The sequence below is a fragment of the Metarhizium robertsii genome (genome assembly GCF_000187425.2).
Source record: "Metarhizium robertsii ARSEF 23 chromosome Unknown MAA_Scf_3, whole genome shotgun sequence".
Lineage (NCBI taxonomy): Eukaryota > Fungi > Ascomycota > Sordariomycetes > Hypocreales > Clavicipitaceae > Metarhizium > Metarhizium robertsii.
In genome coordinates, this window is record NW_011942171.1 from 2719024 (window position 1) to 2855397 (window position 136374).

The 136374-nt window shown below is 51.6% G+C and overlaps 37 protein-coding genes across 37 annotated transcripts in view; 15 read left to right on the forward strand and 22 right to left on the reverse strand.

Annotated features, from left to right (window-relative positions):
* Positions 1–219: 219 nt before the first annotated feature.
* On the reverse strand, positions 220–2019 carry MAA_10970 (Mss4-like protein; the record flags this gene model as incomplete). Its single annotated transcript, XM_011412915.1, has 2 exons — positions 220–1914; positions 1963–2019. 2 exons carry the CDS (start codon positions 2017–2019, stop codon positions 220–222), a joined length of 1752 nt encoding a protein of 583 aa, XP_011411217.1.
* A 1059-nt stretch (positions 2020–3078) lies between these two features.
* Positions 3079–7757, forward strand: MAA_03589 (DNA-directed DNA polymerase, family B, pol2; the record flags this gene model as incomplete). Its single annotated transcript, XM_007821587.1, has 5 exons — positions 3079–3373; positions 3444–3547; positions 3621–4590; positions 4664–5952; positions 6021–7757. 5 exons carry the CDS (start codon positions 3079–3081, stop codon positions 7755–7757), a joined length of 4395 nt encoding a protein of 1464 aa, XP_007819778.1.
* A 1474-nt stretch (positions 7758–9231) lies between these two features.
* MAA_03588 (MIF4-like, type 1/2/3) lies at positions 9232–13991 on the reverse strand (the record flags this gene model as incomplete). The annotated part of the gene is made up of 3 exons (XM_007821586.1): positions 9232–9343; positions 9405–13285; positions 13413–13991. 3 exons carry the CDS (start codon positions 13989–13991, stop codon positions 9232–9234), a joined length of 4572 nt encoding a protein of 1523 aa, XP_007819777.1.
* A 3978-nt stretch (positions 13992–17969) lies between these two features.
* MAA_03587 (uncharacterized protein) lies at positions 17970–22564 on the reverse strand (the record flags this gene model as incomplete). The annotated part of the gene is made up of 5 exons (XM_007821585.1): positions 17970–18448; positions 18525–21599; positions 21670–22056; positions 22115–22215; positions 22278–22564. The coding sequence occupies 5 exons, from the start codon at positions 22562–22564 to the stop codon at positions 17970–17972; spliced, it is 4329 nt and encodes a 1442-aa protein (XP_007819776.1).
* A 901-nt stretch (positions 22565–23465) lies between these two features.
* On the forward strand, positions 23466–26368 carry MAA_03586 (guanylate kinase; the record flags this gene model as incomplete). Its single annotated transcript, XM_007821584.1, has 5 exons — positions 23466–23759; positions 23817–24623; positions 24692–24853; positions 24918–25817; positions 25910–26368. The coding sequence occupies 5 exons, from the start codon at positions 23466–23468 to the stop codon at positions 26366–26368; spliced, it is 2622 nt and encodes an 873-aa protein (XP_007819775.1).
* A 398-nt stretch (positions 26369–26766) lies between these two features.
* Positions 26767–28112, reverse strand: MAA_03585 (eIF4-gamma/eIF5/eIF2-epsilon; the record flags this gene model as incomplete). The annotated part of the gene is made up of 2 exons (XM_007821583.1): positions 26767–27057; positions 27135–28112. The coding sequence occupies 2 exons, from the start codon at positions 28110–28112 to the stop codon at positions 26767–26769; spliced, it is 1269 nt and encodes a 422-aa protein (XP_007819774.1).
* A 2710-nt stretch (positions 28113–30822) lies between these two features.
* Positions 30823–32751, reverse strand: MAA_03584 (Cytochrome P450 CYP537A7; the record flags this gene model as incomplete). The annotated part of the gene is made up of 6 exons (XM_007821582.1): positions 30823–31018; positions 31109–31748; positions 31828–31984; positions 32107–32262; positions 32311–32341; positions 32423–32751. 6 exons carry the CDS (start codon positions 32749–32751, stop codon positions 30823–30825), a joined length of 1509 nt encoding a protein of 502 aa, XP_007819773.1.
* Positions 32752–35855: 3104 nt separating this feature from the next.
* On the forward strand, positions 35856–38999 carry MAA_03583 (S-adenosylmethionine-dependent methyltransferase-like protein; the record flags this gene model as incomplete). The annotated part of the gene is made up of 3 exons (XM_007821581.2): positions 35856–37863; positions 37941–38810; positions 38899–38999. The coding sequence occupies 3 exons, from the start codon at positions 35856–35858 to the stop codon at positions 38997–38999; spliced, it is 2979 nt and encodes a 992-aa protein (XP_007819772.2).
* Positions 39000–40399: 1400 nt separating this feature from the next.
* MAA_03582 (Translation initiation factor IF6) lies at positions 40400–41268 on the forward strand (the record flags this gene model as incomplete). The annotated part of the gene is made up of 2 exons (XM_007821580.1): positions 40400–40434; positions 40563–41268. The coding sequence occupies 2 exons, from the start codon at positions 40400–40402 to the stop codon at positions 41266–41268; spliced, it is 741 nt and encodes a 246-aa protein (XP_007819771.1).
* A 628-nt stretch (positions 41269–41896) lies between these two features.
* MAA_03581 (S-adenosylmethionine-dependent methyltransferase) lies at positions 41897–42681 on the forward strand (the record flags this gene model as incomplete). Its single annotated transcript, XM_007821579.2, has 2 exons — positions 41897–41949; positions 42009–42681. The coding sequence occupies 2 exons, from the start codon at positions 41897–41899 to the stop codon at positions 42679–42681; spliced, it is 726 nt and encodes a 241-aa protein (XP_007819770.2).
* Positions 42682–43103: 422 nt separating this feature from the next.
* Positions 43104–45601, reverse strand: MAA_03580 (protein phosphatase PP2A regulatory subunit A; the record flags this gene model as incomplete). Its single annotated transcript, XM_007821578.1, has 8 exons — positions 43104–43460; positions 43535–43888; positions 43942–44032; positions 44092–44351; positions 44416–44907; positions 45000–45151; positions 45288–45393; positions 45536–45601. 8 exons carry the CDS (start codon positions 45599–45601, stop codon positions 43104–43106), a joined length of 1878 nt encoding a protein of 625 aa, XP_007819769.1.
* Positions 45602–46839: 1238 nt separating this feature from the next.
* MAA_03579 (phenylalanyl-tRNA synthetase beta chain) lies at positions 46840–48942 on the forward strand (the record flags this gene model as incomplete). Its single annotated transcript, XM_007821577.1, has 3 exons — positions 46840–46892; positions 47104–48837; positions 48897–48942. The coding sequence occupies 3 exons, from the start codon at positions 46840–46842 to the stop codon at positions 48940–48942; spliced, it is 1833 nt and encodes a 610-aa protein (XP_007819768.1).
* A 758-nt stretch (positions 48943–49700) lies between these two features.
* MAA_03578 (protein phosphatase) lies at positions 49701–52087 on the reverse strand (the record flags this gene model as incomplete). Its single annotated transcript, XM_007821576.1, has 2 exons — positions 49701–51995; positions 52073–52087. The coding sequence occupies 2 exons, from the start codon at positions 52085–52087 to the stop codon at positions 49701–49703; spliced, it is 2310 nt and encodes a 769-aa protein (XP_007819767.1).
* Positions 52088–52975: 888 nt separating this feature from the next.
* MAA_03577 (hnRNP K like protein) lies at positions 52976–54083 on the forward strand (the record flags this gene model as incomplete). Its single annotated transcript, XM_007821575.1, has 2 exons — positions 52976–52998; positions 53333–54083. 2 exons carry the CDS (start codon positions 52976–52978, stop codon positions 54081–54083), a joined length of 774 nt encoding a protein of 257 aa, XP_007819766.1.
* A 1252-nt stretch (positions 54084–55335) lies between these two features.
* MAA_03576 (DUF803 domain membrane protein) lies at positions 55336–56994 on the reverse strand (the record flags this gene model as incomplete). The annotated part of the gene is made up of 7 exons (XM_007821574.2): positions 55336–55843; positions 55898–56189; positions 56266–56517; positions 56580–56670; positions 56745–56770; positions 56831–56874; positions 56981–56994. 7 exons carry the CDS (start codon positions 56992–56994, stop codon positions 55336–55338), a joined length of 1227 nt encoding a protein of 408 aa, XP_007819765.2.
* Positions 56995–60275: 3281 nt separating this feature from the next.
* On the reverse strand, positions 60276–62346 carry MAA_03575 (uncharacterized protein; the record flags this gene model as incomplete). The annotated part of the gene is made up of 3 exons (XM_007821573.1): positions 60276–60298; positions 60348–61344; positions 61399–62346. The coding sequence occupies 3 exons, from the start codon at positions 62344–62346 to the stop codon at positions 60276–60278; spliced, it is 1968 nt and encodes a 655-aa protein (XP_007819764.1).
* An 834-nt stretch (positions 62347–63180) lies between these two features.
* Positions 63181–64981, forward strand: MAA_03574 (coatomer subunit delta; the record flags this gene model as incomplete). Its single annotated transcript, XM_007821572.1, has 5 exons — positions 63181–63183; positions 63242–63685; positions 63770–63963; positions 64025–64829; positions 64892–64981. 5 exons carry the CDS (start codon positions 63181–63183, stop codon positions 64979–64981), a joined length of 1536 nt encoding a protein of 511 aa, XP_007819763.1.
* Positions 64982–65512: 531 nt separating this feature from the next.
* MAA_03573 (anaphase-promoting complex component Cut20/Apc4) lies at positions 65513–67581 on the forward strand (the record flags this gene model as incomplete). Its single annotated transcript, XM_007821571.2, has 4 exons — positions 65513–65744; positions 65809–66118; positions 66182–66761; positions 66829–67581. 4 exons carry the CDS (start codon positions 65513–65515, stop codon positions 67579–67581), a joined length of 1875 nt encoding a protein of 624 aa, XP_007819762.2.
* A 750-nt stretch (positions 67582–68331) lies between these two features.
* On the reverse strand, positions 68332–69654 carry MAA_03572 (Gtr1/RagA G protein; the record flags this gene model as incomplete). The annotated part of the gene is made up of 3 exons (XM_007821570.1): positions 68332–69190; positions 69247–69348; positions 69404–69654. 3 exons carry the CDS (start codon positions 69652–69654, stop codon positions 68332–68334), a joined length of 1212 nt encoding a protein of 403 aa, XP_007819761.1.
* A 2303-nt stretch (positions 69655–71957) lies between these two features.
* Positions 71958–73147, reverse strand: MAA_03571 (MIF domain-containing protein; the record flags this gene model as incomplete). The annotated part of the gene is made up of 3 exons (XM_007821569.1): positions 71958–72170; positions 72226–72603; positions 72659–73147. The coding sequence occupies 3 exons, from the start codon at positions 73145–73147 to the stop codon at positions 71958–71960; spliced, it is 1080 nt and encodes a 359-aa protein (XP_007819760.1).
* Positions 73148–73997: 850 nt separating this feature from the next.
* MAA_03570 (uncharacterized protein) lies at positions 73998–74736 on the reverse strand (the record flags this gene model as incomplete). Its single annotated transcript, XM_007821568.1, has 2 exons — positions 73998–74333; positions 74407–74736. The coding sequence occupies 2 exons, from the start codon at positions 74734–74736 to the stop codon at positions 73998–74000; spliced, it is 666 nt and encodes a 221-aa protein (XP_007819759.1).
* Positions 74737–80194: 5458 nt separating this feature from the next.
* MAA_03569 (uncharacterized protein) lies at positions 80195–80692 on the forward strand (the record flags this gene model as incomplete). Its single annotated transcript, XM_007821567.1, has 1 exon — positions 80195–80692. The coding sequence occupies one exon, from the start codon at positions 80195–80197 to the stop codon at positions 80690–80692; it is 498 nt and encodes a 165-aa protein (XP_007819758.1).
* A 2088-nt stretch (positions 80693–82780) lies between these two features.
* MAA_03568 (phosphatidylcholine-sterol O-acyltransferase-like protein) lies at positions 82781–85363 on the reverse strand (the record flags this gene model as incomplete). The annotated part of the gene is made up of 1 exon (XM_007821566.1): positions 82781–85363. One exon carries the CDS (start codon positions 85361–85363, stop codon positions 82781–82783), a length of 2583 nt encoding a protein of 860 aa, XP_007819757.1.
* A 1878-nt stretch (positions 85364–87241) lies between these two features.
* MAA_03567 (Histidine phosphatase superfamily, clade-2) lies at positions 87242–88784 on the forward strand (the record flags this gene model as incomplete). Its single annotated transcript, XM_007821565.1, has 2 exons — positions 87242–88612; positions 88671–88784. 2 exons carry the CDS (start codon positions 87242–87244, stop codon positions 88782–88784), a joined length of 1485 nt encoding a protein of 494 aa, XP_007819756.1.
* Positions 88785–89693: 909 nt separating this feature from the next.
* On the reverse strand, positions 89694–92090 carry MAA_03566 (ENTH/VHS-domaining containing protein; the record flags this gene model as incomplete). Its single annotated transcript, XM_007821564.1, has 1 exon — positions 89694–92090. One exon carries the CDS (start codon positions 92088–92090, stop codon positions 89694–89696), a length of 2397 nt encoding a protein of 798 aa, XP_007819755.1.
* A 7237-nt stretch (positions 92091–99327) lies between these two features.
* On the reverse strand, positions 99328–100650 carry MAA_03565 (Small GTPase superfamily, Rho type; the record flags this gene model as incomplete). Its single annotated transcript, XM_007821563.2, has 4 exons — positions 99328–99393; positions 99495–99873; positions 100120–100239; positions 100628–100650. 4 exons carry the CDS (start codon positions 100648–100650, stop codon positions 99328–99330), a joined length of 588 nt encoding a protein of 195 aa, XP_007819754.2.
* A 5890-nt stretch (positions 100651–106540) lies between these two features.
* Positions 106541–108198, forward strand: MAA_03564 (Major facilitator superfamily domain, general substrate transporter; the record flags this gene model as incomplete). The annotated part of the gene is made up of 4 exons (XM_007821562.2): positions 106541–106657; positions 106717–106795; positions 106860–106919; positions 106997–108198. 4 exons carry the CDS (start codon positions 106541–106543, stop codon positions 108196–108198), a joined length of 1458 nt encoding a protein of 485 aa, XP_007819753.2.
* A 351-nt stretch (positions 108199–108549) lies between these two features.
* On the forward strand, positions 108550–109212 carry MAA_03563 (uncharacterized protein; the record flags this gene model as incomplete). Its single annotated transcript, XM_007821561.1, has 1 exon — positions 108550–109212. One exon carries the CDS (start codon positions 108550–108552, stop codon positions 109210–109212), a length of 663 nt encoding a protein of 220 aa, XP_007819752.1.
* An 82-nt stretch (positions 109213–109294) lies between these two features.
* Positions 109295–111360, reverse strand: MAA_03562 (DUF1941-domain-containing protein; the record flags this gene model as incomplete). Its single annotated transcript, XM_007821560.1, has 3 exons — positions 109295–110509; positions 110571–110877; positions 110960–111360. 3 exons carry the CDS (start codon positions 111358–111360, stop codon positions 109295–109297), a joined length of 1923 nt encoding a protein of 640 aa, XP_007819751.1.
* Positions 111361–111811: 451 nt separating this feature from the next.
* MAA_03561 (voltage gated chloride channel) lies at positions 111812–114926 on the forward strand (the record flags this gene model as incomplete). The annotated part of the gene is made up of 6 exons (XM_007821559.2): positions 111812–112804; positions 112865–113017; positions 113069–113183; positions 113237–113328; positions 113392–113577; positions 113628–114926. The coding sequence occupies 6 exons, from the start codon at positions 111812–111814 to the stop codon at positions 114924–114926; spliced, it is 2838 nt and encodes a 945-aa protein (XP_007819750.2).
* Positions 114927–115167: 241 nt separating this feature from the next.
* On the reverse strand, positions 115168–118095 carry MAA_03560 (DNA ligase (Polydeoxyribonucleotide synthase); the record flags this gene model as incomplete). The annotated part of the gene is made up of 4 exons (XM_007821558.2): positions 115168–115704; positions 115774–116542; positions 116596–117930; positions 118040–118095. 4 exons carry the CDS (start codon positions 118093–118095, stop codon positions 115168–115170), a joined length of 2697 nt encoding a protein of 898 aa, XP_007819749.2.
* A 705-nt stretch (positions 118096–118800) lies between these two features.
* On the reverse strand, positions 118801–120335 carry MAA_03559 (pyruvate dehydrogenase E1 component subunit alpha; the record flags this gene model as incomplete). The annotated part of the gene is made up of 4 exons (XM_007821557.1): positions 118801–119306; positions 119403–119857; positions 119936–120069; positions 120201–120335. The coding sequence occupies 4 exons, from the start codon at positions 120333–120335 to the stop codon at positions 118801–118803; spliced, it is 1230 nt and encodes a 409-aa protein (XP_007819748.1).
* Positions 120336–121368: 1033 nt separating this feature from the next.
* Positions 121369–123669, reverse strand: MAA_10971 (uncharacterized protein; the record flags this gene model as incomplete). Its single annotated transcript, XM_011412916.1, has 5 exons — positions 121369–121611; positions 121671–122019; positions 122078–122440; positions 122498–123105; positions 123199–123669. The coding sequence occupies 5 exons, from the start codon at positions 123667–123669 to the stop codon at positions 121369–121371; spliced, it is 2034 nt and encodes a 677-aa protein (XP_011411218.1).
* Positions 123670–128172: 4503 nt separating this feature from the next.
* On the reverse strand, positions 128173–129622 carry MAA_03558 (ZIP metal ion transporter; the record flags this gene model as incomplete). Its single annotated transcript, XM_007821556.2, has 4 exons — positions 128173–128365; positions 128440–129444; positions 129503–129519; positions 129590–129622. 4 exons carry the CDS (start codon positions 129620–129622, stop codon positions 128173–128175), a joined length of 1248 nt encoding a protein of 415 aa, XP_007819747.2.
* Positions 129623–130140: 518 nt separating this feature from the next.
* MAA_03557 (uncharacterized protein) lies at positions 130141–131199 on the forward strand (the record flags this gene model as incomplete). The annotated part of the gene is made up of 1 exon (XM_007821555.1): positions 130141–131199. One exon carries the CDS (start codon positions 130141–130143, stop codon positions 131197–131199), a length of 1059 nt encoding a protein of 352 aa, XP_007819746.1.
* A 444-nt stretch (positions 131200–131643) lies between these two features.
* On the reverse strand, positions 131644–132282 carry MAA_03556 (uncharacterized protein; the record flags this gene model as incomplete). Its single annotated transcript, XM_007821554.1, has 2 exons — positions 131644–132162; positions 132235–132282. 2 exons carry the CDS (start codon positions 132280–132282, stop codon positions 131644–131646), a joined length of 567 nt encoding a protein of 188 aa, XP_007819745.1.
* Positions 132283–134411: 2129 nt separating this feature from the next.
* The window catches only part of MAA_03555 (stress activated MAP kinase interacting protein Sin1), a gene marked incomplete at both ends in the record, with an annotated part of 2754 nt that continues 791 nt past the window's right edge, over positions 134412–136374 (reverse strand). The window contains 2 exons of the mRNA XM_007821553.1: positions 134412–134531; positions 134730–136374. The exon at positions 134730–136374 is cut by the window's right edge and continues 699 nt beyond it. Of these exons, the coding sequence (XP_007819744.1) occupies positions 134412–134531; positions 134730–136374 (1765 nt within the window). The remainder of the gene's footprint in view (positions 134532–134729) is intronic.

Consider the following 136374-nt stretch of genomic DNA (forward strand, 5'->3'; position numbering starts at 1 on the left):
AAAGTCATCTCTGCACTGGATGACACGGGGTTGGAGATGACCGTGCTTCAGGTTGATTTGAAAGCTACATGTAATGAAATACTACTCTTCATCATTATTGGCCTTCCAAAATTTTTGCCTGCTGCAAGACAGGGTTGGCGAATGTCTAATAATCTGCTGTGCCTATGCTGCGCCACAGATACCATTGAGTATCCTTAACAATAATGTTATCGTTTATCATCATTCGTCCGTTTTTTCAGATCCCGCGTCCTCGGAGGTCAGAAGATTGTGATCCCGTACCCCGGTTTTAGGGATAACCAGCTGTAAGCAGTCAGTTGGTTCTTCGGCACTGGACATTAGCCCCGAGTCCCCTTCCGAGTCGTTTGAAAAACGACTCCGATATGTTTCAAATTGTTTTCCTCGTGATACTTTCCTCAATGCTGGATGTGGATTGGGGTTCTCCAAAGCCGAATTCGTGGGAAATTTGCCAGGCAGTGACCCCATGCGCCGAAACTTGCTGACTAGCTCAGAGACGGAAGGAATGTTCTCCTCGTGAGACACGGAAACTTGACTGCTCCCAGAAGCCTGGCGGGGGTTCAAAATAATTTCGGAATAACTCTCTGAGTTATCAGAGGTGCTCTTGGAACGAAGACGCCTGACTTCAGTACTGGAAATCTCCGATATTAGACTCTGATGATCAAAACTCCCGAAGTTGGACCCGGAGAAGCTGCGTAATGGTTGATCACTGTTGGAGCGGCAGCGACGGTGTTGGCATACTTGTTCGGCAGGGGGAGACGCCACATCATCTTTGTTGGTTGCAGTTGTCAATGCGACTGAGGGTACCAGGCTGTCTTTGGAGGCCGTTGAGGCCGTTGAGGCCGCTGTGCCTGGGTCGAGTTGCTTAGCATTTGAATCTGTCTCGAGCTCAATATTATTGTTTGCGTCGTGTTCGCAAACGACGGTCCCTATCGAGTTTTCAGATGAAGCCGAATCTTTTGCAAGGCAGTCTCCTATTTCACTGGAGACAGTTGGCTCGGCCGTTTGTTGCGGTGTCATAAATTCTCCAAAATCGAAGCTTGGGCCCAAGACTCCATCGAGCAAAAGAGTGGGCAAATGGCAACCTCCTTCATCGGCGCCTTTAACACCCTTTGTGCCTATTCGGACAGACTCTGTCGACACTCTTGGTGAGAGTAGCTGCAGTTCTCCTGCTGTAGATTGTGCAGTCTTGACAGGAGCATCCACAAACGTAGGCAGCTGATACCGAGGACGGAAAGAACCTCTGGCATAGAATGGTAGTGAAGTAGCGTTCGTCAGTCTTTTGACTCCTGTATCTGTCATACTCTCCATCAAGTGCGAGTTGGATGGCGTTTCGTACTTAATGTTGATGTCAGCAACTGCTTTTTCCAGACCTGCACGAAACGTAGAGGGCTCTGCCGACGAGTCATGAGAAGAATAATCAGATAAGACATCTAGACGAGGAGGAGGCGAGACTTGTCTCGGCTCCAATTTGGGTGTGATGAGCTCCTTGGTAATTGGTGAAGCTGATTCTAAGGCTTCCGTCACCTCTGTTTCACGGCTGTCAGGTTCGTTTTTGTCTAGCTTATCGCGAGAGTATTTAGCTTTGACTGTCTTGAAGACATTGCTGAGGCTTCTCCGGTGATTCACATTAACAGAGCGGCCTGCATGGCGACACGTTAGTATTGAGAACAACAGGACGTCGTGAGCGTGTAATGGAGGGGTAGGTAGTATGAGCGTACGTCGTTTCTCATTGAGCTCAGCATCGTTTTGATTATTCGAGCCACCGTGACTTGAACGCGACGCAAGACTTTCCTTGCGAAGTTGTGTCTTGGGACGAAAAGTTGAAAACCACCGACGGGGTGTAGCTTTTGATGGTTTGTGCTGGGACTCCTGACCCCCATGGCCCTCACTTGACTGCTGTTGGGATCGATTGTTCCACAGCTTCTAGCTGACAACTCGATTTACATTGGAAGCCTTCTCCCGAGGAGCCTCTGTTTTGGAACGCTGTTTGGAGAACAACATGTTGGAATAGTAGTCTGCGAAAGCTGAAGCCAATATTTATGAACCGGTACAGCAAGGAATCAGAGAGCAGGTCAATCCAATTCGAGTAGAATGTGGTTTTTGCAAGATGTGTGATAAAGCCTGGAGGTAGAGGGAAGACAGTTGTCTATGGAGATGGAGATACGGTAGAACCTGCAAATACATTAGAGATGCAAATGCACAGCAACGGGACATGGATGCTACAGAAACCAAACAAGAGCCCGAAAACAGTCGACCGGATGTCCCTACGAGGCCAGCGGCGACGAAGGAAGGAAGGAGATGTTGTCGACATGTTTCCGCAACACAAAAAAAAGGTGCGGGAATAATGTGAGGCAAGAGACAACGGACACAATCTGCAAGAACTCTACATCTGAACATGCTCGGCATACATGATCAAAGAATGTCGCATAAGGGTTTCTTGTACGAAGGCATCCGACGTGGGAAAGACGAGAGAGATAGGGGCGCGGACGCAGCGAAAAGGTCAGGCTCGCGAAGTCACCAATCTTTATCAAAGTGAAGCGAATGAATCAAAAAGTACTTAGGTACTTGACAAGTAATACCAGTGATGCCTGGTGTGAGGGTGGTGAAGTGATTCCCACCTCGCCTTCCTACCTCGCACAGGAGAATTGCACCTGCCTCAGCTGGGCCAATTGGGCAGCAGTTTGGCAGGTTGGCAAGCCGGCTAGTTGCATACCCCAGTCTTTGAAATGCCAAACAGTTAAATGCACACAGTCGAATGTCCGACCCACTATTACCACTTTAACAAACCTAGGGGCTGGAGTACGGAGTACTTTCAATTGAGACGCGTCTCGCGGTCGCGACACGGTACAAGACGCGACTCTGGACTGGTAGAACATCAGCAATCGAGTACCTTCGTATGACAGACGTCGTCCCTGCTAACAGTCCATGCTTAACTTTTCACCGCCACGAACATCCGCTATCTTTCATTATTCTACCGTTTCATCGTCACATAATCATCAGATGTGCAAGCTTGGCTCCTGTTTTGAATGATAATCGTCATTAATTCACAGCCAGCTCGCCATGCCCAAGGTTAATTACCGGGCAAAGCTCGCTGAGCTTTATGCCCTTCGCCAATCAGGCAAGAAGACCTTCGACAGCTACCGCGTCGAGGACGCAGCAGACCTCTATGACGAAGTTGACGAGGACGGCTACAAGAAAATCGTTCGAGACCGCCTCAACGAGGATGACTTCGTGGTTGACGACAACGGGGAAGGCTACGCCGATGACGGTCGTGAAGATTGGGATCGTGTCCACCGCTACGACTCAGCCAACGATGTCGACGAGCTGCCTGTTCGTGGCAGATCCAACAAAGCAGGTTTGTTATCTTGCTCCGTCCCATTGCGTTTTGGCTTGCCCATACATTCCGCTGACTCACTGCTCCCCAGCCAAGAATAACAAGGGCGACAGCCAGGCCAAGCGCGATGCAAATGACCGCAACATCAGCGAATACTTCACCAAGGGCGCCGGGAAAACTCAGCCCAAATCTAAAGTGAGCTAGCTCGTTGCACCCTCCAGGCATACTCCGGTGCAAATCTTTGGTGGACTAACTGTGAAAATTGCAGGTCGCCAAGACCAAGGACGACGACAACTTTTTAGCCGACCTTATCAAGGAGGTGGACACTAATATTCCCTCACCTTCCCCTCGGTCAGCGAAGATTGAGAGGTCTGGTGGCCGTCGTAAATCCAGAGCCTTATCACCGGTTGTCGAACCCATTCAAAAGAGACAAAAGCGAACTGATACTCGTCTACTGTCACCGCCTGTCGCTAGTATCGATTCAGACGATGGGCTCGCCCCTGATGCCGCAGATGACGGTGTTCTGGGGTTTCAAGACGGACCCATGAGCGACCCGGCTCCGTCGTCGCCTGCAGCCAAGAAAGCAGAGAGACGGGCTCAGATAAAGTCCGACTCCCAGGATGATGAAGACGATGATATGATGGAAGTGGCCCATGCAGGAGCCGTTCATTCTGCGAGTGTAAACATCGCTGGATCTCGCCAAGTCAAGAAGCTCTTGAAACAAGATCCGTACCCTTCTCCGACTAGTTCTTCACCCTTAAAGCAGGTTTCTGGTGACGCTGTCGATTCTAGTTCCTGGAATAACTTGACCAACAAGCTCAACGTAGTCAGCAGCTCAACGGAGACCCGGAGCATTGGTAAAATCGATTACAAAGATGCCATTGAAGCAGACGGTAGCCTCAACTTTTTCTGGACGGACTACACTGAAATTAATGGCAGCCTCTGTCTTTTCGGCAAGGTTCTGAACAAAAAGACCAAATCTTACGTTAGTTGCTTCGTCAAAATCGACAACATCCTGAGGAAATTGTATTTCTTACCTCGGCAACAACGTGTTCGAGATGGCGACAGCATTGAAGAGACTGTTGAAATGGCGAGCGTTTATGAAGAAATTGACGAGATCATGACAAAGTTGAAGGTGGACATGTACAAGATCAAAGCATGCACCCGTAAATACGCCTTCGAACTCCCAAATGTCCCAAAAGAGGCCCAGTACATGAAGCTATTCTATCCATATACTAGTAAGTAATGACTCGAACCACGAGCGGAACTCAGGTTCAATGGAGAGATTGCGAGTTAACACACTATTCCCAGGACCACAAATTGATGCTGCCGCAGGCGAGACATACTCGCATGTATTTGGTGCCAACACAGCCCTATTCGAGCAATTTGTACTTTGGAAGAACATCATGGGCCCTTGTTGGCTAAAGATTCAGGATGCTGACTTCGGTGCCATCCATAATGCCTCACATTGCAAACTGGAAGTATTAGCTGAACACCCAAACATGGTGTCAACCATGAGCGAGTCCGATAATCTCGACGCGCCACCACTGACCCTCATGAGTGTTGCTATCCGAACCGCATTTAATGCAAAAGAGAATAAGCAAGAGATTCTTGCCATTAGCGCAAGAGTATACGACAAGGTCTCACTGAGTGATACAACGCCAGCAGAAAAGCTCCCGTGCAGAACATTTACGGTTATTCGCCCCCACGGACCAAGCTTCCCTTTCGGCTTTGATCAGTTAGTCCAAAAGAGGAATAGGGGCCTCCTCGTGTTAAAGAAGCAGGAAGTAGACATCTTGAGCTTTTTTTTGGCTCAAGTTGACGTGGCTGATCCAGATGTCATTCTTGGGCATCAGTTTGAAGGGGTAGACTACAGTGTGCTTCTGAGCCGCCTCCGCGAGAAGAAAATTCACCAGTGGTCCAGACTTGGTCGCCTTCGACGACGTGAGTGGCCTGCGTCTATTGGCAAAGTCGGTGGTAATGTCTTTGCCGAACGCCAAGTCATTGCTGGTCGACTGTTGTGCGATCTTGCCAATGACGCCGGAAAGTCAGCCATGTACAAGTGCCAAAACTGGAGTTTAACTGAAATGTGCAGCCTGTACCTTTCCGGAGATAATCGCCGGAGGGACGTCGACAACGAGGCAGCACTAAGCAGCTGGGCCAAAGAAAAACAAGGCCTCATGGATTATATCACGCACATGGAAGCCGATACGCACTTTATTGCTGCGTTGGCGTTAAGTGTCCAGCTACTTCCTCTGACAAAAGTCTTGACCAACCTTGCTGGTAACTCTTGGGCCCGAACATTGACTGGTACGCGAGCTGAGCGTAATGAGTACATTCTGCTTCACGAGTTCCACCGCAACAAATACATTTGCCCGGACAAGCAGTCATTCCGCGGCCGCCAAAAGCGGGAAGATGAGAACCAGGAAGAGGCTACCGGAGAGGGGAAAAAGAAGGACAAATACAAGGGTGGTCTGGTCTTTGAGCCCGAAAAGGGTTTGTATGACAAGTTTGTTCTTGTAATGGACTTCAATTCTCTATATCCCTCAATTATCCAAGAGTTCAACATTTGCTTCACAACAGTTGATCGAACAGCTTTGGTAAGGGCATAACATGTATTACCAAGAATTTTTTTACATGAGCATCACGACTAACTGAGGCGAAATAGGCTGATGATGAAGATGCGGTTCCAGAAGTACCCGCAGATCAAGATCAAGGTATACTACCGAGACTTATTGCAACTCTTGTTGGGCGTCGTCGCCAAGTCAAGGCACTTATGAAGGACAAAAATGCAACCCCTGAACAACTGGCCACCTGGGATATCAAGCAGCTTGCTCTGAAGCTCACGGCCAACTCGATGTACGGATGCTTGGGCTATACCAAGTCCCGTTTCTACGCCCGGCCACTGGCTGTTCTGACGACGTACAAAGGCCGTGAGATTCTTCGAAGCACAAAAGAGCTTGCCGAAAGCAAGTCTCTGCAGGTCATTTATGGCGACACTGACTCCGTCATGATCAACGCGAATGTGGACAGTGTTGCTGATGCTTTCAGAGTTGGCAACGAGTTCAAGAGAGCCGTCAATGACCAATACAAGTTGCTTGAAATCGATATCGACAACGTTTTCCGACGTATCTTGCTTCAGGCAAAGAAGAAGTACGCTGCTATCAATCTCATTGAGAAAGATGGTAAATTTGTCGAGAAGATGGAAGTGAAGGGCCTAGATATGAGACGCCGAGAATACTGCGCTCTATCCAAGGAAATTTCAAAACATCTTCTTGACGAAATTCTTTCAGGCGATGAGGCGGAAGTTGCCATCACGCGCATTCATGAGTATCTGCGTGATATAGCCGGCAAGATGAGGGAGCAGAGCATCCCTGTAGCCAAGTATATTATTTACACACAACTTGGCAAGGGCCCTACAGAATATCCCAATGCGGATTCTATGCCGCAAGTCCAAGTTGCTCTTCGCGACATTGCAAGAGGCAAAACGATTCGCAAAGGTGATGTCGTATCGTACATCATTACAGGCGATGGGACAAGTTCTGAACCAGCCCCCAAGCGTGCTTATGCACCAGCAGATCTCAAGTCAGACTCCACTCTCGTCCCCGATGTTGAATGGTATCTCGGAAAACAAATATTCCCGCCTGTGGAACGACTATGCGCCAATATTGTTGGCACTTCTACATCACAACTTGCGGAGCAACTTGGTTTGGATATCCGTCGTTATAGCTCAAACCAAACCCAGCAGAACAGCTCCAACGATGATCTCGAGATCCATCCTCTCGAGTCCCAAATCCCCGATGAGGTACGATTCGGCGACTGCGCAAGGTTATCTCTTCGATGCCGCAAGTGCAAGGCCAGCACCAAGTTTGAAGGTCTTGTCGTCTCTCCTGATAGAGTATCAGCATCCGGCGTGCTCTGTGGCGGTTGTGGAGCAGTGATCCCAACTCTGTCCGTCGTTGCCCAAGTCGAACATGCCGTTCGCAGTCAAACATCTCGCTACTACGAGGGTTGGCTTGTCTGCGACGACTCTCAGTGTGGTAACCGCACAAGGCAAATGAGCGTCTATGGTACTCGTTGTCTGGGACCGAAAGGCCTCGCGCGCGATTGCCTAGGACGTATGCGCTACGAGTACACAGAAAAGGCTATTTACAACCAACTCGTATATTTTTCGAGCCTCTGGGACGTAGACAAGGCTCGCAGCAAGGCAACCGACACAAACAACTCTACTCTTTCACGCCAGGGCAGGGACACAATCTTGGCTCTTGCGGAACATAACCGCGTCAGATTTGGCACAGTCAAGGGCGTCGTTGACAAGTATCTCGATAAGTGCGGCCGACAGTGGGTAGCCATGGATACGCTCTTCGCCAAACTCGGATTCAACAAGCTGCTTGCTGCAGCGTAAGAGCCTGGCAACAACAGAAATGTATTCAATGGATAGCTATGAGTGTGAGTATAATTGCATTTGGATATATCATGAAGGCGTTGTTGGGTGAATGACTTAATTTATGGTTTTAACGACGCGCTGTTGATATAATATCCCAACAGAACTTGTATATAGCGGACGACGAGCAGGCTTTTTTTTAGATGGGCGTTACTCATTGGTTAAGATTAAGTTGGCTGTAGCAACAGGAGAGCATTCCAGGGTTTTTCATTATATTACTTACGTAGCTTGATTTTGAAACGAATACAACATCACCATAACTATAGTTTTCGAGTTTGAACGGCGTTGGTCGTTAAAAATGGCAGTGCCTTCCCCGTCTGTAGTAGTTGAACGAATTATTGCTTCATGGCGATACGTAGCGATACTAATCTACATAAAAATTGATGACACATGAGTGATTCAGACACATAAAGCATTTAGTAGAAACAAACAGATCATGAACAAATATGAATTTCCGTCAACTGATGAAAATCAGCCCCAAGTGCTCCATAAATTAGATATACAGTAAAAAAAAAGGTGCAACCACTGATTCCCAACAAAAAAGCATCCGTTCATTGTTTCTCCGACCCTCGGCAAGCGAGTTACAGAAGTTTAAGCAAAGCGACAGGAAGACACCTATGGCGACTGGTGAACTCTCCATGTAGCTGAGTCTTTGCTCGGTAACAGCTAGTGGAAAGTAAGGAATGCTCCAGCTTTCCTGAACAACACGGCATGACCCCCTTGCGAATTTCATGGTTTTTTGACCTTCCTTGCCCCCTCTTGGAAGCGAAATCTCCAAAGTCCGCCCATGGACTCAACTGCGCTGGTATGACAGCAAAGTTGAAAACCTGCCCGGGCATATATCATCTCATAAAAAGACAAACGAACAAATCTCAACCACCTTTTGTGCATTCACCTTCTCCGACCTCGTCATCGCCTTCATTGCCACATGCTTTCCTATCAGCAGTCTCGATTCTGCTTTCATCCAATCGAGCGCGAGGTAGCTAGACAGCATCAACAAAGGCCCTCATATACCATGCTTGGTGTTGGCGTCCCTCGACAAGGATCAGAAGATGTTGGAACAAAACCGAGGGGCAAGCAAAGGGAAAGGCTGAAGGGGAAACAATCCGGCACCGCGATGAAAAAAAATGCGAGAAATGCTTTTCTGGCGCAAAACTGCTCTGCCTGTTCTGTTACCGCCGCCCACAGTTCCCTTTCTGCGTCTGGCGAGAGACTTCCCCGTTCTGATCTCAAATAGTCTATGGGTGAGGTATCGTGGGTTCAAAAAAAATGCGGCGCGCAACTTTTGATTCTTCTCAAACATGTAAGAACGCAAAATGGAATTAAAATGTAGAAGCCCTGTAAATGCAAAAAGAAACAGAACCCGCCAAGTCTATCACCCGAAATGCAAGGACACCGAGAAAAAAATTACGACACTGATTAGGTTTTTCTTTTCTTACTCGCTCTCCTTCTTATCGCTGTCGGGAACAGCCTTGGCCAGAAGAGGAGAGGGTCCTGCGGATGGAGGTGAGGCGGGGTGTTCGGCATCTACCATATTCGCGAGTAGGCTATTGTCAGATTAGCATATTAGTCTCACAGTACAAGAGATGGGCAGGATCCTCTTCTCACCTGAATGCGTTCGTGTTGGAGGTGCTATCACGATTGGGAGGAGTCCCAGTTCGAGACGATGCTCCAGAGTCTTCACCAGGACGACCCAGGGAGCCTCCCGGTCCGAGACGTCGGCCACTGTTACTACGGGAAGCAAACATAGAGGATGGACCAAGGGTGACGTTCTGGCTGGCGGTTCTGCTAGCAGAGCCCTTGAGACGTCGGAGGTCGTCCATGCCAACCTGGTTGCTGGTTTGCTGCACATAGCCGCCAGAAAAGTTGCGAGCGTCACCACGGCCCATGGCAGGGCGACCAGGACCGCCACGAGAGTTGGTTCGAGCGGACTCTTGGGCCTTGGCAGCCTGGGCTTCGGCTTCGGCACGCACTTCATCGAGAGTCTTGGGGCCCTTGTTGGCTTCCTTGGAGACCCAGTTGGCCCTACGCAAATCAAGAACATCCATAAGCATAAACTTCATTCTGCTCTGCAGCTCAGGAAGCTCAGCCATGTTCTGAATGCGTTGGAAGTAAGCGTCCATCATGGGACGGCCCTTTTCGGTGGCATCCAAATTGGCACCAATGGTGCGCAACAGCTTGCTGAGGGACTCAATTTCGGCCTCATCAGGGACACCCTTATAGTCGACAAGTTTGTGAACACATTCGTGCATGATACGCTCAGTCAACATGCCGAGCTTGTACAGCTCACCGATGAACTGGACAAGACCAAGACCACGTCGCTTGGCGGCGGCAGCTTCGTAGTATTCATCAGACAGCATAGCTGCGTCACCAAGCGTCTTCTTGGAGCTGTCCTCTGCACCCTCTTCCTCCTTAAGTTGAGGCAAATTAGAGCTCCAGCCACTCTCAAACTCTTCCTGGCATCTGTTGAGAAGGTACTTCCTGAACAAATTGCCACCACTGACAACGTTGCCATTTTTATCCTTGATGCGTTCGTCGCGAACGTCTGCGCTCATGTTCTCAAGCATACGCTTGCAGAACTTGGCGTACATGGAGGCCCAGTGCGCTTCATCAGTGGCCTTTTCAAAGGTAAGCTGAATGACTTGACGGAGAGTGCGGCCATCAGACTCATCCTTGGATTGCCCGGCAATCGTGAGGATCTGGTCGGCGATTCTGTCAAAGTTCTCCGGGGTCATCTTGTTGAGGGCGGCCTTGACTTTTCTCTGCACCAATTCAGGGTCAAGGTAACCGCTGGCATTGGCAGCAGGAGCAGACGCAGAAGGCTTGTTGCCAACACTGGTCGGCTTCCAACCGTTGGAAGTGATGGCAATCGGTTTGATCTCCTGACCAGCGGTTAGGGGCATGGTCTTAGCAGCCTGGGCTTCCTTGGTGTTGAAATCACGTCGGCTACCGCGGGTAGAGCGGCTAGACTGGCGGCCACTGGGCGAGTTGGGGCCAGCGGCTCTAGACTGTGATGAGGTACGAGACATGGCGGTGCCTGGGAACCCACCACCAGGGCCTCGGAATGATCCAATTGAGCCAACGGGGGGTCGAGGCATGGTGCCACTGGACATGGCCATGCGCTGCTCGGAGGTAGTACCTGACGGCAACGTGCGGCCTGGAGGAGCGTTGAACGTCCCCATGGAGAAGGTGTTGCTGCCGCGGTTAGAAGGCTGTCTAGGCGTCTGGGCGCGGGCAGAACGGTCACCGTCTCCGATTAGGGACTTGACCTGCTGGTGGAACTCTACAGAGGGTTGCTCGGTGAAGACCTTTTGGAACTGCAGCAGGAAAGCAGCGTCATACTTGAAGCTCTTGCCCTTCTTAGCGACAGCGGCGTTCAATGCAGGGTTCGGGGAGTTGATGCCAGTCGGGTAAATCTCCTGATCCATGACCTGCAGGAACCGAGAGGACTTGAGGGACTGAAGAGCTGCACTGGGCTGAGGAGGATCGACGGGCTTGGTGTTGAGAGGTGTTAGGTTGAGGGCGGCAGGCTTGGCTGAGCGTTTCTGACCAGCGGCATCGCCAGTAGCCTTCTCTTCGGCAATCTTCATGCCAGACAGTTTGTCGGTAACAGAGTCGACATTGGCGGCGTCGCCGTCCCTGACACTTCGGGCAGCAGCAAGGGCCTCTGCAACTGACATTGTCTTGCCAGAGGCTTCAGCCTCCTTTTGACGTCGCTCCTTTTCTTCCTCCAGGCGTTCCATCTCGCGTTCCTGCTCCCGGAGTCTGCGGTCTTCATCGGCAGCGCTGGACTTGCGATTTTCTTCATCCTTCTTCTTTTGTTCAGCCTTTTCGGCTTCAACCCGCTTACGGTGCTCTTCTTCTTCTTTCTCGCGTTTGGCATCGGCCTCTTCCATTTCCCGAATCATGCGCTCAATTTCATCCTCTTCCGTGTCGCCATTGTCTGCGACAGGCTCAGCGGGCGGCTTCTCTTCTTCAGCCTTGTTTGGCTCCTCAACTTTGTCAGTTTTCTTAGGAGCCTCGACCTTGGGAGTACCAGTAGAGGCAGCGGCAGCGTCTTTCTCGGCAGAGCCGTCGGCTGGCGCCTTGGTTGTAGTAGCGACAGCCTGCTCCTTGTTCTTGGCTTCATTAGCGGCAGCTCCCTGTGTAGCTTGCTTAATCTTCTCCTTCAACTCATCCTGAATCTCCTTGGCCGTCTTGGGGGTAGCCGTGCTCTCAGAGCGACCATGGGCAGCAGGTGTGGATGATTTGGGGGGAGGAGTAGGAGTTGAGGCCACAACAGGAGGAGTTTTCGACTGCTGACCAGTGGGAGCAGGGGAAACGGGTTGCTTGAAAGTTGACGTATCCACAACTTCACCAGCGGCATTCTTGATCTGAATAGCCGCGCTCTTCCTAGGCTTGACAAAGTTGTTGGGTCCAGGTTTACCCTGAGAGTTGGGAGGCTGCGATGAGCCGACGACGAGGGGTTGGCCTTGCTGGTTGGCGCTGGAAGGTCGCTCGGGTTGCGACGGGGTGCGAGACATGCTGTGGCTTTGTTGGGGAGCATAGGGAGGCGCAAACTGCTGGTTATACGCTGGAGGGTTAGTTTGGGGAGGGCCCATGTACGGCGGAACGTTGTTGTAGGCATATGGCATGGACATGGGTCGGCCGTACTGATCCATCTGCTGCGGAGGATAACCATAGTTCTGATGCTTCATAGTCAGCCAAAGTTCAAATCCACCACTTTCGGGAGATAAATCAAGAGAAGATGCGTCTTGAGGGGCAAACTTGGGCAGAGGTGGAGGAGCATGATGATGGAGATGATGATTGTGGTATTGCACTGCCGACCTAACGTCGCCACCGGACACTTCACTTCGACTGCTACCAATATCACGGTCACGCCACTGTTGCTCTGGCCGCTGCTGGAAACGGCGTTGAGGCTGACTAGGGTCGCTTCCGCGTAGCTCGCGTATAGAGTCCAATAGGCGCCCTGACTGCAGGGACTTGGCGTGGTCGCGGCGAGCCTTGCTCTTCTTGAAAGACTTGAAATGCAACTTATCAGACACGTCGGGGAGAGGGGGCTGTACTTGTTGATGCTGAGGTGCCATTGGAGGCGGATAATGGTACTGAGGAGGTGTACCCATGGTCATATTCGGCTGCATCGTCGCAGGAGGCATATTGGGAGTATTCGGCATCGACGGGACGAGAGCAGGGCTTCGGGCCGGCTGGGGAGAGTTGGGATACGGCATGTTGCGCGGCTGAGGCTGGAATGACGGAGGCATTCCACGGCCCTGGCCGGGACCGTTTCTAAACTGGTTGTTGGGAGGGTATCCCATCTGATTGTTGTACTGGTTGTGAGGATTGAATCCTCGGCCACGGCCGCCTTGAGGAGGGAAGTTGGCTCGGTTATCACCCTGGACAGAGTGGCTCGACTCGCGTCTATAATGGGCTCCGGGCTGCGATCCCATTGCATTCGGGTTAGGAGGGACAGAGCCCTGTCTCATGTGGCGCTACGAGAGACAGAAGTTAGCGATGCCTTGTGTGCTTAGAGCTTGGGGTGCCAAGGGGGGAAGTTGAGATGTGGGAACAGTGAAGGACCAGAGCAGTCTACTCTTTTCCAACTCTTCTTTTTCTTACCTCGCCATCGCTACTGAGACTGCCAAATGTCATCTGGCCACTGCCCGGGAGACCGGAAGGAGGTCGACCACCGCTGGCAGATGGCTGGGGAATCGGAGACGGAGAGTGGGCGGGCGAAGGCACGCGATGGTTGCCAGCTCCAGGAATAGGGATAGGGGCAGCGTTGGCAGTATGAGGAGTGCTGTGTGCCATGGCAGGCGAATCGAAGCCAAACTGAATGCCAGATTTGGCACCACCATTGGCCGCGTAGGAGTTGGGGCCGTTGGCAGCCATGGTGACGGAAACTTTTCTCGAGTGGTCCACGCCGGAGCCGTTGGTAGAGCTACCGCGGGCAACAGCAGGGACAGCAGGGGCGACGGCGGGTTTGCCGTTCACAGAAGATGACGAGGAGGTGTTCGCATTCTGTGCCAGAGAGGCAGAAGAAGAACCAACCACGACAGGAGGTTGGGAACCAGTTGCGACTTGGGACGGTTGAGCAGCTTTCTTAGGCGCACCTGCAGCGGAGGCATAAGAAGTCGCCGTGGTCGCGAAGGTATTGGGCGCCGGGATCGGGTTCTGCTGATTCGCAGGCGACGTCATAAGGGGAGCAGTCTTGTCGGATCGCAAGAGGATTGACGAGAAGGCTGTTGTTGATGCGGAAGGCCGATGGGACAGATGCCGAAATTAAAGAGGGCGGCGGATTGTGGTCGAGAAACTTTTTTATGGAGTCTCGCAGCTCGCTCTCGAAGTGTGGTGGACTCGACTCCAAAGCAGCCCAAAAAAAAACCAGGTTTGCTGTTGAAGAAGAAGACGAACAGGTCGCCGAGAAAGGCACGCGAAAATGATTAAATAAAGAGCTGGCAACTGATGGCGGTTTGGAGAAAGACAAATTCCCAAAGCAGGCCAGAAGAAAAAGGGTCAAGGAGTGGAAAAAAAAAAGCCGACCAAGCGCGGACCGCAGGCGTCGCGAGGCACGAGGAGCACGGCGGAGGGCGAGGACGGGATGCTGGATCTGAGCAGAGGGACTATTAGTCTTCTGGCAAGCGAGACACAGAAGAAGAACCCAATACCAACAGAGGGGAGAGGGGAGAAAAGGGTCTGGTGAGGAAAATAATCCACCTAGACCAGACGGTGGTGTTTTGGTTGGAGTGGTGAGGGTTTGGGAGGAGGTTCCGCAAGAAAATTTTGGGCAGCAGGATATTAGTACTAGTACTAGTATGCGAGCCTGGCTGGGAAACGCGGGAGACCATGGGAGCGCATGGGACATGGAGCCTCAGATGGGCGGAAGGGGAAAGAGCCGGGACCGTCCATCAATCATGTCCCCTGCCGCGACAACTCAACTAACTGGTCTCAGTGCTGGCGGCCGCTGGCCCGTGGCCCGTGGCCCGTGGTCATGGCACTCAACGTCCACTGGAGGCGGCCGGCTTGGGGCAGGGAAGCGCCTGGTCGGGACTGTCCATAGCGCTCCAGGGCTGTGCCCCAGCGCACCATTGACACTGAAGCACCACCAGACACAATGTGTCGATAGTTGATACAGTGACCGGTGCGACACACCTTCAGGAGGCTAGCCTCGATGGGCCGAGCCCGTCGTGTGTGACAAGACTGCTTTTGCGCACACTGTATACATACTCACGCGTGTCGCCCGCTCATACAGTGCGGCATTCTGGTCATTTTTGACGCAGGATACACTGACGCCAAGTGGCCGTCACTCAACACTACTGGTTTGCTCTCTCGCGCCGCGCCACCAGAGAGTAACTTTTTTAGCAAGCAGTCCAAACAACTTTGTGAACTTGATAAACCAAGGCCAGCACCAGATATTGTCGATTTGGCCGAGTCTCTTCTTCCAGGACGCTAGCTATTGAACGCAAGCACATGCTCAAACCAACCAGCCCGTTGGTCGCTTCCACGGTGCGATGAGGGTTCAATGCCGCATCGTCATCTCTCGCGCACCTAGGCACGCAGGTACCAAGGTTTGCACAAAGCATGAAGCCTACTCCCGTAGTGTGGGTTTGGATGTTTCTGCAAAAGAATTGTGGCGTGTTTCCTTCTGCTGATGCCGTTGCTGGACCGGTGCGCATACTCCATGCTCTGTTGTATAATAATTGCGGAGTACGGCCAGGAGACTTGGCACGGCTTTACCGTTATGCAGCACATCATGGACAGTCTTCTCAGCTGTCAGAGCCAGGCTATTTGATTCAGTCATCAGGTCTTCACTCGCTCACAGTGCCTAGTGATGAGTCATACGTATCTCTGCAAGTACAGAGTCAGAGGCTTATTTCTTGTTTCCAGATAACTACTAGTACCGAGTACCACAGAACGTCACTCCGGCGCCGTCTCCAGAGTGCTCAAGTGCGCAAGTGTGCGATGTGTCTGCTGTGATGTGGGCCGCGACATGAAGCAAACAGTAAATAATAGGTCATTGCCCACGTCGCACAGGCGAACAGGACACAAATGGAAGCAACTACTACGGAGTACGTACTCCGTATACAAAGTATTTATATTAGACTATTCCGCAACACGGCGAGACATGATTCGTCAATGGTTCGACGCTTGGGTGGGAGCTGGACACGAAATACTCCGTACAACTCCAAGGGAAATCCTGTCACTGCCTCCTCCGTACCCCCTACCCAGTTATGCGCTTGGAGCCAACTTGCCGCTTGCCTCGTCCTCGCCCTTGTTCTCGTCGAGGCATGTCAACCTCCGCAAATGTTGCCGCGACAAAAAGTGGTTGAGTGGGTCCTGCAACCACTTCAATTTGCGTTCCACTGTCTGGGCCAGAGCTCCCACGATAAGCTGACCTATTGACCTAACAATGAGGATGGCAACGTACAGTAACAGTAGCAGTACGTAACTCGAGGCTGGACACGTTCCACGCCTGGTCTCAGACCTCGACCTCAGACCTCAGACCTCAGACCTCAGGCCCCCAGGTTTCCTTGGTTGGCCGAAGCCTAAACCAACCCAAGCCCATGCCTTCTTGCCTCTGATGCAACAGCCAAGTTGTTCGCGACACGCTCGCGTCTCTTAGTAAGACACGCCGGTATGGTTCTGTCACCTGTGGCCGTTGCCGGCTTTGTGCTTGGCGCGCCGTCCAACAGCAGAGTTTCGATGCCAGAGTTGCTCCAAATACCTACCTAGGTAGCCATGAAACTTTGATTTGACTCTTCCATCAAAATAGTATAATACCAAAAATTATAAGAAAAGCAGAGTGGCTTTCTTTATGCGTCTCCTAAATTAAGGTTGTGCTATCCATCCAACTGTCACTTATTAGTCTCGCCAGTCCCAACATTGAACCCGTAAACCCAATGATGATGTCCTAAACTTAGGTAGCCCCAAGACACACCTGCATCGTGCAAAGGCACCGTGACGTGAGAAAAAGAAAAGAAAGTGCTCGGCCCGAAGAAAGAGCAACATTCAACGGATCCTGCTCATCGTACTTGCCGTGGTGAAAAGAAGAAAATACAGCATACCTACCTGGGTAGTGTTTAAGTCCTCCTAAAGGGGGTAAACAAAAGACCAGGTAAAGTCAATAAGCAAAAACGACATGCTGCCCACCACGGGAACGATGTCATGTGATGTCGTGTTCGCTCTGTTTGGCGTCTGCTTCTCCGGAGCAGGCGCAAACCATTCAACCCTATCAAGTTAGCAACATAGGTCAGCCCTTCTAGCAAGACGCTAGCCAGCAAATGCCATCGCATCCCGCATTCCCATCACCCAATCAATCCAAGCAAGAGCGCACCGAGTCGTCCTTGCCAACTCCGTAGTTTCGGGACAGCCTTGTGTCATGGAAGACTCTCTCCCGACAGCAGCCATCTCACACGTGCACCGGCGTCAACGACATCATACATAACATACAGACGGAGTTGGCGCCCCGGTACACACATTTCCTGCTTCCAGTCAGTAAAGGGCTGTCCAATCAAATGCTCGGGCAGATTGCTTCAGGAGCGGGTGCTCGAACCCCCCAGAACACCGGCCCGTCCCCTTTGAACAGTTCCTTGACGGAGCGTGTGACAGACACACCCACCCGCCCTACCCTCTTCATGAGCTCGTTGGCTGCCTTGGCCTGCGTCTTGCAAGGCATAAGGGATGGGTGAATCACAGTCATCCGTCCACTCAACTGGCATCTGCAAAGGGGGGGCTCATTCTCAAGTTTGCATGTACTAGGCATGCCCGCTACGCAGTGACATTGCGGGTTCACAAGACCCTGGCGAGCTGACGAGCTGACGAGCTGGACATCTGAGGCTAGACCCCAAAATTGGCATTGGCTAATCGCGGATTGATCATCACCCTCCTTTACACCACGAGGCTCATGCAGATCATCCATGCCAGTGCCGGTGGAGTGGAAACCTTGACGTACCGTACCCTTCACGCAGGAGAGCGCGCCGTCTGGCGTATTGATGATAATGCGTAGTCAGCTCGAGCTCACTCACCTTGATCACTTATAGTGTCAGGTACAAGCACGCAGTCAAGGGTACAAGGAACATGACACGTCAATCCATCTTGTCAATTATCCCAGTTTGCACTCAGATTGCAAATGCTCTGCCAAATATCAGACCTCGGTTTACGCCCAAATCTCAACAACTAGTTCTTGTTTTCGCCTTCGCGAACCTCCAGAATATCTGGCTCCACTTCATTTTCATCTTCATCATAGTATGTGGCTGGTGCTTCATCTTCCTCTGCCTCTTCAGGAATAGTTTCTGGGGCAGTCGTAGCAGATTCTCCTCCCTGCGCCTGCAATTGTTCAAGCCTGGTGTTTGTCATCTCAAACACATATTGTCCTAAATGCTCGACATTTTCCATAGCCACTTCGCCTTCCACAGTCGAGTTATCCTCCAAGTTCGGTCTCTCCGTCGGCCACATCTCTCCTGTTACAAGCATCAACTTGTCCGGCCGCTCCAGGAGGAGATCAAATGCAGGTCGAAGCTCGGGGCACGCCTCAAACACTTCCCTGCGACCAAGAATATACAATCCAAGTCTGGCACGAGAAACCGCAACCGTCATACGCCGGACATCGCGCAAGTAACCCACCCGCGACGTTCTGGTCAGGGACAGTATGATGTCTGCCATGGGAGATTAGTACAGGTAGGAGCAGTACCTGGGGCCGGCACGGGATTCATGCATTCATTCTAAACTTACAATCATTTTGTTCGCCTTGGTACTTGTCCACCGTGGCAACAGCCTTGGGAAGACCGAAAATGGGGTTCTTGGCACATCTGTGAGCAAGAACATCCTTGACCAGAGCTCGTTGCCCGGCGTAGGTTGTGAGGATGCTTATCTTATCCGCAGGGTATCCTAGCAAGCGCATGTACTGATAGATGGCAACTGCATACTCTGCCTCGCCCAAGTTTTGAATGAAATGTGGTGTCGGTTCTGATTCCCCACGGCCCTTGTAGTCGGGCACGTTGATAAACTGGTAATCAAACTTGAAGCCAGCATTGCCTCTGAGAAATTCGGTTTGGTTCTGCACATGTGGCAAATTATCCAGCTTGGGGTACCGCCATTGATAGAGTTTCGCGATCGAGGGACGAGCACGTCCCTGTTGATCAAGGTTGACAGTTGGAACCCCGAGCCGGACTAGGCGAGAAAATAGCGACTGTTCCAGGTTGGCATAGTGGCGAAATGCTAAACTTTGAATGACCGGCGAGTTCTGGAGATGATCACCGCACAGAACGACCCTCTTCAGTGGCACTTGATTATTCTTCGGCTTTTGCATGGCAAGAGGCATGAATGTTTCAACTTCGGTAATTTGGGCCGCCTCCTCCATGATGACATTGTCATAATGGAAGCCAAGTGAGGCAATTTCACCTCGTCGAATAGCAGCATGAGTAGTTGTCATGGCAATGACTCTAGCCTCATTGGTGAGCAAATAGTTGGCCTTTTCTCGGTCACGGCGAAGAATTTCAAATGGAACAATATCGGCCAACTCTGAGAATATCTTGCTAATATGCCGGTAGCAGCCATTGGCAATGTCTAGCGTTGTCTCTCGGTCAGCATCCCCGGGAAACAGTGGTTGGGGCGCGTCGGCAAAGTATGCATGGAATGGGAAAGCCTTCACAAGGTCTGGGACAGAAGTCTCGCCTGATGTTGCGGCGTGCTGGAACCTTTTCCAAGCAGGTTCCACGTAGACCTTATTAAAATAGCCAGCAGTCTCTGCAGAGTTATCATGTGCACCTGGGGCCCCAAGGCTTGAAGCGAGTTTTCTGACTTCTTGTAGAAACGTCTGCCTATTGTCGAGGAATGATTCAACACGGCCATGTTTGCTGAAGCTTCCATCCGTGTCCAGCTCTTCTTCTCCATGTCCCAAACGGAGCAGGTGCCTCTCGTCAATATCCAGTGCGACAATCTTGGCAAATAATTGGTTGAGCGCCTGATTACTGTGTGCAATAAGTAATGTCTTCTCTTGGGGGAAGTTATGGTAGATGTTGTTGATAATTTGAGTAGCCACATCTGTCTTTCCTGTTCCAGGGGGGCCTACGATCACCGTTAGCCCAGGCTGCGATCCAGACATGATAGCCTCGATCTGAGCAGGCGTGAATCGGACCGAATTCATCTTCGGCACGTCCACGGGGTACGGGCCATTATTTGGAGGCTTATACGTCGATACTTTAAGGGTATCGACCTCGGACTTCATCGTGGGCTCTGCGTCGCGTCGGCGCTTCTTTGATGGTCTGACTCCATCAGCCGCCTCTACCTTGCCAGCTTCTTCTAGAACATATGGAGGGCCAAAGCTGCTCGTAACATCGCCCCCAGGCTCAACAGTTTTGCCCGGCAGGCTTTCAATCAGGTGATGCCAGTCAAGAAAGGTGTCCCGGTAGTCAAGCTTCTTATTCCGGTTGGACAGGTTCTTGTAGTTTGCACCCGCTGGATCACCATATCCTAAGAAGACTTCATGCAGCCATGGCGGGAGAGGCATTTCTGACAAAATGAGCTTGCGAATAGACTCCAAAACAGGTTTGAAATTGTTTTCTCTTCGTCCTCTCCTTAGTAGCAAGTTTATTTGGCCGTACACATCAGGTTTGCCTGCTGATGCGCGCTCTGAATCTCTGGAGTACATGTATGAGTCCAGTTTGAGATGCATCCTGCGCTTGTTATCGAGATTCAACGATCCATCCCTGACATGGCGCCCCTTTTCGTCCGTGATGCTAATAATTTCGGCAGATCGTACTGATATAACGCCGAGCTTCTCATGCTCAGACCGAATATCATCACCGTTAGCAGGGGCCTGTGAAGACGGAGCTTCAACGGCCAACAGAAATACAACATCGTCAGGGCGGAGACTGTCCCATTCTCGTCGAACATTCTGTCCTAAGCGTCGAACATCAAATGAGATCTCAGCTTTCACCATTGACGGAAGTTCTTCGCCCACTAGTGGGGGTACAACTTCCAGAATTGATGGTTTCGAAATAGGCAAGGCCATTTTGGAGAATCCTGCAAAGGTTGTCACGCCAGGCTGCTTAGACTCCGGTCGGAGGCGGCGCAGGGCCGATTCCACATCCTTTCGGATGCCGTAGAATGCCTCGCAACGATACAAAATCATTGCCCTCCACAGGAAGTCTCCAGCAGATAAGTACTGCAGGTTCAGCTTGGGCAGGGCCAGAGGGTGCGATCCATCGTACGCATCTGCTCGCTGGAAGCCACTGTCAAACAAAGTTCGTTCGGTTGGGACTAATGGCATATACCGAGAAGTCTCGCGGAAGGTTTTCTTGCGCTCAAATTTACTCAGCATGATTTCGGTAAGCAACTTGCGATCGACTGGGAGCGCAAGAGACTCTGGATATGTAGATCGCATGTCGAGAAGTGTGAAGAGCTGTGTGAGTTCTTCATCCGTCAAAGGCGCAAGGAGACTTGCAAGTTCATCTCTCTTCTCAATACCTCCGTAATTTGAGAGGGCCAAAACCATGAGTTTCTCTTTGAAGTGCTTGAGTGCGACTTGTTGCAACTTTCCGAGGGTCGCACAGTGTTTGTCGTATGCCTCCGTCATGTTCAGTTGAATTCCAGTTTGGTCGTCAATGGTAAAATGGGTATAATGCAACAAAAGAGAGTGTAAATCTCGCAGCAGCGAGTTGTTCTCGTCGTTATATGTGGGCGAAAGTTTCATGACAGGTAAGACATGTAAGTCTTGGAGAAGCGTATTAACATAGCGTCTTGTAGGTAGCTGGCTTTGAAGATCGGTAATAAATTCGGTAAATTTCTCACAATACAAAGCATCATCTAGAACAACGCATCAGTCAAGGCGCACGAAGCAGGTAAAGAGGGAGGGGGAATTAAGCTAAACACATACCTGACTTCGTAGCATCGTCGTATAAGAGACCTAAGAAGTCCAGAAGTAGAGAATAGAGCCAAGATCTCTCGAAGCGAAGTCGAGCTTTGGTAGCACCATCTGCTGCGTCATAACGCTTCTGGGATGCCCTCCAAGCCTTTCGCAAGTGGGTATTTTGGTCCAGCAAGGTCTCTCGTTGGGTCTCGCTAGACAGGTTCTGCCAGATTCCTATTGACACCAGCGGTGCGCATTCTTTTCTGACAATGGAGCAATCTAGGCTCTGGAATGCGTAAATCAAGAAGCCAAGAAGGTGCGTCCGTATGGAAGTAGAGAGGGTACGATCGAGCAGCAACGACAGGACTCGGCGGAACATGGACGAGAAATGATCGGGTCTATCTTCAAGCAGACCTGCAAGAAACGTCAGATGGAACATCCCTGTTTAATTGGCAAGGCTCTCTATACTCACTCCATGTCTCCAGATGTTCGCGCCGTTTCACGTTGGCTATCAGTACAATCAAAAGAACATGGAAATTGGACGATTCGTCGGTATATCCTGGCCAAAGATAGCTGTTGCATGAGCAATATTAGCTGAGACTGTCTTATTACGAGTGCTACAGCCTTAAGCTTACCTCTCCAATGTTTGCAGGCTTTCCAAAAGGAGAAGTGACTTATACTGGAAGCCATCTTGTTCCAGCACATCCCAAATGCCCTGCTTCAGAACATCATTCTTGACCTTGGACTTGACAGTCCTTTTTCCTGGCTTTAACCAGTGACTCCTTGCGAGTTGAACAAACTGGTGCTCCTCTTCTTCGACCTCGGCGGGGGTAGGACGTTCGTCTTGGACTCTGATGGCGGGCTCACGGGCCTTGCCAGCTTTGGCTGCACCACTGCCCTTGAGGCGCTTGGCGTTAGGCATTGTGACTTTCTGTTCGCGTCATGAGCCTATTCAGAGCTCCAGCATGAGGGGAGGACAGTGATGACAGCTCGGCGTTGGCGCAGTAGCAAAGCTGCGAGTCGATGGTGGAAAAGTCAACATGCAGACGTCGTCGCAAGAATGAACTGCCAGAGGTCCATCGATTGGATGGCGTCGACTTGGGAGACTAAAATTTCAGCCTTGCATAAGACCCACCGGCAGCCAGGGCCAAGGCACCTCGGTTTATTGACCTCACAGTGGTGAGTGCCCCACAAAGGCCCGCTGTCTTGTGCTGTCTTGCGCTCAAGTCCCTTGAGGCTGTCTTACCAGACCGTTGATGGTCAACATTACTGGTCTGGTTGATGTCTGCTGCAACCAGACGCCCATTGATTTGTCGCCACACCAGAATCATTCATTGACCAGTGCCCTGCGCTACGGTGAGCTACAGAGTCCCTGGGGCCACACGTGCCCTATATTTAGTGCACATAGGTGCCTGGCGCCATGCAGTCGATTGTCATCCAGGCTGTCCGGTTCTTTCAATGTTGATTCCATTGCCTAGACCAGCTTCAATGTTCAGATCTCCACATGTCAAGGTTCAAATAGTACTCCAGCAACCAAACCCACGCGAACTTGGAGGACTTCTGATCAAGCCTCGCCTTCCGCCTTCCGCACCGTACAACTACCTCACGATCCCGACTGTAATTCTTCCACCACAAAAGTGCTGCTTCATGCGGCGGCCAGCAGTGACCGGCTCCTGTAACAAACGGCACAAAGGCAACATAAGCCGTTGTCAGGCCACGACCCTCGTCCGCCGCGCGCAGCAAGGCTGCATCACACAACTCACGAGGAGCTAGCCTTGGTAAACGTGCCTACCTCGATACCGAACCGCGGCGCATTTTCCAAGATGCCGGCTCTCCATGTTCAAAACCCAGGCGTCTCTGCAGTCGCCAGATTCGGCTTATTATTAGATCAGTTCCTGGCTGAGGCTGCTGTCGTGAAATCGACTGCTACAATCGAACCCACCCTCAAAAAGTCTGATTTCAAAGACATAGCCAGTCGCCTACGTGCGTGTTTCTCCAGCGATGCCGCCACCGGGGAAAACGGAGAAGGAGAAGTTCCTAGCCTTCACGAACAAGAAAAGGCGAAGCAATTTGCTATCATCGAGACCGCCTCGCGGGACCTGTTTGGCAACCTCATTGTAAGTAATCCAAGACCCGCGGGCCGACATTACTCGTATCAACGCTGATTTTTGAAGGCTGCGACTCCCATCCAATCACCCGACTTCGTCAAGATGTGGAATCTACTCGACATTTTATCAATATTGTCCGACGACGGCCAATGCGATCCGGCGCTACTGTTTTGGCTCGTCGAAGAACTGCTCGACAGCCAGACCATTTCCGCATGTCGCATAGTGTTCGACTATCTCGAGTCACGTCGTGAACGCATCATGTCTAAACATTTCAAACAAAAGCATCTGGTAATTCTGCGAAGCTGCAACGAACTCTTGCGGCGCCTATCAAGAGCCGAGGATACAGCCTTCTGCGGACGGGTATACATCTTCTTATTTCAGAGCTTCCCCCTAGGTGATAGAAGTTCTGTTAACCTTCGAGGCGAATACCACGTGGAAAATGTAACAACTTTTGAGGAGTCGGCAGAAGAGGATGAGCAGCAGCCAGAGTCAAAGATGGAGGTTGACACGCCTGCGGAGACTCCCAAGTCATCAACGGATACCAAAGCATCGAACAAGGGTGTCGGCTTTGATTCCAAAAACTCAGAAAAGCCGTATGATCCGGACCGTCTCTATCCTCTATTTTGGTCTCTCCAAGAGAGCTTCAGTCAGCCACTCAAACTGTTTGACGCTACACACTTCAACAAGTTCAAGACTCGTTTAGATCTTACCATAAAAGCTTTCCAGGCCATCCATCAAAACGAAGGGCCATCCAAGTCATTGGAAAATCCAAGGAGAAACCTTAAGCGGAAAAGGGAGGACGAGGGGCCTGAAGACGCCCCTGAAGCATTCAATCCAAAGTACTTGACCAGCAAAGATCTCTTTGAGCTTGAGGTGTGCATGATACTTCCATTATTTCCCCTACAATTCGTATGGTGAACATTGGCTAACTAGAGACACAGATTAGCGATCTCTCGTTTAGACGGCACATCTTGGTACAGGCACTCATCATCACGGACTTTCTTCTGTCGCTTTCCACAGAGACAAGGGAGAAGTTGGCCGGCCTCAATACCCGTTCGCTAAACAAATCAGTCCTTTACAACGATCAGCTGAGCGAAGAGAATGTAGGTTACATCAAACAATAGAGACGTCACAGTTGTACTCCTAGGTTTGCTAACCAGGTCATAGACGAAATGGGCAACTGAGATGAAGTTTACCATATCAGACTACCTTAAGAGGGGCATCGACGGACCATACTTCTATCGAATGGTCGAGACCGTCCTAGCTCGAGACAAGAACTGGGTATTCTGGAAGATGACATCCTGTCCATCTATTCAGCGAGACCCTGTCTCTCCAGAGCTTTTTGTTGAGGCGAGGACCACGGCCCAAAAATTAGCAACCAGCAAACGACTGCGACCAACGCCAATGGGATCTGTATCTCTCGAGTTCCTCCGAGACATGAACGACGAATCTTCCTTGGACCAGCTTAAGACGCCTGAGAGATATCAACTTCCAGAACTTGAAAGTTTTCAAAGAAAGATTGCCGATGACGACTTTGAAATCGAGATGCCAACTAACGACCAAACAAAGGCCGCCGCCATAGCTGGCAAAGCAAGCAAGAGTTGGCGAGCTCTTAGAATAGCGGCCCGCTCAAAATTAGCATCATTTGATAAAATCGACGACTCCAAGAAAATAGACATCATATTCCACGAGCTCCAAGACGAAGACCAAGACGAAGCCGACGATGAACAGGCAGCAGCTGAGGACGACATGCCCGACAATCGGAGCCCCATTATCATATCTGGACCCAAGGGTGTTGGCAAGTCCGCCCTTATCAACGGCCTCCTCGAGCAGCACAAAGGCGTCTTTGCAACAGTCGTACGACACACGATTCGAGAGCCTGCAGAGGGCGAAGTCAAGGGCAAGAGTTTCCACTTTGTCTCCGCTCAGGAATTCAACCAGCTACGCGACGGCGATCGCTTGATCGAGTACGGGACTAGAGATGGCAGCGAGTACGGCACGAGCAGTAAAGTTATTGAGTCGATAGCCGAGTCTGGCAAAGTCCCCATCATTGAGCTAGACCTCGAGGTATGATTCCCACCCCCGCAACTGATCCCAACTACAACATTCACAATCAATAACATATACCAACTTCAAACTAACCGTTCACTACGCGGCAGGCCGCCCAATTTGCCAGAGACATGGACTTCTCAGCTCGCTATATCCTCATTAAACCCCCGCCTACTGAAGCATACCAAGCCCGTCTCTCGTCCTGCGGTTACGACGACACCGTCATCAAGGGCATTCTATCCACACTACCCGAGGAAGTAGATGATTCTAAAATCTCAGAACTTTTCGACGTCACCGTCACCAATGAGGACGGATTAGAAAACGTCACCAAGTCACTAAGTGAATACATCTTTTCAAAGGAAGACCAGGTTAATGGAGAGGAGAGCAAAGGCGGAGACGGGGACGATACTTTGGGGGGAGAAAACCAAGATCCGCAGGGAGATGAAGCAGCATCAACTATGGCGGCAGCTACGTCTACTGGGACTGACGCTGAGATAGCTGAGGACGAGAGCATGAAGGATGCACCCGAGAAGGAGACGGAAGGAAATGACGATAATGCGGCGCAGTAGACAATTGAACATGGGCACTCAAGGAGGATGTAGAATTATTAAATACCGAGCCATTTGGTCATGATCTATCAAAATCAGTTCCGTTCAAGACCTCGGCCATCTGATTTCATGGCGGTTGATCATCAACAAGTGGGAATAAGAAGTCATCACTGAGTATAGCAGGATGCAAGCGCTTGTTCTCGACTATACTATTCTGTGAAGTACACTACCACAACAAGCGGTGACCTACACCTAGAAATAGACTAATCTCACAACGTTACAGGCAGTCTGAAGACAAAGAAATCCTCCATATCTCCTTCCAGTCTCTCATATTGGTGTGATTTTTCTTCCATCAATCCAACCATACAACAACTTAAGAACATCCTAGCCCAATGAGAGGAGACAAATGATGACCAAGATTACTCATCCTCTTCCTCATCAGACTCTTCCTCGTCGGCTTCAGCGAGCCATTCGAGAAAAGGCTTGGCAGCCTGACGAATTTTTCGAGAGGTGTTCTTGTCAGTATATTTCTTGCTGGCGTGAGTACCCCATTTGGTAACCACCTCCTCGCTAATGAGGTCATGGTGGTAGTACAGCTGCAGAATTTTGACAATCTGCTGCAAAAAGTCCGGGTTCGACTGGGCCAGTGACCCAATCAGACGCTCAGTACCTCCCAGCAGCGCCTTTTCGTGACGCTCAGAGTTGATGATCTGCCAAACATGTTAGTAAATCAATGGTATGCGGTTCTGTCGCTCAATACGCCCAGCACATCTCATGATATACATACCTGCTTGAGCATGCCAGCGCGCTTTGGAATCTGGACGCAAACATCCTTATCAAAGACAGTCTGAGCAAGAACTAGGACAGTGCGGTGCTTGTTTTCAATGCCCATCTCCTTGGCCTTGAGATAGATGTTGATAGAGTCAACCTCGTCAATGCCACCCTTCTCTTCAGCCTCGGTTTGGATCCAGGTTCCAAACTCATCGTAGACAGTGTTGCCGCCCTCACCGTCCTCGTCCTCGTCGTTGAGGCTCAGCTTCTGCTTGAACTCACCGGGAAGTTGAGCCTGGCGGGCCTTGACAGCTTCCTCGCTCATATCCACAGCCCATTCGTCATCCTTGACCTTGACAGCAGCATCCTCGATGGCCTCAGCCTGTAGCTTGTTGAACTCATGGTCGCTAACAGCATCGCCATTTTCTTCATTCTCGTTGGAGCCATTCTCGGAGCCTTCGTCGCCACCACTGACATGGCCGTTCTCGGTGGCAGTGCCGTTCTGCTTGGCTTTCTTGGCTGCTCTACGCTCAGCCTTGTCCTTCTTGTTCTTCTTGCTGGGCTGGTTCTTGAGAATGTAGCCACTCAGCTTGAGGCGCAGGTCAACAGCGGTACGCTGACCACAAGCCTTGCAGTCCAAGAGAATGCGGTCGTTGTCAATTTTGATGTCGGTCTCGGGGTTCTTGCAGCTCTTGCAAAGAACAAACTTGTTGATGAAACCATCGAGGTGGTCCTGGAGCTTTCCAGCCTCATGAGCACCGTTGATGATCCAACGGTCGTCCTTGATGTCATCTCTGGTCATGGCACCAAGTTCGAAGCCAAAGTATTTCATGATGTATGACGCAGGACGAGCAAGAGACGCAGCGACGCTGGAAACGTTGACAACAACGGTCTTGATACCGTTACCTTTTCCCTCGACTTTGGTCTGCAAACGCTCCATCTTATAACGATAGAAGGCGTCGCTGACATCGCGGCGAACGTTGATGAGAGACATGATGGCGAGTTTAACGGTAAGACAAAGACGTGGCTCTTTTTTTTTGGTGTTTTTGTCGAGGTGGTATAAGAGTTGACGAGAAGTCGAAGTTGTTTGTGAGAATCTGCTGTGAAGCGAGTTGCAAGGGGCTCTAGAGCGACGGGTTCGGCATGAAGATGGTTTCTGGGCTTGGAAATAGTTGACGAAGACGGTTGAGCAAGAGGAGATATCAGGGCTCAACAAGACGATCTATGTTTGACATGGGGCAAACGGGACGGTATCTCGGTAAACAGTAGGGTAGGCATGAACTCGAGTTTGGGAGTCTTCAGCCGTCGGAACTGATGTTTGGGCTACAAGGTTTTCGCGGTATGCGAAATAACTGCAGCTTGAAGAGGGGACTGGGTAGAGTGAGCTGATCGTGCTGATACATAAACAGCAATATGCGCCCGATAGTCGCTAAGTGTTCTTGGTTCTGCTATACAGTGAGGAAGTTTCAAAGTCTGCACGAGGGGAGAAATTAATCGTTGACGTTTTCAACCAAGTCTCGGCGTAGTCGAGTGCGAGAGCAAGATGAACAGGTAGAGGTTGTGTGTGTTTCTGGCTTGCGGAAAGCGGGCAAGAAAGTTGAGGCTGTTGCTCTGCGACCGATGGAAGAGTCAACAGGCTAAACGACGGCTTTACTTGGGTGGTAAACGAGGATTGCGATTGCAGCGATAAATCCGGCGACGGACAATAGACTTATCTCCGAACAAAGGTGAATTTTGTTGGGTGTCAGCGTGTGGGAGAAAAAGGCAGGATGAAAAAGTGAATGGGACGTGGAGGGACGGAGAGACAAAATGTGGACTGGAAATTCTGGCAGAGATTTCGCCGTTCGGCCAGAGAAGCAAGGTGGGGTTCCGGAACTTTCGAAGGCAACCAGGCAAATGCAGTGCCAGGAAGGCACGAGGTGAGGTGAGGCGGCGTTGGCAGTTGCCAGGCTGGTCCTGACATAAGCCTTTGTGCTTGTGCAGACAAGTGACACAAAAAGCTACAAGGGGTCTCAATGACAAATACAAAACAAGGCCGTTTGTATATATGTTCACCGTAATAGAAAGACCTACTGCTTGGTTTGATCATGACCTTTTTTGTTGAGCATGGATATTATTGCCAGGAAAAGAAAAAGATGACACAAAGCGATTAGAACAAGATCAGAGGCAACGCCTGCGACCAAGCGGGCTCGCACGAAGCCTTGCAGAAACTGTGAACACAGCAGCTACCTACTTACTCAGAGCCAGAAAATGAAGTTCTATTAATAAATCGAGACCTTGTGGTGCAAGCAATCATTGCCGGTGACTCGATCACGTGACTGGGCCAGGGGATGCCTACCAACCTACCTAGGTAGGTAGGTAGGTCTAGGTACTTAGTAGGTAAAGTATGTAGTACCTCGGTGAGTCGGTACTCGAGTTCAAAACTAAAAAGAAACTAACCGCAGGCCTGTAGAGAAAGGTGCGTAAAGAGAAGTCCACATGTTCTTGGAGATGAGTAAACACCAGCTTCAGGAACAGCTCCTAACCAGAAGCCAGCCGAACCAACGGTTGTTAGACTAGAGAAGTCGCCCGGATGTCCAAGACGTGCCTAGGCCGCGTGTGCCCCGAATCAGGGGAAGAAAGAGGCACAAGGCCGCCTCCGCAAGGGCATAATAACTTTATAATATCATGTCTTTTGCCCTTTTGCCTGCCCTTTCTCCCTTCACAATTGCTTTCTTTGTGGCAGTTCCCAGTGCCGTCGTCACCACCATGACGATAACACGGAACACAGACAAAGCCCGCAAGCTCATAAAACTGACTTGTGTACACCACACATGGGTCCCTTGGCTCAGGCGCTTGCCTACGGGTTGGTTCATCGTCTTCTGTCCGTGTCCGTTTGTGTGTCCATGTCCGCTTCTGCATGCATTTGCATCTGCATCATGTACTACTACTACTAGTAGTCGGTCCTCGGAACTGTCGCCGATTCGTCCTGCAGGCCAACCGCCGACATGATGATGCAACAGATCAAGGCCTACCAGGTAGGCATGCCTGCACAATGCCCGATATTGCCTTTTTGGACATGATCATTGACAGCGGCACGAGTCGCTCTTCTATCAATACAGATAGCGCCACTCCATTACTCCATCCAAAGCACGCGAGTACAATGTCAACATCCCACACACGCGCAGTCGTGCCCAGACTCGGTCGGCCAATTTTCAGTGTCACAAACATCTCGAGATATCTCGCTGCCACGTCCCACGCTCCACGCCACGCAGCCCATTTATCCTCGTGCTCAAGAAACGGCTGCCCAAGAATCTCCAGGCCCAATCAGACCAGACCATCCTGAACGCAAATTGGGCACACCGGAGGTTCAATGGCCCCTTGGCGTCCGCAGGCATTGCGCCACGTATGGCAACCAGAGTCGTACAACCGCTGCAACGGGCTCGCTGTTCTCTATTAGTGTCTCCGTCTCCAGAAGCCGTCATGTATCTGGGCCGGTGTCTCCAATCGATGCCGACAGAAAGGTGAGGCTGGACGGGACATCCTTCGTGGAGTCGTTTCGACCGCGGCAGACGCTCAAGGCCTTCAAGGCCTTTAAGATCCCGGCCACAACTTACAACATGTAATCGCGCGGGGCTCGGATTATTCTAGAAGATTGTACAACTCCATCGACTCAACGACCTCAGACTGACCTTGTACGACCCAGGGGTTGGCAATCGCTAAATTTACTCAGAGCCGCCCGTGGCCTTGACATCATCAGGCAGCCGATGAAACTTGAGCAGGCATCTCTTGCCCAATGGCCGAGTCGAAATGAGCTGGTCCGACATGGCCATGGATTCTGCCGTCATGGAAGCATCCGGCGTCGTGCTATATCGCGAGTAGACGTCCCTGAGCAGGGTCTTCATCTCGGCAATGGCAAGGCTAGAAACGGGAAACCAATGCCGTTAGCATCCTGCGGGTGTGGCATATCAGGGACAAGGAGCAAGACGAAAATGAAGGCACGCAACTCACTGTTTGCCGACGCAGCCCCGGCCGCCGTTGGAAAACGCAAACAGCAACCGACGCCTATCTGCGTCCCCCGCGGCCGCCATCCATCTGTCGGGGTGAAACGCATCAGGGTCCGGGAACACGTCCGTATTCGCGCGGTGCACAGAGTACGCCTGACAGCTGACGATGGTCTTCTCGGGGACGTGGAAGCCGTCAATGGTTCGGCCGCCCAGTGGCACGAGGCGAGGCAGCGACATGGGGATCGCAGGGTAATGCCTAAGACCCTCGCACAGGACGGCGTCCAAGAACGGAAGCTGGTCGATGCCGGCGTCGGGGTTCCTTCGGACCTCCTCGGACAGTCTGCGCTGCAGGTGAAGCGACCGAGGCTGGGAAAGCTCCCACATGAGGAAGCACAGCGTGTCGCCGGTGGTGTCGATGCCGGCGACCATGTGGTCCAGGCATTCGGCGGCCATGTCGATGTGGTCGAGGTCGCCTGACTTTTCCTCCAGCCGGCTCATGAGCGTGAAGCTTGCCGCATCGGTGCGCTTGCTCGTCTCCAAGACGTAATTGTCGGCAAGGGGCACAGATCGCGGCTTGACGAACAAGGATAGGATGCCAGCAAACAGGCGGTACAGCGTCGGGCTGTAGTGTGAGATGAGACGATCTGGGGGGAGTTCATTTTAGCGCATCTGTGGTATTCTGGATTCTGGCTTTCAGGGCGAGGCAGGGACACGTTGGCTTACTCTGCAGACTGTCATCTGCCGCTACTTGGTGCATCATGTCCTCGTCTGCCCTTGTCCCAATGCAGTCGGAGCCGTTGGGGTGGAACAGATGGTGAGTGATGCAATCACACGCATACGCATGTAGAGCTTGATGATGGTTAGCCGTGTGGGAAGGAAGCTGTTTTAGCGAACAGGCTTGTTAGAAGAACATACAGATCTGTGAGCCGTCAGCATCCCGTCTCATTTATTATTATTTATTTTTTTCTTCTGAAAAACCGGACTTGGCCATGGTCAACTCACAAAGATGTCGTTGGCAGAATCACCCGCCTGAGTGCAGCGGTGCAAAAAGGCTCTGGATCGCGCCTGGATGCCGTCCAAGGAAACACTACGCATGACGTTTGTATTGGCATATCGGTCTGCGAGGATCCTCTTCCGCTTTGCATGCTGCCACCAGGCCTTGTCGTCAGTAGAGCATGTTGGCTGCTACACCGTCTCATCACTTACATCTGCCTTGTTCAGGATCGTAAACATGGTCCTATTATTTGAACAAGACGTGTCAGAACATATCTCCTGAAAACTTTGGTAACCGAAAGGAACAAGGAACAGGGGAGCAAACCTTCTCCCGTAAATCCTAAAGAGGTTGTAAAAGTCAGACTTGTCGTAGCCGCTCCCGCCAGAGCAGTATATCTCCTTGAGGGCCGGCCATGAAGTGTAGGACACTTCGTTGGGGGAAACCCGCACGACAGGACCGTATCTCTGATGCAGCGCGTGAATATAGAGCGTCCTTTCGGCATTGATCTCCTTCCACTTCAACACCAGGGACGTGAAGAGAGATATGACCGGGCCGGGCAGCTTTCGGAGCGGTGAGGCGAGGCACCGGGCCAGCTGGAGAGCTGCCAGGACAAAGGCCGAGAGCACCAGATACACGGGCGAGAAGGGCAACATGATGGATTACATTGACGGCTTGGGTTCAAACTCGAGAGTATGGGATGGAGGGTTGGGTGTCAAGGGTTGAAATTAGCCCGTTTCTTATCAACGGTCCAGAGATACGGCCATCGGACCCTCGGCGGCGGCGACTCGGTGTGCTCCGTCGATCAACTCGAGAATTGGACTGGACCAGACTTGTTTAACCACATGTGCGGTGTGCTTGGTGTCTGCTACCGTCAGCTGGTCTTGAAAGGAGGCCTCGGCCAATAAGTCAAGGCGCTCCCCGCGGCATCCGCTAATTCCCCCCAGCATTGATTTGAAACTTTGTTTCTCCCCCGCAAAATGGCATCCAGAGACTCGAAAGTTGAAACACCAGACTTCAATGTTGGGGTATCGCAATTCGGGGTGGTGAACCCACGCGCGCCACCCAATTGCATTCACCATTTTGTCAGTATTGTGGAGTCATCGTGCTGCTAGCAGCTTATTGGCGGCCTCATTGCCGTTCATCTTGAGTTTTCATCTTTAATCACCTCCGACATGCCATTAGGGGTTTAGGCGCCCCGATGGCTGCCCACGCTCCATGTCCTTTCTGGCTGCGATACAGGATGCCCTACCCGGCACCGCTGCAAAGCATTTAACCAGACGTCAGAACACGTTTCGTCCGGAGACTTCCAAAGACGCGAAACAATTCAACCAGAGAAAGTTCAGTGCACGTACAAGTGACCAGCCAGGTACGTCTGACGCGTCACGATGCGTAGACGGTCTACTTTTCTAGTCTCTAACTGTCCTTGGCCTGGTACAGCCCAATACTGTTTTAGATTTTACGCTTACACGATACTTGTATCATGCGTGTAATTTCATTTGACTACAGAGCGAAACAACCAAAAATTAAAATTAACAAGTGACCAGCCAGGGTCAATGAACGTCGACGTGTTAATCGAGCCTAGCTGTAGGGTAGCTAGAGTTGTGGAACTGGACGGCCGCAGAGCAGAGTAATCACGGGACATGCATGCTATTTGCTACATTGGGCAAGATGAATAAAATAAAAATAAAGTCGAATGGCGAACGAAACCATCTGGGTACTATGGAAGTTCCTTTATATACCCGACCGCGTGTGTTTGGATTAGATTGCCGCTTGCAGGTAACAACACGACATGAAAGCGTATGGACTGTCGCATCACTGTCCAAGGCCAGACACACTGAAAAACATGCCCAGGCGTTTTGATACTGGAAATATGTACCTTGTACATAGTAAATTGCGAATAATATTAGTACAATGTAAACACACGCCATGACTCACCATGACTCGGGGTACGGAGTAAGCAGGCGGGAAACGCTTCGTTGCTGGCCAGCCTTATTGGCCATTTCGCCTGCAGAATGCCGTGTCAAGTTGTGCCCAAGTCGCTATTATTAGATGTTATGTAGTCGTGGGTTTGACAGTGATATTTGTGCCACCAACATGTTGGGGTTCGAAACGGCGTGTTGTTGGCGAGAGCATGGACGCAACTCCTCCGTGCCACAAGCTGTTTGTCTTCAACAGAGGCAAAAGAAAGCCTAACTGGCATTCTGCTTGGGTTCCAGTTGTGTGCGTTATGTGCGGCTTGTTTGCTGACCCTGCCACCGGAAGAAGTCGGTATTTATATGATGCGCAGTCTGACAGGACAGGCAACTTGCCCATCCTCCAGACATGGTATACGATGCATCGAAATCCAATCAACTGATGAAGATTCCAATGACGACACTTGCCATGTGGAGGCAATATTTCGTCATGCTGCACATGGACGGCAATGGCGCTGTGTTACAGAAGATGTCTCTGCATTCAGCCGTCGCTATTTTCAGACATGAGCGCTGATTCTGGCTTCCCAGGGTCCGTCAGCCTGTGCAATGCCTTTCAATGCCCATCTGCAACTGCAAATCTTGACGGAGGAGTAGGATGAAATGCCCAGTGAGACCCATGTGGTTGTCGACGGAGCACACATTGAAGATCCAGTAATCCAATAATAGAAACACCCCCATCTAGGATCAGACCAGACCCTGCCTGAGTTATGGCCTTGGCTCCCTGATCCACAGGGCGCTCCAATCCGAACCGCCGCTACTCAGCCGTTGAATATCAGACGGTTCTTGGACTTGCAGAGAAGCTGCGAGGTGGGAGCTTAGTGGCGCAAGCTCAGCTCTATGAGTTCAAGCTCCAAGCCGAGTGTCTGCCTGATGGAAGGAGAGGTCGGAGCTCTCGAGGGTCAGTAACAGGAGGTCCTGAGTAGAGGGAGCGGGCAAAGTGAGGCATCAGAAAGCTCCCCCAAGCAGGCAAAATATGCTCAGCCTCATCGAAATTTGATCGTTGAGTGCTGACCGTGTGTGGTCGCCCTCCCCTCCTCCTTCGTCTCTCGAGTAGAGCGATTGTGTCCGAGGTATCCTCCATCATTCATGCTCATCAGCGTCGCCGTGCCTCTTGCCCGGTCGTTCTAATTCCGTGGACGTGGAGCTTTGCGCCTTGCAACTAGGATCGTCACGATCCGGATCAGGACCAGGGCATCAACCAACCCACGACACAAACTGCGCGACGCAGCATAACGCGACAGGCGAGACAACCGTCTTGTCCAGCAGCAGGGATCGGGTCCGTCCAACTTGACGAATTGACGGGTTGGCGAGCACACAGGAGGCCAAGAGGCCCCAGCACAGCCCTCTCGTCGTCGCTGGCTGCATGATCCATCCATCACTTCGAACTGAGCCTCCCCAAGTTTGTCAACGGGGACCCGTTGTCCGTCTCCGTCTCGCTTTGCCGTTCCTGGATGGTTGGCTTGGACTGTCACACTGACGCAGGCTTGTCCAGCCCGCTTATGCTCCCAGTACCCCAGTCTCGATTGAACCAGTCAAGCTGTCCCTACCTGGAGGTGAGGGGTTTGGCAGAGCTGTGAGCCAAAAAAAGGAGCAGACGGTTGAGCAAGGCGTCAGAGACAACTCACCTTTTGCAGACTTGCCCTCGAGGAACAGCATCAGAGTCGACCATCATCACCATCGCCGTCCTTGCGCGTCCCCTTGCTCGCTTCTCGCTCCTCGCGACCCGCCTCCGCCACTCTCCGAGTCCTCCGCGGTGAAGCGCATGCGCAGGCCCATTGACGAGGATGCCGAGCTTTGGACGCCTAAGCAAGCACAGCAACCGATCGCAGCACACCTTGCCCGAGCAGCTGTCGACGGGAGCTGCGGCTGGCACAGCACCGGCTTCACCAGCACCAGCATCGGCCCCGGGAGCGCTGTCTGGCGCAGCCCAAACCCAAGCCCAAGCCCAAGCCCAAGCCCAGGCCCAGGCCCCGGCCCATGTCCAAGCGCACCAAGCGCAGGGCCAGCAGGGAGGTGGTGCCCTGGCTGCTGGTGTAGCCCAGGCCGACTCGCCTTCTGAGACGTCCCTGCCGCCGGTCTTGTCCTCCGCTACAGCCCCGGGCTCCAGCGACCACCTCGACACTTTTGTGGACGCACGCGCGCCTCCTGCTTCGACGCCGCAGCAGCAGCAGTTGCAGCAGCAGCAACAACAACAACAACAGCATCACCCTCTGCCCCCCCCTCCCCCCGTCCATCTTTTCAATCTTCAGTCCTCGGGGGTCAATCCTCCCTCCTCGCTGCAGACATCGGGCCCGGGTGTCTCTCCGGCTTTTGATGGCCACCAGTCGCCCACGCCAGTAGACTTCGACCCCTCCGTCAGCCGCTCGCAGAGCCAGCGCTACGGAGCTTCCCTCACGCCGCAACACCACCAATTCTACGGAACCGCTTCGGGGTCCATCGACGACCTCCCAGGAAGCGGTGGTGGTTATCACCAGCAGCCGCAGCCGCAGCCGCCGCCGCCGCAGCAACTGTCGGCCCCGGCGCCTGCTCCCCAGAAACGCTCGACTCGCAAACTAATCAAGGGCATATTCACCTCTAGCCGTGACTCGCACGACACTCACCATCACCAGCAGACGCCGCCGCCGCCGCCTTCTGGCTACAACCCTTCGGGCCCCTACGATAACACAACTGGACTTGCCCGGAGGCCGTCCAAGAGGGTGAGCAACCCTCCTAGTTTGAAAACCAGCCCGTCCCAGACGACACAGCTCTCCCCTGACCGCGATTGGCAACCCAAAGGCACTGGCAGCCAACAGCCGTCACCGCTCCGTGAAGTTGGCGAGGTCGACGAACATCCATTTTACACGCACGGATCTAACCTTGACTCCCCAATACAGGACTCTCGCATTCTTTTGAGCAACAACGGCATCCGCCAGGTTTCCAGTGAACATCTCGAAACGTCACCCTACGACGAGGTCTATCAACCACCCGATCACCCTCCCCCACACCAGCAACAACAGCAACCTCAACAGCCTCGCAACCAACAAACCCCGCCCCCGTTGCAGCAACCGCAACCGCAGCCCCTGCAACGCCAAGGGACGCTTCGAATCCAGGAACAGCAGGCTCAGTACGAGTCGCAGCAACAACTCCAGCAGCAGCAGCAGCAACGACACGGTGCTGGTTACGACCAGCAATCCGAGCAGGGCCATCAACAGCCCAATTTCCACTACCCCACCGGCTCTGCTCCGGGGTCCTATCAGCCTGGCGGGGATCCTCGACTCATCACGAATCAGCTTGGCACTAGCCAGCAGCTTCAAAACCCCGAGACTATCTCTCAACTGTCTCACGAATCGCCCGTAACCGATTCAGACCCAAGGTCTGCCTTTCAGCAACACCCACTGCAGCCATCCCAGGCGGCCAGCCTTCACACATCTACTCCGTCTCAGGATATTGCTGCCAACCAACCACCCGTTCTAGGAGCGAACACGCAGGGTCAAGATCCATCCGCAATGGCCCCGCCAGCTCCTGGAGGCGGACCGCAAACCGGTCGTCGTGGCCAGGACGCTGAAAAGGTTCTTCGCGGACAAGTTGACCCTTCTGGTCCACCACCGGGATACCAGCGCCAAGGAAGCGTCTCTTTGAATGCCATGGGTCCCATACCGCCACTTCCCGGCCAAGGTGCGCCGCCGAATTCAAGCTATCGTGGTGAATGGGGTTCACAGTCTATTGATACATCTTCAGGTGTCGACCAGGGTCGAAATAGCCCCCAACCCTCGGACCGAGACTCCGACCTCGACAAGCAGTTCAAGGAACTTTGTTAGTCTCACTCATCCGTCTAATGTCATTCTAGTCTTTGAAGCAGAAATAGAGAGGTATAAGCTAACACGTGCCAGCAAATAAATACAAGCACGTAAAGCGGTTGTACTTTGAGGGCAAAACCCAAATTGAATTGCTGAACGGCCGAGTTGAGCAGTTGCAAAATGCTGTGGCCAACCAGCGTATGTCTCAGTCACGCACGGCTTGGGATGACAATGAATACTCAACGAGGTTCAATCGCCTCAATGGGGCCATCAACAACCTGTCCTTCAATATTCGAAAGGATTGGCGCAGCCTCCCTTTATGGATTAACGGTTTTGTCAGTGCAGATGCTCTGAAGACTGGGAAGCAGGAAATGACAGCCATTGGGCGCGCAGTTGTGTCTAGGTGGCTAGTGGAAGAAGTCTTCAACAAGTGCTTCCACCCGGCTCTGGATACGCAGCTCAGCTCGCAACTCAAGGAGATTGAACTCAGCATCCGGGAAAACTCGTATACTATGCACCACCAGGAGGAAGTTAATGCTCACACGACAAAGGTTGTCAACTGGAGAATGGCCACCTTGGACGGACTTCAAAAGCGACTCAATTCAAACGCAGCAGCCGACAACCGAGGGATGCTAATAGGCAAGGTTACGAAGAACCTGACAACCTACCTCCATCAACACCTCATTAGCCCGCCCCCGCCCGGTGTGGAGGGCAGTACGTCCATGATTGCCGAGCTGGCCGTGGCTATTGCAGCTAACCTACCTCTGGAGAGTCGAGATGTGTCCATCATGTACCCATTACCAGGAGACTTGGTACAAACGAATATGATGGAAGTTGAAAAGGTTGGGTTACCGCCGTTGGAGGGGCAGAAGGCGGATGCAGATGCCGATTCAGATTCAGACGAAGATGACGTAGATGAGAAGGACAAGGGTGGCAAGCCACGAGGAGACAAGGGGAAGCCCGGTATGTTGCAAAAGAGAGCTCTCGGCGCACAGAGAAGACAGCAATCCCCTCGTGACAGAGTCGACAAATGCTGACCATGATACCCCAGGACTGTCCAACGAGTTCAGCAGAGTACGGTTTGCAGGATTCGTCGCTCTAGAAGTCAGAGGACGCCAAGTGCTCATGAAAGCACCAGTCTGGACACTCTGAAAATAGTCACGTGTAGCATACAGCATATTGCGAAGGCATCTAGCGGCATACTGTATTGGGGGTGAACATGTCTAGTGTTGTTTTCATTTCATCAATTGGCTGAATGCCGACATAAGACAAGAGGCAATCAAAGTGAGGCAAAAGAAAGGAGGGGGGAGGAGGAAGAGGGAAAGGGAATAAGGACCACTTGCATACATATGTTGACGAAGACGGGCGCACAATCTGATTGATACCAGGGAAAGAAAGGATATCGTGGTTGAAAATGAAAGATGGGGGAGGTTATGAGCCGGTAGCCGTTCGGCGTTGGATTATGATTGTTTGGCTGGACAAGGACGGAGGCCGATACGGCGGACAACTATGAAGGCAATTTTGTTTTAAGGCAGTTTCGAGGATGCTCGGTGCAGCCTCAAAAAGATTTTGTTGCGATGCCTATGGTGTCTGTTGCCCAAAGGGCCGATGAGTAATAGTGAGTCCATGATGATGATGAAAACAATGGGGCAGTCGAAGTCAATTGGGAGCAAGAGTCACACTTGATGCAGTGGCGAGGGAGGGGCTTGTGCCGCGATTGAGTCACAGCCTGGGGCCAGCAGGGGCCAGCAGGGGCCAACCTGGGCCAACAGGAACTGATTACCGTAGAGATACCTTTGTATTCGTAGTTGAAGCTTTTTTTCTTTTTTTTTGGCGGATTCCAATCTTACTCTTCCGACCTTGACACGTAGTTGGACAGACAAGACGGGGGGCTAAGAATGATGCGTTATGTATGCATCATGGCGTTGTGGCACTATTTGTCGCGACTACATAGTGTTCCGCCTGGCGGGTAGATCTCGGGAGGCGCAGGGTTGCAAGCGTCGAAGTGGCAGAATCACCATGTGCTTTGGAGCCGCTGGCGTTGATATGCAAGACAGCAAAGAACATTGATTGAAGCGAAAAAAGAAATCTCCGCACTGCAAACAGCCAATCTTGACTGGCCAAGACGTGAACTGTAGAAGCCAGGCTCACCAAATGACTCCTTAACTTGGCAACAGGTTTGTTAGTCAAGGCGTCAAGTCGTTGCCGCCAACCAGATGCCTACTAGGTAGGCAGTTGCAGCGCAGGTCGCACCTTCCTGGTGCAGCTGCTTGGTCAGACGTACCCGCTTATGTTCGCTCGCTGGCGGCCAGGCGCCACTCCCACGGCCCATCCTCCTCTCATCTCGCAGCACTTGAGTGAGCACTCGCGCACTTTGTACTTAAACCCACATCGCTTCCACTCCCAGCTGTCGAAAAAAATTCCATATCCATCTTGCAGCATTCTCAAGCCTTTGTCCCTTCCTATCCAACACCTATCGAGCTCTGCTGAAGCAGTTCTTGTTGCACATCAACCAGAAATAAGACACCTATAAACGGCTTTCTTCCCAGAGAATGGCTGTACGAGCTCAGTTTGAGAACTCCAACGAGTATGTGACCCCGCGGCTGTCAAAAGACGCAATGCACAAAGCAGCACACACACACACACATCAACGACCCCCGCCCCCGCCGTGCAGACCGAATTCTTGACTAACATATACACTCTTCTTCTTGACAGGGTCGGAGTCTTCTCGACCCTCACCAACTCATATGCCCTGGTGGCCCTCGGTGCCAGCGAGAACTTCTACTCTATCTTCGAGGCAGAGCTTCAAGATGTCGTGCCCACAGTCCGCACAACCATTGCGGGAACTCGCATTATCGGCCGATTGACGGCTGGTAACCGAAAGGGTCTCCTCGTGCCCACATCCACCACAGACCAGGAATTGCAACACCTGCGCAACTCCCTCCCAGATTCGGTGCGCATCCAGCGCATTGAAGAGCGTCTTTCCGCCCTTGGCAACGTCATCGCCACCAATGACCACATTGCCCTGGTTCACCCTGACCTCGAGCGCGAGACCGAAGAAATCATTGCCGACGTCCTCGGCGTTGAAGTCTTTCGACAGACCGTGGCTGACAATGTCCTTGTCGGCAGCTACATGAGCCTGTCCAACCAGGGCGGCCTCGTGCACCCCAAGACAAGCATCCAGGACCAGGACGAGCTGTCCAGCTTGCTACAGGTGCCCCTTGTTGCGGGCAGTGTCAACCGTGGCAGCAATGTCGTTGGCGCCGGCATGGTCGTCAACGACTGGCTGGCCGTCACTGGCCTCGACACCACAGCGACTGAGCTCAGTGTTATCGAAAGTGTTTTCAGACTCGGCGAGGGCATGGGCCCCAGCAACATCAATACCAGCATGAAGGATACCATGGTCGAAAGTTTCTACTAAACGCCATTTTCAATGGCTTCTTTGTTGATTAAAACACCACCGATTTTTGTTCATGGAATGAATTATTTTTCTCAAGATCTGGGCTGGGCTGCGTCATTGATTAACACTTTTCTTTTTTCCTTCAAACATGTTTTTCTGGGGGCATGGTGTTTGGATTCAAAACTATCTTCATGATTGCTCTTTTCATGGTCTCATATAACAACCCCTCCTGCTTACTCCTCAGAGATGGTAGGATATCCCGCCGGCAGGATTAGACGGCGGAGAATAGAAAGGAATGTGGACAAATTTTGCGTCTTTGCGCCTCTGTGACTGCAATCTTCTGTCATTCATCATGTTGGCCATGCTTTACTTTTTTTTTTTCATTCGTATGTACATCAGCCACCCCGCAGGCAAAGTTGGCAAATCCTCAAAATCCTGCAAAAGCTGCCCCTCAACCCCACCACCTCCAGCTCCACCGCCTTCCATTCTCGTATACCCCTCCAACTTGAGCTCTGCCTAAGAACACCAACCACCAACGGGCGGTTGTATTAGTTACATACCTACTTAAGTAGGCTAGGTATGTATTGTAGTCTCGGTCCAAATATACCAACAAAAAACCAAAAACAAACACCAATTGCAGCGGCTCAACATGTCCCCCGAACCAGAGCACCTGGACCCGTCTGAGCTCGGCACCAAAGAATAGTAACCGCTACTCCCCTCCCCTCCAAAAAAAAAAAAAAGCAAGCTAACATCATGAAAAGCTGGAACACCCTCTACACGCGCGAACTGAGCAACCACGCCGCCGACCCCTCCGACACAGGAACATCATGGTTTGACGACTCGGACGCGGAGCGCAAAACGACACAGTTCCTAGACTCCCTATCGGCGGCGGCAGCGCTGGACAGGGACACAGCGTCGGTGCTCGACCTCGGCTGCGGCAACGGCTCGATGCTCTTCGCCCTCCGGGAGGAGGGATGGACCGGGCGCGCCCTCGGCGTGGACTACAGCCCGCAGAGCGTAGCGCTCGCGAGGCAGGTCGCTTCGTCGAGGGCGGCCGCGGCGGCGGTCGAGTTCGCAGAGTGGGACATCGTGGGCGGCCCGTACGCCGATGTCTTGGGCGGCGAGCAGAAGGACGGCTGGGACGTGGTCCTGGACAAGGGCACGTTTGACGCCGTTTCGCTGTCGGACCAGCGCGACCAGCGCGGCAGGCGGCTGTGCGAGCTGTACGCCGGGCGCATCGCGCCGCTGGTCAGCAAGGGTGGCGTTTTCCTCGTGACGAGCTGCAACTGGACCGAGGAGGAGCTGACCAACTGGTTCGTGGGCAAGGAGAGTGAGGGCGGCTTTGCCGTGGCTGGTAGGGTGGAATATAGGACCTTTAGTTTTGGCGGTGTCAAGGGGCAGACCATTAGTACCTTGTGCTTCAAGAGGGTATGAACACCTACAATAGTATGGATGGAATGGTCAAATTTTAGATTTAAAGACAGCATAGACATATACGATACCCTTCAACGACGTACCCACGACACCTCCTCCTTCAACTACGTGACCTTCAAATCTTTGTGAAATTAGGCTACAACACCCGACACCCATCTTGAATCGTTAGCAAGATTTGGTTTATTTTCATATATACCCGCCCTTTCCTTTTACCATTTCCGATTGCTGGGGCAGACATTACAACCCATTTTACAAAACTCGACATCTTTCTTTCAACCCAATCAACATGTGGATGGAGAGAAAAGGACTTGGTTTTGGGATTTTGATCATTTTTTTGTTTGTCTCCTTGGCGCAGAATCTAACTGTGGATGACAATGTAACGGAATTGCTTCATTACGTCTCTCTTACTGTCTCATCGCATTCTATGGTGATGTATTCATAGGCTCCCCGCCCTGCGCGGATCCCGTCGCTTCAGCTGCCGCCGTAGTCGCAAAGTATCGAACGTCCACATCGTCATCCTTTTGCAGTTTCGTCAAGTTGGGCAGGACGCGCTGCTGGATAAGCTCCTGGCCCTTGGGTGAAGGCACAATTTCGGCGCCCTCCTTCTCAAGTGAATACAGCGTCCCTTCATCCGGCAAGCGGCGCAGCGCGTTGATCAGTACCGAATAAGTCTTGGCCACGTTGAACCGGATGTTGGGGATATCGTCGTCGACCATCTTGTCAAGCATGGGCAGAATGGACTTGGCAATCACGTTTATGCTAACAACAGTAGCCAAAGTCTGTCATGATTTTATGTTAGTCTGTAATCGTAAAGGGAGGAATACCACATCCCAGCAGCGAATAGTAAACTTACCGAGATGGCAAAGCATGTGGTCATTCTGTACAGGTAGTTGGGATGGCTTCCCATTCCCATGACCTTGGGAATGATCTGCTCACTAGCCCACTCGACGCCAAACACCTCAGTCAACTTCTTCAAGTTGTGTGTGGCAGCCTCACGGATAGAGAAGACGGTATCTCCCAACCAGCCCATGCACAGGTTGCTGAGTTTCTCATCAAAGAACTTGACCCCAAGCTGGCTTGCAAGTAACGGGATGTACTCGATAATGGCGAGACGGACTCTCCATTGCTTGTCTTCAGCCAGCTGAACAATGGCAGGCAGCAACGACTGTGATAAAAGGTCGATGCCAATGACTGCTTCTATTAGCAACTATCGAATTTTGATGCAATGCTTCTCTTTTCGAGGTACTTGCCTTGATTGACTTGCTCGAGTTTTGAGATGATGTGAAGTCTAACTTCAGGGAACTCGTCCTTGAGCATTTGGAGGAACATGGGGAGGAGGTGGTCAATAGTCCTACAACAGAGTCAGTCTCGAAGACTATAATAGGTTGCGGTATAGGAACTACAACGTACTCTTGCTTGCCAAGAATAGGAGCCAATCCACTAATCTGCGTACCCAAGGCAGCACGAACGTGTTGTGAGCTGTCAGACACAAGGTCTTCAACACTGCCCATAATGTCGTTGAGCAGGGTAGATCGCTCGACCAAGGCGCAGAATCCAGGGATCTGACCGGCGATGGCAGTCCGAACTTCGGCCTCATTGTCCTTGAGCAACTTGACGAACGCGGGGACGAGGTCTCGTGAAACAACCTCTTCATCAACGGCCTTGGCGATCTATTTCGATGATTAGGAAAAAATGCCAAGGAACAGGATTGACAGCGCCTGTTGTACAACGTACCTTTTCGAACCTGTCGGCGATCATGTAACGAACCCTCCAGCTCTTGTCATCTATCAAATTCCGCAGAGAAGTCAACAGCACGCCATGGCTAGACTGTTGCTCTTTGGGCACGACCTCGGCGATGGAGATGAGAATCTCCACCGTGAGTAGGCGCACGCTGTCCTGGTCGTCTTGGACGAGGTGTTGGAAGAGGGGTATCATTTCGTCGATGACGATGGACGCGGGCATCTCTTTGACGAACTTGGCCAGGTTGGTGGCGGCTTGTCGGCGGACCATGGGGGTATCATCGTGGACGAGTAGGCCAAATTGCTGGCGAAGCTGTTCTTGGATAGGAGGAGAGACTTTGCGGTAAGGAGTTGTGAAGAGGCCACAGCCAGAGACTTTCGATGTGAACCAATCTGCCTTGGAGAGTCTGATGGTGAGTGGAATAAAGTACTCTTCGACTTGTTGTGCATCGAGGCTTTCGCAAATCTTGTTCAACGATTCGACGGCCTAGGGTGGCGCGATTGTCAGCGCGAAACGTGATGGCTGGCAAGCAGCGGCCGCAATTAGGCCCAAATGGAGGGGGGACAGTAGATGCGGACCTTGTCTCGAACCACGGGCTCTTCGATGGCAGCCAGATTCTCCAATGGCGACAGGAGGACATGACCATATGAAGGACCTCCAACGTACTCGATAAAGCCGCCTAGCTCATCGCTCAGGGCTACCAAGACTTCATCCTCGTCCTCGACAGATTCTATGCAGTTGAGAAGGAAAAGGTTAGGATTCGGATTGTTCAGAGACCGATACTAATGATGTTGATGATGGTGGTGATGATGATAGTGACACCATGCCGGGCCATCAGGTGGGCACGTGGGGAAAACAATACTAACCGTCGAGGAAAGGGATGAGCTCGTCTCTAGTGCGCTCGGCGCCAAGGGCAAGAGCAATGGTAGAGAGGCGGTGGATGGCGTTGAGGCGGAGCAGGACATCGTCGTGCTAGAATGAGCAAAGACACGATGGTTAACACGGGCTCTGAAGCCAAGGGGAGGCGATTCATGGGTGGTGATAAGAGAGGTGAAGGCTGGGTTGAAGTGGGCTGGCGCTGGGTAGCTGCTTGGTTTGTTTTTGGCTGCCTTACCTTTAGCTCGTCGATGAGAACTGCGATGGGATAAAGTTCGTCGTTTGTGTTGGTCGCGTCAGTCATGGCGAATGACGGAGAGTGACAGCGCGCGTCTGTCGGGGGGGAGGAGGGGAGGGAGCGTCGTCGAGATGGAGGAAAAGGCAGATGACGAGATGAGGGATGGATGAGGTGTGGTGGTTGGTGATTGATGGTTGGTGGTGCCAGCGCTCTTGAGCCGTCCTGAGCAGCCCTGAGCAGTGTCCAAGCACTAGCACAACGAGTCAATTGACTCGACCAGCCGCAGAAGCTGAAGCAGTGGCAGTCCCGGTGGTGGACATGTGGACCACCGTCTTCAGCCTCTAGTGCTGCGGTACTCGCTGTGTCACTGCTCTACGCCCAGCACCCAAGTACCGGTCCCGTATACTTTTAACCAGCGATGAATGGAAGGAAGACACGGCGGGCAGCTGTGATGCAATGCCCAGCCCGGCCCAGCCCAGCCCAGCACCCACGTTGGGCGATTCGACACATGCACTCCGTACTCCTCACACAAGCAGGAGACGACGTGCAATTCCACCAGACATGACTGGAATGGCCGACATATTCAGCATCTTTGCTGAGGTGGGATGCAATGCGGGACATTGGATGCGTGGCTGGAGGCATGGCATAGGGATGCGAGTGACATGGCGATGCTCGAGCAGCAGAAACAACAGGAACATTGCTGACTTCATCTCACATACGCCGGTGTGCTCTCCTTCCAATTGGATGCAAATACAACATGGAACTTGTCGCTTTGCACAGGCTGACTTATCAACGGCCAGTGTTTCAGGCCTTCTTTCTGTCATTTCAATCCCGCAGCTCTACGGAGTAATCACACCGTCTGCTTATCGTCGGGTAACAATCAGCCCCTCATGCTAGTTCGAGAGTTCAGTGTTGGACCCGGCCTGCTTCCATGGCTTCAATGTTCCAGTCATAAGCCCAGCTGCCCAGCTGCCCAGGTACCTTTACTTAGACCCAACGTTTGAAGCATCTTGGGCCAATAAGTGCAACAGACAGACCCCCCGAGTAATTATTTGGAACAGGCCTGGTCAGCCAGTCTTGAAGAGGAAATGTAAGCACCAAACTGTTCCGGGCAAAAACTGCTCGAGTGACTCAACGCCAAAAATCCACCCCGCAATATTTCATGTGCTCTCTGGACCCCTTTGCGGTCCGTACAATCCAAACCGCTCATCATCGCCTCTACGGCCATCGACCGCAATCAACGCAGTCGCTTCCATCTAGACTACTGGCACAAGAGTCTGAGGCATTGAGGCTCCAATCTAACCATGCCCACCATCTCTGTGGACAAGTATAAACTCTTTGAGGCCCTTGGCAAGAAGTATGTCTCTTCCCATCTGCGCTTCTGCCCCTCCTCCGTTCCTCCTTTGTCCCTCCCTCGCCACGACAATCTGTATAATTCTTTGCCAATGCTATTTTCTTCCATTGTGCGCCTTTGCGATTTCTCACCACTATGCGTCATATTTTCCAATTCCCTACCTGCCGTCGTACGCATGCCCACATGGACTGACCATTGCTCGATTCGCAAACAGGTTTACCAAGGAAGAGTTCGAAGACCTCTGCTTCGACTATGGCATCGAGCTCGACGAAGATACCGAGGACCAGGAGCGTCCCATTGTTGATGGCCAGCAGGAACCCCCTCAGCTGAAAATCGAAATCGGAGCCAACCGCTATGACATGCTCTGCTTCGAGGGCATCGCCCTCAACCTCAACATCTTCCTTGGTCGCATAAAGCCTCCCAACTTCCGCGTCGTCGAACCCAAGGACGCCAATACTCAAGTAATCAAGGTTCTGCCCGACACCACAAAGGTCCGCCCTTACGTCTCTGGTGCCGTCTTGCGCAATATCAAGTTCACTGCCGACCGCTATGAATCCTTCATTGCTCTGCAGGACAAGCTGCACCAAAACCTGGCTCGAAACCGAACCCTGGTGTCCATGGGAACACACGATCTGGACACCATCCAGGGCCCCTTCACCTACGAGGCTCTGCCTCCCAGGGACATTAAGTTTATTCCCTTGAATCAGACCAAGGAAATGAACGCTGAAGAGCTCATGACCTTCTACGAAACCGATAAACACCTTGGCCGCTACCTGCATATCATCCGCGACGCCCCCGTATATCCCGTAATTTACGACGCCAACCGTATTGTTTGTTCATTGCCTCCCATCATCAACGGCGAGCACTCCAAGATCACCTTAAACACCACCAATGTCTTCATCGAGATCACCGCCACCGACATGACCAAGCTGCAAATTGTCCTCGACATGCTGGTAACCATGTTTTCCGGCTACGTCCAAGAGCCTTTCACTGTCGAGCCCGTCAAGATCATTTCAGAGCACAACGGCTTAACCCGTGTCACACCGTCACTGAAGCCCAGAGTCACCCATGCCGAGGTTGACTACCTCAATAGCTGTACTGGCTTGAGCGAGACACCCGAGGGCCTTTGCAAGCTCCTCACCAAGATGGCCTACGACTCCAAGCCCTCAGACAAGGATCCCAACTTGCTCGAAGTCTCCATCCCTCCCACGCGTGCCGATGTCCTGCATCAATGTGATATTATGGAGGACCTGGCGGTCTGTTATGGTTTCAACAAGCTGCCTCGCACTGCACCGACACGAAGTGCCACCATCGGTGCCCCCCTCATGATCAACAAGCTGGCCGACATTGTCCGATTCGAAGCCGCCATGGCCGGCTGGAGCGAAGTCTTGCCCCTCATTCTCTGCAGCCACGATGAGAACTTTGCCTGGTTGAACCGCAAGGACGACGGCAAGACTGCCGTGCGTCTGGCAAACCCCAAGACCCTGGAATACCAAATTGTTCGCACCTCCCTGCTTCCCGGCCTCCTCAAGACCATCCGCGAGAACAAGGGTCACAGCGTTCCCTTCAAGATCTTCGAAGTTTCAGACGTTGCCTTCAAAGACGAATCTTCTGAGCGCAAGGCTCGCAACGAGCGCCACTTTGCCGCCGCGTGGTGCGGCAAATCAAGTGGTTTCGAGGTCGTACACGGCCTGCTCGACCGTATCCTCTCCATGCTCCGGACCGCCTTCCTCACTCACGACGAAGGCCTCACTGCCAAAGAGAGCGTCGACTACCAGGTCAAGCAGAATCCCACCAAGGCCGATGGCTACTGGATCGAGGAGCTCAAGGAGGAGACTTTCTTCCCGGGCCACGCTGCCGCGGTGCATCTTCGCTTGGGCGGCAAGGACCGACGTATTGGCGAGTTTGGCATCATCCACCCTACAGTGTTGGAGAAGTTCGACTTGAGGTTCGTTCCCTGCTGCCTTTTTTTTTTAACGCATGTCTATGTCTATTAACATTGCATAGATATCCCGTCAGCACGCTCGAGATTAACCTCGAGGTCTTCTTATAAACAGTAGAATACTAGAATTTGCCGGCGCAAAATGGTAGAATAGACCTCAGATGTGGAAGAGAGAAACCGCATTTGAAATGATACGGCCTAGATGATTGACGTGTTAGCATCGAGAGACGAGATTCACGAGATGAGACAGTTAAAAAAGAAAAAAAAAAAGAGCCACCAAACGTATCAACACTTCCTGTGAAATGTCAATTTCTCAAAAAGTTGAAATGGCTTGAATAATCGGTCATTATCAACGCTACGCTATAGTTTCCGCCATCTATGGAACACTGGTAATGTATACATGTATATTCGCTGCGCCTCTAGAATACGCCCGGTTTATCTGCCATGCCATTGCCCAAATTAGCCTTCGATATGCATGTTCGAGATTCAACCACGATTGTATCAGCTGATCGCCTTTCCCCAGAGGAGAAGCTCGTGCCCGGCCGCTCTTCTGCTCTGAATAATGATTTTGCCATTTCCATTGTAGTGTGACTAATATAGCCGGAGGGTCCAGAATTTGGGAGGCAGTCCAGGCAATACGACGGGCTTTCTGCATCGTCTACCTCTGTCTCTTCTAAAGGTTCGACGATTGCCCACCCACAACTGATGCCATCTGTCGGGGTGGAACATCTAGGGAACTTATCACTCTTAATTGTTATCATATGGCGGAATGGGCGAGGTCGTGGGCATTTACGAATAATCGTATTCGACGTTTCAATGACTTGGCAAGGCTTCTGCCAGCCCTTGTCCTCGTCAGGAAACATGACTCTCTATGTCATCTCGCGCATCTCTTGCTCCGCATGCGGAGCTGTGGCTGGTCCGGAAGCCTCTGCACGACCGAGGTTGCTTAGTATGCTTTTGCCAATGTTCAACCCTGACAGACCATCCCGAATGGCTGCAAAGGCGTTTGGACCTTCCGCAGATGCGCTACGGCGCAATGCAGAATGCTTGTCATCAGATGTGATTGTCTCGTGCCCAGTTTCCACTGCTGTCAATACGGAGTGAGTGTTGCCCAAGCCTGGAGGTTTTGGTGTTCCTGAAGCTGATCGCGAGATTTGATCTAGCCGGGGGGAACCGTGTAAACTTGACACTGCTGCAAGGCGGCCATTCTCGGCAGCGGCAGCAGCATTCAAAGAGCCATTCATTTCATCATCAGTGCGACCAAACACTTGATACCACCATCTTATTTCTTTGAGATTGGGCAGAATAATTCTCTCCTTACCTCTGATGCGATCATCGACAATGGGATCGTAGTCGGGGTTTGTAAATTCTTGCTTTCGACATAGGAAGTAGTCCCAGACCGAGGACGTCCTCTCACCAACCCTAGCATCTTTCCTTTGTTTCTCAGAGTTGTACAAGAATGTTCCATATTGACAGGAGTAGAGGTGATAAAGAAGACGGCGGAGGAAGCGCTCATTGTATTCAAAACGGGTAGGGTTCTGCTTGATCAACTGATAGGCACAGTCGAGGAACTGGTGGAACACAGGGCTCACCATCTTTGGCGTGGTGGCCTCCTCGTCGACTACTTTTCCAGAAGTGACCTCGCTGGCCGTGTCCAACTCAGACTCATCCTTGGTCGGGTTGAAGAAGCGTCTAGCGCCAGTGAGAACGTTCTGAAGCGCATCGTTTCGACCGTCATTTTCCCCAGGTTGAACCTTGGACCCAGCCAAGGCGTCCCTCTGGACTGCGAACCAGTCCTCGTGGTTCAAATGTCCAGACCGGAGCCTGAACATGTGGCCAAATGATAGCCAATCCTTCTCCACTAGAACAATGAAGCCTTCTATTGTCCTGAAGTAAGGATCCAACATTATTTGTGCTAAAGAGCTCAATTGACTAGTGCGATCCCATCCGTCGGAGCAATGGATTAGCACGTGTGAGTGGTTGATGCCAATTCTACGGGTAATGATGGCCGAACCGTCGAGAATTTCATGAATGTGTCGCAACCAGTTGCTTTGATGCAAGAGGTCTCGATTTGGGGGAAGGGGAGATATGTCAGCGTCCTTGAGGGCCTCCACCACTCTGTTCAGCGAGTTGCGCATGACGTGGATATTCCCAATACTGAGAAAGGTCTTCGTGGCAAACTTGTACTTGTCCATGTTCTCGGATCCCATGCCCTGGACTTGATTGACCATGGCGTTGATCGAGGGGCGAGCGTCGACAATCATATTGGCCTGCTGTCGCCCATATATCCTCGTTTCGCCCGTCTTTTCATCGTAGATGGCGGCTGACCGCGAGATTAATTCATCTTCGTAGCGCTCCATATCTGACAACGATGCTTCCAACATGTTACTGTCCGCTGGTTCCTGTTGGCTCGCAGGTGGTGTAGATTCCTCCGATCCACCGGGCATCCAGGCGGAGAAAGATGCCGCCACAAGTCTCTCATCTTGCACATTTGTCCTTCTTGTAATGCCCGCTAGTGGTTGGGAGCTTCTCGTAATTGTGCAGTTGTTGATGGGATGAATATAGGTTAAGACCGGAATACGATTCCGGGAGCGAAAGTCTCTGGCGTATTTGAGGACATTATCCGAGATTTTTGAAGGTACGACGAGAAAGGCCGGGTAAGTATCGCAAAATGTATAATCCTTATTGATTGTAGTAACTCTCCAGCCCTTATCAGGCAACTTTTCGCTGATACCCTGCCTCCGGAACTCAGCCTTGGGGTCGTAGAACTCCCACCCATTCATTTCCTTTTCATTCTTAAGAGGTCTGTGGCTGAACGCATAAAGTTTTTCCACCGTCCCAAGTTTGCAGGTTCTCGACTTGATAAAGTCAAAGGCTTCACGGGCGACATCATTGTCGACAAAGTTGAAGGTGACAAAGGTGAAATCGCGACATCGAATACGTATAGACGGGGACTGCCTAGATGTAGGAGGCGTTGGACGAAGGGAGCAGTACGAGAGGATTGGATATGTCAGCCACCGCTCTCTCATCTTGGGTGGTGTTGCAGGGTCGGCCGGCCCTGCATGTTGGTCTATAGGAGCGCAAAACACCATGTGATAGTCCGTGAGTCGCAGGATGCCAGTGGTGGTTTGGCCACCGTAGATGCCCTTGACATTGTGGACAACCTAGAACAAGCGAGCCATGTTAGACCTCATTGGTGGTGAAGGCTGCGCAGAGCGGTATGCCTGTCTAGTCCTCATACCTTCTTGGCTTCCATCTTTCTGCCTGGCACCTGTTGTACTTGGATGGTTCTCAAGGTAATGCGACGGTGTTATACTCCGAATTAGGAGAAGGACGAAGCATAAGAGCTTGATGTCATTAACTGTTGCTGCTTTCCCGCCGCTGTATCCGCGATTCGCCGGTTGGAGCAGTCGTCAGCGCAAATCGATGGCAGAAGCTCGGAAGATCGCTTTAACTCGGAGAGAGTGGTTGACCGACAAGTAGCTTTATAACATGATACGAGGCAGCGGGAAAAGAGAAATGTTCTACTTGCAGAAAATCTGTTGGGAAGCTGAGACTGGAATGACAAGGCGGAATGCTGCATTGGGGACCAGTTTACAAGCCAAGCTCCGAAGTAACTGGTCTCACGAGCACATTCACCACCTGTTGAAGGTGGGGTGCTCACATCCTCGAGTGGTCAGTGAGCAGCAACGACGTCAGGCGCAGTCCGTCTCAGTAGTGCTCTTGCCCACTGAATGACCTACTGGCAAGCTCACCTGCCAGGCTGGCGACAAGTGCAGCTCAATGCAGCCTAGCGTCAGAGTACTGTCCGACCTCGGCTGGGCGGCGGTCGGTAAAGCAGAATTTCCGGGCATGCCAGGAACCAGGTTGGCAAGTTGGATGCTCCGTGCGAGGGCATGTCCAGCAATAGCCCCACATCCCACCGCCCACTTTCCCAGTGCGTAGACGAAAAAAAAAAAGCGCGTGCAGGTTTAGGGCTCAACCCACAGCCGAAAATTGAGGGACGATACTTCTGAGGCAGTTAGTCCATCGCGAAACCTTTCGACCTCAGCCCGCCGAATACCCTCCATTCCGCCCGTTTCGTCGACCGCCGTCTCTTTTCGTCCCTACGAATCGACACCCTTACTAAATCACCCTTAACAAGATGGCTCACCCCGGTGCTCAGATGTGAGTTCTTCCCCGTCCTCGCTCTGCTATTTGTTTTGTTCTCGGCCGGGTTGTGTGCATCGATGGAGACGGCATTGTTTCAGCAAGATGTTGCGGGTGTGGCTGGAATAAATTGAGATGCCGTCATATTGCGACAAATGGGGGACTGTCAAGTTGGACTATATCTGGAAATATTCAAATTGAGACCAACAAAGGAAGCTGCAACACCAATTCCAAGCACACCAACGGGGACGGACCGTTATGGATATCGATTTACACATTTCTCTTTTGGCAGACCAAATGGACCGCGACAGAAGCATGGGGGCGGCATTGCTAACATCTCATTCTCATCTAGCTCCAAGAGGAGAAAGTTCGTCGCTGACGGTGTTTTCTACGCCGAGCTGAACGAGTTCTTCCAGCGCGAACTCGCCGAGGAGGGTTACTCCGGCGTCGAAGTCCGCGTCACGCCCACCGTCACGGACATCATCATCCGCGCCACCCAGACCCAGGAGGTCCTCGGCGAGCAGGGCCGCCGCATCCGCGAGCTCACCTCCCTGATCCAGAAGCGATTCAAGTTCCCCGAGAACTCTGTCTCTCTGTACGCCGCCAAGGTCCAGAACCGTGGTCTCTCCGCCGTCGCCCAGTGCGAGTCCCTCCGCTACAAGCTGCTCAACGGCCTGGCCGTCCGCCGCGCCTGCTACGGTGTCCTCCGCTTCATCATGGAGTCGGGCGCCAAGGGCTGCGAGGTCGTCGTCTCCGGCAAGCTCCGCGCCGCCCGTGCCAAGTCCATGAAGTTCACCGACGGCTTCATGATCCACTCCGGCCAGCCCGCCAAGGAGTTCATCGACACTGCTACCCGCCACGTCCTGCTCCGCCAGGGTGTCCTGGGCATCAAGGTCAAGATCATGCGCGGCTCCGACCCCGACGGCAAGGCCGGTCCTTCCAAGTCCCTCCCCGACGCCGTCACCATCTTCGAGCCCAAGGAGGAGCAGGTCGTTCTCCAGCCCGTCAGCCAAGACTACGGTGCCAAGGCTGCCGCCGCCCAGGCCAGCCAAGATGCCCGCGTTGCCGAGCAGGAGGGCGAGGCCGAGCCTGCTCAGCAGTAAGCAGCAACCAAGGGGCCTATTGCGGTGAACAAGAACAACAAGGGGAGACCACGCGGCGGAGGGAGGAGGGTGACTGTGGAAAACAAAGTTGTCAACAGAGTACTATATTCCCCTTCACAAAATTGCTGATGATGATCCACGATACACAAATGGGACGTTGAGAAGACGACTGACAAGGCGAGAAAGGGGGGAGGAAAGCCAAAGGGATATGGCGGTCTACTCTAAGGCGTCAACTGATCTTATTTGCATCTGCTCAGGGCATTGGACGGTTTCATCTTGTTTTTTTGTAATGGTAGATCAAGCTACAAAAAAGAATTGAGACCCGAGAATCCGATGAATACATCTTGCAATGGAGCCATTTTGAAACTTCTGCTCTGTGTAACGCCACCTATGTATGATGGAGCTGGCTACAGGCCTGAGTATGCGTCCCAACGGCCGATTCCCTAACGCCGGTCAACACTAGCCGCAAGTCACCATCGTAGCAGGTCAAGATGCACATGGCAAAAGGCGGTTTGATATTTTTTTCTAAGTCTACAAACGGATCCCAGAGCTTAAAACGGCCTGGACGTAACTCGCCCATATTTGACTTCATCAGCGTTTCCAGACGTGCCCCTGGCTGCTCTGCTTATCAAAGCATTGCTGCCATCAAAACCAATCAACATCTCTTCCTTCATATAATGCATTCCGTGCTAGTCGTACAGGGAAGAAGAGGTGTTATATCCGTAACATTCGCAGCCACTTCTTCCCACTTTCAATAATCCCAAAAAAGCTCGCTGCCGCCGCCATTTCTCCCGTAGGAAAAGGAGCTTGAACAAGAGCAAGCCGTATGATGAGCAGTCGATAACAGAAAAATCAACCAGAAGCGACACATGAACGCCGGGGGTAAAGACGAAAAATAAAACAAAAAAATAAAACTCGTTAGTCCCTGCTTCTCCTTCAACTTTTTTAAAAAACCCAAAAAATTCATGTAGATTTGTTCACTGCCCCCCAGGCGAATTGCTGGCGTCACATGAAAAAGGCAAAACAAATGGCAGGAATCTGTATCGTGCATGCATGATGATGATGTCGACCGGCGAAAATCTTACTCCAAATGGTTCGAGAATGTACAACGGCGATGTGTGTCCAGGGATAACATGCTAAAGTAGCAAAAATGAAGGCCAGACAAATGCAAAAATCGCTTTTGCACCAATCTGTCCTGGTTTTTTTGGGTGGGAATGGAAATCATCAGCGGTATAATGTGTGTCCCTCATTCCTATCTTTCAGTGGATTTCTGGTTTTGTAGTTCAATGCCGTTCTCGTGCGGTTCCTTCTTGCCATTGGCTTTGCCATTGGAGCGGCTACCTTCGTCTTCACTCTCCTCTGCAAGATCAGTGAGTCCAAATCCTGCGGCTTCCTCTTCGTCGTAAGCCCGGATCAGGCCTTCCCTGTCGCTGTGAAGACTTCCTATGCTATGCCGTGATGGGTCTCCGCTTCGCCGGGCTTGCATGCTGCGACGTGTTTGGAATCCAGATACCATGTCAGTGGGTGTTGCATCATATCCACCTCGGCCGGCAATGAGTTTTTGACCGTTGGGGTCGCCACGAGAAAGGTTCAGCAGGTACACTCCAGTAAAGGTGACCAAGAAACCACAAAGCAGCGAGAGTGTGTTGACTGGATCGGTTGTGTTGAAGCCGCTAAATAAGATGAATGAGGCACAGAGAGTGGCTGTGGTAAATGTCACATAATAGAGAGGATTGACACTGTTGATTATCCCATCAGTTCTACTAACCAAACAAAAAAGCTTGTGCAATGGTTTGATTACTTGTCCAACTCACATATTAGTCGGGAACGAGGCCAAGGCCTTGTTGAAGTAGTTCATCTGCGTCAGGATACAGACGGCCGTCAAGATCAAGAAGACATAAGTTGACGGGTGGCTGAACTGATTATTGCCAGCAAAAGTAAGTTTGAGAGCGATGCCAAAAGCTTTGACGGACATGACGGAGATGGAGCCGACGGTTGAGCAGATGGACAGGTAGATGAGAGCGTTCTTCTTGCCGTATTGGGGTGCGATTCTGTAGATCATGAAGACTGCAAATGCGACAACGGTAATGGCATACAAGAGGAAGCCTGCAACGATGTGTTAACATTTAAATCAACATCGCGGACGATTGTTTTGGCATTGTAGACGTAAAAAAGCACCTACCAGGTCGAAGTGCATAGTCCAGAATCTGGTCAATGGTCTCGATTTCCTCGTCGGGAGGGGCGTGAAGGACAATGACTACAGCTCCAATGAGGCAGATGGCACTGCCCAGCTTGCCCAGGGTTCCAAGCTCCTCTTTCAAGAAATATGATCCCAAGACGGCGCCAATAAGGACACTGAGGGCGCCAAGAGGTGTAACGAGAATCGCGGGAGCAAAGGCATAAGCTGCAAAATTGCAAACTTCCCCGATACCAACTGCGCATGTCAAGATTAGCGGAAACGGAGAGAAGGGTTACAGAATGATAAGGGAGGCATACGAGTTGCAATACCAGCCCACCAGAGCGGACTTTTCAGGTAGACAAACCCGTCGCCTTCAAATCCATGTCTTTCTTCAGCATGAATCAAACCCTAGCGTGGTGCGTGTTAGATATGCAACGGACCATTATTGTCGTGAGGAGCCATCTGAAAGAAGCCAAACAAACCTTTTTTGTAATGACGAAACTTGTACCTGGGAATGGACAGTCAGCAAACGAGCCTGTGTGCGCCCGAGATGGTGTGTAGAACATACCAATAGCTAATGCTGATGACATGGCAAGCGCCAAGCCGATATATCTACATCATGTGGATTAGTGACGAGACGTCCATACAGGCAAGCTGAAGCAATTTCGTAGCTCGTGGCACGAGGGGGAGCTCAGGCTACGCAATCTCTAAGACGTACTTGTCTTCAAGCATAATGGTAGTGTCGCGCGCAAATGGCGTCTCGGGATCTAAAACGAATGCTCAAGGCGAGGGAGAAGGAAAGAATGACAGTTGTAACACTATGAAAGAAGGAAGAGGCGGAGGAGCGTCGCCAACAGCCTTCACGGGGCCAAATATATCGGCGTGGGCGGAAAAGTAGCAGCCAAGGGCAATGGACGGACAGAGTCGCAAATGGAAATCAGGCGCCGCCCATTAAGAAAGTAAGTTCGGCACGAAGTCGTAGTACAAGGCGGCGGCGCAAACCGATCCAGCGGACGAGAGAGATCGGGCGATGGACGGTGGCAGAATAGACGATGCGAAGGGCGCGTACGCAGCGGTGGCTGGCTGGCTGGCTGGCTGGCTGGATGGATGGATGGATGTCGTTCTCGCCGCTGTCGGTGGTCGGCTCCGTGCCAGACGTCGCAGAGTCCGCGTAGACGGAGAGCAAGAAGAGGTTTGCCGGGGACGTGTAGAAGCGCAATCAAAAAGGAATCGTCGGTAGGCGTAGGAGGAGAGGATGAGGGCGGTGGTGATGAGACGGAAGGTCGTCGTGGCCGCAAGAGATGGTGTGGAGGGTCGCAACTCGCATGCAGGATTCCAAGCAATGTGGACTGACGGAGTGACGGACTGACTTGCTTGAGCACTGGCGCGGTGGAGGGCTTTTTGGCGTGGCTTCAGGTGGGCGAGGTGGGCTCGTTGGCGAGGTCGGGGCACATGTGCACCGAACCAGCACGACTTGAGCGGAGCGCACACACACACGTGCTTGAGCGTGCAGGTGTGTGCAGATACATGGCTCAAGAGTATCCGGTGACCGTCTGGTGTTCAGTGTTCAACGTTGGTGCCTGGCCAAAGGGTCCCGCGCGCCAGCATGCCCTGGAGCAATGCTCAGGCACCGCGGGCGTTCCGGCTACTGTGGAGGGGCACCGGGCCGACAGCAGATTCCAGGCGTCCCAGGCCCAGAGTTAAGCCGACAAGGTATGCAGTACTTGCATTCCAAGTCGTCGCGTCCTTGCGTCGTCGCCTGCCCCCTCACTACTACCTAGGTACTTACTACCTGGTAGTTACTTAAATCTACTTTAAGTACTTAGAAGTACTTAACTCTAAGGTATTCCGGTGTCGTATCATTAAACTGTATTGAACAAAAACAGTGCCTACTGATCTTTGTAGACTCCAACAGCCGCGACACATCAACTTGGAAACTTTAAAAGACCTGTTCTGAGCATGCGATTCTTGCTGGACAATTTAGCGCCGCGGCTTCGGTCAATGAGAGAGTCCCCACGCCATTCCTCAGAGAACAAACACAACAAGTCTGTCGAGATGCGAGTGCCGAAATGGGCATCAACCTAACAACAAACAGTTCAAGGCGATTCTACCGCCAACTCAACCATCAACTCTCAAACGCGACTCCTGTCCGCAGCCTGCGTCCGGCGGCTGTACCATGTCCTGTTGTCGACGTGCTGCTCGCTTCCTCTCCGTCCCTCCCTTCCCTCGTATCTCACAGATGCAAGGGTCCACACCCTCAGAGTTTTGCTGGCCACAAATGACTGGCTCACATTTTTAGAGCCCACGGGTACCTGGACAGGGGCGGGGATCCCAAAGTCTGGAGGAGAACGCCAGACGGCCGCTGTAAATATTCATTGACACTATGAAAAAAAGTGTTTCATCCCTTTAATTAATTCAACCCTCGGGATTTCCATTTATTGCTTCCGAGATGTCGTCGTCCAGGGGGTATCCCATGTAAACCATTGTTGGTGATGGCTCCATCGTTCTCCTTGTGAGCATCTTGACGCTTTGCCCTCGCCTTGCAAGTCGTGTACTCCGTACTACTACTAGCTTTGACTCTATCTTGTCCCCATGTACATTTGTACACCCTTGACTTGTCTTGGCTCCGTATTTATCTTTGTCTTCGAAAAGCTGCTCAAACTAGCCTAGCGCCCACTACTTCGCCCTCCCCTTCCCCACCACGTTTCAAAGTTCAACTACAATGCAGACGGAAGTACTTATTAGCACTTATTTAGTGTTTGGTGTGCCCCTGCATCCTAGAAATCTTTGTCGATCGAGCAAAGCCTAGCCAGTTGCCAGCCAGCATCTGTCTGCCTTTCATCCGGTGTCGTGCTCCTGACGAGTCTTTTCTATCCTCCCCCTTTTTTAGCCACTAGTCGCTGCTCAATACATAAAGTACGTATCTCTTGACGCCGTCACGAGGCCGAGGCTTCCCTGGCTCCCTGGTGCACAAGCACAATTTTTGAACATGGCATTCCTACCGCAACCTTGCCATCTTTACTCCATATTAACCGTTAGATATTCCGTATTAATGAAAGCAATTCAAACATTTCTGACGTGCCTAATCTGGTCTAGTCCAATCCATCTCGCCAACTCGCTCAAAACACCTTCAGTTCTCTACTTGGTACATATTTCGATAAATGCCAAGCTTTCCATCGTTGACATGACATGGCAGGGATTCGGCTAGCAGCATCATGTACCCGTCAACGTGGAATTTACATTACAGTGTCTGTGGGGAACAGCCTCTCGAATAAAATTACCTGCCTCGCCTATCTAATCCGAAATAATCGGTATCCTACCAACGCCGAGCTAATGCATACTGCTGGGGATCGCCGTCCTGGCTGAAAGAACAAACCGCTGGTACGCACTTCTGGGGCGGCCAGCTAAGAATCGGTCCAGGAGCTCACCGGAGCAAGATTGATAGTATACTTCACCTCGTAGTTGATAATACAAATCGTCCGCCCGTCTTCGTTTCGCCTGTTCTTTCGTTTTCAACCTATGTTCAAGATGCAAATAAAAAGTGCCTCTCCCCCCTCCTCCTCGCCGCCTGTAATCTACTACCAAACCCGAGATCGTTTCATCTTCAAATGAAATAATGTCTCAAGTAATATGATAGTCAAATAGGCCGAGAACATACTCCTCCCTAGCAAAGACAAGATCCCCGTAAAGCCCATCGCACATCCACATACGATTGGGGGAAGCTGCTTTGAACTGTTAGTAAAGTCTCTGTGTCTTACCTTTTTGAAATGAATTTTGGTTCCAACTAATCCGGCAGGCAAGTGAGTATAGGGGTATCATCTTTCTGGTTGCGCTGAAGATAATGTTGACATCTGTGTTCAATCCTTAAACAGATGACAATCGTATCTTAGTCAGACTGCATTATCAGTCCGCCATTTCAGGAGAAGGGGGGCCGTTTGATAATATATAGCTGTTGGGGGGGTTTGGGGGAAAGATGTTAGCATCACATGTGCGCTTTTTTTTCTCTCTGTTCACTAGGAACGTTGGCGCTTGACATCTACAGAATGGTTAACTCTGTCCGGCATTAGACGACCATATTAACTTACTTTGGTTATCGTCGACACCTAACCCATCGTCACCACGGGCTCGTTTTACAGCACCGGATGTCTCGTTTCCACCAACCTCGTCTTGCAGATGAGGCTCCGCTTCATCTCCCCAATGAATTTCCGCGAGATCATCTTGCTCAACGAGATCACCCACGGTGGTTTGGTCGATGATGGCATCGAGAGCCGCAAGTTCTACTGGCGTGGACGCCGCCTCCCCATCATCTTTCAAAGTCGTCGTAGTAGTACTGGCATCCGTGGCACCAAACTTTGCATTGGCGTCTCCGAGATCATCCTGTGTAGATTGCTCGACCGTCACGGCTAGGTTACTATCGGCCACTTCTAAGGGCTCGTCGAAATCCGGGTCAATCAGATCGCGAACCTCGTCTCCTGCATCTTGAGAATCGCCACCGAGTAGCTGGTCATCGTCCCCCTCACCATCTCCAACGTCGTCTTCTGGAGCGAGAGCGCCCGAGACCACAGCTTCATCAAAATGCGGGGATAGTTCTGCCAGTTCTTCCATCGCATTGCCATACTGAGGATCAGAATCTTCGAGCTCGTTGGCAGGTTCATCCTCTTCATAATCCTCTCCAATGCTTTCTTGTTGATCCGACAGTGAGTCTTCATCTACGAGCCGCTCCAAGTCTTTCTCGCCCGTTTCTCGGTCACTCAAAACGTCCCCAGCATCTTGTACCGCGCGGTCTTCACGAGAGCTGTCATCATGGTCCAACTGGCCACTCAAATTCTCGCCAGCTGAGATATCTCCGAGGCCAGCAGTGCGTGGTACGGCCGATTGGAACAGATGAATAACATCATCCAACCCCTTGCCTTCAGAAGCACTCTCAAGTAAAAAATCGAATCGTCTACCCACACTGGGTCTAGTGAAGAGATAGGTGTAAAGTGGCCGACTGCTTTCAGGGTCCCAGTTCTTAACCAAAGTTTCAAAAACCTCAAGGATTTGCCTCAAGCTGATGCTGCACAGAATTTCAGGAGGTGATGACTATGAGGTTGTCAGTTGTCAATGCTTCATATTTGGTTTAATGCCCATACTTACTTCTGCAAACTCTAGCCCAAGTTCGTCCACTTGAAATACAAGATCATCTTCAGGATGGAGTTCATTGGCCAGTTCTTGTCGCAAACCACTCAAGACTGAATCGAGAGTATGATCCAAAACTGAAAGCTGGGAAAAGAAGCCTTCTGAAGAGAGTGAGAAGAATGGAAATTCGTCACCCCTGTATTGCACTGTAATAGCCGGAACCCCATTCTCTTCGATATCAGAGTACTCTAGATCCAAGAGAAGATCTTGATCGACGTCATCCTGTAGGTCCCCATCGTCCCCCATTCCATCGCCAGCTGTTTCCAGTTGCTCAGAATAGGAATCGTCCGCTCTGGCGGCATCACCATCATATGGAGCAGAAGCAGCTTGATTCTCTGTTTCGGAAGTAGATAGCTCATTTGGAGACATGTATTCGCCATTGTCAGCTGTCGTTTCATGATCTCGCAAGCCCTCCTCCACCGGCTCGTCCCCCTGTTCCCAGCTTATTTCATGATCATCAGCTTTGTAGTCTGCCTCTCCAAGTCCCTGAGCCTTCTCGTCATGAACAACCTCTTCCAGCTGCCGCCGCTCCGGCGTAGCTCTTTTCTCATCACTATTTTCGATGGCTGCAGCTGTATCGCGGTGCGTAGGCTCGTCGAAATCATAGTCTATTTCATGGGACGCTTGTCGGTTCGCATCGTGTCCCTCATCTGTAGTCCCCAGCTCTAGTTTGGGACTTCCTGCCTCGTCTTGTTCGCCACCTTCAAAAAAGTCCACTTCATGTCGAGCGCCATCCTCATCTGGGGCTTCAAGGCTGACCTTCGCCGAAACGACGGTTTCGGCACCATACATCGCTTCTGTAGTTTCATTGTAGCCCAAGTGTTTCTCAGCATCACTGTCATAGTTGATTAAATCATCATCTAGGTGTCTGTCACGGCCAAACTGAGGTGCCGCGTTGACCTCCATTTCGGCCATGTGGACGGGACAGCCCGGCCTGTTCGCTATCCCCGGCTTGCGAGTGATTGCAAACGCTTCGCAGAGTTGAGAGAGGCCAGCGAATGGTCAAGAAACAATGTGAGCTACTGGCGATGTGCAGGCGTCTGGAGCTGGTCGACGATTCCTAATGGCGCCGTCGCTTGGCAGCCGAATGAAAGAACTTGACGTTGGATTAGGCTGCTTGCAGATTGTAATTAAATCGTTTGTCACAAATCCCGGTGCGAAACATTGGTTAAGTTGATATTAGGGTGACGAAGTGTCGTCGATAAAAGTATTTGCGCCGCTGGGATACGTTTTCTTCAGCAGTGTAGAACGTAAGTTGCAGTCACGACTTGATCACGGAAGCGGAATGAATGCAGCTGGGTACCTAGCAGCTGACTGAGGGAGATGGAGTGGATCTCTGCCCAAAGACAAAGAGCGGAAACAGAAGAAAATGAGTGGGAACACGCTGCCTAAGGCAGGATGGGTACGGAGTAGACAGAGGTACATATACCTACCTAGATATCTTAGGTACCTAGGAGCCCCTATTACATATGGTGGAGATGCCAGTACAGAGATTGGTGCGTAACGTATCGACAAACGCGCCGACCTCCCTTGCTTGCCCCTTCCCAGGCTGGTTCTGCCCCACCGTCAGCCAACGCACCTGACTTGATGACTTGCCGACTTGGGGACTGGGTGACTTGGGAATATTGGCCAGTTCGTGAGACGCCCGCCCGTTATTGTACCGGAGTGCCAGAAACAACCAGCCCGTCCAAGAATACAGCTAGCTCAACACTCCCAATTTGCCATATACGGATTGTCAAGATGGTGCGCGTCGCATTGTAAAGAACCCATGCTACCCCGTCCTTTTGCTAACCCCCTCCAGGTCGTTCTCGCGGCGTCAATCTGCACCCGCGGGGGGAAAGCTGTCCTTTCCCGCCAGTTTCGAGAGATGCCACGGTCGCGGATAGAAGCCCTCCTCGCCTCGTTCCCAAAACTGGCCGACAGCGGCACCCAGCACACTACCGTTGAGCAGGACAATGTTCGATTTGTCTACCAGCCGCTTGACGAGCTCTACATGGTGCTCATCACCAACAAGCAGTCCAACATTCTCCAGGACATCGACTCCCTGCACCTGTTCGCTCAGGTCGTTACCAGCGCATGTCGAACTCTTGATGAGAGAGAGATTGTCCGAAATGCCTACGAACTTCTCAGTGCCTTTGATGAGCTAGTTACGCTTGGGTACCGGGAAAACCTCACCATAAGCCAGATAAAGACCTTTTTGGAAATGGAAAGTCACGAGGAGCGCATCCAGGAGATCATTGCCAGAGTACGTCTGCCACCGCATCCGCCATTTGCCGCCATACCATGAATTTTTGTGGTCTATTGTCTTGCATGCTAATGCCATTGGCAGAACAAAGAGCTTGAGGCTGCCGAAGAGCGAAAGCGAAAGGCCAAGCAACTTGAGATGCAGCGCAAGGAGTCTGCCAGGGGTAACCGGGGAATGCCACGAACTCCAGTTTATCCAACCTACACCCCTCCTTCGAGGCCTAGCGGTGCCGATTCGTACGATTCATATGAGGCTGAAAAGAACAAGACGTTTAACAAGTTGGTTCAATCTCTAAGTTTGCTTTGCCTATGCGATCGTGCCCGACTAACCCATAATCAGGCCCCTCGCACCGAAAGGAAAGGGCATGCAGCTGGGCAAAAAGTCCAAAACCACGGACATGTTTGAGCGAGTTCGCGGCGACATGGGCGGCGAAATCGATGACACTCCCCTGGTAGCTCCCACGCCGGCTGCTGCTACCGAACCCGTCGAACCCCGGGTCTCATCGACTCTTGACCGCGATGCTGTCCATGTTACCATCTCCGAGTCAATTAGCGCCAACCTCTCCAGGGAAGGTGCTGTTAACACCTTGTCCATTAGCGGCGACCTTTCTCTTCGCATCTCCGATCCCAGCCTCACCAGGATTAAACTTGGCCTGCAGGCCGTCACATCTCACGGCGCACAATTCCGTACACATCCCAATGTGGACAAGAATTTATTCAATGGGTCCAAGACGATTCAAATGAGCAACACAGCACGTGGGTTTCCTGTCAACAACTCAGTTGCTGTCTTGCGATGGAGAGCCTCGCCAAAGGCGGACGACGCCAGCTCCTGCCCCATCACCTTTACTGTGTGGATTAACGACAATGGTGGCAAATACAATGTCACAGTCGAATATGAGCTTACCGGTGGCGATGCGCTGAGAGATGTCAGCGTTGTCATACCCTATTCAGGAAGCGAGCCTGTCGTGTCTAGCTTTGATGCGGCGTATGAGGTCTCTGGAGACATGTTGGAATGGAACATTGGCTCAGTTGACGACGAGAACCCCAACGGTGCTTTCGAATTCGAGGCTGAGAGCAGTGATGAGAACGATTTCTTCCCCATGACTGTGAGGTTCAGCAAGACGACACCATACATAGATGTTGATGTGAGTGTTCCCGAACAACATGGGAAAGTTGAGCAGCGAGGAAATGCTAACTAGATGCACAGGTTAAGAAGGTATCCCTGTTGGATGAGGATGAGGAGATTACATTCTCGAAAGAGGTGAAGTCCACCGCAGACAACTACTCTGTTGAGTAGATAGATATCAACGGAGTGAAGTGAGTCAAAGCTAGCTTTATATACGATGGCAAGGGGATTCGTAGTTTCTGAGCAGCGACATAGTACGTTGGGCAAGCAAGTGTAAAAGGTCAGTATTAGGCGGAATGGCGACACTATTGAAAAACAAAAGTCGGTTCAACAAATGTGTCGGGATGAACATGTGCGGTCTCGGATAATAGACAATGTTGAAAGGAATCAGAGGGAACAAAAATTAAAAGTCCACGTGTAGTAGAGTGCATACAATGGTGACGATGGGTATTGCGTCGGCTGGGCAAGTGACAAGAATGGTGGGGTTTGGTTCCTTCCTTCACTCAATGGCTCAAGCACAAGGTGGGCAACTCCAACTCTCGAACACCACCACGTCACAAGCCCGACGACGCGTTTCTATTTTTACCCAGACTTTGCACTCCACGCGCCAGCTGGTTGACACGATATCGAGGCTTCCTAGCTATGAGCTGTGTAACGAAAGAGCTGCCTTTGACTCGTTGAAAAGGCGCCTGGTCGGCCGTCATGGCTCAGCGGAAACAACTCTCACTCTACAGCGAGACTGAGCTCGAGTCCAAAGCCCCCGTGGGTTTCCCTTCAAGTTGTCCCACGCTAGACCTGTCCACCACGTGGGATGCTGCCGACAAAAACCTATTCATTTACAGACCTCCCTGTCAAGCTGTTTCTAAAATCCACCAAGCTGGGGCTCCAGGGACGCAATTGTCAGAAGTGGTCACCGTGACCTGGAAACCAGACGGTAACTACATTTCAGCAGCGTTGGGCCTACACTACACAGACGGTGGCTAATAGATTTCAATTAGGTCAATTTCTCGCAGTAGGATGGAGCGACGGAGTTGTCAGGCTTATGGGCTTGGAAACGAATAAAGCTGCTCATCACATCCCAGTGTGCGGAGGAACGGCCAACATCTCCCATATTGGCTGGGCAACCTGCAATGTCGCAAGTAAATCACCAGGAGACCTCTTGATACAATCAAAGGACGGTATACTCACAAATACAACGACTTCCGACGACAATTTGCCTCCTAATTTGCCCCAGGAGCTTACTTTCCTCGAGGTTGACACCGCCCTTCCCAAGATCAGTCCCTTGCCTACCAGTAGTGCTGGCGCAGAGTAAGTGACGGCCAGTCTCATTCTCTGAACAGAAGTGCACAATAGACTTACGACTGTCTGCAGTGATGATGCAACTGTATTCACGTTGCGGACAGGGATTGAATTCTTGTTTCAACCGCCGAAGCGGGAGGAATATGAGCAAGTGAACGTCATGATAGTTGGGACGGACGATGGCAAGCTGCAGCTAAACATTTACGATTCCTTTCTTATTGGGACATTTCCCAGTCCCGTATCAGAGTCGTTAAATACGTCGCCATACATGATTTCTCACGCTGCTCATCCTCGGCTATCAACACACGCTCTGGTCTTTGCACATACACAGACAGAGCCGGAATACCTCCACCTAGTCCCGATGGACCTGCCCTTCATTTCGTCATCCCCGATTAACTTGTGCCTGCTGGCTTCCAAGTTGACTACACTTCAGAAGCTGCTGCGATATATCAAACAAACCCAACTCCACATGCAAGTCGAATGGAAGAATACCCGAGAATTACCAAGCCGATTTCTGCGCAGCGTGCAAGGGGATCTAGAAAAGCTGCCAAGCGGTCCCCGAAGCATCGTTCCAGCATTGTACCACACTGTCGTCACCGGACATGCGTACGGGCCAGTGCGAGAATGGCTGATTGATAGTCTCGCAGAACGTGTAGGTGTCTTTCCGGCCTCCAACGTGAGGGAACTGAAACATGTCCTAATATCAATCCTTCCAACAGGGTCACAAGCGATGGGACAAAGCCGTCGTCTCCGGTCTCGAAAATCTCCGCAGCCTAGTCCACGAGAATTTCCTTCCGGCATTAGAGCGCTGTACCATTATTCTCAGCCGTCTACGTGGTTTGGCCCAATTCTACGACGACAGAGACGACATTGGATACTCGGTTACTCAAACCAGCAGACTTCTCGACATTATCGCTTGTCTGGGTCTAGTCGGCCACAAGATTCTATCCAATGTCATGGACGAACTGGAGCATTTCAACGCGTTTTCTACATGGTTGCGATTTCAGATTGATCGTCAAGCTTCATCTAGTACAACAGCAGATGAGCTCACCGAAAAAGAGGCAACTATGGACACGTCAAAGGTTCTCACGTACATTGAGAATTATCTCACCCATAGTCCACTAGATGTATACTTTGACCAAGTCTCCGAGGAAGACTGGCAGGCTGACTTCGATCATATCGAAGACGGTGTCGGCATATTGCCCATTCTTGACGCGCAATTGAAGAAACAAGAGTCAGGACAAGGATCCCGAAAAGCTCTCCAGCACGTAGACTTTCTGGTATCATACGTGACGACTTGCTCCAGTCGAATATTCAAGGACATAGCAGAAGCAACAAAGCGAAGCGTACGGTTTGGCAAGGCTGTCAAGCTGTCCATCGGGCAACCCATTGCACTAATGGACACCCTCATATGCCATACCAGCGGGAATGCAAGTTGCCCCGAACTTTCACTCTTGATTCCAAACAGGTAAACTAACTAGCATACAGGCAGGCAGGATATACACGGCGCTAGCATCAAAATCATACAGCGATAAAGGCAAGCACCCAGCGGTGGACATGGACAATAAATAAAACAAATCTCTAACTAAAGCAGTGCACATATTCCAATCCGGCGTCGACATCAAGAACGGCATTAGTAGCAGTTCTCAGACGACATCGGCATGCATTCGTCTCCCCAATAAAAAACTAGTCGACTTGAAGTTTTTAAATGGCGAGACATTGGCCTTGCTGTGTACTCAAACTGGTAATTGTACTAACTTTTTTTTTTTTTTGCATAACATCTTGGCACCTTCTAATTTCAACTAGATAACACTTCAATCGTCACCCTCGTCCCGCTCGAATCCGACCACCTCCAATACAAGGCATATGACTCATCTCCGGGTGATACACCAATTGTTGAACTAGCTGATTTACAAGAGTTTGCGATCCCCCCAGAATACGCCATGCGGCCTGTTCGAATGGAAGTCCATGACAAGACAGACCTTCGAGGAGAGCTGCCTGTGAGAATATGCCTGTTATCGAGTAACAGGACAACATGGCGGACTTTTACAATCCCGCATTGACGTCATTCCTTTGGACGGGGACTGATTAAACAGACGATCAATTAACCCGCTAAAAGCAATATGAAATACCCCTAGTTGTCGGCGTCATCTCCAATTATGAGTGATATATTTTGAGTTCATGACCTGACCGCACGTAAGAGTCTCTTGATTTCAGTGACGCTACTTCCGTGGTTTCGTAATGTTGAAGAACTCCGTCAACCCCTCTACGACTGCCTCAACATTCATATTGACCAGGGGCATTCTGTCATATGAATCATCTCTCATAATCGCAACCAGGGCCAGGTAACGATCCACTTCCCTCAACATAATGGGCTTATTGCTATCATGCAACACGAGACAACTCTCGGCCGTAGGACAGCCAATCTGCTCATCAAGTTTGGTATTCCACGGCTCTCCTTCCAATTTCTTGCGACTCTCGTCACTACGCTGCCATGTACCATATACCTCTGTGATATCAATAATAACATCAATATAGTCGCTGCAAATCTCATAACTTGCCATGTCAGCCGTTGCATTGTCAGTAGCAATATAAATCTTAGAAAGCACGTCGAAAAGATATGCTTTTTCAAAGCGACACGTTCGACAGAGATTGGTAAGCATGGACTCCAACGTCCCTAAGCGAGGGATGAGTTTCTGTATGACTTTGCTAAAGGCCTCGAAGATGGAATGGTTATAAATGGAAGTCAGGTGAAATGTAACTGGCGCATTTTCGAATCCGTGATCAGACAATTCATCTTGGATGCGGATGGTAATGTCGCGCTGGATATCAAGCTTATAGTCATCGGAAAGACCATCGACTTTGTGTATAAACACTTCGATATTGATGTTAGGATAGCCGCGTTGTAAAAAGAGAACAGTGGCGTTGAGGCGGGATACAGCTTCGAGATAGTCGTCTTGGGCATCGATCACCCATATTAGAGCGCCTATCTCACCAAAAATTGCATCCATATCGAAATTGGCGTTGTCGAAAACATCGATTTGTCCTGGAAAGTCCCAGACTTGGAAGTCCATGAAGGATCTAGCGATTTTGTCAACAGTGCAATGGAGCTAAAATAGACTTTTATGGTTTCTTACGCCATAGAGTCCTTCTGTATCCGTGCTGTCGACTCCAGAAACAGGGTCTCATTGGGAGGTAGTTTATGGAATACAACGCTCGAAATAGAGGATTTCCCACTCCTACAAAGTTGTGAATATGCTGATTACCGCCTCCACCGACACAAATAACACTCACCTTCTCTGACCCATCAATAGAAGCCTCGGCTTTCCCTTAGGAGCCAGAGCTATGGTGGATGCGCCGCGTCTAGCAACTGCCACACGTTTAGCAGCATCTTTGCTTTGCGCGCCAGTTGAGGACTGCATTTGAATACGTTGCAAGGTTAGTTCGGCTGGACTCATGATGCCAGAGGACGAACGAGCTGTCAAGTTCGTATCATCGCCCAACTCTGCGAGTAGAGTTTCGCGAAGAGGAGGGTTTAGCGTCATTGCAAAGTATGTACCAAAGCAAGTATTGCAGTATTGCTGAAAAAGAATAGGAAATAAAAAATGAAAAAATTACAAACTGAACGGCCACCGGTTAAGCCAGCGCTTGCTGATAATTTGGGTGCAGAGCAAGTGAACACGAAAATGGTTGGCCTCCCGAATATACTTAAAAAGACTCTCGCCATCGTCCACCATACGACCAAACAACAGTCAACACAACTCTTACAAAAGCGAGTGCCATGTCACAAAGCCAAAGGAATGTTGCTACCCAAAGTGCCAAGTCATATGGCTTTTCGTCGCTCAAGGCGACCGCCACAGTCTCACGAGAAGCGATAGACTCGGGATTATCTGAGATATGAGAGCGCTCCTGGGCCAAGGCAGCAGCAGAATATTGTCATATTGTCGTCTTCCATTAAGCGACATAAGCCACACCTCCCTGCCTTGTCCTAACCTGGATGCGCTTGCGACCAGGCGGATGGCGAGTCATTAGAACAGATCAGCATCAATGGAGCATGGACCCCGGAAGAAGCATGTCGTTGAGGCTCGGCCCAAGCCGCAACGCAACGTGGTCATTCCATGACACAGGTCTCCTTGCTATGGCCTTCGGATCGTCCTAGAACCCGACGAGAAAATGCATACGGAGCGATGCAGCTAAATTGCAACAGCATTAGCAGCCCACTGGTTGCATCACGCTAGCCCGACCACACGGTCCAAAAGAAAAACATCGTCGTGGCGTGGCCAGAAAGCGAAGATGCAAGCCAATTGTTCCGCTGTGTTACCCCTATCTAGCACGCCACTCGGCAGCTTGGAAATCGTATCAGGGATGAACGAATCTGACCAGTCCAGGACAGACGGAAGCCAGATTCGAATATTTAGCTGTTGCCGAGCTTGCGAAACCAATGGTAATTTTCCTCTCTGCACACTTGGTAGAAAGAAGGCAGCCAGTGGTTTGCACCAATGCGAATAGAGACAACAAACAAAAACATCTCAGCATGCCAGCCACTCACCTCCATTCTGGACAGGCAGTGCTCCCAATGGTTAAAAGATGGCCTCTGGGCTCTCCGGAGACGATAGCAGGCGCAGGGTCACCGCGACCTATGAAAGAGTCGATGGTGTCTGCAAGCCCAGAAGATTTTTCAGCTTTAACAGAGTCCTTTGAGTGCGATGTGACCAGGGGTCATCGAAGGTCAAGCTGAAGCTCAAGCGAGGTTGAAATGATGAACGCCAGGGCCGAGAGAAGGACGAGTACGCAAACAAGTACTCTGCATCGAGTTGTCAAATCCACAAAAATTGGCCGCTGTTTGGTTTTTGAGCACTCGGACGCGTTGCTAAATCGAATTTCTTTGTGGGTGAGATGGCGATGGTTGGTGGTGCACCCTGAGGCCTCGTCGATAAAGAAAGCGGCATGGGACTCAAGGCCGTCGAAGTGATGGAGCTTGGAGGATGGAATCTGCCATTGGACGGTTGAGGTTTGAATGTTTGGGGTAAGGCAGTTAGCTGACGCTGGCTTCCTGTTGGCAGGAGGCAGGTCCCTGTGGATGAGTAGCTCCTGCCGGTTTCCGCTTTCCGCAGGCGGTCAATTGTGGGCCGGCAATGAAACACGAGCACCAGGCAGGTGCAGGAAGGACCAGCCCTGGAGCCAATATGGGCTGCATATTGGAAGCCAACCGCCTGGTTGACATAAGTCTGATTGAACATCAACACACCTTGACTTCAGGACCGATGCAGGAAACGCCTATCCATGGCATTTTTGAGCCTACATACCCGCTCAATCGTGGCAAAACGCATGCGGCCAGCCACTAAAAAGGAAAAATGGCTACTCCGTACATGCAAAGGTATCAATTGCATATTACGGAGTACCATTGCATCTATTCTTGCCTTGTCAACTGCCGTGTGATCAATCGCCGACTCTCCCATGCCTCCTCTCATTAGCCATCATGAGACCATGAAAGAATGAAGCCATGAGAGAAAACAGCTTCTCTGCCCCATTGGAACTTGCAATGCGGTGCTGAGAATTAGCTACAATGCACGCCTCCACCACCACTACCAAAGAAATTGACAGCTCCTCCTGCTCACCAGCGCGATCTACGCCGTATCGAATCTGCCACGTTTCTGCCAATGGGGCGCCGCCAGCCAGCAAAGAAGGGCCATGTCACTCCATGGTCTGGACTGCCCGAGGTTTGTTACACTTGTTCATTGAACCGTGGAAAAGGTCTGGTTGTGCTCACCACCTTTAGATCGTCGCTACCCTAAGCGCTTGAAAGGGGAAAAAAAAGGAGACTGAACAGTCATCTCCCACCAAGTCATTAGCTCATTTCTACTTCTTTTTGTGATCTCATGAACAGGCTGTGCATAAAACTCTTCCGTTTCTTGCTTGTTTTCATCTCCGGTGAAATCATCATGTCAACACTGGCCGTTGGAACCGCTGTAGGTGGTATGGCATCAACAGGAGGCACCGTTTTATCTTGTCGCTGAGACAGCATGGATGTCATCGATGCGGGTTTCCGCAAAGTAAGCGACTAGACAAATCAGACACTCGGAATCAGCTCCGAAAACACGCAGCAGGATGCTTACCTTGGATCTTCGCCCCTCTCCATTTCTGTCGTCATGGCCTTGCAAACCTTGCCCAACCGACGCTCCCTTTGCTGCGGCTCCGCCGTTTGCTGAACATTCCTCGACAATAGGCACAAATAGGACGAGGCCGCGTGTTGGGGTAACCCTGAGAGCTTGCTGAAGATGGGATTGGAATAACGCTGCATTTCGTCTGTTCGTATCGGCCTTGACTTGATCTGCCAATGCAGTAATCGTCATGATGTATGCTGGCTCGAATGAGCCACCGAAGAGCAGACACATCCCATGCTGTAAAGATATGGCGATTGAGCTTATAGGGCGACTGTACCGGATCGACAAATGATGTGTGAGTTCATTCATGAAGAGATACTCGTTGGTAATCTAAAAAACATTGTTAGCATTGTACTGTCTGGCGGCAGAAAATGGCGATGCATACCACAACATTAGTCTTGACCTCGACGGAGAGGAGTGATTCACTTCGAAAGATAAAATCACGCCGCAAGCCAGTAGATTTGCTATGGGCTGGCCTCCCTGAGTTCGGGGCGGGAGGTTTTGCCAGGTTTGGCTTTGGCGGAGCGCTGCCGGAATCATGACCAACATTATGCCGTCTATTGTCGGATGTTCTCACTTCTCCCTCCAGTACCGGTTCCAAACTAGACCGTCGTATGTGTTGACAGTCCCGTCTATCAGTGTAGGCAAGCTTGGGAGATGGGGTGCGCCGAGACGGCTCATACATCATAGGGGTCGGCACATAGAGCCCATCTGCAGCTGGAAACGACACTCTTCGAGAGATTGGAGATGAGATGTCTGCCATTTCCGAAGTGATTTTCTCAATACTCAATACGTCGAAAAAGAAAAGAAATAATGGCAGCACATCGTCGGAGATGACCTGTCTCTGCTCTATACTCGATGGACGCCAGTCCATGGTTCTGGTGCACTTTTCTGCTCCTGGAGGGGGTTCGTCACACAAGACCTCGCGGTTGTGAACAATGCTGAGTAACATTAAAGGCTTGAAGGATGTGACAGTCCTCCGAAGAATTTCTGGGACATTTTAAAGTTCTCTCAGGATAACACGAAACAGCACGAGGCACGAACACTGAGGAATCTGCCAGTTGCTCCATCACTCAGAACGGCTGTGGCAGCTGTTTGAAAGTGCATGTCGCCCAAATAAGAGGACCGGAAGCAAGGTGTAGTAGACGTGAACTTGTGATGGCCACCATAACGGAATGAAAAGCTATACATGCGAATGAAGAGAGGCCATAAGCTGAGGCTTGCCCCATGTGATTTTCATCCGCTGTACATGACACAAAAGACGTGGGAACCTGGATGGGGAATAGAAACAACAACTGTTTACGAGATGACTCGCATTACTCTCATGTCGTGACACTGCTGCTGAAACATGTATGTGCCACGAGGTACCGTCTAATCTTGCATACGAAGTTGCATGGGATCGAAGTGATGATGTTGGCTGTTCTACTTGGGAGGTGCAAAACTACCTAGGTATACTGACTTTCAATTTTTTGAGCGCTAGAAATCATTCATTACGTTGCCAAAACATTCAACTCAATCCTACTTGAGAAATGTGCAGAAGGAAAAAAACACGCCTAACAATACCGGTGCATCCTCCGACGTGGCCTCGGACGCTTTATTCCCGCTCCCAAAAAGAACTCTCCAACAGATGAAATCATCTCTCCCGAGGGTACCGCAGCACTAAGGCGGCAAGAAGAAAAGCAAAAGACGTTATCCTTGGTCGCACAACGTAGTTTCTTGGTAAGTTACGAGGAAGCCGAGCCGTCCCGCAGGTGTAAACTAACTTCCACCTTCTTCTCCATAACTACCTGGAAGCAAGCCGTCACCAAGATGAGCAACTCCAGAGGCACGAGAAGCACAGCCAGTGCAAGGGAAGTCTGGCTCTCTCTGCACAAAGTGCCAAAATAGGGACGAGTGCTCATGGGTACACTTTTCCAGCGACAAGTCCAACTCTGGAATGAGTCGACCGTCGTGGAGGCGTTGATGGCGTAGAAGAAGACCATGGCGACGAGGGAAGCGATGAAAGCAACGACAGGCGCCGTGAGGCTGACCGCAGAATGAGCCATTATTCTACCTCGAACCTGTAGAGAAGTCGTGTTAGAGAATTCTGGCAGCCACCTTTGAGGTTTTTCACTCGTGATGGTGGCAACTCACAAACTCGTTCTTGCTCGCAACCAAGGAGACCACATTCATAGCCGTCACTATCGCACTACCGGCAACTAGCGAAGTGGTCGGTCTGATGTCAAGGTTCTCTGGCCAAAGGGACAACAAAAAGTCGGCTGGCAGATGTGTGGCATTGTATACAGACAGAGTGTCTGCGGAGAGGCCCAGGATGGCAATGCCAGCAGCCAGCGCCAGGCCAGTCAAGCCAGTACGAAGACTATGAATGAGCTTGACCTTTTGGACTCGGGAATGAGACTGAATCTCGTTGGAATCGACCTCAAAGTCTGAGGATGACAGCTCGTTTTTGAGGCTCGACGACATGTTTTCTGGAATGGAGGAACGAAACGGTCCGTCAGAGATGGAAGAAACAAGGAAAATGAAATACCGAAAAAGCAAAGAAAGAAAACAGAAAATAGAAGAGAGTGGTGAAAACCAGCAAGATTGGAAGTCTGGTGTTGTCTACAAGGAGCAAGGGCAGTCGACGGGTGTTATAGATATCGGACAATGTTCCATTGCCGCTGGACTTGATCGCACACTCCTGCTACTGCTGGCATCTCTCATTATTCAGACCAATTGGATGCCCGTCTCGCTGGCCGCGGCCCTGACCGCCATGCAGGATAACCGCGCTCGACACGGAGGCGGCTCAAGGCGAGCACGAGATGGCTGACCGAGGTGGAAGCTGCTTGGTATGGGATTGGCCAGAGGGCGGATCAAGGTGCGAGGATTGACGCATCTGAAGTGTGCCATGGCGCTTACACCAGGTCAGCGGCCAATCATGAGGCGATGCCAAGGTCGCTTTCAAGGGCAAGCGCCGGGCGGGACCAGGGGCCAAATCATTGTTGGTTGATGCATTTGATCTGGTTGATACATGGACGAGGTGAAAACGAGGTGCACTGTGCTGTGGCCGGCGCGCAAGCAGTGGTTCTGGTCCAACGTAGCCAGAAGTTGGCGTTCACCTCGCTCGGACAAGGAGTCGAGTCTCGTGCTGTGAAAGTCGACGAGAGCGGCTCTCCGATGCTCATCTTTCACAATTTCCAACAAGGACAAGACAACGCTATACCAAGATTAGCACGAGGTTCAGTGCTTGACGAGCACGTCAGCGTTTTATCACTTGCACTCTTTATTTAGTTTTATCAGTTGATGTTTGCCATGGCCAGTGCCACGGTATGGCCTATACTTGTCAATTTTCATGGATGGTTTAATACAAAAGTCCACAGTATTGCATGAGCCTTGCCTTCCATTTACGATGAGAAGCCTGTATTGCCCAGTCGCTTCTGTGCTATATAATTTGTCAAAGTGCTTCAGCTGTCCGAGATTTGACTTCGTTGGTAGTTATATCCAGTAAGTGGTTGAGGAATGCCCTAATCGCAGCAAAAACCAGACGGCCCGGAGGTTGGAACCTTTCAGATGAGGGGGAAGGAGTGACCTGCTCTCATTGTTCCCTGACCTGCACATGTTGTTTTTTGGGTGGGGGGAGGGAGGGGGCTTGGGGTAGTTGCTGCCCGACAAGCGACGGAAGGAGCGTGCCGGCACGGGTGCAGGTGGCAGGTGGCTGACCGGTGGCTCCTCCGGGAGGTGGTGCTCGCCCCTCCCACATAAATGATTCGTCTGGCATGTGCGTTCGCTGCAGGACAACGTCGAATAGGCCGTCTCGCGAGATGCAGGAAGCAGCAAAACATTGCTGCCATCGAAAACCGCGCCAGGGCATCGACTTGACGTAGTAACTCGACTACCGACAGACGATCGTCCCAGGTCCTTGGCTGACTCGACGAGCCAGCGTAAGCCGGCAACCCACGGCCAAGACAAAGACAAGGACAAAGACAAAATGCCAACCATCTTCATCCACCGGAGATGCGGCCGGTTGGTCTGAGGTTGCGAAGACGGCCCTTTTGTCCTTGTTCCCTTTTGGCCCTTTGATCAAAATGTCAGGCGCCCTGGCTTCTTCTCGCCCATTCATTCCTCCCTGCTGCCACTACCACCGACCGTTAATTTGACATGTCAGGCCCGTGCAACGCCGAATCTTTTCGGATGTATCAAATACCATCCGGGCCGATGAGCTCACTCCTTTGGCAGAGTGCTTTTTGTTCTTGCTACTATTTCCCTTCAACGACATGGTTACGACTACGGAGTACGGAGGGAGCACTGGCATTCTGTTTTGATTGCCTCGACTGTCTCGGCTGTGACACAAGACCTGCAACCACTAGTAGGTAGGCACTGTACCCCAACACCCTGGCCTTGTTGGTGACAAACCCATGGCGTGCAGACAAGGCTAGAGTTTCTCATGTACTCCGTACTCCGTACGGGGAAAAGACAAAGGAGAACGACTGCCCCGGTCGCACTGTGACACAAGCTGGGCCGAGTACGAAACATCAGAACAAAGTGGAACAGGCGTCAGGCGCTTACGCTAGCTGATGGAGCAATAGCAAACATTCAAAACTGCTAGCACAGTGCAAACGGTACCACTGCGTTAGCAAAAGCCCGCCATGATCCGTCTGCTCGATTCTTGTGGTTGGCACGGGCTCCACGAGTGAATATTCGGCCCGCTAAACGACCATCGGAGTTGTCATTACCCCGTACAGCATTAATCATGGTGAAACCGGTCATTTGTGCTGGCCGACTCTCTGGCTCTCCGCCAACACCAAATCTCTTACCCCGGGCAGCTACCGTACATACTGTGGTCCACGAATGAGGCATTCATGCACGTGGTGTCTGAATGCGAATAGAACACACTCTGGGAGACAAGATTGTCATCGAGTATGCTACCCTAGAGGCCCGGAAGGGCGTCCGTACAGGTCGGCCTGTAACACTGATGCAATAAACATGGCATCAAAACCCTGGCCGTAAGTACCGGACTCCGTTGCTTCAATGTTGTTTGGTAATAACATATTTAATAATCCGTACACCGCGAGTACTGCATCCCTAATCCAAGGAGACTGGCAGTCAGGGCCATTTTCTCCCCCACCCATCCTTGTCACACCGGGGCACTGACAGCGGGAGCTATTACGACACCATGCATGGGCATGGTTTGGTGGCCGGCCCCCTCCCTCCTTTAGGGACAGGCATTGTACATACAGTAAGGCCAAGCTGGGTAGACAAGGGAGGGCCTGCATTGTAGTACCTCAATAATTTACGGGAGAGTTGGGTTGCTGATTGGGGATTGGCATTGACCTATTACCCAGCGTTTAAAGGGCATGACCTCACAGCTTCCGACTCGTCTTCAAAAGGCCGTGTGCCCTTCCCCTGCAAGAAGTCCCGACAGCTCGTCACCCTGGTATTATTTTGGATTAGTATTAGAGAATCAAAAGGAAAAAAAGAGGGTTTGATTTCTTTTTGGGTGCGATGTGGTTCCTAAAAGGACCGACACTATACTCACGCTCCATACAACTTAAGGACCGTCAAGCTATCCTGGGGACATTATCAAATCCGTCGGTAAGCCAATACGGACAGCAAACTTCGAATGTTCATCGACAAGAAAACGGTTGTGAGAGGTGCGCCACGCCGTATTGTTCCAAGGGCACTCCATACTGCAAACAGGGGATCGACGGCGCTGCCGTTAAGCAAGTTGCACAAGCGACGGCGTCGAGAGGACCGCAATCTACACCCCTGCAAGAAAGGCCACTCCACAAGCTTCCATATCACAGAACCTTGCTCGGCGCTGTCGCACCGGTTCGCGCCCATCATCCAGGTTTCTGGGACCAGACATTGCTGGAAACATTATTCGACGCCGTGTTAGTGGCTGGTGCATGAGCAAACAGCATCATTGTGCCATAAGACAAGAGGTTGCTATTTGGGCGGCAAGAACAAAGGAGAGTGCGATGCTCTCCCTGCAATTCAGCAGGCAAAATATGGATTCTCTTGATTGCCACTGGAGTCGAACTCTTTGCGCCTTCTTGTCTTCCTCTGTTACCATATGTGAGGTTCGGGCTTCAGGCTGCATCACTGCATCACTGCATCACGACTGCATCACCCCTGGCAGCCCTCCCCCACGCCGTTGAACATGTTTCACAAGTCGGAGAAGACGTCGTTGATGGCGTTCCCGATAATTATCGCGGGGACTAGGCACTCCTGGCAGAGGGTATTCTCACGAGCGCAAACACAGTCACATTTGCGGCGGAACTGGCCTCCATAGTAAATCCCTGACGGCTTGGTAGGCTTCGATCTAAAGTCTACCACCAGTGGTGTCGCTACCAAGGACATGGCAAAAGAAGTCGCCCAGAATTGTTAGGGTTGACATGCTAGCACCGAGTCTTAATGAGCCAGCTCGAACAGTGTCTCATCCACCACCAATCTAAGCCATGATGACACTGACGAAGAAGAGATAGCTCACCAAGAGTTCAACGAGGTGTCCGCTAAGACTAGTCGAGGGCAACAGGAGTATCTCCCATTGGCCTGGATACGAGCGGGTGGGAGTTCCCCAAGCCACCAGCAGCCCCATGCATGTCCAAGCCGACGGTAGTTGCACCTCGTCGTTCCAAACAAGTCAGCGAAGCCCGGACCCGTGCAGCGCCAGTGGTGATTTGAGGCCTCGCTCGGGGGAATTCCAGCATCCACTTGGCGGTTGACAGCAGCAGGAGAGGAGCCAGTACCGGAGTTTGCTGCGACTTCAACTGTCCGGAGCGCCAGGACCAGGAGCGCCGAACATTGAACGCAGAACCCTGGTCCACCTGAAGACGTGAAGAGGGGCACATGGAGTATGGAACTAACTGGGGATCAAGCAATGTTGGAGTAATAGAGTGGAGGAGGATATTCTCGAGTGGCCGCCGCCCCGGACACTCCATACACACCCAGGACCCAGGCCAACAGGATCCAAGCAATCAACGCTTGCGCCGTCTCGTGCGATTTTCAAAGGCGGAACGAGGACGTCTCCGAGAGGTCCATTGTCTTGCCATTTTCGGCAGTGGCAGTTTTGGGTGTCCATCTCGGTGCCGTAATTTAAACATGCCTGTGGGCTAGGAGTAGCTCTAGCTCTAGACGCGGCATGTCAACATATGTCCCTCGGCCTGCAGAAGCTCCTAGACATATCTTAGTTGCCCTCGCGAGTATAATAGCTCCCCACTCGCCTACCCCTCAACGGGGAGGGTAAAGGGAAAGGGAGCGAGAGCGAGAGTGAGAGCGCGAGAGGAGAAGGACGACATTGAAGAGTATAATAATCACGCCTATTTCTATTTCTGTTCGCCATTGGGGCTTGACGCTTCACCTCTGTTTGCACAACGTCCGTCGCCGTTACATTTTGTCCATTGCCACAAACTACAAGCTAATTTGGTACCAGGGGTCACTCAAGGCAGCCCTTGCATCCAGCGTCACATAAACATTGAGAGCTTGCTTGGGCAAAATGGGAGCTTTCTGCCATCAGACAAGGCTTGCTGCAGTTCGAATACCCGAGAAGAGCAACGAGACGCTGAAGCTTGTCAAGAATGCTGTAGCTCCAAAACCTGCTGAATTCGTAAGTCTATTTGGTTTCCTCATGCTATGTGTCTGTCTGGTGGGCGATATAAAAGGCATATATCTTAGCTGCGGCGGAGGCTGTTTTCTTTTTCTTTTTCTTTTGCCCGTGGGCTCTCGAGGCTAACGACATCTCCCTTCCCTCACGGGCATGCAGCCGTTATTCTCCCGACTTCCGCCAGAGCTTCGTCTGAAAATATGGAATCTAACTCTGCCCTCTTTGAGGCTGGTGTCGATACACTGCGGCGCCGAATCACCATCGCTCTGCAATCCGCAATCCCGTACCACCACCACCTCATTTACTGGATGCACTTCAAATGCTGCGATTCCCGTCAACATGCATGTGTGCGCCGAGTCTCGAGCCGAAACATTCAAGAGTTTCCGGTTCGCCTTTGGTTTCGTGCGCACCCCAGGACATATCATCTTTAATCCGGAGAGCGACATTCTCTACTTCGGACCTCGAGAGGGATACATGGCTGCTGATGCTCAATTCCATACTTGCATGTCAATGTGTGACCCGTCGCAGTTGGCTCTCGTGCGCCGAATTGCCATTAGCGATGCTCTGTTCTGGGTTGACGAGATGTACAGCTCCATGGCGGCCGCGAGCCTTACAACCAACGTCATCAAGCAACTGGCATCACGAATGCCCGCATTGGAACAAATCATATTCGTGCCCCGTGAACAAGACGAGGCGATTCAACCAGCCTTCACAGAGGAGCGAATGGCGCGCCAGATTCAAATGGCCATGCATACTGTCTGCCAACAAGACTCGCACTGGCGTCCACCGCCGTGGACAATTGTGTCTTTGCAGACACTAAAGACAGCCTGCGGATGAAGTCGCCAAGTCTGATGAGATACCTGTACAAAAGCAAAAGTGTGCTGTTGAGTCAAGCTGAGACAACCCGGTCCATCCCTTGACTCACCAAGCTACATACATACGTACGGAGTAGTACTCTGTACTACTGCAGAGATTGAAGTGTGGTGGTTTGACCATGGCTTTTTGACAGGAATTATCCGGTTTACAAAGATGGGCAATTAGATCGTCACCAATCCTCGCCCCCCGTCACCTCCACCATTTCCCTCCCCCCTTCCTCCCGCCGCCCGTGACACACGACATCCCTCCCCCCCCTGCGTCTGAGTCTTTCCACCAAGGTTGGAGTCGGATGTCTCTAGAGACCTCAGACACGCATACGCAGATGGCAGAACCACGGCTACTTGTGCTTGTTGCATACCAACATCCATGCATACGATACCACGCTCGACATTGATAACGGGAGGAGGCGAATTGCAGTGGAACAATTGCACCTGGAATGAGCCTGTAATAGCCAGGCGCCAGACGAGCGCCGCGGCTTCCTTAATTCGCAGCCATGCGCATGATTTAATTGACGCTTGCCACGATGGCATTGAGGAGAGAGGAACATGATTATAGGAAGGCAGGGAACGATCCTGGAAGGAGGGAAAAGACAAATATCAAGTCTGGTGTTTTAGCAGAACAAAGGAAAAAAAACTTCATTTGTTTCCATCTCATTTCATTATTCGTCTTGGGATATCTAAAAACGCCTATCAACATGGCAAGGCGAGCGGCAAACAGCTGTCAGGCTGGCCTGTATTTTCTCTCGCAAACATGCAATGAAATCATTTATTTCATGCATCGATCCAGTTACTTGTGACTAATAATATTCTGCATCTAAGTCAAATGGTTATTAAAAACCTCGGCGTTCCTCGTTGCCTGCTTACTTTTGCTCACGGTTGAGCCGCATGATTGCTCCGTGTTTGACACCAGGTTACTTACTTGTTTCGGACATTAGACATGGGATAACTGACTTGGTGAGGAGAGGAGCAGGGGGGTGCTCCATTGCGATTCTTTTAAATCAGGACGAACGCACGGCCCTGCATGAGAAACCTGTGATGATGAGATGAGCCGGAAAAGTGGCTGGATCGACGCTTGCTGACTTTTGCACCCCCCTCTTCCCTCCCCCCCCCCCCCCCCCCAAGGGGCGCATGCAGCTTTCGTCATGCATAAAATCTCCGAGTACTGACTGGACCACACGCACTCTATCCATGTACCAGGAAAGCGTTAGCTTCGAAACCTCTGTTTTACTTGCCGATTCTTGCATTTTTTTTTTCTCCTTCCGGGCGTCTTGCGAATCGGCGATATTAACGTGCATCTGTTTCTGCGTCAATTTCTTTTTTTAATGTTCAAATCACACCCGTCTCGTCTGGATGCTACGTTATTCTTGGAACATTGTTTAGAAGAGACAATTCATATCGTGGGTGTCAACAGGCTGTCAACTTTTACGGGGCCTGTCCCGTGTCTGGAGCGTCATGAGGCAGTCAATTTGTCGTGCAGAAATACTGTTGCCTAGCCAGAAGTGTCTCCCAAAAGCAGCATACGAAAAAGAAAGCGTCTCAGCTACGGTACGTAGTGGTTTGGAAGCTATGGAAGCTAATTGACGACAGGATGTACCCATGCCTTCCTTTTGCAAAATGTAGGGCTATGACGTTCAATTCAACTATAAGTCACTCTTGAGATACCCTAATGACGATCTTCGCTCGGTAGTGTCCCCGGCTGGATGGTCTGGACTGCCTTCTTCCTCTGATATTGTGACAACATTTCACGGTCAAGATGTGGTCGGATGAGGGCGGTGATGGTGTGGGTGCCAAGATGTTTCCCATCCTGCGAGACTCGACGTTTGGCAAGTCGTGCTGGGCAAATTTAACGTTGGGGGCCATCCATACGAACTAACCAAGCCGTCGTAAGTAAAGGTTTGTTACAACTGCTGGCTTTAAGGGAATAAAATAAAAACCTAGCTTGATATAGCTCGGTGACAGCTTCATCGACATGACGTCCGGCCGCGAGAGCTAGATCCTATACAAATTTCTGCACCGAAGAAGAGGGTGATGCCGTGACTTGGACCGTTATTTATGCTCCCATACCAATCCCTTTCCGACGACCCTTGAGAAGTGCCTCAAGCGCTTGACCTACCGCTGGTAGATCTCCAAGCATCGTAAGGTGGCCCCTCTCCGTGCTGACTCTGCCTGAACGGACGATGGAATACCCTGCGGGCAGCATAGCTTCTCGTGCAAGAACAACTCCGTCTCCGGGGCGAAAAACCAAATCGTCATAAGCATCTGCGCAAGGTATAGCCTCTCGTCCTGCTACTTGGGCTGCGTATACGGTTGGAATTGTCTTCCCGTACAGAACGGCGTGTGGCGGATAGGCATTGGATGATTCAAGTTTTTCAGAGTGTGCCAGCTCAGATCGAAATTTACGAGTAGCAGCAAGCGTCCGTCTGAGGTACTTCAGATATCGTTCTTGATCTATCGTCAAAGTATTCCGAGCACCTGAGGGAGGCGACGGTGAACGCGGTGGAGATGGGAGCGGAGCGACTGCGTGATAGTGGGTCTCACTGGTGGTAGAAACAATGTTTTGGGTCTCATGAGCCTCCGGCGCTTTTTTCGTCTTGAGAAGCGAATTCGGAAATAGAGAAGACAATGGAGACGTTAATCCCTGTTGCTTGTCACGACTATATGGCGGTAGAGCTGGTGCCACACAGGGACTAAGACGCCACTTGACCCAATCATCAGCATTGAAAAAGTCAACTGGGTATGACTCTCCAGTTTCTTTGTCGATGAAGCAGAAACCATCATCGGGAAGCAGTACAAATGATGTACGAATCGAGAAATTAACTTGTGCGGTTAGCAGCTTCTCGTTGAAGAGGACTGCGTCACCATTGCGGAATGGTCCTAGGATGTTGATACATCTTTGAGGAACTCCGGCGTAGAGTACGCCTGCAAAAAGATGTGGCTGGAGGTTAACAGCATGTCTTGTGATGAGTCCACCTAGACTGTGAGCGATGACGATAGCTCCACGAGACTCTGGGGGTGTCCCAGGCATATTAGACGGCAACTTTGCAAGGAACTCCTGTAATCTCTTTGATGATAAGGCAGGGCTCAGCCGCCAATCATATCCGTAGTCCCATATTCGGAGAGTTCCATTGCGTACATTTGGAGAAGACCGGAGTCTCTTGAAAAGCTTTCGTGAAACATCCACCGGGCCGATATGTTTGAGCATACCCGAAGGAATGATGCGTTCCTCCATAGTTTCTTCATCCTCATCCTCTAGGCCTACTTCTAGGTTTGCTTTGCGCATGTTGAAGCCCAGCTTAACCGGAGCCCAAAGTTGCTGGTGTGGCGGCTCCGCTGATCGAAGCACGGAGCCACGATAGCCCCCCAAGATAACTACATCACCGGTGAGATCTTCCAAGACACGATCCATCGCCACCGGCGAAGTGCTTGACTTAGGTAGCACCTGACTCGGTTGTGCAATGGGTACATCTGGACCAATATCTGGCTTTTGTCGACTAAGTGTGTTTTCTTCAGTCGAGCTCGAAAACAGGGCGTTGAGTGAAATTGATGACATGCGGGACGCTGCCTGCAAGCGTGGAAAGCTGGGCATCTTGAAGTTGGGTACGTCTGGAAGGCTATCTTTGATGGCCATGAACCGGATATTGACCATTTCTCGGACATCGCTGAATCTATTGTCATCTCCTAGAGAAGACTGTCTTGACAAGCTGTGGTAGAGGAGGCTTTCGTCGGAGGTAACGCGTCGCAGCACGGGAGGCCGTGGCCGCGAACTGGAGGACAAACTGGTCCTTGATGCGGTAGAAGGTAGTGGCATGTGTGTATCGTTCTGCTCAATCTCTGCATAGTGCCCGACGCTATGGACAGGGTTGGTTGTGGATGCTTGGGTCAGTGTAAAGGACCTAGGACGAGGGCGATTTGCCAACTTGGAGCTTTGATTTAGACTATTTTTGTGGTCTCCCGTGAAATTTGAAAGAAAAGAAGTTGGCAAAGAAGGTAAGAGATTGCCGTGGCCGGTGAGAGATGGGAACGCCTTTTGGAGTTTCTTAAAAGCTTCTTGTCCAGTGGATCGTGAACGATGTTGTCTCGTCGGGCTGAATGCGGACCCGAGCACCCCTCGGGTTTGTCGCGAACGAGATGTGTCTTTGCTGATGGCAAAGTCTTTTGGCCTTGAAACCCATGGCGAAGGCATTGGTAGCTGATCTGGTGTTTGAGAGCTGGATTCGGCCAAGACTTGGCCATCATCCACCACCTCGTCTCTTAGCCGGGAACTTTTGGCTATTTCCGATAGCGTCCCAACGTCAGGACTGTAATTATCTTCGCGTTCATCCTCTTCATCGCCCTCGATAATCGCGCTGTCAAAATACCCACCCCCAGGTACCCGTTCAAGAGCTGCTGCCTTCTCCGCCGCTGGAGTCTGAGCAGATGTCAGATGGCTGGCCGCAGCGCTAATGGCTGGTTGAAGAGCAGCCTGCGCCTCATCTTGGTCTTCAATAGAGGCCTCATCGGACAAGTTAGCCTCTTCAAGACCATCTGGGATATCATCCACTTGTCTTCCCTCAGCAGCGGAGGCCGACACTTGTGATGGCATCCTAGCCGCCTCATCCGGCCGCGGGAGATTTAGCTGATTTGTGATGCTCATATTTGCCAACAAGCTGGTGTGATTTTGAAGATTGCGCGGAGACAAAAGCGGGAAACTCGACGGAGCCAATCCAATGCCGTCTGAGAGGCCAATTCAAGTCGACGACAGCATGAAGGCTGTCACTCAGTTTTCGCGACGTTCAAAGGCTACGCACAACCAATGAGAGTGCTCCGTTGTTTATCATTGCAGGGGGTCGATAACTGCTTCGCTTCCAACGTTGCCTAGGTATAACTAGACTGATTCTTCCAATTGAAGAAGCTGATCCGAGTATAAAAACAGACAATGTAGGGGCGAAACGGAAGACTTTTGGCCGGGAAGGAAGGAAGGAATTGAAGGATAAGCACGAGAAGACCGTGTGTTATGGGCGACAAAGCCACCCACCACCAGCTGGGCGACAAGGCTCTCTATGTGCAGGCTTCAAGCTAGTGGATCTCGGGTAAGGCGAAGAGCCGTTGGCTGTGTCGGCGTCATAATCAACACCGTATCCTTCTCTTTCTTGCCGGCTACAGCGGAAACCCGGCGCGGATGGGTCTATCTGGGCTGAACTGCATTGGGCTCTGCTAGGGCCAGGGTAGCTGTTGGAGCATAAGCCAGAGTCAGTTTACTAGCCCAGACTGGATAGAATTCGTTGTTCCAAAAGTCCGGTGCACCCGAACAAGGCAACACCCGAACCCAATGCGAAAACACTCGCCATTTTATTTTTCGTTCCGTTTTGAAGCCGCCTTCTGGCCAATTCATGGATGGCATAGCAGCCCCCCCCAGAGCGATGGATGAAGCCTGAGAGTAGGCTGTGTGGCGACGACGCGATAAATGGCCTCCAGCAGCCCATTGATCGCTGCCAGCTGATTTCGTTGACGTCGTCTGACGTTGAGACAAGAGTTGAACATGCAAGGGCCAGCCTTGCAGGCCCGCCTCGCCTGCAATTTGGGTGCTTGGCGTATGGCCCCTGTAATCATCCAGAGGTGTTTGCGTTCCTACAATTCATTGTCTTGGTTTGTCGTGCGATACTCGTCCATTGCATGTGATAATGGTCTTCAACTCTGTGGGGTTCTTCCGACCATAGCCACCGGCGCCGCTGGTCTTTTTGGTATTGTTCTCCGTGTTGTCAGCACATTTGTATGTCCAAACCATACCCAATGATGTGGGACCCTCTCTTCTACTCAAGTCACAGATGCTTGGTGTCGATGCACGTCGTGGATCCTACTTTGCAATCAGGGCTTCTGGCGTCGGTGGTGAAGCAATCGCAGTGCAATAGGGCTGGCCAAATGGTGTTGGGGTCAACAGTATGGATTCCAACCTCATCAGGATCGGCTTACTTACCTACCTAAGTACGTACTTAAGTACCTAGGTAGTTGGCAGTCGCAACTCAGTCTTCCCAAGCGCCGACGCAAGCTGCGAAACTGGAAGGCGGGAAGGAGCGCACAGTACGGTCAAGGTAGACTTCCCCTCAATGAAGCTTGAGGCAAGAGCCGGTCATGGTGTCACCTTACGACTGTGCAAACGGGGCACTCCGTTGGCTGCGGCGTTCCTTCCCTTGGACCTCTATTACTGCTGTGCCTGAAAGTCCGGCTCCGGACCCGACAGTCTCCGCCGTTCCCCAACGTCATTCATTGATTCGCCGATCTAGCTGGCCCAGCTTGGCCCGGACGACACACACCCTCTCTCCATGCTCAGGAAGAACACCACGCTTGACGAACATTGAAGAGCGGCACCGATCATTCAACATTTGGCAATAACCTTAAGCCCGGACAAGGCCTCTTTGTGCTCTCGCCCCAGTTTCATTGACGGGAACCGATTCAAGCAGTATAGTCCATCCAATTGTGCCAGCCCAGGTTGTCTCCGACCCCTCGCTCGCTCACCGTTACCAAGTACTCGACCATGACTACACTTGTGCCCCGAGCGCCATACAGCGACGCCGAGCTGACGACACTCTACCCGCCTCAGCTCCGCCTCCATCAAGTCCAGATCCTCCTACGCCATGGTGAGCGTACGCCGGTCAACGCGCGGTTCACGAATACTGGCCTGGCACCATTCTGGCCATACTGCTCTGCAATGAGACAACTCCGTAATGCCGTTCTCGACCCCAACACGGACCGCTTTTCAGTATTGGAGTGGAAGAGACGGCTCGAAACCATGGGGCCAGACGATGCTCCCGTAATGGCATCCGGGCCAAGCGGCGAATTGGATGATATTTGCGACATGGGAATGTTGACAGATCGCGGCCGTGCCACCACGTTCCAGCTTGGGCAAAGGCTCCGCAAGCTCTATGTCGACCAGCTTGGCTTTCTGCCTGCCGGCGTCAAAAACACCGACTTTATCTATCTCCGATCTACGCCTATCCCTCGTGCCCTAGAATCATTGCAACAGACTCTCAATGGACTATATCCATTGCACACCCGTGCCGAGAACTTCTCTCCGCCGACCATCATCTCTCGAGCTCTCGCGGACGAAACCTTATACCCCAATGACTCCAATTGTCGCCGGTTTGCCGCCCTGGCTCGAGCCTTCGCACAGCGGGCTGCAGACCGGTGGAACGACTCAGAAGACATGACCTACCTCAACGCAAAGATTGGAAAATGGATGCCAGATGAAAGCCCCAAAGTTGCGGTGGATTCACGCCCTCGGCTGAGCGGCATCATGGACACCGTCAATGCGACCTTTGCGCATGGCCCAGAGACAAAGCTTCCCAAGGAATTTTACGACCCCAAAGTCAAACATATCCTGGAAAAGATTGGTGTAGAAGAGTGGTACTCTGGGTACAAGGAGAGCGAGGAGTATAGAACACTTGGTATCGGCGCTTTGCTCGGCGACATCGTCTCGAGGATGGTCGAAAGTGCCGAAGATTCTGCCAACACTGACAACGACTTGAAGCAGCAGTCCAACACACCTCCCAGAGTCCGCCTCGGCCTCAGCGGATGTCACGACACAACTCTCGCCGGCGTTCTCGCCAGCCTGGGCGCTTTCAACGAAGAGGCATGGCCCCCATTCACCAGCCACGTTGCAATTGAGCTCTTCCAGCGTACAGGAACCAACAGTGCATCGTCAAGTCAATCGTGGTGGTCCTCCATTTTCAGTGGTTCGAATTCAAACAGCATCGGTCGCAAACCCTCTCCCGAATTGAGTGAGCGAGAAAGGAAGCGGCTACAGGGCTACTACGTCCGTCTCCGCTACAACGACAGACCTGTTACTATCCCCGGATGCAAGATCGCAGGCAAACACCTCGATGGTGACGAATCCTTTTGCACCTTGGTAAGCCCCCTTGCATATTTAACAGTCCCAAGTCCTTGCGAACTAACCCGCCCGGCAGGAGGCATTCAAGTCCATAGTAGATAAATTCACACCCCGTAACTGGAAGCAGGAATGTCGTTTGAATATCAAAGCTTCGGCTTTCCCTGCAAAACCCGAACCCGCTGGCTATTGAGACCTGACTTTAGAATACTGGCGTGTTGTTGTAGTGCCCTGCATGATGAAGGACTATTTGGGGCACATGTCACGATGTCTTTCTGTTGAATTGAAGGCTGTCTTTCCCTCTTTTTTTTATCTTCATCATGATATATGGCGTTGGGTGGTTTCATCTTAAGATACTGATATTTACGGGCATTGGCATCAAATACAGGCAGCACTAAGAGCAGATGAAGTACGAAGCTAGATATGAGCTCAGGATAGAACCCGGCACCAAGTACAGATGTTGTCTGATGTTAAATACTTTGGAGAATTAGATTCACGAGGACCTTTCCTTGAAAAACAAGGTAAACCGTGTGGACCCCGAAACATTGCTTCTGCATTCAGTACTGTCACTACTTCTACCACTATAGGTCGCACTTTTGTTTTCCCTTCCCGCTTTCCCATCTTGTATAGGCGAAAGCCACTCCCAAATACCGAGTATCTATCCGCTTCTCGCGCAGACACATATTAATCTTTGCACTCCACCTTTTCCAATGATCATGCCAACAGCCGCTGCACGAGCTGGCGAATCCTTTTGCCTGGCCACGGCTCTCCTTGCGTGAAACGTTGCCGTGTTTAATGCTCTTCTGTAGTCTACCTCAACGGGGTAGCTAAATTGGAGGAAATAAAGAATAAAATCATCATATACTGACAAAGAATAATTATCAAAAGTAAAGACAAATAAGCGTATGAAAAGGTAATTGTGTGTGCAGAAATGGCCCAGCTGGAGTGATTTTTCAAAAGGAAAAAAAGAATAATTCAGAATAATAAAAAAAAGTATGAAGACTCCACCAGAGAAATTATAACGATTAAGCCAAATGATCAGTCCCCTTCCCTGGTCATGGTATAATATGGTGTCTAAGTTGCTTAGACACGATTGAAATAATTAGTTGGCCACTTCTTCTTCTACCCATCCATTAAGACCACCTTGAATAGCAAGGCCGAAGCCTGTGCCTCCCAATCCACCAAAGCTGGACTGATACTGATGGCCACGTCTTTCTCCGTCACTGCCGTTACTACCAGCCAAGCTATTTGGACTATTGCCGCCATTCTCGAAGCCAGGGGCAAGCACAGGCAAACTGACAGCCCGGCTGTGAGAACCACGGGCATTGCCTGGGGCAAGAAGTCCCCCGATAGTTGTGGCACCAGACGAAGGAGCATTTGGACCGTAGCTGTTGGAGATGGAGGCAGATTGGCCGTGTCCGCCTAGGGATCCTTGCTGTGGGATGTCGAGACCTAGCTCATTAGGAGAGGATTGGGCCGTGTTGAAGAGTAAGTTCTGCTGCAAAGACAGGTGCTGGTGTTGCTGTTGGTGCTGCTGTTGATGAGCCTGTTGAGACAACTGGCTCAAGTACATTGTAAGAGGGTTGCTCTGGGCGTTGAACAATGTAGCAGATTGCTGAGGTGTCGAGCCATTCGGTGGCGAGCCGCTGTTCTGGGAACCGCCTGGTGGAGGAGAAGCAACCCCCTCAGGACGAGGAGACTGGCCCTGCTGCTGCGTCTGTCGAGGGGGGTTTCCACAGCGGTCCTTGCCAAAGTTTACCTTGAACTTCTTGTATTCATCCCTGCCACGAATCGCCTCAATTGCCTTGATTGCGTTGGCAATGTTTGTGAAGTTGACAAAGGCACAGCTCTTTTCGCGAAGCGTGTTTACAAGCTCGATTTCTCCATATTCAGAGAAGTCCTGACGAAGACGGTCTTCAGTCCAAGTCTCGTCTAAATTACCTATATAAACGTTTCGAGATGCACCACCGCTGACAGCCAGGGCAATTGCTGGTGGAAGTGCGCCGGAGTGTTTCCCCCAACCAATCTTAAGTCTGCGATTGTGTATCATTAGGCCTTGGAGATTGCTCAGCGCATAAAATGATGCCGCGGCCGTTGGATCAATGAAGGTAACGAAGCAAATGTGCTTATCAGGAATATATCGAATGTGGTGCAGCAAACCCCCACGAACAACGTTGCAGATTTCCTCAATAGTCGTTTCCGGGTGGATGTTACCCAAGTAAATCGTACGGTTGCCTAGGTTGTTGATTCCTCCGGCAGTGGTTGCTACGGCGGCTGCAGCGACGGATTGCTGTGCAAGAGCATTGGAGATCAGGTCACGATCGGCACCGGTCAACATATGCGCATAGCCAGGGGCAATGCCTAAATACTGCGCAGCGTTCTGTTGCTGTGTCTTAGAGACATAGGCGCATCTGTCTTTGCCATAGTAGACACGACGAGGAGCCTGCCACTTCGCTTCTTGCGGAAGTTGAGAGACTGCCTTGATGGCATTGGCTATGGATAGGTAGTGGACGAATGCGATGTTCTTTTCCCGCACAATCTTGACTGTGTCGATGGCACCAAACTTGCCCAGGTCTTCACGAAGTTCCTCGTCAGATACATCCTCAGGCAAGTTGCCCAAGTAGACATTTCGTGAGGCGCCGGACTGCTGAACAGCCAGTGCAACTGAATTGGGGACCTGAGATGGCTTGCCCCAGCCCACCTTAATATCCTGACCTTTGATGCAGAGCTTTTTCAAGATTGCATCAGAGTGGAAGTGTGTCGCAGAACTGGCGTCGAGGAACGAGATAAAAGCACAGTTCTTGTCAGGCAAGAGACGAACTGACTCAATTTGACCGCTTCGAACGTGGCCAAGGATTTCCTCGGCGGAGGTGTCCTGGGGAATGTTGCCAAGATAGACTGTCCGACTGGAGCTACTCACGACAGAAGATCCCAAAACAGGGGAAGCGGGCTGCATTGCCGATTGCATGTTGAAACCTCCAGTAGGGGACTGGGGAGGGTAGAACTGAGGGGCGCCATACGTGGACGGCGACACCATGGCCTGATATGACTGAGGCGAAATATTTTGTTGAACAGGGCTAGAGACACCCCCGCTATGCTGAGTGTTATTTCCCCCTTGCTGCTGGCTCTGTTGGAAAGCAGACAAGCTTTGGAACTGAGGGCTGCTTCCAAAGGCGGCTGGGCTTCCGGGCTGAAAGGGGCTTCCAAGCAGAAGCTGCGAGGGGAGGAGAGGAGTAAATTGCATATCGAACGCAGTGCCAGGTGTAGTCATGTCGTTTGCATTGGGAGATGCAGCTTGATTTTGATTCATGGACTGAGTGTTGAGAGACGGAATGTTGCCGCGACGGGGGTGACGGTCAGCAAATCCAGATATGTTGGACGTAAAGGCACCGTGAGAGAATCCAGTGTCGCTATTAGAAGGCTTTGATACGTGGCCTTGAAATCGGCCGTTTGAATTTGCATTAGCACCCTGGCCAATGTGCCCGTTGAGGTCCTGCATGCCAAGCAGATGAGGGGGGACAAGAGAGTCCCGCCCGACTTGCGATAGAACAGCCGTTTTGAAAGACAAATGTGCCCCGTTCAAGGCACGCTCAAGGTCGAGAGGTGGGAATAGAGGTGCGAGAGATAGCCTCGATATCCTAATGTGACTCGACTTGGTCGGTTATCGGGAAGCTGAGAGAGCTGGCTTCACAAGGGATTTGGCAGATGAATGGGCCTGTTGTTGATTGAAGCAAAAAACGAAAGTAGCGTGAGAGGAGCAAGAAATATTAAACTGAAGGTGAACAAAATATATAGTCAATGGCTCTGGAATACGAAAGCCGCATGTATGTAAAGTAATTCTGTTCGAATAAAGAGGATACTGGTCTGAAGGATACGCCGAGTAGAGGTATCAAAGTGTTCTGGACACCTAGGGGCGAAATCGTTTCTGGGACGTAAAGCCCGGCTGCTGAAATGAGCGTGAAGATGGCAAGCAACTTGTGTGTCAAGGCAAAAGTCGTCCGAATTAGGGACACGGAATATAGCCGGTCAAAGCATACAGCCGAATGTTGAAGCGAGAGGTCGAGCTAGAACGATTACGTCGAAGAGATGGTGCGCAGAAGACGAAAGCTGTTGAGACGTGGATTTGGTCTTTGTTCGTGGCCAAGGAATATGGAACCAAGGAGTCGAACGACGGGGGGGCGCGGCCAACGGCGGCAAACCAATGAAGGAAATTAAAAGTGACAAAATAGGCGAAACGAGTGTCAAAAAGATGAAGAAGATTGGCGTCTCAAAAGAAAATGTGCAAAAAGAACTGCATCTGGAGCAAAATCACCCACAGAGAGACCAATTTTGACGGTCGGAGGAGAGAAAGAGATTGGAGCACGAGAGCTGGCAGAGGCGCGTAAATCGTCGGAGACAACAGAGGCGGCTTCGACAAAAGACTATGTGGAGGTCGACGGTACCTAGGAGATTGGACGGCCTGAGGCTTGCCTTGAAAAAGGGTACAGGGTGGAAGCAGACGTAGGGAGAGCGAGTGAGAGATGAGAGATGCTCAAGCGCTGGTGGAGCTGGCCGGGGGTGGAAGAGGAAAAGGGACCCCGTACTCGGTACACAATGAATATGTGTATGGTCAACAAGGGCCGTCCCCCTGGACAGTTGGAGAAACAGGCAAGGCGGAAGAATAGAAAACGGCAAAAGCGTGGTTGAGCACGGAGTTGCGAATATTAAAAAAAAAACCGATGAAGGGAAATGAAAAGGAGAAAGGCTGGGTAACAGAGCGTGCACCCGTTGAGAATAGAGCAGGATGAGGGTTACTCAGTAGTAGGAGGAAGAAGAAGAAGAAGAAGATTGGATGGAGATGAGAAGCGTACCGAGGGCAAGGAGCTCTGTAGGATCGAGGAGAAAAGGATTTTACTTCAGGAACCAGGCGCAAGACCAGTGTCTCTACTATTGACATGTACAAATACATGCACTTCTGGCAGCTTTCAGAAGCGGCTAAGCCCAGAATCTAGCACGCGCTCAAGTGCAAATGCTGCAGGTGCTCCAACGGCACACATTGGCAGTACCCATTACTGAGTGACGGGGTACCCAGTACCTGACAGGAGGGTCTCGCGCACTTTGACACGCTTCATTCGTGAAGAGAGAGATGAGGTACCCGACGCCGTGCCTGGACTAGGGGGAGTGGGCTGGGTTTCGTAAGCCGTGGTTGGCCAACAGACGGGGGGGGACTGAACAGGGGCAAGAGTGACATGGCGGAGGAGCGATGCTCAAGGTGATCGAGTGGGCACAAACATTGAAAGACACCAAGCACCAGACACGATTTGAAGCCGCAAAAAACCAGCACTTGAGCTTCTGTCGCCTGAATTCGCCGTTGATGCCGTTCTCATGGTTCTCGTTACGTTATTTCCAACGACCCATGAGTGTGGGTGCTTTTGCCTAAACTGGTCTCCTAGCAGTGCTATTAGCCCGCTGATACTCCGTACATGTTAGTTTAATGAACCCCTGGCAGGGGTGATGGTCCAGGTCCAGGTCCAGGTCCAAGACCAGGGGCATGCCGTGATGCTACTCTGTCCAGACCACGGACAATGTATGTACATACAATACGGAGCACGGAGCAATGAAGGCGCTGCCAGATGTCGAGCCTCTGAATTGCATAGTTCTACTCGGCATTATGCTGTATGGAATACAACCGAAGCGAGGTATCGAGTACGTACCTACTTAGATGGACGAACCGGAGGCTGATGCAAATACGCATGGTGTACGCGGCGCTCTTGGTAGCCAATGTCACAGGCCCGGGGATATATTAACGTTAGACATGGCCACGGCAAAGTGCAGTTCACCTGACAGTGTGACCATGGCCAATCGTAATCTCTTGCATCCAATTCAATAATGGTCCATATCCGGAAGGCAGTATGGTGTAGATGAAGTGGTGGACATGTCATGTCATTTCATTCACACACACTCACGCATGCACAAGCCACACTCTCTTACTCTCTTCTTCTTGAGCATCCGCCACACGGGATGTGGACATGATGGCATGTTGCCGGTATTACCCAAGTACTTCGCACCTTGGTATTTGGTAAATTGCAGACATCGCAAATTAATGCTACTCCTCCGTAAGGGGTACCAGGTATTTAAGTACTTAAGTAGGTTAGTCCTTAGAGGTACTTTGTCGAGAACCATGACGAGTGCCCGCGACATGGGGGTCATGGAGAGGAAACAAGCAATGGAGGCTGGTCTCGTTCCTGCTTCATCTGTAGCCCTTGCCTGCCGACGGCTTGACATTCAACCTGCCGAGTATTTTCTTTTCTCTCCTTTCCAAGTTCTTTGTTCTCTCTGCATCTTTACGCCGTTTTGCGTCAATCATTTAGGCATCCAACACGACATGTTCCCGCAGCAAGAATGTACTATTGCAAGCAAGCACTGGTGGACTCTTGTCTGCCAACCCTGGATAATAATACTTCGCATTGGGCTACCACACGCCCCTAAGTTCCGGCAGTGCAGTGGGCGACCATGGAATATTCCGCATCTCCATCAAGCCATTGTATGTACGTATCTTCTATGTACTACAAAGTGCATAGTCAATAATGCCCTTCTTCTTTTCCTTTCTTCTGGACATGATTCAAGCAGGCAGGGGGGAATGCATTGAAGAGGCAAATAAGGAGTGGTCCCCCAACACAGTCCAAGTGACTCCATTGTGCCAGCGGCCACGACAAGCACGATGAAGCGACACTGAAACAAACACTTGATTATTGCAAGAAGCAACACTCGACTGCCTTTTTAACAGACAAGGCCGCAGTGCCCCAATCGCTCCTACCCCATCACGGCGGGGGCTTTGTGATGTGCGAAATGAGGGTTAATGCACAACATGACTGTCGCTCATTCAATACGGGGTACAACCACTACGTATGTACTCCGTACGGAGTACACTGTTGCAACAATCAGGCCAAGATGAAGACAGAAGTGGGCTGGGGACATGGAAAAGCCTGTTCCAACTGCCGCTCGCTCACAGATGCAAATGATGCTAAGAGTACAGAGAAGTTAAATGCTGGACAAGCACAGAGCTAACAGTACCAACCAAGAGGCCGTGCTCTCATCTCTCGTGTCCTCGTGCCAAGTCAGCTTCGACCAGTTCCTAATCATTGGGGCAGCTTGTTTACCGTGCAGGCCTGGGCATGAAACGTCCGCCATCCACATCCCTTCTGTCATGGTCAGGACGGAGACTATTACTGTTTGACGTTTGCCCGCATTCCTCCATGCCCGTTCTCGCCTGTGCGATTACGTACCTCTCATCTCTCGCAGGTTTGTTTACCTGCCTTGAAACCGCAAAAGGGGTCCTTGAGCCCTGGCCGCAGCAGTGATTCGCATGTACTCCGTAATTAATCCTGATTCCCTTCCCGAATCTTGTGGCAGATCGGGCAACCTGTGGGGTCGACCATCAATGCAGCGTCACCCATTTTCTCAACTCGTGGACTTGTGACTGCATCAAAGCCTCAGAGGGCCAAGGCCGAGTCAGGGGTCCCTCCCGTTGTTAGTGTGGTATGGCCGGCATGCGGTCACATGGCTGGCATGTCATTGATGCGAAGGCAGACAGGCATAACCACATTGTACACCCGAAATAGGCCAAGCTCAGCCCGGCTAAAACAATTGACATGTTACATACAGTCAACACGCTGTCTCGTACTTACTGCCCTACGCTGCGACCGGCTTCGGTATCGGAACAAAGCGACAGCCCCTTCAGACCCCTCTTGTTCGGCCATTAGTGCAATACATCTGCTCCGTGGTTCATGCCTTGTTTTCAGGTTGACAAAGCCAGGTCAGGATCGAGCGTGGCGAGGCTGGCCAAGACTGGAGCAGGAAGAGAACACGACGGGACTCCCCCGCCAGCTTGTTCCAAGCCAGGCTTGAGCGAGGTCAACTGTGAAATACATACGGAGTACAGTCTCATGAAACGGCAGATTTCCTCTAACCACGCCAAGCAAACACGAGGCGAGCTGAGATGTCTGCTCCGGGCCCCGAGCTTGGCTGCATGCCCTGGCTGTCGTATCACTCATGGTCGTGTGCGGCTGTTACGCAGATGACAACCTGGGATACAAGATTTGGCAAATGCCCACGATACATCTAGGAAAAGGTATTTGTTCAACCCGGCATACTATATTCCACGTCCAGGAAACTTTTTTATAAACTGCAAAAAATAAGTTGCATGGTACTGTTCTTCACCTTATGAGACTGGCTTCCCAACAACCAGCTAACCATCAACACCAGCTCAAGAGTATTCGAGTACCATTTAATTAATTGCATTGTTGCAAACATGAATTGTTCTGCGGCACAACTTCCCGCGAAACTAGTTAAAAAAGGCCTACACCAGTAGGTGCCAATTCTAACCAACACTCATACGGTGCCTCCCGGCCCAGACAGCTTAACTCACAACACTATGGCCAGCCACGCTTTCCGATCCCATCCTCCCCGTCCTCTTCATCATCATCATGGAACTCCACACATTACCTCACACAAGGCCTACGCCGCAGCCAACATCGTCTCCTTCCTGTTATTGTGATAAGCAGGAGATGTCTCCTCCACATTCGCCTCTTACCAGATTCAACAATTCCCCCTATTGCTAGGATCTGTTTACGAGTCGTCCAGCCGCTGGGCCAAGGAGGGTCAATACCTACGCACAAATGGACAGGATCTTCTATATCCATTGCCCCCATGATCCTGTCCATGATACTGCGCATGCCTAGATCATCAATATCATCCACCCCTGCGACGAGTCATCTTCAATATCCGCAGAGTCGTCCCCGCTGAGACGCATGCGAAGTTCAGCATGAACCGAATTGTCAGAACTCGCGTTGGATAGCAGATCCTCCTGGCTGATCGTCCATACCATAGAGCCATAGGTGAAGTGTGTTGTGTCCCATCGAAGTGGATACGCCGCCGGATTCCAAGTATCAAGGTGATCTATCACACATTAGAGAGAGTGAGGACTAGCGAGAGGTAAGTACTAGATGAAAATACTGTCAGAATGAGGAACTATGACTTCTGGCCCTCAACGTCGCTACTGTCAAGCCGTGATTCCCCCGAACGTCACAATCTTCGCATCCCACTCAGAAACGGCACACATCTTCGTTTATTTAGCTCTTTGGGGCCCCTGGGGCATCTGCTCCCTGATCATGTTGTTATCAAATGTTGTCAGAATTGGCATGACGCCGCAGTCGATTATGGCCCAGTTTTGATGGGGGCTAGAGCCACGGAAAGCAGTCTAGTGGTGATTCAGGGACTAAGTCGGGCACTCTGTTCCTTTCTTGACAGTTATTTTGTCGTTTACGAGCGAGGACTGACAAGGCGAGTCTGAGCTTGTATGTTGTAGTAGATGATGGTGAACCGGGCCGAGTACGAAACCGTCGTGTAAAAGGCGACGCCGATGATTCAATTTCAAACCGTAGAGGGACATCAGAAAACATGTGACGTAGTTCAGGGTAATCAATCCATAAATTAAAAGCGTCTACAGTACATTCATATCATAACACCATCATTCGAATCGAAAATGAATTTTTACCTGGTAAGCCCATTTAGCTTCCAACTCGGCCACCTTGGCCAAAATCCGCTTTCGTCCAACCCCCCTTTCCACCATTGTGCCCTCCCAAGGCGGTCTGCGAAGCTGTAGAAGAGCAGGAGAGCACACGACGTGCTGATATCAGGACGCCACGGGAATTGGGCGACTGCGCACCTTTAACGATGAACGAGCTAACGCTGCGCGAATAGAGTCGAGTCAAGAACTGGTTGGAAGTCTCCTAGGTAGAGAGTAGGTGGGGAGAAAGAAACATTGAAGGCAGAAAAAAAAAGTGAGTTGACATGTGGGATACCGCTCGTCACAAGCGCACGCTCGCAGCCATATATGTCAAGTGTCAACTACCTATCTAGGTACTTAGTAGGTAGGTCTAAGTAGCTAGTTGCCTGGTACTTCATGGCCCCCAGCTTCGGCCGTAGAACTACACTGGAACTGATGATAATAATACTATCAGATTTCACTGTACTCCGTACAAGTGGCAACAATTTTCAAGTCAGGACTGGACAAGGGACGAGGAGCCAACGGCGGAAATATAATTCTCCGCCAATATATCTACAAATTACTTCATACATCATCTGAGACAAGAATTCGATATAATTGCACTCCAATCGCCAAACTATCCTATCAAAGCATCAATGTATGGAAATGTTAAATAAAAAAAAAGTTGCCCAGTCCCGCCAACAGAAAATACAGAGTAACAACAGGTAGCACCGCAGATCCCCTCTTCGAAAAAACCAGTGTCCGAAATAGCGTAGCCGGAAGCTTACTTATCCAGCCCTATAACAATGTAGCAAAGCCATGTCTGAAACAGTATAGCCCACTGCCATCACGGCTTGTGTCGGCCAAATGATTCCGCGAGCACAATATATCTGCTAGAGCACCATAGCCAAAACGTTCTGTCTTCCAAATATGAGATACTTCATTTCGCTGCCTTGACATATACTCGGGCTCTCGCACTCTGTTGCTCCTTGATCCAGCAGCTATGCCACAGCCAATGCTATTTCTTTCGCCTCTGTTCGCTGGTGTCTAAATTTCAAGGCCAGCCAAAGGCCTTTTTCATCTTCTGGCCATGTAACAATATACGAAGGCCAAGGCCGCATCATTTCATGAAGTGAGGTATATGAGTGTTTCTTTCCCTCTCTCTTCAATTTCATCCTTTGTCTTTATTTATTCGCGGCATGGGGTATCCTTAAAGGATTAGACATTTGTGAGATTTCTTTTTGGGCATCGGCGGTTCTAAGGCGGCGACGATTGCCTAAAATTGGAAAAGTCAGCAACCTATCTCATTTAGAGACGCAGGGATAGAATAGAGAAGGCGTGGTTTCATGCCATGTGCCCCCTCCGTGGCCAACCTACCTCATCAAACACATCCTTCAGCTTGAATTGCGTAAGCGCACTGCATTCGACATACTTGACAGCGTGCAGCTCCTTAGCCATGCGCTCGCCGTCTTCTCTCCTAACAGGCGTCATCTTCTGCTTCATGAGCTTCTCTTTAACGCTGGGATCGTCTCTTAAGTCGACCTGAGTGCCAACAATGAGGCAAGGAACACCAGGACAGTGGTGATGGACCTCGGGAAACCATTTTTCGCGGACGTTTTCAAATGAAGCAGGCGACGTAACGCTAAAGCAGACGAGAAAGACGTCGGTCTGAGGGTATGAGAGAGGTCGTAGTCTGTCGTAATCCTCTTGACCGGCGGTATCGAATAGGCCGAGGGTATAGGGTTCGTCGCCGATCCTATGGCGCGATCAAGTTAGAATTTGTGGGCATCATGCTTGTGTCCTTTGCCTTGTCGCGGAAGCTGGCCACGGCACCCACGAAACACATGCAAAGGCCGATCTATGCTGGTTCTCGCGCCCGAGCCTCAGCAGCATAGGGCACGGAGATGTGCATCTGGCTCGACGCGTTTCCCGGGGATAACGAGTGGGTTTGAAGGCCATGGCGAAGGCGAAGGCGAAAAAAAAAAACAGCTACTCCACTCACATTACCGTAACGGCATAGTTATCAAAGACCGTCGGAACATATTCGGAGGGGAATTTGTTGGTGGTGTAGCTGATGAGAAGGCACGTCTTGCCAACAGCACCGTCGCCGACGACAACGCATCTAAAAAACAATTGCACGAGCGGTTAGCCAGAGTCTGATGCATGATGCATGGTGGAGCACGGCCGCATGTGGACAGAAAGGAAACTAGTATTAGCACGGCACAGGCCACTTGCTTCGGCCTCGAGGAGATCAGCACCCTCAGCGTCGGGGACGAAGGAAGCAAGCGTGGTGAGGTACTATTTCGGTGATGCAAAGGGTGCAATAAATAGTAGGGGGCGTTGAGGATGCGGCGATGGAGATGGCGCGGGTGCTCTAGTAGAGAGAAACGGGCATCGGGCAACAGATAAGAGGTAACAGGCAACGACGCTGTGGAGGGCGTAAAAAGTGAAGAATGCGGCGGCATGGATGCAGCATTGAGGCAGCAGGATAAGGATGGCGACCGACATACTTGATGGTTGCGACGACGGCCATGGTTGTGGTGCAGCGCTTTCGCAGCAAACAGCTCGTGAAGAAAAGATGAGAGGCGAGAGATGGTCGGGTCGAGTCGAGGCGAGGCGAGTCGAGGCGAGGTGAGTCGGGATGAGGATGAGGTTGGGAGATGGAGGCGCAAAAGGCCAAAAAGTCGCAGCGCGGGCTCTTTTTGACTTGACGTTGGGTAATGAGGAACAAGCTTCAGACACGGTGAGCACTTGAGGACGGAGGAGCCCTTGAGAAGCCCTTTTGGGGAGCAGAGAAGTTGAGCCAAGCGCTCGGGGGGTGCAGGACGAGTGCAGGAGCGCACGAGTACGGGAGTACACGAGTATTACAGGAGCACAAGAGTGCAGGCTTCCTAGGAAGGAGGGGCCCGTCATCGTGTGGCAGGTGCGGTCGAGAGGAGCCAGTGGGCCAGCGGGCGAATGACAAGGGGACGGTCAAGTGGTCAAGAGTCAAGACAAGCACGAACAGCTCGACATTGAGGTGCTCAAGCTCCTTGTCGAGTTCGGGACGCAAGCACGTACATACCATCAACGGCCTAGGTACGGAGTACCTGGGTAAGTAGCACTCGCCGTGTACACGAGCAAGTGACCTGGGTGCAGAATGGCCCAAGGACACCAGGTTGACTGCTCACTTCACCCGACCAAGGCCATGCGGAAGACCTCAAAAGTAAAGACTCTGGGACCAATCGAAACGCACCCAGACTGGATTGGTGCAGCACAAACGTCCTGGTGCAGCAGCACAATCCACCAACTCGACCAGCTGTGCCCCAGATTGGCAGAAAACAGACTTCCACTCTCCTCCTTCAAAGGACATCTGCACCCAGAGCGTACATACGCACGTAGATGAGAGTGAGCAAACAAAACCTGGACTTGAACCCGACTCGACACCATGGCGCATTTGAATGCAAGCACTGCACAAACCCGCTTTAACCTTCCCGATTCAACCTGCTTCCTTGGAGGCCTTTGCCTCTTCCGCCGCTCTGCGCCCGAACCGTGCTTGGCGTTCCATCTTGTATTGTGTCGTAATATGTATACGGAGTATGGCGCACCACGTAATAGTACTCCGTACGGCAGTCTATTCCCCAGACCTTGTCGCGCCCGGGCTGTACGTAGTAGTATGTACATGTGTAGAATTGTCTTTTAGGCGTCTTGTCTGGAAAATTGCCCAGGGTGCTATGTCACAACCCATGCCGTCATCGAGACAGAGACCCCAGCAGCCCAAAATGTGCCAGGCAGTGTTTGACGCTACTCTGTTCTCGTCCCGTGAAACCAAGGCGGCTCTTACACACTCTCTCACCTCTTACAGTACTCGGTCCCATATACGCCACAGAATACAATAAGTGTTCCTAGCCTCCCCTGCGCCGTCCAAACATTCTGATTCTTTGTCTCCCTGGTACGCATCGAGTACACCGAGTTTTATAACGTCGACATAATTTGCTAGTAAGGCTTTGTGGCATTGTATGCCTGTGTGGAGTATCCAGTGGCTGCGGCTGTGCTGTGCGGTGCTGTGAGCTTGTGAGCCTTCTGTATCAACTCCTCAGTCCTCGTACTTACCTCGGTCCCTGACGCTTGTGATTGTGGCTGCGGTATATATCATGTTTGTCTCAGCTTATTATTATTGCCTACTCTGTGCTTGTGTATTGTGCAACCGAACAGCGACGTTGATCAACAAAGGTCTTTGAACACCGGCGTGAGCCATGATTGTGCCGCGAGGTGTCGCCTTGATGCCTCTTTGCTTCAGTATGCGTGTTCTCGTGGCCACGAGGCCCGGTCGGTCGAACGATTTCCTAAGCTCCCCATTCTTTGCTCAAACTGACAATGGGGTGTCTTTCGGGTGAGAGGCGAGCGGGGCAGCTGCAAGTGCTCTGGAAAGCGCCGAGGGTGTCTGATGTGCTGTTTGGCGTTGCGAACCGACCAACGGTCTGCGTACGAACCCGTCCTTCTCTTGACCTCAACGGTCATTGGGCTAGTAACAGCGTAGGAGTGGTGTGGTGGACTGGCAAAGATCTGACAGGCCTCGGGCCGGTGCAACGTTCAAGCCATTTGGGAAGATTGAGGTGCTGTGACGTAGAAGTTGCTCGCTTGCAGCTTGCGGGCTCTCGCGCGAACCAAATAGGCCAAGACGACCGAGTCCATGAAGCTCTTTGGCTCTTTGGCCGTTGATGGCTTGGCTGCATGGTGTGTGATGTACGACGCTGCGCTATGTTTAAACGGGAGGCGCGAGGACATGAAGGGCCATGAGACATGCAGGACTTTCTAGTAGTACTTTGTTTACGCAGTACAGAGTGTCGAGTACAAATTCGCCTTTATTCGCCTTTCGAGATCACAGCACGATGAGGCGAGTACAATGCAGTCAGTGCATATGCGGGACTATCTGTCTGGCGCGGAAGGAGCGCCCCATGCCAGACGCCAGTCAAAACGTGCTCAGGCGGTCACGTCAAATCTGAAAGGTAATCCCTCTCGATCGAGTATTCATCGTTACGTCGTAATGTCATCCATCTTGTATTTGGTCGAATACCGAGTAAGCCGCAGTGGCAGTCGTCTCGACCCCAACATGGCAATTCCGATACGGAAATCAATACGGAGTAGTGTTGATTTACCAACGCCGGTCAGAGTTCAACTGGGTCTCGTCATGAAGAGTCTTCCTGAATGCAAATGCAGGCGGGCGCACTGAGGAGGACCTAGGTAGCCAACACGGATCAATTGATGGCTTTCGCCAAAGCATCTGACTTCGTCACCCGCCCGACAGCGCCAATCAGAGGGCGTACTGCCCAGTTTCGCCAAACACAATTTCCTGTTTCCAAGATTCAGTTGGCTAAAAACCGTTTGAACAAAAGGGAGATCTGCACTCAAAATTCGTACCCTCCCTCGGTGGGCCAGGGGTAGTGCCAACCTTGCAACTACAGGGTATATTTGACATGGAGTCCCAGAGCCACGTTTCCATCACTGGCGTTCCTTCCGCAGGCCGTGGAGAGAAGATACCCCAGAAAACGCTCAGGCTTTGAGGGACTCAAACAGCCGTGGCGACTGGGATTCCTCGTTCATCAATTTTGTTTCTTGTGACAAAGCCCTCACTCACTGTCATACACAATGCATGTTTGCAAGAGTCCCATGTCTGATTGGGTTAGTATTGTCGTGGGAGGATGCAGGGAGACTGAGACCCTCGCATGCTACCTCCATCTCGCGCACCACGTACTTGGTACGGAGTATGTACTATCGCATGATGTGATAGATTGACAAAGGCTTGGCGATGTATATATGCGTATGTATATCTTGCAGGAGATTGGATGCTCTCTTGAATAATTTTCGCATGTGAAAAGTTTTGACGACCGCAGCGGACATATCGATGAAGCGGTCCCTGCCCACTGACCGTTCCAAGTTGTTCGGCTTGCTTATATTGTATCAAGCATAGCGAGGTAGAAGAGATCAAGTCCATGCCATAGCCGGGACTCACCATTCTCATACTTGACGCTACGCGTGATATGCGACAGGGCTACAGGCCGCATCGTCAAGGGTGATATCCACCGGGCCGAGACCGTGCTTCAAAAAGATTTGCTGCGCGAGGCAGGCATCCGTCGGCGCAAGAACAAGAAGAGGCGGTTGAAATTAAACGCTAGATCGACTCGTTCGAGGACCCGTCTCGGAAGGTTGCAGCTGGACAGGAAGACATGGATACAAGGCCGCATGCCATCCTATACCTTGCCAACGGTCCTTCATTAAACAATCATGCCCTGGCCAATGCTTTCGTCGCAAAAGAAAGCTGTTGCATAAGCACCTCTGGCCATTTTGCACGTGGCAGGCAGGACATTATAAAGGTGAAGGTGGCAAAGCAGCGAAGAGAGTGCCCTAGGATCCGGGATTGTTCTGCGTCAAATGCCTTAGCGTCAGCATTCTCAAACTGCGTATGATTCTTTACATGAATGGCGTAGCATGGGAACTTTGACTCCTGGTGCACCCATATTCCTTTTTACAAGATGCATCTGAAGTCATGTCGTACAACTCTGGGGCTGCAACGAACGCATGTCCCGGCCCATATCGTTCGATTCTCACTTGAAATCTTTTCCTCAAGACCAGCATGAATTCTGTAACCGGGTGATAAGCGGGTGATGAGTGGTCCCTGACTGGCTCGGGGGTAGGGACCGGATGACAGGATAATGGCTGCCAGAGATTCTCATGGCATAGGGGAACGGGGAGTAGTAGTAATATCCTACTCTGTCGAAAGTAACCATGTGTAACCGAGACGCTTTGTCAGACTCTGGCTCTTTGTCAGCAACAACCTCCCAGCGGCAACGAAGACGGAAGGGTCTGCATTCCAAATAGCAGGTTTTGCAAACGTACTCCTCTAAATATCTCGGCAGACGCATTCTGCTTCTCGGAAAATGGAACCTCAACTAAAACTAGCCCTCGTGGTGCCGAATAACCGATCACGCAAGACACTATCCTTCCACTCGAAGGCTGAAGTCATGATATGTCGGTGTGACATTGGCTGTATACTGTCTCCCAGCATTTGCTTGCCCGCAGACGGCCTAGATCATTTCTCTAGCACCGCATGACATGTTTTCTGACGACGAAATGTAGGAGGTCTGACCACCATTCACGATGCTACTCAATCTGCCACGTAGTTGGTGTCCGGCCCATATAAACGATCTGCCTCTGGATCTAGCGCCTTTGAGGCGGCACACAAAGTGCCGTGGCGATTCGGCAACCCGGAGCCCGGGGTATTGACATCTTACACAATCAGACGTGGCTGGGGACATGCCGGGCATGTGTCCATGGCTTTGGTCCACGTACGCGCACGACGTCGAGCTAGAGATGAAGCTTAAAGAATGCCGTCTTTCCGAACAGGTCTTTGTAAAGAGTGCAAAAGATTATAAAGGGAGGACAACGGAGCTAGGCAAGAAGGGGCAAGGAGACCCAAGTCGGGTTTTTGCATACAGTTCTTCAAATCCGGTTTAGGAAGTTGGCTGAAGTCAATCCTGTGGTGATGCCTTCCTTCCCTTCGTCCCCTTTCCCGACGACTTCACCGTGACGAGAATTGAGCAATGTCTTCTCCTTTGAAAATCAGCCACGGACGACAGACCGTCACATTCGCTCCTGACGCCTACGTACTTGCAGTATCCACCAAGCTCCGTAGCGTTACATGGTCTCTCTCGGGAGGTTGCGCACTGGCTGAACATGTATATACTTTCCATCTCAAGCGTTGCGGTCCGGAAAGACGGCACCAAACAGAAACAAAGCGTCAACAAACTGTCCATCACTTTGACTGCAATTGGGGCTCCTGACGGCATTGCGCAATCCAAGTCAGACAGGAATAAGCATTCGGACGCCCGCAGACCGATCTTCCTTGGGACGGCCGTGAGCCCCCTTTACGTACAACGGCACCCACACAGACCCAGACGTTCTGCAGCTCCGAACCCGTCTTTGAGGCTCCTCCTCCGCTGCCGAATCTCTCAAACAGCTCCGTGTTTGGTAGTCGAAGTTGTGTGCTGATCCATCATGTAGTTTGCACCAAAACGTGGTTTCGGGACCCGCGGAGTTATATAACCGAAGGAAACCTATTTGGCTTATACTATACAACCGTCGCCCGTTAGCCGTACGTAATCCATCGCTGTGGCATGATACTATTAATACGCGAGGCCGTCTCTCTTTCTTTGTATTGCTGTTCTGGGGGGTCCATCCCAGCTTCTTTACCCTTTTTTCTTTTCAAGACTCGTTTATAGATCCAGACCTTTACAAGCATACTCGAGACCATTAATTGCCGATTACGCCAAAAAGTAAAACAAAAAAGATTATCCCTAGAATGGGCAAGATTTATTCTTACCTTGAAGTTTCTTATATGATATATTTTGTTTAAATTGAGAAATCAAAAGATATACCACCTCAAAATGACGATACCGAGAGTTTGGGACATGATAACAAGAAGGGGTAAACGGCCTTGGCTCTTGGAAGTGCGCTCATCCGTGACTTTTATTCTTTTGATGGTGGCAACTGCTGTTTTTACTGTGCGTATTGTTTGGGAAAAAGTCCGAATATGCAAGTTGGTGCTAAAGTGTGATCCTAGGATATCTTTCCCTATGCCGTCATCGTGCCTGTACTACCATATGAGTTGGAGTCACGGGCTGGTGTTCGTAAAAGTAAAGGTAAGGGAGGATTTCTTCAGGTAGCCACTCAAAAAAATAATTCGCACATGCTAAGCGGTCACAGTGCAATTTTGGATCTCCATTTCGCTGGCGGCCTTTGGTATAGCCGTCTTCATTTCCGCACGTGAGTGAATCCTTTGTAAACACAAAGATGCCGCATCATAACACACTTGAGAAATCTATCAACTGACACAAGTAAAGCCGTCTGGGGTATTCTCGCCGATAGAACAAAGAACCGACGAGCTCCGATGCTCGTTGGGCTTGCCATCCTTACCGCCGCTACGTTTCTCCTTTGCTTCATGAAAAACGTCGCCATGTTGATGCTCGGCCGAATGTTGCAAGGCATGACTAGTGCTCTGACGTGGTCAGTTGGCCTAGCTCTTGTCGTCGATACAGTGCCCACGGAACGAATAGGCTGGGCTATGGGATGGGTGGGCATCGCCCTAGCCTTGGGCACGATGAGCTCACCTTTACTAGGAGGCGTTGTTTTCGCAAAGAGTGGCTATTATCAAGTATGGGCAATGTGCTTTGCTTTGGTTGGCGTTGATGTTGCCTTTCGTCTCTTGGTGATTGAGAAGAAGAATGCGGCGAAATGGCTACAACAAGCGGAAACGATGCAATCCGAAATCACCCACGTACCAAGCCGCAGCACGTCCTCAAAGGCAGATGATGCAGAGGAGACGTTGCAAAGCCAGCCATACGACGACGAAAACCTCTGTGGTGAAAAGCAACCCGGCCAGCTGACCGTCAAGGAGATGTTCGGACTGTTTACCAGCCCGAGACTTCTTGCTGCACTTTGGGGAACTGTGGCAGAAGCTGCTGTATTAGCGGCATTTGACAGCACCCTTCCGATTTTCGTCAAGGCGACATTCCGATGGGATTCTGTAGGAGCAGGGCTCATATTTCTTCCGTTGGTCTTTCCTACATGTCTTGGCCCTGTCGTAGGGCACCTCTGCGATCGATACGGCCCCCGGTGGCTGTCTGCGTTTGGATTCATGACATATACTCCTTTCCTCGTTTGCCTTCGATTCGTGACAGACAATACTACGGCACATAAAGTCATGCTGTGCGGTCTCCTAGCGGGGGTTGGTATTGGGGTCGCCTTCACATTTGGCCCCGTCACGGCTGAAATTACATATGCCATCGAAGGGCGATACAAAGATCGGGGAGCGAAACCCATCGCTCTGGGCTATGCATTGTACAATATTGCATTTTCTGCAGGAGTTATGATAGGGCCTCTGCTGGGCGGGTTTGTAAATGAAATTGCGGGATTCGGAACTGTGGGGTGGAGTTTGGCAATCATCTCGGGCATCACGTCGATGTTGTGTGCGACCTTCATCGGAGGGCCGCCGTTGTGGAAGAAGATGAACCAGCGCGCCACAGAGGAAGATACCTTGTCATGAACTGTTAGAATCTACTTTGTAGACTGGAGCATGAATAACGAAGTATGTTTTAATGTATGCCAAGATGAGTGTGTGTGCAAGGCGGGGGGGGCTTGAAGTCGGGAGCGGCAGGCTGACCAGGCCCACTTGAGCTTCGGAACGTGGACTTTGACTTTGGATGCCTCAACCCGACCCTGTTGTGCTTGCGCCATCACCCGTGCAAGACACTATTGAGCCCAACAGGCTAATTCTTGAAGGCAAAATCCAGAGCGAGGACTATCGTGCAAGTCGAGTAGCCTCATATCACCTCTCATCACCCCTCTCAGCCGCACCCGACCTTGAATCACGTCGCCGCTCGGGCTAAAACCCGCCATGTCTTTGGACCAAGACCAAGACCGCGTCGACCAGCTTCTAGAGCGTTATCTCACCTTGCTAGACGAATACACAACCCTGCGCAAGCATCTCTCCGGTCTCCAGTCAGACGTATATCACAACATCGCTAGGGCCAACTTTTCCGGCGAACGTGGCCTGAGATATGGCCAGGATCACTACGATGAGAGAATGAGAGCCAGCCGACGGGTTGGCATAACCAACGTCGAAAACGGGGTTCCCAGATTCACTGTGACGACAACTTCCCAGGACAAGTCCACCTTTGTAGAGGCGGAAGGGGACGAGCACGAAAACAAAACCGCGGAGAAAGCTCATGACGCGTCTGGAGATGGCGAATCCGCCAGGTCGCCGGGTACACTGGGAGAAAAGGACGGCAAAGAGGAGACGAAGAGCAAGAAGATGTGCGATCCTCTTCGTTGGTTTGGCATTCTGACGCCCATGCCGCTGCGGGCTGCTCAGCGCCATTCCATCAGGGCTGTCGAGGACGTCGTCCCGCGCCTGGTGTCTGTCAATGCGGAGATGCAGCATGTTGAGATCGAAGTGAGGAGGGCGCGGAAGAAGAGGGCCAAGGCAGAGGCTGCGCGGAGCAAGGGCAGGGCTGCAGAGGCGGCTACTACGTTGGGCCAACAAGTTGGGGCTGCTTAATACACGGCGCTCTCGATACGAACCCAAATGGCCTTGTCGGACGGGTTGTAAAAATTTCGACTAGGTGTTCTGGTTTGACTACCTACCGGGTTCCTAGCGTCACCCCATCCAATGTATCTACAACGTCTTCCATCGCCTCGGCCAACTCGTCGTCCTTGCCGATTTTCCGCCTCAACTCAGCGGCGTTTCCCTGAACCGCAGTAATAGACTGTCTGTATCTGCTGCGCATGCCCTCGCTCGCACTAACCAACAAGGTACAGCATAGTTGCAAAACAGCAACCTGCAACTCCTGTGCTAGCGGGGAGACGCTCTGCGTGGGCACATCCCATGCTGCCACAGCGGTGATGAGATCCATCCACTCCTCTGACGTACCTGACGACTCTTCCTCGGCTACCGAGAGTAAAATCCGCACGATTTCAATGCCCCTCGAGGCGTTTGCACGGTCAATCTCTTTGGAGCTTTGAAGAAGACTAATGAGGTCTTTGCTCAGAATCCTCCACCCGTCGTTGTGGAGGAACAACTGGCGCCCTTGCGGGAGGGTGACCAAGGCTTCCATGCCCACCAGTATAGCGGCTCGGAAGTCTAGCTTCTCTGAGGAACTGCTCTGATAAAGCTCCATTAGCATGTCGGTCAAACCTGTTGCTTCCTTTCGCAGCGTCTCGTTCTCGTCCTCCCTTAGCCAGAGCGCTAGCGCCCTCACCGCCGACAAAATCAATGGATCCTCATCGGCTGTATTTACCATGGAGTCCCATGCCAATGTTCGATGCGAGCCGGATGCTGTTTCGGCATTGGAAGCTCTCGCATCGGGGTGCAGGCCCATTGCTCCGGCAAATGTGGCATCCCACCTGTCACGGAGGTACTCTACTGTCACAGACATGGTTTCTGAAATGCCTTTACGCAGCTTTAACAGACTGTCTGGAGACATGATGAGCGTGTCGAGGGACTCGTCTTCGAGACATCGGACAAGATGTCCGATGAAGATGGAAATAACGTCAAAGGCGGACGCTAGTCGACGGGAGAGTTTGGCGTACTCGGGACTGTTTAGTTGTTCGAGGAGTGTTGGCGCAGATGATCGGATGTCTATAAGCATGAGATTTATCAAGAGGTACCCGAATGGTTTGTCGTCCTTTGTGTTTTCGGCGAAGAGTAGCTTTGGTGTTGACTGTGGGTAGGCCTGTAGAAGGGATGCGGCGGCGTTGGTGTAGGCTGATCTGGCGGCCGTGTTGGGACGACTGGTGACGAGGGTTTGGATGAAGCCGACGGCTGTTTTTAGCCATCCAGGTTCATGGGGGAGGACCTGTCATCATGGTTAGTTGCGTATTCTCTGGGAATAGATTCGGAAGGACGAGGTGGCGTACAGTTGGGTCAGCCTGTCTAAAAAAAGTTCCCAGGAATTCGAGTAGGGTAACACCATCCGTGCCCGAGAATGAAGACACGAGCGATTGGATCGTATCAACAATTTGGTTGATCAACACGTGCTTCTCTACAACGATGGCCATGCCATTCAGCCACGCGAAGCAAAAGATATCCATAACAACGGCATGTGTTGGGGCAATCTCGCTTAGGGCGCTGACATCGCCTGTGTCAATGAAGGCTTTTGCGCCGGCTGGCGTGCTGACGAGCGTGTGAAGAAGTTGTAATAGCAAGGCCGTTGTCTCGTCAGAACTGTATTCTGTTAGCAAGCCTGCATATTTACAAATAAGTGAAAAGGAAAGGAATCTATCTAGGGTCTATGACATGCCTGTACAATACAGCTCCCACGAGTCCAGGTATTCTCTCCGTGAACTTATCCTCGCTCCTCGCCGACTCGGGCAGTAGCGCAGCAAATGTGTGGATGACGGACACAACGAGGTCCAACATCTCCTTGCTATTTTCACCCGAGGGCTTGGACCCTGTTTTTATGAGTCTGTCCAGAAACCGGGGGGATATGCTGTCCCATAGGGCCTTGACGACTTGCTCATCCTGCCGGAGGTTAGGCGTGTTGTCGAGGACAGACTTGAGGAGAGCCAGGCCGACGAAGCGCTGGGTGTCGTCCTTGGACCTGAGAAATGCTTGGATTTGGGAGATTGTGGGGGTTTGACTATTCGGAGAGTCTGCTTGTGAGGATGGGAAGGATTGGCGGGATTGGGCGGCTGATTGATGATCCATGTTGATTTGATGAAGTTGATGTTCAAAGTCTTCTTCTCAAGTCCGATATGGGTGAGCAGGATCTCATGGAGGCTGCTTCTGCCGCGGCTGGATTTTCGGGTCCGAAAAGGTGTTGCATATGGTGTCGTATGTATTCAGGAATTCGAGCAAACAGTCATTTTGTATCTGCAATGTAAATCAAACCATGGTTGTTATACTGGAAGTCGATGTTTGACGTGGTGATGAAGGATATGTTGCAAGAAAACCCACGACAAGCACCCAATCAGCGTGGGTTGACGTCGTGTTGATGTCAAGTCTGGTGTAAATTGCCAGGCTGCATGTGGGCCCAACCAGCCGCCTCATGTCCATGTCAGTGGATCTTTCGCTGTTAATCGCGCCCGCTATTTGGGTCGGTGGCGGCTGATGACCCCTGCAGAGCGGCGCCTAGCGCTACATTCCATGTCCCCCGTCAATGCGCGAGACTGATGCCTCTGCCAAGCCACGCCTCTTCTTGGCCAACTCGAAGGCGGCGCAGTGCGACTTTAAACTTGCTCAACATCAAACCCATCCCAGCTTCATCCCACGGCCGCTGGAAAATGGGACGAGCCGCATCATGTCTGGAGCCGCCCAGCACGATCAATTTGCCTCTGCCTCTGCCTCTGCCTCATCCTCGTCCCGTTCACCCCCGAATGCGCGCACGCCGCCATCCACCGACGACAGGGACGAGCTCGACTTCCTCGACGAAGAGAGTGACCACGACATTGCCGCCCATGGCCACGTTCTCGACGACGACCCCTTTGGCCAGGACTTGAACACCCCGCTGTCCTTTAAGCGCAAGCCGAAGCCGTCGGTGCTATCTGGTCCATCTCGCTTCTTCTCATCCCTCACGGGCTCGCCGTCCGCCGGCCGACAAGACACCCCGTCTCCTCAGCGGCGGCACCAGCGCGGTGGAAATATATCCGTGGTCACAGGTTCGCCGCAAAGGACGCAATCTAACGCGTTTATTGCGGGTTCCAAAGATGGAGTGTCTCACGATTGGTACACCGAAGGCCCTGGCCGACGAGTCGGGTATGAGGACCTGACGGCCATTGACTGGATCTTCGAGTACACCAAAGAACGACAGCGAATGCGTGTGCTGTCATCTAGCGCGAGCGGAATCATGGGCTATTTTCAACATTTTATAGATGCCAGTCAAGTCTGGGTTATTCTGGTCTTGACGGGCTTGCTCGTTGGCGCAATTGCTGCGGGAATAAACGTATCAAGCGACTGGCTGGGAGACCTGAAACTAGGCTTTTGTTCCAGCGGGCCGGAGGGCGGCCATTTCTATCTCAACAAGAACTTTTGCTGTTATGGCTATGATCAAGGTTCCAAATGTGCTGGATGGAAGTATTGGAGCGAGGCTCTTGGTGTCCAAGCTGCTGGGGGGAAATGGGTTGTCGAGTACCTCTTCTATCTCCTTTATTCTGTAAGAATCTCCACGTGCATCTTGAAATTATTTCCATACCCTGGCTAACCAAGTTACAAGATAACATTGGCATACTGTGCTGCTCTTCTTGTACAGGAATATGCCATGTATGCCAAGCATAGCGGCATCCCTGAGCTCAAGACAGTCCTGGGTGGCTTTGTCATAAGAAGATTCTTAGGCACTTGGACCTTGATCACGAAATCCATTGGTCTGGTATGTTTTGTCCTTCATCTATGTGTGAGCAGTGCTCTGATGAGACTCTAGGTGCTTGCTGTAGCGTCCGGCATGTGGCTTGGAAAGGAGGGCCCGTTGGTGCACGTAGCTTGCTGTTGCGCAAACTTGTTCATCAAACTGTTCCCCAATATTAGAGAAAATGAAGGTCAGATTCACTTGATCCAGCCCGAAGCTGCAGTCCGGTCTAACAAGCGTCAGCTCGGAAACGAGAGGTTCTTTCGGCAGCCGCCGCATCTGGCATCTCTGTGGCCTTTGGCTCGCCCATTGGGGGCGTCTTGTTTAGTCTCGAGGTAAAGCTCCCTCTTTCCGAAGCACATCCCATCCTCATACGCCGGTGTTGATATGAACTGCAGCAACTGTCGTACTACTTTCCGGATAAGACCATGTGGCAGAGCTTCGTATGTGCCATGACAGCAGCCGTCTGTTTACAAGCCTTTGATCCCTTCCGATCAGGCAAGCTCGTCTTGTATCAGACCAAGTACAGCGTGGATTGGCACGGTTTCGAAATTATTCCTTATGCCATTCTGGGCATCTTTGGGGTATAGTTCCCTCATTTTCTGAGTCCAACTGCGAAACTGACACGCAACAGGGCGTTTACGGTGGTCTTTTCATCCGCACCAACATGGCTGTCGCACGCTGGAAGAAGACCCAACGTTGGCTGCCTGGACCGATTATTCAAGTTCTTGCCGTGGCTCTCCTCACAGCTCTCATCAACTACCCAAACTTTTACATGAAAGTCCAGTCGACGGAGCTCGTGTCGAGCTTGTTCTCGGAATGCTCCCGTGTTCTTGACGACCCTATTGGCCTTTGTAGGACAGGCACAGCATCCGCCGGGACCGTCGTGCTGCTCATATTTGCGGCAGTACTGGGCTTCTTCCTCGCAAGCATCACCTTTGGCCTCCAGATTCCCGCCGGCATCATCCTTCCATCCATGGCAATTGGCGCATTGACAGGCCGCGCCGTGGGAATTATAATGGAAATCTGGGTTCACAACCACCCCAAGTTCGTCTTCTTTGCCTCTTGCGCACCAGACGTCCCGTGCATCACCCCAGGCACATACGCCATCATCGGCGCATCCGCGGCCCTGGCAGGCGTCACTCGAATGACCGTCTCCATTGTCGTAATCATGTTCGAACTCACCGGCGCGCTGACCTACGTCCTGCCCATCATGGTAGCCGTCATGATATCCAAGTGGGTAGGAGACGCCTTCTCCCGCCGTGGCATTTACGAGTCGTGGATCCATTTTAATGAGTACCCGTTCCTCGACAACTCCGAAGAAATGACCATCCCCGACATCCCTGCATCCCAAATCATGACCCGGATCGAGGATCTGAACGTGCTTACCGCCACCGGACACACAATTTCTTCTCTCAACACGATCCTCGAGATGCACGCTTACCGCGGATTCCCAGTCATCTCGGATCCCCGCGAGGCCATTCTGCTCGGATACATATCCCGCGCAGAATTAAGCTACAATATCCGCACTGCAACGCAGCCACCCCGTTCCTTGTCTACAGAGACAGAAGTCTTCTTCTCTCATCAGTCGCTTGCCGATCCCCGGACGATACTGGATCTTCGTCCGTGGATGGACCAGACTCCCCTGACGCTCCCGTCCCGTACGGACCTGCACCTCGTAGTGACGTATTTTCAGAAGCTCGGTCTTCGATACGTTCTCTTCGCTGATCGCGGCGTTCTGCAGGGTCTTCTTACCAAAAAGGATGTGTGGTACGTTCTCAACGGGGCAGATGAGACGAGGAGAACGGGGACTGCGCCAGCAGGCAATACGCGAGCTAGTGCATTGGACAGCAATGAGCGTGAGCAAGACACTGGTGAGGAGCATGGGTTGTTGAGGGTCGAGGATACAGATGATGCGGCGAGTATATTATAGACTTTTCATTGATCATGTATTATGCAGCGATTAGACGTACACATTGAATGTATATGCTTGCTTCAAACACACACCGACCCCCTATCATGTATGTGAGCCACAAACGCCGAGACAACACTCCACCGAGCTACTTCAACCAACAACATACTCGACGCATTGGTGAATTGGAAAATGCCAACCGCTTTGTAATACATCAATAAACATGCGAACCCCTCCCCCCTGACGCGAATATTGCAATGACTCAGTACTCGAAATCATCGTCCACGGAGGGCCCCTTATTCTTCGTCACGCTCTCCTGCTTCCTATACATTTCGGCAATCTGCCTGCTGCTCGTCGCCTCATCCGGCTTCTTATCGTCGCGGATCTTAATGAACCGCGGGAACCGCAGACTGATGCCCTTGTCGCCCGCCGGGTCGACGCCCTCCTTGCAGCCAGCCTTGTACCGCGGACTGAGCGTCAAGTCGGCCGTCTTCACCTCCCAGACGTAGCGGGGTTCGAACCACACGTCCGGCTGGTGCTGCCCGCCCGCGGAGTGCGAGTAGAATGGCTTGGGGCGGTCGATGACGATTTCGGACAACTGGGCGTGAAGTTCTTCGAGGACTTGCTCCGAGAAGCCGGTGCCGATGTTGCAGACGGTTTCGTAGGTGTCGTTGGCCGGGTTATAGCACGCGAGCAGGAACGCGCCGTAGACGGAGGTTCGTTTTCCCCGGCCGTAGTATGCGCCGAGAACGACGAGGTCTAGCGAATCGCCTACGCCGGCGAGATAGTCCTTCTTTACCTGGGGGAGGATGTTAGCAATTGTTTCTCTTCTTTTTTCATTTTTGATGATGGCTGAGACCGGCCATACCTTGAGCCAGTTCCGACTGCGTTTGCTGGGCTCATATCCACTTTCAGTTCCGTCCAGCATCTTGACCATCAGGCCTTCGCATGAGGCTTTGACGCTCTCATCCAGAAAGAGTTGGATCTCATCTAGTTCCTGGCCATCCATATAGGTCGCAAACGCAAATTCACCCTCGACTGGCGCAAAGGACTGCTGGAGCAGCTCTCGTCTTTCACGCAGCGACTTCTCCACGACGGGGAGACCGTTCAAATACAGCAAGTCAAAGGCAAACACGCATACTTTGACCTTGACGTCTTCCAGCTTGACGTCCTTTTTCTTTCGTGTCATGAGCTGCTGGAACGGGAGCACCTTCTTCTCAGAGACATCCCAGGCTACCGTCTCACAGTCCAACACAAAACTCTTGGTGTCATTCTTGACCCAAGTGTGCAGCTTGGCGAGGATATCGGGATATTTCTTGGACAAATCTTCCGAGTTTCTGGAGAAAATGCTAGCGACTCCATCGGCTGCTTGTTTGGCGGCTCCAGAGGTTTCCTGGCTCAACTCCTGATCTGAATCCCTGGCGACGTAGTGAATTTGAGCTCGCTCGCCGTCGTACTTGTACTCGCAAGTGAACTTTTGACCCTCGAATCGATCGAGTACTTCGGTAATGGCTTTTGTGGGTTTCGCCAACATGGGCTTCAGGGGCACGCCAGGACGCAGCTTACAGCATTCTCTCAGGTTCATGATCCCATGCGAAAGAACTGCTGGAATGATGGCATCGTAGCTAGGCAGCTCACTACACACAGTTTAGTACCAAGAAAAGCTTGGTTCGTTCTCGCGGTTACATACCTGTACACCGTCTTGAGAATAGATTCTCCATTCTCCATGTCGGTGGTGCTGGGAACCTTGCCCTTTTGCTCAGCCTCATGGCAGACGATGGCCTGGGCAAGAGAAACCAGCACGGTTCTTTCGGCAAGACCCAATCTCAGCTTGCCTTCGAGGAACCTGATGATAAACTTGGCTTCACTTGGACCGCCCTTATCCTTGGTAATGTCTGCCTTGACAGTAGAGTAGGCATCGGCAGCAGACAAGAGCTTCTTGATGCCGTCGACTTTTCGGCCCTGAGCACCGTTACCAGTAACAGTAGCAATGTTCATCAGACCCTGGTGCACGCCTCTCACCGTAAGCGGCTTGGGTTTGAACATGGTTGGCTGCGTAGATCTACTCTTGACTGCCACGAGACCTAAATCACCAATCTCTTTTTGATCCGCCTTGATGATTTGCAAGCTTCGCCCAGTAGTCTCACCAATAGCCTTCATGATGAGAGACTCACCAATACCGAGCTCAATTCCAGCATAGTCAGGTGCAAGTTTGTTAATCATGAGAAGAACCGTAGGGAGCAAATCGTCCGGGGTGAGTCGCATAACTTGCCGGAGAAACAGCGAGCAATGCCCCATAATGATCAATCGCTTCGTCGTCATCTCAATTAATGAGAATGTTTGGCATAGTGCTGCATATGGAACAGGGCTACCTGGTTGCCAATCAGGATAAGGGTGCTGAGCAGTCTTGGACTGGAGCTGTGTTTGCACCTTTTCCCTTGCCTTTGCAGCAACTTCTGGCTTCTCATCGACGTCTGCATCTTCTTCAGCCTCTGAGCCAGACTCTGAAGCCGCCTCTTCTTTGAACCCATCATCTGCGGTCTTAAGGGGCTTGCGGTCGGGATCCGGACTCTGGCTCTTTTTCTTGATTTTTACATCTTTGGCGTCTCCTTCCTTTTTGGGAACCTCTTCAACAGATTGTTTGATTGTCACATCCTTGACATTATCTTCTTTCTTGGGCATCGACTGGGCAGGCTCATCATCCTCGTCTTCCTCGACCTTAACTCTACTTCTTCTCACTCGCTTGACCACAGGTCCATCGTCCTCGTCATCCTCGAGTTTTACGGTACTATTTTGACTTGGCACACGGGCTCGCTTCTTAGAATCTAACCAGCTCACGTCAGCGATCCCCTCTTTCATAGCGGTATTATTAGCGTCGCGGTCAAATAGAAACTCACCATGATCGGGATCTGTATTTTCCTTCGCACTCGCATCCTCGTCGCCCCCCTCCACAGCACGGGCTTTCGTCGCAAATGTAAGCTTCGTCTGCTGTTGTGGTGCCGGGTTCTTCACACCAAAGAATTTCCTACAGGCGCCCGAAAACATTCCAATTAGTACTTCTCAGCTCATTTGCAAGCATTTCAACAACACTGCTATTCATCATAATTTATAGCTTTCATCACCAATTCACGCACCCCAAAGTGCTCTGACCCTTCACATACCCCAAGGTCGCCTGCTTCGGCGGCGCCATGATACGCTGTCTTCCAAGTGCCAATTGTACCAGAGACCGGCGCAAGATATTTCCCAGGCTCTTGTAAGTAGCCACCGTGAAATAAATCGTCGAGTATGGATGTGGAATTAAATGCGTGATCGTGGTGCTGCGGCAGATGGTGCCATTGTTAAAGCCAATTATTACCATGACGCGCCGCTGCCAGGCAGAAGCGCGTTAATTGGCTTCGCGACCAGGAGCTAAGGCACGTCGCGAGGTAGAATCACGTGCTATGCTTGAAGCTTCGCGCTGCCTGAGCCCCACGAAAAATTGGAACCATGCAAGCATCAATATGGCCTGAGAATGAAGTGGCCGCTTAGTTGCCTAACACGAGACCCGTTTACGACTGGTACATTCATACATCCACGACTATGCTCATTGCGAGGAATATCTCCTCCTATCTGTTCAATTCGCAAACACAAGGTTTCTCATGGCATCCATCACAAGTCGTATATCCAAATTTGGATCGATTCCACCCTGCTAACTATTCAATTGAAACAACAGAGAACACAAGGCTTGTTTTCGAGCTTTCCGGCCCTCTATCTAAAGGGTTATAGTACAAAAGGCGAAAATTCAAAGGGGTCATTATAGATAGGTTGTTTTTGTTTATAATCGCCACTACTCCGCACATAGGTCAATTTCTCATAGGTCCCCTGCCAAGACAGAAAAGAATCCTATACAGGGCGCTTAGAAGTAGTAGTTCTCGTCAGGGGTACGACCACGGATGTACTGAGGCTCGGTTCCCTTGGCATAGATGTCCTCGAACAAGATTGAAGGCTTGGGCTCGGGAACAGCCATAGCCTCGGCAATAGCAACCTCCTCATTGACATGGCTGCGGGCCTCCTTGTCAATCTTCTTCAGCTCATCCTCGGTAGTGACCTCCCAATCCAAAATCTTCTGCTTCAGTCCGGCAATGGGATCGTTGGTGGATCGCATGCGCTGAATCTCCTCACGGGTACGGTAGGTAGTGCCGGGGTCGGACATGGAATGACCTCCATATCGGTAGGTGACATACTCGAGAACCATAGGGCCCTTATCGGCGGCAGTCCACTCCTTGCCATACGTAACAGCAGCCTTGACAGCCAAGACGTCCATGCCGTTAACCTTGAGACCAGGGATGTACTGTCCACGCTTGTAGTAGTCGGTCAAAGCGGATGATCGAGCAGCAGAAGTGCCCATACCGTACTTGTTGTCTAATGTTGAAATTAGTTAAGACGGTCCTATGGCAGGCCTCACGTCACGTCTGCGAGGGAGAAAAGCAAGGGGGGAAAGCGGGAAAAAAAACTCACTCTCGCAACCAAAGAGGGCAGGCAAGTTCCAGAGCTTAGCCATATTGAAAGCCTCAAACACTTGGCCCTGGTTACTGGCACCATCACCGTACAGGATAATACTGGCGGTCTTGCTGTCATTGTACTTGTGGGCAAAGGCTAGACCGGCACCAACAGGAACCTGGGCACCAACAATACCGTTGCCGCCGTAGAATCCCTTGGAGAACATGTGCATAGAACCACCCTTTCCGTAGGCAATACCTTCACGTCGTCCGAGCAGTTCGCCGATGATGGATCGTACAGTACCACCGCGCATCAGGGCGAAACCGTGGCATCGGTAGGCGGTGATGACGTCGTCGAGCTTGGTGATGGCGTGTTCGATACCAACGGCAACTGCCTCCTGTCCAGTAGACAAGTGGCAGAAACCACGGATCTTCTTCTCCTTGTACAGGCGGTCGGCGGCCATTTCCATCTGCCTGCGGGATTATCAGCAAATTGCATAACCTCCCAAAGGCAACCCCCGATTTTTCAATCAGGGGTGTCTGCAATCGTACCTGATGGTGACCATGTCGTAGTACATCTGTTTCAGCTCCTTCTTGGTTACCTCGATGGTGTAAGAAGGGGGGTCCAGCTCGTAGGTCTCGAAGCTCTCATCACTGAGGGCGACCTGGAAAGGCTCGTCCTCGGACTACGTCGGAAAAACTCGTCAGTGAGCCAATTGCCAAATTTGAGGGAACTTCGTTGCGTGGCATTCTTCTAGGCATATTCTGTGGCAATGGTGTTGGAGAATACACCCGTGGAAGGTGTACAGAGTCTTACCTGAGGGACAGAGTTGTGAAGAGACGCAGAGGCAGCGTCAGTGGTAACAGATCGCGAGACCAGGGCAAAGGGTGCCTGGGCTGCCCTGATGCGCATAGGCATCGCCCTTTGGACTCTGAGAGCTCTGGAAAACATGACGCTATCGATATGGTGATGGCCTCTGTTCAATGGGAAAGGTGAGAGGATGGTGGTCTTGAAGAATGAAATGCTGTCAATCTGCGCCGCCCGCCGACAAGGAGCTCTCCGAAATTTCACGGCGTTGAGCGTTGAGAGCTCTGTTGGATCACGCTAGTCCAAAACAGTGCTAGACCCTTCCGCACGTGATGCGACATCGGGACCACCGCGCCATTTTGTTGCAGACCTTGCAGGTACTGTACAGGGGTTTGGAAGTGGCAGCCCGTTCCTGTGCCACTTCACAGAGCAGAGCTGCTACAAGCCTGGGAGATAAGGGACCAAATGGGTAAGGTAATGGAAACGTGGAAACGTCTAGTCGAATGGCATCAGCCCGACCACTTGACCTGACATGGACCCAGCAAACCCTCAGCAGACCTAGCCATGGCAGACAATCAGCCTCAAAAAAGGACCTGTTCAATCCTCATGACTACTAATTTTCTTAAAACGTCCTTATCAAGACCCTGTTCTGACTGTAGCTTGCTAGCTATATCTTAAAACAGTTTCGTATCATGGTATTATGGCTAACATGCTCCCATCAGCCCGTAATAATAGCCTTGGCATGGGCCATCCCGGCCCGCCCCCCTGAGTCCTCATTCTTACTCCATTCATGATCAGCTTGACCCTAGAACCCAATATTTCTCCAGTATCCTCATGCGTATTGTATAGTATGATATTCCCCAAAAGCCACCCATGGTAAATAAAAAAGTGACGCACGTTTCAAATGCTGTGACAACGCCTATTGTAACATGCTTCCCACAAAGCCTCGCCCACCTTCTATAATCTGGAGGCTGTCCATATATGAACAAGTCAAAAGCCCGGCGGCCCCAGACGCCAAATGCTAAGGTTAAGAACTCATGCAGAATTGTTAAAAGGGATAGAACAAGTTTCGTGTGACCTCGGTTCCGGTCTTATATCATGCATGAATCAGGCGGCTAAAATTGCTGACATGGTGTCATCAGGACACCAGACTCCCTCTGCCGGAAAATGCCACTCACTAGTCATGAAAAAACGTTTTATTTCGGCCTTGTAACGGTGCGGTAGATGGGCCTGCAGCGGCGCCAGCGTCTTGCATGTCAACATCTTGGTTCTCCCGGCTTGGACCCGCTACAGTTGGGTCTCCAGCCTTATAATCGAGTGCCATGGCGCTCAGAGGCCTGTTGGGGTCCTCGAGTAAGCGCTGCTGAAGAGAGAGCGGCCGGTCATAGAGCTGTTCCTCAGGTGGTGAAAATGACCAAACCTACATTATCGTTAGACCTGTCCACAACTGACTCTACAAAACTGGAAAACGTTGCTTACCTCCATCACAGTGCGACCCTGCCTCAAAGCCAGGGCGACGCATTTCTCGTCTTCGAATGCAACCCTCCAGACAGCTTCTCCCTGAGCAATGAGCTCTCGGACAAGATGTCCAGTTTTAAGATCCCATATCTTCACACGGCCATCGCTTCCACCACTGACAACTCTGGTGTCGTCGAACTGTAAACTAGTCACGCTGTTGTCATGGGCCGCAAGGCGGTGGATGGGACACATTCTCTCAAGTGACCAGACTCGAACGGATCCATCAGATCCTCCAGTGACAAGAGTGTCCCCACGCATTTGCAACTGCCCAACCAGCGATGTGTGGCCTTGCAAGATGGCAAGACATTCACTAAAAGGACGTCATTAGTTGGAAGTAAATAGGGACCGTTGGTTATGTGAATACACACCCAGTAGTTGGATCCCAAACTCTGACGTTGGTATCCAAACTGCCTGTTACCACCCTTTTGCCATCAAAAGCAATGGCATAAATCTGACTGAAGTGGCCCTGCAAGGTCTGGAGACATCGCCCTTCTGAGATGCTCCACACTCTTGCGAAGGTATCATAACTGCCTGATACAACGATATCGCCCTTGATTTCCAAGCAGCGCACGCTAGACTGATGTCCAACTAATACATTTCGGCACAATCCTGTCCTTATATCCCAGATTCGAAGAGTCGTATCTCGAGAACCAGATATTGCAGTGTTCGCATCAGCCATCTTGAGGCATCGGACTGTGGACGTGTGGCCCCGCAGTATATGGAGGCAAGCACTATACACAGGCACATGTTAGCTTGTTTAGATCCTTCTGGCCAGAGAGTGAGCATACCCGGTTTTCAGGTCCCAGACGCGAACATCACGATCGCAACCACCACTGACCATGGTATCCTCCCATGGCACCATGGCCCAGACGCCCATGACATGTCCTTGCAGTGTGCGCTGGGAGTCTCCATTAGTATCAAATACATGGATCCTAGCATTATCCAGAGCCACAATGATATATTTTGGAGTCAAATGCAAGCTCGTAACGACGCCGCCTTCTTGAGTGATGTTTCTGTGAACACTGGTGCCGCCAGATCTCCACGCAGCCTCAACTAGATATCGCTGTTTAAAGTGAGACTTGTACGATCGCAGTTTGGGTCGCACTTTGGTGGTGCCGTCGTAACTTCTAGAACCAGAGCCATGGCCGGAAAGCGGATATGAACCGGGGAAACTGCTGCTGGTCACCATGTCGTAGTCGGCATTCGTAAGAGTATGAGCAACCGACCTCATCGGCAAGACGGGTGACGGGGTATTGATTTCCGACAACCGACGGCCGTAGTCATGTTTGACGCAAAGATTTTTCCATGTCATGTCGTCACTGAGGAGGTCTCGCCATCTTTTTGATACTTGTGAAGCCCGAGCCAAGACTTTCGGATCGTCAATAAAGGACAAGATCTGTGTCAACTTGGTCAATCACACGGCAAACTTGCATTATCCCACAACAAGCGCAGGTAGATGGTGAAGATGGAGTGTCTTGTCATGTCTTACCCTCAAACATAACTCATCTGGTAGGCTGGTGAAGGGGTCCTTCTTGAGAAGCGGACTAACGAACTGATGGACAAAACTCAACTGTTGACTGGTGCATAGGTTGAGCAGATCAGCCAACACCCTGGTTCGCTGCGGACCCGAGCAGTTCTTAAAGTGCTGGCGAACCTTGGCGAGAAAGAAGTCCTCGTCATCTGCAGCATCGCTCCAGTCCGGTTGGCATTGCGCAGGACCAGGGGACGCTGCGGGCGTGGGAGGCGGTGGTGGTGAACCCGTTAGCTGTTGGTCATAGTCGGTCGCCGGCGTGGGTATGCTCGGAGTCGGAGGTCCTCTGATCTGTCGAGCGTGCTGCTGAGGCAGTTTTTCTATCCTGGGGTTGCTCATTGTGGTATTCCCGGTATTGAGCGCCAACTCCTCGGTCAAGATGCTTCCCCTCCTCTCGGAGAAGCCCATCGGTCGGTTATAGCCATCCATGTTGGCAGCCCCTGTCCGTGCGTCGTGAATCGTGTACTATTTTTCGCCAGCTATAGGAGAATCGTGAGCGAAGACGCAGATGTAAGCCGATGGACGATGATCCAGCGTCTTGCAACGGGGCCGAATGGAAGGTCATACAAAGGGCCGACGAGGGGGGTTATAGAGCCAAAGGACGGACCTAACTATGCCTGGAATAGGTCATGTCAGCTCACGACGCATGCAAATACACATTCGCAGAGTTCGGGATGATTGCAACGAGGAAAGGAGGTAGTGGGATGCGCTGAACTCGGGCCCGGAGGTGTGGCGATGTGGTGAAAGAAAGGGCCTGATGCCATGCCTTTGAAGTCGAGGGTGGATGCACGAGTGGCCTGGCCTGCAGCACCAGTGGGCCGGTCATTAGCATGGGACGCAGCCGGCGTTGGCACAAGCTTTGAGAGGGGTGTGGCAGGGCGCGCTAAGATACGGCCCATAAGCAGAATAGTACAGAATAAATACACTTTGGGCGTAAATAACTACCTCGATCTTTATTTGATGCGCGCGCTGCGTTGCTGAAAATGGCATAGGACGGCCCAAGCAGAAGCGCCGGGGCGGCTCTGAAGGACATCAAGGGTGCCGCAGGCTCAACAAAGACAGCAGAAGCAGCAAAGGCAAGGGGACAAACGAAGGAAAAGGAAAAGGAAACGCACAAGAGCCCGAAGTTCAGCAATCAAGAGGATGGAGCAATGTTTGACGATGAAGAGTGGAACATCATGCACGCTTCGGTGGTAGGAACTGAACAAGGGCAACACACTCGACTCACTTGGACGAGCTGCAGCAAGTATTAGCCAGGGTCGAGTATCGCGGAGGCGAATCCCTTCCTTCAAGGATGCTACAAAGGAAGTAAGCAGACGCATATCAAATGCCTAGTCCCTTGTGCTTGTGCTCACTTTCTAGCCAACAGAGCAGCACCAGCCCTTGGGAAACACAGGTCACGGAAAGGGCTTGGGACTAACTGACCGGACCTTGGTATGGAGGGATAGAGTAGCAGTTGGGTAGGACTACTCCGTCCTACTGCACCGGACAATACAATAATTAGTGGTGACTTCTAGGGAGGCGGGATCAAGTGGGCCGAACACGGAGTAGATTGGCGAGATTTGCACCCAAGGGATGGTCGATTTTCGGTGCAGCCGCGGCTTCTGGGCATGGCATTTGACCAGCGCAAGTCCTTAATTAATGGCCTTGGCTGTGGATGCCGTATTCGAACGTTGGAATAGCGAGAGCGACTGGGAGGGGCCTTGCCCAGTTGTAGAGGGCCAACTCGTCAACCACAAGGTGTCGACAACCAGCCACAGTTGTAATGGGGGTTGGAAATTGTCCAGAACTCGCCTCCAGGGTTCTGGACTTGGGCTCCGACTTCAAAAGGGATTTATGAGCACCGGGTGCTTTGGAGTGCAAGCAAGGCGGTCTGGCCAGCGGTGGGAACCTGCAGCAGCACTAAGGACTGCATGAGTAATGGCCAGGACGCGGTTTCGAGTCTTTTTCCGGCAAAGGGCACTGCCAGCTTTTATGAGTGGATGAGCATTTATAACCATGGAGTCACCGAGTTGGGGACTGCTGGCAACTGGATGCTGGACGTGGCCATGGTGTTGTACGGAGTGTGGAAAATGAGGTTGAGGCGTCTAGGCGGTGCTCACTGCTCAGGTCCAATATCGAGGCCTACACGAACTCGGATAACGGGGTTGTTGCAAGAGATGCTCGTGCCAGGGGCAATACTATCCGCAAAATCAGGCCATTCATGAATGCCACGACGATCCGGCAGTATTAGTGAGGCCGCCACCACATCGAGATTTAGTTGTGCTAACGTTAGGTTGTAACTCGGCAGCGAGCACGGCTATGGCGAATGTCTTGAGTCTTGACTGCTACTATTTTAGTCCAAGCGGATTGGGGGAATAAGCAGGAACCTTGAAAGCTACCCGGGCACGAAAAGAGATGGCAAGACAGCCTCAAAAATCGTTGATGTGGCCACGGGTAAGCAGGATGGGATGCTAAGCAGGGTCTGAAGCGGCGCGAGTAAGAGAGGCGGCATGAAGCAGCAAGGTTGACAGACAAGGGTTCTCGTTGGTGAAGGGCGGTGTTCCCTGGTGAAGCCGCTAGGATAGACATGGAACCACTCGGCCATGAATCCAGATGTTGCTTAATCTAGCCACAGCGCATTGTTGATAACAAATGAGTTGTAGCTTGGTCCAGAGCTCGAGCCGGCAATTTGCCATGGGACGCCCATCGAAGGTATCAAATTCGAATGCGGGGGAAGGAGCGACTGGTATTTGCCTCATCGCGTGCCCAAGCTCCTTCCCAAACTTCAATGCGAACCAGCTAGGCCTCAACGCATCGAAAGATGTCCATATGTGCTGCCTGACAATGGCCTGTGGATGCTAATGGCCAACCCATCACAATCAAGAGCAACCCCAACACAACGACAAAGAAGTTAGTGGCGCGTGAGGCCTCAAGAGTTGGGCCGACGAACTTCGTAATTGGAATACAGACCTGACTGCTCTACTACAACTAACATGCACCAAGGTACTATACTCTCCAGGCAGCCCCCGTTGAGTCTGGTCCATGAGCCCCTAGACCCCGCCTTTCAGAAACGACAAATTCGACGATGGAAATTGGGTTCGAATGCTTTCTCCACAGGTTTGAAATGGATCCTGATTTGGCCAGCCTCCTACAGAGCTGGTTGTATCGATTGATCAGTGGCACATGCCTGAACCGGTCATAGTAACTACTGTACGTACTCCGCAGAACCTTCTCTATTCGGTCAATAATACGGCCAACAAAGACATGCATGTCTCGCCTGCTAGCTGTTTTGGACTCGGGTCAAACAACCGTGAGAAAGACTGTCCATCAGGTGCAGCAGAAACTGGCCACATACATGATCCAACATGCTCAGGCACCATAGCACACGGGTATCACCAGTGGACCTTGCTTCGAGGCGTGCAGTAAGGTAGGTAAATCGTCACCATATGCGGCATTACACACATTACTATGTACACCACTCTCGGGATTTTGGAATGGGCGGATTGGCTAGAAGAGGCCTTTCTCTACTCGTTAACTCGTCGGCCATTGGTCGTACAAACCCTAATGTCTTATGCATCGCAACGACTACATCACCAACTGTCACAACCGTCCGCAGCAGCCTCATTTTGGTGCGCAGCCTCGCCGCCATCTGTAACAGTCCCAGTTACGGAATCGGAATCAACGGCGGATCTTATTGTTGGTGGTTCCTAGCGGTTTCGGGAATGCCCACCTGACAAACCAAGGGGTGCAACCACGGGGCGCAATGTGTCTTGATGGGAACTCATGTCGACTGTTGGTTATTGGCCAGGAAAGTTATCCCTTGTTTTGCGCATCTAATAATAACTAGTATCTTGTTTCTATGTCTAGCAAGGCTTTCCAAGACTGGACATCGACCCGATATTTTAGACGTTGAGCGCGGGCAGAAATGTACGGCACGGGTTTTTTACCCGCAATATCCTAAACGCGACTACGGAGTATGTATAATACATTCCGACGGCTGGTTACACATCGGATTGCCTGCCTGTCGGATACTGACCCGACTCTTTACCCCCCGCACCGACATGTACATATCCTCTGCTTCAGTGTCTTATGTCCCCGCATTGATCACAGAGCATACATACTACAATGTTGCGACACGGCACCCCTGGTATTCAAACCGGTGGTTTATTGTATTTTTTCCGAGTCGGAGTATTAGACTTGTTCCCATTCGTCTCAGGGCCCCCCCAGCTTCCTTCTCTTCCCCTCCATCAACTCGCCCTCTTAATAGGCTGACAACTAACGATGAACAACAGATAGGAACGACCCATCGAGACGTGTTGGGCATGGCTTTATGCAAACCACTGGATCCGGGTGCCCCTGCAAACGGCCCCCAACCGAGGCTGCAATACTAGTTCATTTGCTCTGCCCGTTCATCCGTCCTCATGCTTCATGCCTGTTCTGGCTAGACATTGATAGCCTACCAACCAATCTACGAGATGCGTGATCATAAACGCCAGCATAAATGCCGAAGGCTGTAGAAACTATGCACAACCTCTACGTTTAGTATCGCGTCATAGCAGACCTAGAACGCATGGACGGGTCTTGAAACCATGGCCCGAGTTCATGTCCAAGGTGGCGTTTCTGCACTCGAGCACACCGTGAAAACTGCCCCCCTGAAGTTTGGTAGCTACCTAGGGTAACTAGGCAGTTGTGGTTGTTCCTCGGTCCAGCCTTGGCTCGCATTGTGCAATCGAAACTCATGGAATATCACAACCTATCAAAATCGCAGCGCTATGGTCTATGTTACAGTCCCACTTAGTAGCCTTATGGTCGTATTCTGTAAATGCCTAAATGCCCTTATATGGCTTTCGAATGTCAATGAGCAATTCGAACACCCAGTTCCTTCTCCACCCCCCCCCCCCCCCTTCTCCCCCTTTTTTTGATCCTCAATGAATTGTCACAGATGCAATTTCAGTGATGGTGTCCAAACTGCGTAAGAAGTGGCAATAACATGCCCGCAACTGTGGCCAAGGTATCACGGATCTCGGGCCCCTTTGGTTTTCGCTGAACACTCGGTGTGCCGTCCGAGTATCCATTTGTAGTGGAGTGGCTCTCATGATTATGAGATGAACCGTCTTCTTGCATGGCGTGCATTGCTACGTATCTGAGGGGAGGAGAGAAAAAGACCGTTAGCGAGACACAGAGGCACTGAAGACCAAATTGAGCCATCAAACTTACAAGAAGGTACCGCCCGAGAAGAGCAACAACATTCCCGTCCACCACATGCCCGCATCACCGTCAAGGTGATCACCACCAAGCAACTTGATCATGAGCCACGTTGACAAGGCTCCGGCCGGCGCTGCTAGACTGAAGACGGCCAGGTGGCCGCGAGCTGCCCGTTTCGACAATCCTTGCCTCAAAAGGACCGAGGTCAAGCCAAAGGCTGCAGGAGCCTTGTGAATCATAATGGCAATAAAAATTATGAATCCAAGCTTCACATTGGAGCTTGCTGATGAGGCACCCATGGCGATGCCGTCCGCAGCAGCATGGATAACTAAACCAATTGTCGTAGCCAAGGTCCTGGTATACTTCGGTGTTGGGGCCAGCGAACCCAGGAAGCCTTGCTCTTCATCTACCGACGTGGTTTCAATGCCGTTGCCACCCAAGTTATCCAGGCTAAAATGCTGCGGTTGCGGGCCCGACTGTAGACTATCAGACGCATGTTTTGGCAGCCGGTCGATGAGAAACATGAGAATGAAGCCGAGAATCATGGAAAAGCCGACCTCAAAAGCCGGGATTTCGACATGCTCTTCCTCCTTGTGTTTCTCGCCCTCCTTCTTCGGCGAGTCATGGCTGTCATCGGTCGGCGCCGGTTTGGAGGGTTGGTCATCTCGTTTTTGGTCGGGGGTCGGTGTACTTTGAGAAACGATGATGCGCATCGGTTCTGAGTGCAACTTTGCGCCGTCGTCCCTGTTCACCTGGTGCCTTGTCGTGACTGCAGCGAGTTGTTCGATAATTTCTCTTTCTTCAAGTCCAAATTTCCACGGACTTCGTCGCGACAGGCTTCGAACCTTGTGCGCATGTGATGACGTGATAGGGGATGACGCAGCTGCTTCAATTCCCTCGGGTATAATGACTATAAGTGACGTCCCTACCAATACTCCAACACCAATGCTAGATATTAATCGTAGTTGTGATTGTGACAATGTCATGGAGAGTGGGAGCGCTCCGGCAAGGAATGACCTGCAGTGCCATTAGCTTTTGTCTTGCTTCGGGGGTGGACTTCGCTTTGCAGTCTTACGCAACGGCCATTACCACCTGTAGTCAAATTTTTGGTAAGCTAGCTGTTCATTCAAACTACTTGCTGCAGAGAGATGGTTTCACTTACGCAAAGGCCGAGAAGTAGCAATATGCCGGCCATGGTGCTGGCTGGTACATGCGTCGCAAACGCCGCGGTCGACAGTGGTGTTTGCGGGTTGTCAAGGTGGAAATTGAGACGTGTTTACCAGCGCATCGTGACACAATCAATTGTTGGCGATCGTAGAAGTACTCGCGTGAGGAAGATGGATGCCAGAGACCAGCGTTCGACGGATGAGACAAAGATTTGAGATGCCTGGGCGTGGGAGAAAAGGCGGATTAGGTTTCTGTACCTGGATGGCAGAATTATTGGATTCGTGGCCGTTGCGACACCCTGGTCACATTTCTAGGCTTGGCCGACAGCCCCTCCGTGGCCCCGTGTCTCGATCGCTCCTTCCATTTGCACACTGACCAAGCCCCACGTTTAACGGTCTTGGCGGTCAACTACCAACCGTGAGTCTTTGCGATCGAGGATTACAGATTTTTGCGTCTCTGCGAGCAACCGCGCCCGTGTGTTATCACGTCCCAACAGGAAGAGGCTGTCAAGGCACTTACGGCCGCAGTGACTATGGATTCCTCGCCATGGCATATTCAACCCCGTCGAGAAAGCGGCGTCACATTCTGTCGTCAATAAACGAGGACTTAGCAAGCTCGGCCGCGCGCGCGGCTTCGAACCACGATGGGAAAGACGCCTCGCGTGAGTCGTCTCCAAGAGCGGAAAATTTATCGCGAAATACTCAGGATGAAGATGGAGGCGATGATCTTACCAGGCCTCGTCGGTCACGACTGAGGCTCAAATCAGACAAGTCTCGCCGTCGACGATCCAGAAGCGGACACAGAAACAATGAGAGACATGAGAGACACCAGAATCACGATGGAGACGACAGGGCGCACTCCTCAAGATCAAGCAGGCACCACCACCGACGTCGACATCGACGCCGCTCGCCAACACCACCAAATCCTTTCGAACCTCTGCCACTCGACCCCGAGGCTGCCTTCCGAGAATCTTTGTTTGATGCCATGGCTGACGATGAAGGGGCTGCGTATTGGGAATCTGTCTACGGCCAGCCTATCCACGTGTACTCCAATGAAAGAAGCGGCCCGACTGGTGAGCTAGAGCAAATGACGGATGAGGAATATGCGGCCTACGTACGACAAAAGATGTGGGAAAAGACGCATGCCGGGCTACTTGAGGAAAGAGCTAAACGGGAAGAACGGCGCAAACAAAAGAAGGAAGAAGAGCGCATTGCTCGCAAGCTGCACGAAGACATGGAGCGAAGCCTGCGGCGTGGAGAAGAACGACGGCAAAAAAGACGGTGGGTCGAGCAGTGGGAGAAATATACGAGTGCATGGGCATCATGGGACGGTACATTGGATGCCTTGGCTTGGCCTGTTGATGGCAGACAACGCAAGGATATTGACGACACAGGCGTGCGGTCGTTCTTCATCCGCGGGCTGGGCCTGGAGGACATTGGAGAGCAGGCGTTTCTAGCCAAGCTCAAAGAGGAGCGTGTTCGTTGGCATCCGGATAAAGTGCAGCAGAAGCTGCGTGGCAATGTAGACAGCGAGGTCATGAAGGACGTGACGGCTGTATTTCAGATTATCGACAAGTTGTGGGCGGATATGCGAGCGAAGGCGTAATTGTTTTAACGGATATTGCGTTGGGATACCCTGTTGATGCGGCAAGTATTATACTATAATCAAGACACTGATTTTACTGGCATACACTCCAAGTCAACTCCAAGTCAACTCGTGTTTGTCATATCCAGAGTATACATGGTACAAAAGACTAAAAACATGCCACAAGCACACAGACAAGAGAGCAGGGTTCACGCGATATGACGCTGTTATTCATCTATCTTGTACCTAGTCATCAAAATCCATATCTGAAGCTGAGCAACTCCCAAATTATCAAGGCGTATTTACATGGTCATTATTAATGGGGGTATTTTTTATGCACCCACGTTGCAGATCCTCCGTGTTTCATACTTTCATCCCGTGATTTTACACAGCTCCGTACCAAACCCCCCCTTACCCCCCGTCGCTCATGTCCACTCTTCTTGGGACTCCTGGTCGGCGCCAGACTTAGAAGTTGGCAAAGAGAGCAGCGCCGCCCATGAGGGCACCGACGGCCATGGCAGCGGTGGGAGCAGGGCCGTAGGCACCGCCGGCGGTGCTCGACGACGTCGTCCTGGACGCGGAGGCGGAGGAGCCGGTAGCAGCGGCCAGGGAGCTCGTCACCTTGGACAGCTCGCTCTCGGCGCTGGACTTGGCGGATCCCGTGGCGGTAGCAATGAACTGGCTCAGGCTGGAGGCCTTGGCGCCGGCCTCGCTGGTGGCCTTTGCGACGTCGCTGGAGACGCCGGCGAGGAAGGTGGACGCGTGCGACTTGGCGCCGTCGGCCCAGGACGAGGCATCCGAGTTGACTCCCGCTACAAAGGTGGACGCCTGTGACTTGGCACCGTCGGCCCAGGTGGATGCTCCGTCGGCCCAGGTCGAGGCGTGCGACTTGACGCCGTCGACAAAGGTCGACGCGTCCGAGATGATGCCGCCTGCGCCGCTGGTGATGTCGCCCCAGATGTCGGGCTGAGGCTCAGGCGCGGCCTACCGAGATGTTAGTGTCTGTTTAATTTAAAGGGGCTGTAGATTGGATGAAGACAGCGTGGGGGGACGGACCTGGACGGCGGCAGCAAGGGCGAGGATAGCGGTGCTGGAGATCTTCATGATGGAGGCTGGTGACTGTGGTGTGTTGTAGTTGCGATGAAGATGGTAGTGTTGTGTATTTGCAAATATTCAAGGCTGTACGATTGGCCTAGAAAATGTCATCTGAGGGCCTTGGGCTCCCTTGAGTACTTATATATCTGCTCCATGCTCCTCATTTCGGTATTTCGGTTGACACGGCGATGCCCTGTTGGGCTTTTGCCTGGTGGACTGCCTTGGTGGACTCCTTTTTGGTTTGGAGTCAATCGTCATCCAGACCCACTTTCTAATCTCGGCGTGGCTTTCGCCTCATCAACGCCTCTTTGTGACCCCACACCAACCTTTTCTTGTTCCTCGTTCCTTCGTTCCGGGGACCAACAGGCCCTGGTCAGTTTGGTCGTGATTAACTTTGTCGATCCGCTGAATCGCCAGGAGAACGCCGGCTGCCTCCTGCAGAAGAGGGAGGGGGGCCAGCAGAACAACTACCTGAACTCTTTCCTACTCGGCAGTCGGGCTGGTGAATCCATCTCGCAGACTGAATGGCCATCAGAGCAAAAGCCAATTCATTAATATGCTCAACGAAGCATGCAGCATCACCCAACAAGCATCAGACCAACAACGCGAGACACAACGGCCCCAATTATTTCATCACTCTGACATCGTATGCCCCCCACGGCACCCCTACAACAACAGGAGCTCGACAAGCAGCAGGCCCTAGAAGCCCTGTTCCTTGCTGTGCGTTCCCCATCTCAGCACAACCGGGAATCGGTGCTAACTACATGTAACCAGACTACGGAGTACAGTACCTAGTTCCTAAGCCCAAGCATTGAAACAAACAGCCAGCCAGCAAGGTGGCGTCACCCATGGGCTCATCATGGAGCTGAACCATCTGGTCGCTCAGCCGCCACATCATATGCTCCGTACTCCCAGGTTCGTGTGTACAATTGAAAATACTACGTACTATCGTGATTCTGCAGCATGGCTCGCAAAGTGGACCAGACTCCTTCAATCTTGCGTCATGGTGGATCCTTGCTGCAAGAGTTGTTGCTTGTCAGACCGAGGAACAGCATCAGCACCAGTATCAGCATCAGCATCGAGATCGAAATCAATACGGAGCGCTGTTGCTTGGGAGACCCCAGGGCCAGCAGGACGACCCCATACACGCATCATGGACTGCGAGCAAAAAAACAAGGTCAGCGACTGCAAATCCTCAGAACAAGTGCGACGTCCTTGAATGCGGTGCCACCATTATGGAATTATTGCTACTAGTACGGAATACCAGTCACGTAACACGCAACGTCCAACGTTTGGCGTCCAACGGCCACACGAACCACGCACCACACACCACGTACTCTGTACCACGTACAGCTGTCCTGGGCACGTACGGAGTACTCCGTCCAGACAACCTCTTCTCCGTGAACGGAGTAGAAGACGCGGTAGAAAATGCCATGCGACCCATCTAGAGCCCGTCCCGGATGGCAAGCCGCCTCATGTGCCGCCTCTTTTTGAGCCACGAGGCTCGATGGTGACGGCGGCCTGTGCATCTTGCAGACCGCCCACAGCAAGGTGCTGCACCACGCGTCGTCGTGCATCGTCGACATAATTGCAATACAAGGGATTCATTGCTACACGTATTACAATGCTGTGCTCTTTCGTTCATCTACCTAGGATAGTTGGGAGTGCCGAATCGAGCTGCACTTCATGGCCTTCAGCTGCCAAGACGCACATGCGTCTTATTCTTGTTCAATGGCGCCATACCAATATCCTACGCCAGACCAGCTTCTCGGAATACCCCATTCCTAGGTACATTTTGAAGCAGGATTTCACAATTGTCTAGTAGATCGGCATGCACCACACCGAAGCCCTCGGGTGCTCAAAGGGCCGCGCATTTTGGGCTCAGTCTTCGACTCCCCACAACACAGCCACCCGCCGCCGACTATGCTCGTTGGCGTCCGCCCACCAAAGTCAAACCCCTTCGGAGTTCGGAGTCGCCTCCTAACCTCCTAGCATGCGTAAGCTGTAAAATGGTTGCTTGGACTGATCTAGCCCTTGGCCGCGCAGCCACTCAGTTACATGGCTGACGGCCCGGGCTTAATGGTCATGCTGTAACGGATACCACCTCGTCTCTATTGTTGCGTGGCCCGGCACCTGCCCTACACTTCTCTATACGGCGAAATACCTTTCTTCAGCTCGGCCACAATCTCTGCTGCCTCGTCGGCTCCGCGAGCCTCGAAATCATATCGCTTGCTCTCTGTGGCTCTGTAAATCACCAGCTATTTTGGGACCGCACGGGTCCAGTCCGAGTCAGCATTATACTCCCCCAAGACGTTGATACAAGTACTTGTCCACGCCTCTGCAAATGCATACAATATTCTTTTTCTGGAAAATATAGTAACACAAGAGCAAAGAAGGAAAAAAAGAGGGAAAAAGTCTCAAATAGAGCCCGAGATAGAACACATACACACACGTACCTTGACGTTTGTTGGGTGTTTTCGCGGCACCTTGCAGCCCACCACGTTGCTAAAGTGAACTGTTGTCGTCTTCCCTCCGCCATCGTGGACCGCTTTGCCCCCAGACGCGGGGACAATGTGGATATATTCGCCGTCAATCACTAGAATCCGCTCACTCATGCCCACGAGACGCATCGGCTGCTTTCGCCAAACAGTATACTTCTTGTAGTTGGCGGTGCCAAACTCGTCTTGCTTTAGTGCCTCCTGCGCCAGTGGGTGCGGCCCGAGCATCTTGTCCCTCTTGTGTTCCCTCCGTTGGGACATGCCCTGGCTGCTAGGGAGACCCATTGTCTTGGGAGAGGAACTACTTGGCGAGCCAGCCATGCTCAGTGGGCCGTCCGTGGCGAACCGTCTCCTGTACAGCTCCAAATCGGATACATTGCCAATCGACGACACGGGCCGGTCTATCATGACCACAGCTCCTGACCGAGGGAGTTTCAGCACATGATTAGCCTTGTCCAGCTGCCTCTTACGGCAGACAATGTCGAGCACTTCGGCGAGGTATGTATCTGTTGTGACGTCCACCGTAACCATTTGTCCTGGCGCCACATCCGAAGACATGATGTGGACGCGGAGCAGCTTCTGCTGGCCGCGGGTCGTATTTGGCATTGTGACGGGCACTTGCGGAGAATCGGCCAGAGGCATGTTTGGCCGATAGGTTGTCGTCACAATGGGGTTCTGTCGCGGTCGGCTGTCATCTGTCAGGGGATTACGCGGCGGCGCAGGTGTATTTTTAGGGGTAGAATCATTGTCACCATCGTGGCTTATGGGACGGTTCAGGGGCGGTGCTGCTTGTTGCCCCTGCTGCTCGGCTTCGTTATCGTCTTGCTGGGGGGTCAGACGTTTGTTTTCTTCGTACTCCTCTTCTGAAGCGGGCACCAGCGCAAATTCATCGTAGGCTGTGGAGTTGGACCGCATCCTTCCTCCGCCCCTTGCACTCGCATTGTTGACAGTGGTAAATGAAGCCAACGGCTTTGTCCTCTCAAACGGCGGGAAATCGTCATCGACCTCGCCGTCTTCCACCATTCTCAGGGTCCACCAGTTTACACTGTACTTTCGGGGTGGAATCTGCGGCTCCCTCTTCTCCTCATTATACCGGTACAGACTCAGGCCAATCAGGTCTGTAACTGAAACCACTCGCTCGGCACTCTGCCCGTCGTGGACTCTGGGGCGGATGAGTACCTCGAGGGGCTTGCTTGCCGTCTTGCAAAACGGGGCATAAATTCGCACAGCGATAGACCCCTGCGTTCCTTGACCGCTGAAATGGGCAAACTTTTGAAATGGGACGGATGATTTATGCTCCTTGGCTTTCAGTGCCGCTGAAAGCAGACTCGTGGGCTGGACGAAGCTGGCGGGTCGAATCATGCTCATGGGCCGGGGCGGGGGAAGAGCTTCTAGAAGAACAGGTTTTGATGGTAGCTGCGACTTGCGGATGATGGAGTGTCGCGGGAAGTTTCGGGGCGGTGTTCCCACGACTTGTTGTGTGGGTGAAGGGTTGATGGGATTCTCCACGCCGTCCAGAATCGAAGCAGAATCCATACTCCCGACGTAGTCGCCAGACATGTCGGAGCCCTCGTCCGAATCATCTTCCTCCTCCTCGGGTAGA